This window comes from Zootoca vivipara, chromosome 10 (assembly GCF_963506605.1).
Source record: "Zootoca vivipara chromosome 10, rZooViv1.1, whole genome shotgun sequence".
Taxonomy (NCBI): Eukaryota; Metazoa; Chordata; class Lepidosauria; order Squamata; family Lacertidae; genus Zootoca; species Zootoca vivipara.
In genome coordinates this window covers 26034572-26178750 of record NC_083285.1, presented here as the reverse complement: position 1 = coordinate 26178750, position 144179 = coordinate 26034572, and the positions used below count along the sequence as shown (strand labels likewise).

At 42.6% G+C, this 144179-nt stretch overlaps 1 protein-coding gene across 2 annotated transcripts; it reads left to right on the top strand.

The window, feature by feature from the left end:
• Positions 1-34862: 34862 nt before the first annotated feature.
• Positions 34863-125283, top strand: PPM1H (protein phosphatase, Mg2+/Mn2+ dependent 1H). Of its 2 annotated transcripts, XM_035126644.2 has the most exons (10): positions 34865-35732; positions 66442-66610; positions 71546-71890; positions 80904-81016; positions 93739-93823; positions 99698-99816; positions 110968-111031; positions 112978-113085; positions 117237-117388; positions 119831-125283. In XM_035126644.2, the coding sequence occupies exons 1-10, from the start codon at positions 35449-35451 to the stop codon at positions 119976-119978; spliced, it is 1587 nt and encodes a 528-aa protein (XP_034982535.1). In that variant the 5' UTR covers positions 34865-35448; the 3' UTR covers positions 119979-125283. The 2 variants fall into 2 exon arrangements, 1 of the variants encoding a protein (XP_034982535.1); XR_009558260.1 differs by lacking the exon at positions 119831-125283 and having other exon boundaries at positions 34863-35732; positions 112978-113292; positions 117237-117336.
• The last annotated feature ends 18896 nt before the right edge of the window (positions 125284-144179 follow it).

Below are 144179 nucleotides of genomic sequence, written 5' to 3'. Positions count from 1 at the left end.
ACTCATTTTAGTGACGGGTTAAGAGCTTGTTTTTCACTCAGCCATCTGCGTTGTGTTAAGCTGCCTGCCAAATATTGTGCTTTGCTTGGGTGTGTGTGTCTGTGTGTGTTTTAAAAAGTGCCGTTTGACATGATTGCTTTAAATGAATTATGCACCCCACCTTGAGATCAAGCTAAATAAAGGGTTATAGATATGTACATTAATAAATGAATGAAGACGACAATAAAATAATTAGTGAAATATCACCCAGATGAGGAGTGGGGTGGTGGTGGTCAGAGGTTGGCAATTGCCATGCATTCCCCTGTTAATAACTTGTTACAGTAGTTACGGTAGTTATCCTTAGATTGTTTTGCTCAAAATGCAAAAGCATACTTTCCACAGCAGCAGATTTTTCTGTTCCCACTAGAGGTCAGTACAACCCAGTTTGTTCTTCCTTTTGCAATGTAGACGCCTCAAAAGCAGGGAAGGGCAAGTGGTGAATTCCTGCGACTGGAAGGGAGGGACTTATTATTTACTCGGTACTTCTTTTTTATTTGATGCTTACCCACCACTTTCCACAGCAAGAAAGTCTTCAAGCTTACAATAAAATAAATGCAATGTGAAACAATAACAATTCAGCATAGCAAACAATGGCATGAAAACCCCGGCCATTTAAAAACTAGGACCCGGTAAATGCTGGGACCAAGAGGATTTCACGCCCTCTGGTGGGAAATCGGGTATAAAAGCTATGATGGCAACCTGTTGCTTCTGTATTTAGATGCTTTGTTAAGGTGGTTGTTGGTCTCAATGTTTTGAGCAACGTGCTCTTCGAATTTCTTTTTTGCATCCCTTATTTTCTGCTTGCATTTATTTTGCCACAGCTGGTGTTATTTCTTGTTCTCCTCATTGCCACATGACTTCCCTTTTCTGAAAAAAGCCTTCTTGCTTCTAACCGCTCCCTTGACTCCAGCGTCATGTCTGCTAAGCACTCCCTTCTACTTTTCATTTACTGCTCCTATGTATGGTAGATCGTGGCTTTTTTGCTGCTCTATATTTCATACTTAACAATAATGTTTAGACATCCTTAGATCCTCCAGACTTCTGCAGCTGCTCTGTCAAGGACCCATTTAAGGATGACATCAGTTCAGTTCATTTATTATTTCAGTACTGTACTTCTAGATAAGTCAGAGCACCACTTCGTTTAGCCTTCTGCGTATGTTTTATGAAAAGTAACCCTCATATGAGCAATATTCTGTTGCTTAGAGACTGAATGCTCAGTTTTGTGCATAAGGAGCTTAGAACATCTGATGAGCACATCTCACATCTGCTTGACAAGTATTGTTCATTTATACTACCGTGCAAGCTAAAGCCTAGCTTCTTCAAGGTTGTGTGTACTTTTGGAGAAATAAACCAGTTTAAGGAGTTCCAAGAACAAGCAGGTTCTCTTTTCATCTTCTAAGAAGCAGACAGTAACTAATACTGACTTTAACGTTAAAAGCTACTGTATTATGCAGAAAAGACCTAATCTTGTATTCCAGTGATTCCCAATTGGTGGTCCGCAGACCCCAGGGGATCCGTATAACCCACCCATGGCACATACCTGTCAACTGTCCAGGAGACCCCATTTTTTTTGGGGGGGGGGCTATGCTCTCGCACAGGTTACGTGAGTTGTGCAGGAGCCCAGAAGACACCCATTCCAGTTTTGTACTGGGACATGTTGGAGGCTATAGTGGCACCATTCACATAACAAAAACTACCACATAACAAAAGCTACCACAGAGATCTCAACATTTTCAAAAGTAGGGGGAGCGTAGCTTGGCTTTGGAAAAACGGGGAGTCTGCAGTACTTAGCTAACTAGGAACCACTGATCTATTCTGTTTTAATGTATCTTCCATCAAAACACATAAAACGCTGTATAAATCATCATATTTCTTCTCCTGTGGAGTTTCACGTGACTCGGTTATTAGAATCCCAGTTGGTTGAAAACAGTGTATTGATTTTAAAATAATAATAATAATAATAATAATAATAATAATAATAATAATACTTTAAGGAAAGAATGAAAAATGTATCACCCTTGCTTATGGAATGCTCTTCTCTCTGACCTGATTAACTTTTTGGCAAAGAGATACATTTTCTTCAGGTGTGAAAAAGTAAACCATACACCACAGAGAAGAGCCTTCCATACACAAGGGTGCCACAACCACAAAGCCCTTGTCCACATCACCGCATGATGTAACCTCCTCCCACCCCTGCATACTAACTGACAATTGTTCAATCTATCCCAACTGGAGATGACTCCCGGAAAAGGGTTTTTCCTAGCCCTACGAGAACCTTTAAGGTGAATAGCAGGGGTATCTGTGACCTTCAACAGAATATAAGCATTGGAACTATAAAAACTAACTAACTAACTAACTAACCAATATTTTATTGTACATAAAACATTTGGAAAACAAAAGATTCAAACTACTTCTTTCAACATAGTAAGATGAAATATTTGTTGCAAGACAAAGAGGGATATCATAATTCAGGGAAGGAGGAACATAATAATCCATAATCAAGGCAAATAACAGTCCAAATTGCCACCTGTGTTTTGACCATTTGTGTCAGTGGTAACAGCAACTGGCTCTTAGAAATTGGGTGGGGGGATCAGTTTTATATTTAAATCTGTCTTGCATTCCCCTCTTATAAACATGCTGTGGGTAGGGCTGCATATGATGATATATCATCCAGTTTTTAAAGCAATTGTTCCCTTTCGAAACTATCTCTCTGCTTCAGCTGTTGCTTCTATTATTAGCTCTTCTGGGTTTTAATATACCATTGAAATCCTGTATTTTCTAGTCCTCGTGCATTTAAGAAAGTGCTCATGTATCTCATCAATACATAAAAATAGCAGCACTTAATTATAGTACCAACTCATTGCATTGTAATTATTATGCAAACAGTCTCACTCTCTGACATGTACTGGTAAAGAAAAACACTCTTTTCCCTCTGCTGATTTTGTTTCAAGGGGAAAGGAGGAAGTTCAGTTTGGTTTTTTAAATAAAAAACATTCCTAAAATAGTTTGAACCCATCTTTAAAATACATTGGTCCTTTGATTACACACAGTTGGCAGAAGTAAATTTAAATGAAATTTCTAAGAAATATGCCTTAGACCAGAGTGGGGGACCTTTGGCTCTCTGGCTGCTAATGGGATACATCTGCCATCATCTCCAGCCACCATAGCCACAGTCAGGAATGATGGAAATTATAGCCCATAAAGACACCACAGTCTCCGCTGTGCCTCATTTCCAAAGGAAACAGGAACATAGCTGCCAAGTTTTCCCTTTTCTCGCGAGGAAGCCTATTCAGCATAATGGAAAATCCCTTTAAAAAAGGGATAACTTGGCAGCTATGAACAGGAACCATGGGTCAGCAGCTGGAACCCCTGGAATTTTGCACTGCTCAGAGAATGGTTGGAGTGTAACAATAGAAACCTTTCCATTTGTTCTGCTCAAGGATATGGGCAGTATTCTCATAGAGGTGAGATCTACCCATGCACTTATCCTTCTTGGCTTCTACAAGCTGTCAGACGTAGACTGTTTGCTGAGAGGATAATAGGAGTGGTGGATACATTCTTTTCAAGGAATTTAAAACAGTGGATTTTTTAAAAACAAACAAACCATGTTCCACTTTATGGAATGATTTCTAGCCAATCTCAGGACTGTTACACCATACCAAGCAGGCCAGAAGGATACTGTGTTTGATAGGACTAAAAGCCTCTGAGAGATGAAGAAGAAACAGCAAGGGGTGGATCTAGACACAGAGGAAAAACATGCTATAAGTAAGTAAGTTAGAGCAAAAGAAAAAAATCTCTATGGAAAATTGTGTTTTAAAAATTTCTGCTTTCTGGCGCCATCTGGTGTTGCATTTTTATAGCACATCCAAATCACTGTTTCTTTACTAATGTAGCTGAGTCCAAGGATGCACTCATTACTGTCCACTTCTTAGCCTTGGTCACTCACCAGCCTAAGGAATCAATCGTTGAACAACTTGAAATCCATATAGTCCAGATAAACTTAGATCTCAGAGGCCACCACGACTACACATTCAAGCACATTGTCCCTGAGCATAATGTAACAGTGGTTCCACTCCTTCCTGAAAGGTTGGCTGACTTTGTTTTCAAGTAGGAAAAAGAAGTGGAAAAGCTATGCTGTGGAAAAGTTAACAATATGACAGATTCATCTGTATACGAATAGCCATTAGATGCCTTGATGCATATTGGTACCTTAGTAGCAAAAAGTGTCCAGAGCCTCAGAAATATCAAATCTTGATCGTTGAACTGGAATAATATTTTTTATTACCTACACCATGCTAGCAAATATATCATTTACAATATTTTATTTATTTCTAATCATTGGCATCCTGCTTTTCTGCTAATGAAGAGACATATTCACATCAGTAACACATAAAATCGATAAAATGCAGGGCAGGAACAGAAAACAATACTATAATCAACAGAACTCAGGAGACAAGCACATCATTATTAAAAGCAATATGTATATTTATGGAAAGATGCCCACAAATTCCCTGGAGTGTATGTTTTCAAGCATTTTAATATCCCACTGAAAAGTGAAGAAAGATAGAGAAAGAAAGATAAATTGCTCCATGATAAATCTGCTTTGTTTTAGAAATCAGCAATTGAGGGCACGTTCAGCAAATGTGTTTTCAGCTTCTGAGGGTGCAAACCCTACCACCTTAGGGTTTATATAGACTATTGTACCGTGCTATATAAACCAGGCTTAGCTTGAGACAGAGCTCGCCAGGTTTCCCCCCCCAGAATCCATCTTCATTGTTAAGGCTTGGCAGAAACCCTTGCAGCTGAACATGTGTGTAGTGTTCTCCATAAGTAATCACAGACAGCTGCAACACACACCAGAACCAAAGACGTGAGTTCCTGAGAAGTATCACTTCAAGTGCTTTTTATTTTTCAAATTAAGTATTGCATGAGAGTACACAGCACACTTGACTATATTTTAAAACATATGTGCACATTTGTAAAAATGAGATCAGCTCCATCGGTGTGAGGCTTATTCTGTGCCAAGGGAGTCACGATGAGGCATGAAAGGAAGGTTTCACCTCTTTCAGAGCTAGTAGAAAATGCAATAACAAGAAAGTGGACATAGTGTTCTTTTTTCAGGAATCAAAACGTTAAAGGGTGGGATTAAGAGTGTATTATCTTGACAGAGGATTATGGAAAAACCACTTAGACATCTGCTGCCTTTTCTGCAACAAGGAGAAGCAAGCGTTCATAGAGCAACAGTGCTGTCTCACGTATTCTGAGATAAACTCTTTGAGTTTTCCCTTCCCCTTTAGACCCCTGTTACCGGTACTTATAAACCTGGTCTAAGGCAGGGTTGAGAAGGTGTTACAGGACACCAACTCCCATCAGTTCCCACCAGCATGGTCATTCTTCCAAGGTGATGGGAGTTGTAGTTCAGCACCATCTGGAAGGCCACATATTCCTAACTCCTTGTCTAAGGCAGCCTGTCCACCTTCATCTATCGACACCCCGTTCTCAAGAGACCCCTGGGCCAAGTCAGTGCTGATATATCAGAGATGGTTTTAGGGTCGTGTGACTGGTTCTACTCTGGGTGCCACGCTGCAGGGGGCGCCACAACAATGTTGTAGAATGGAGCACAAGAGGCGAGGGAGGACCAAATTTTAGCAGGCACCACTGAGGTTTGAGAGCCCAAGTCCAGCACTGGCTAGATGTTGCAGATTACAAGCACAATTTGAACCAAAGTGCCTGAGAGGTTATATACATACGGTATTTACTAACTAAAAAAGTATAACAAGTATTCTGTGCAGCACAAACTTATGCATGTTTATTCATTATGTGATGAGACCTATCCCTCGGTAAATATGTTTAGGACTGCTGCCTGTTTACTTGGAGGAAACTCACATTATGTTCAATGGGGCTTACTCCCAGGTAAGCGTCCAGGGGATGCAGCTTTAGACTTTGATTTAAAACATACATACGTAAAGGATTTATTTCTAAGTAGACATGTGTCGGATTGTTCTGTAACGCTCTTCAATACAAATGCTGTTTAATTTCCTTAAACACTCACAAAGATTATACAAAGATTATACAACTCTAATAAGGATTACCGTACTTCCTATTCACTGCGTTTGCTGAAGGGTGCATGATATTGCAGCTACTTTCTCATTTGTTGTTGTTTAGTCGTTTAGTCGTGTCCGACTCTTCGTGACCCCATGGGCCATAGCACGCCAGGCACTCCTGTCGTCCACTGCCTCCCGCAGTTTGGTCAAACTCATGTTGGTAGCTTGGAGAACACTGTCCAACCATCTCGTCCTCTGTCATCCCCTTCTCCTAGTGCCCTCAATCTTTCCCAACATCAGGGTCTTTTACAGGGAGTCTTCTCTTCTCATGAGGTGGCCAAAGTATTGGAGCCTCAGCTTCAGGATCTGTCCTTCCAGTGAGCACTCAGGGCTGATTTCCTTCAGAATGGATAGGTTTGATCTTCTTGCAGTCCATGGGACTCTCAAGAGTCTCCTCCAGCACCATAATTCAAAAGCATCAATTCTTTCTCATATACACTCTTATATTAATTTCAGTGCCTCATTTACTTGATTTAGGCCAGGGTTACTGAATAGAATTAAGATGGAAGTTTACAGTTTAAAAAGGAGATCTGAGCCAAATCTCTGCAGGACCCAAGTTTAAATATTTGGAAGATATGTGTCACTCTAAAACTGTGTGCATTTGCACCAGCCTGTATGAGGGCCGATTACAGTATTAACATTTTAGATTTTACCAGTTTTCAGGTCCCACCAAGAATAATTTCAGAGTCTAAGAACCCATGAAAATATATTTGGAATGCATGCAACATTTCCCCCTATAATATGCACTGAACCGTACATTTTGATTTTATGGCAGGCTAGATATAGGAATCACTCACTGGAGACATTCCCAGACAGAAAGATTTACCATTTGATCTAGACTCTTTTCAAGAATGGAATACATAATATGATATACCCATCATATATTTTGATAACATAGTGCCTAATAATTTAGAAATAAAATGAAGTAGCCATTTGGTCAGAGTAATTGTATTTAATTTTTCCCACAGCTTCCCTGCCCCTTCAAATGATGCTTCAGACCCTTTATAACCACTGAAATATAATATGTGTGGTCAATATCAATGACTTCCTTTTAGAGATGATATAATATGATAAATACTTATTGCTTGTAGCCATAGGCCATTGCAAACATAAATCATGAGAAAATATACTTCCTCTTTAAGATAAGAGCAAACTCTTGAAGCATTCTGGAGTTACACTTAATTTCAGCTTACTCAAATTAATGAATTGCTTTTACAGTCTAATGCCATGTGATTCAAAGTATTCATTCAGATTTTCTTGGCTGCATTTTCAAGTAGCACCACTTGGTAAAGTATGTACCCATATTCATCAGATAACCACAATAAAAATTTAAAAATCACCAGTGCTTTTTTCTAGAAAGAGAGGTGCCAGAACTCACCATGAACGCCTCCCTTGTTCTCTTATAATGGCAATGGCATCCACCCAAGAGGTGCTGGAACTAAGTTCCGGTGAGTTCCAGCTGAAATAAGCCCTGAAAATCACTATATTCTGCATGGACCACTCATTACACTAAAACGGTTTACTTACAAAACTCTTCAAATGTCATTCTTGTGCTTTTCCATACAGCAGTCAGAAAAAGTTGCATAGGTGGTAAAACATTATTTGCTTACAGAAAGGTAGAAGTTCCTAAACTACTGGTACACAAAAACACTAGTTTCAGACTCCAGTACAGTACAGTACAGTATTGTCTGAAACAAAAGAGGCTGGTTAAAGCCATACGGCTGGAGGAAGCAGCTCAGACCTCCTCACATACCGAATTTACATGAGCTCAATGACTTTGACCTGAACCCTCCCCAAAAAGGGGTAGATCACTGCCAGATTTTAATTGTGAGAGTAGATCACAGTCTCTTGGAAGTTGGGCGTCCCTGCTCTATGGCATTAACCCCCTCATGCATTAACTAGACATGCATTGTGGCTATGTGAGGCTGATTACCCTACATAAAACAATTGGGTGACACTAGACTAGAAGATATTTCTTAGCATTGAGTCATTTACTTGATGGAGCTGAGAAGACTGGGGTCCAGCTCCTCCTTTCCTGACATGGGGTACAGAAATATTGCATTCGGGCTGTGATTCCCTTCCCAAACAGGTGACTGTTGTTAACACAGACCATCTGTTTGTTAGGTTAGGGCCATGCCATCGCTGTGGGTGTATCTCTGGTCTCTTTGGGTTGCAACATTAGTTTTGTAGCACACACAGTTAATACCTGGTAGGCTGTCCAAATGATAGGATGAGTTCAGAATCTATCCCTCTTATACAATCTTGTTTTCCGCCCATGTTGTGATGACTGTGTGAAGTTAAACTAATTTTCTTTTCCTGCATGATATATTTTTATGGGCAAGCCATGTTCAGGGATTAATGCTCCACAGTAAAGTTTTGTTCTTTAGCATTAAGCGTGTAAGAGTTCCCGGAGTGTCTATATAATAATAAAGAAATAATAATGAAGAAAGCAGAGGAGAGACACATCTGAACTTTTGTTTTTCGGCGTCATAATGGACCATGGTTCAAGGCATTAGGAAGCAGATCACAGAGTTTATATTGCTTTCAGAATCCCTACCGTAATGACAGTTGAAATGATAGCCACTTATGCCACAATACCTTCCTATCAAATTATTGTCCTTGTGTCAGCAGAACTCTAATGACTGCTTATATATTTAAGATGGGCTATCATTGCTCTAAAATACAATTCCCCAAAGATATAGCTGTCATACTTAAAGCAGTTTCCTGTTCACAATTAACACCCCACCCCCACAATCAGCAAGTTTTACTCTTTTTTATGAGGGTGTTTTGTAGCTGAAACCAATTTAATTGGGAAATGAGCTAATGAGTCACACCTCCAGGGGAGCAGTTTTGTATGCATATTCAATATCCTGCAGGTAAACAAGCTTTTTGATTGCCACCGTTTGTAATATGATGTCTCAGATGTAAACTGTGATGTGCCATGCAGCCTACCTGGATGCCTCTCTAAAACCGCCAGAGGATTTTTATTTATTTTTTAAGAAGAAGAAGAGCCCTAAGTTTAGCAGCTCTGAAAAGACTTTATTTACCATTGCTAGTTTGTGCTGTAGGTGCAGTTATCGGAAGGCATGTAGCTTAGTGCTAGGGCACATGTTTGGCATGCAGGTGTCATGGTCAAGGCTCAGCATCTCCAGGTATGACTGGGGATAAATCTGTGACTGAAAAACCTGGAGGCAGCTGCCAGTCAGTTCAGACAATACTGAGCTAGACGGACCAGTGATTTGAATTGATGTGAGATAGCTTCCTATGTAAATACTACCAGTGTTATTTTGCCTCTGCAACTAGGGCTCGGCACAAAGTGACCTAACAAAATTACATGATATTCTTGCAGAGAAACGGGTAACACAGCGGGCTGCGTCACAAAATGCATGTAAGTGCAAGGTTTGACGGATGGCTGTATCTTGGTTCTCATATTGTTTTGGAAATAGCATCATAGCTGCCAAGTTTTCCCTTTTCTCACGAGGAAGCCTATTCAGCATAAGGGAATTTCCCTTAAAAAAAGGGATAACTTGGCAGCTATGAATAGCATTTGCCAATTTCCCCTTTAATTGAGACCTGAATCAAGTTCCTCGCTAGCTACAGTGGATGCATATAGGAAGACGGTACTTCGTGCTTTCAAACTGCTAGGTTGGCAGGAGCAGGGACCGAGCAATGGGAGCTCACCCCGTCGCGGGGATTTGAACCGCCGACCTTCTAATGGGACAGCCCTAGGCTCTGTGGTTTAACCCACAGTGCCACCCGTGTCCTACGAATGAGCTGTTAGGTATAGTTAAATTTTAATTGGCATCCAAGTGCTTTTATACCAATTCACAAGGAATGAGAAAGAGAGATTAGAGCCTATTATCAAATTACTGTCGGTTTTGATATTTCCCTTTCCGAGATAATTACATAAATGTTCTTGATGACAATAGTTGCCAGAGTCGAGAGAGCTTCCGCACAGAGTTTTTGCAGTTTTAATGACAGCTCCACAAAGAACCATCAGGACTCTTGTAATGACTTGTGCAATTGAACACATCTTAGGCAGAGCAATCGGAGCACTTACCAGACCTTGGGGTGCCCCCAAAAGCAGAATTATAGCATCTGTGTAAAGATGCAAATAGTGTGAAACAGAAAAATGAAAGTGAATTGAAGACCCCCCAAAAATTGGCTCCCTTGAAGTACCTTATGCTGTATGTAGATGTAGTATTAAACATGGAAACTATAGAAAGCAAACTTGAGAAGAGGGGGCACTGATTTGTGGCAACAGAAATATGAATGTGAAAGAAGGTTTGGGAAAATGGAAGAGTCTTCAGACAAGAATTTACTTGGACTTGATTATATTGCCATAATGGGCTAAACTTTAGTTCAGAGACAGGCTTTTAAGATTCAGAATAAGATCCAAACGCATAAGAAAAACCAGGCCATGGCTATAATTTGCATAGTGCAGTGATAGTTACCAATATTTAGACAGTGAAGCAATGATGGCCTCCTACAATGCCTACACTGCCATGTCAGATTGTTATTAAACCCAAATCAGCATATTATACCGTATTAGGCCTGCTGCCAGGGAGCAGCCAACAAGAACAATTATTTAGATGCCTTCACCATTTGCATGCCCAGGCACAGACCCTCATCCCTGGGAGGCAGGCCCAGATAAATATGACACAAACACAGCATAATTATGGGATTAAAAGAGGCCACAACTTTATTAGCTTCAGGTGTCAGAAACCTTGGTTTAGGCATTGGACATCTTTCCCTTTCAGCCCCCAGTTGGGGTCTGAGGCTAAGCAGGGGCAGACAGGAATGATGGGGGACACTGCAAAACGTGTGTTTACGCAGCTGGCCCCCCACCCCTGCAGTTCTGGGAGTTTGACCATACACTGAGCGCTCATGGTCAGTGACTCCCACCATAAACCCCTGCTAATGCCACCGTGTGAGGGGTGCGTTACCATGCTACCCCTCCATTCTATTGATAGACTAAAGGATTCCACCCAAGGCCTAAAACCGCCACCCAAGGACTGAATGGCCTGGGACCTGGGTCAGTGTAAGCCTCCTTACCTGCCCCCTGCTCCGCCCCCAGGTCGCAGCTGATTATCTGATTTGAACCAGGGCCAAAGAGGAGCCCTGCAGCCTTGGCAGCCAACCTAGGGGAAAGAGCAATGGCCAGCTGGCTATGTCGTGTCTCCGGAGGCATAGGAATCCCATGCCAGGTTGCAAACGCCACCCATTGTCTGGTGACGGGTCCACACTTTCGGTACTCCAGCCTGCCAATTCTCCTTTTGAACTCCACCAGTAGACCTTCTGCAACACTGACCAGATGGGAACTCTGTGGGTTTTATAATGAATATTGAAGAATTTGTGCATCTGATATCTTCAAGGAACACAGGGAATGTGCCAGTCTCCATTTTAACCAATGGCAAAGTCCAGAAAGCAGACTGGGGAATGGGATTTGTAGCATAGTACAAAGCAGGAAATATGACACTGCCACCCCATGCTAGCTTGTATCTCTCTCTTATGGCACCGTCTCTTTTCTAGGGAACCTTCCTGCCTCGCTTCCTGTTCATTATTATACTAGTGTATTTCAGCCCGTTTAATAACGGGCGCTAGAACATCCTGGGGTTCGGAGAAGCGCTTGTGCAGCGCTTCTCCGAACCCTGGGACCTGTCCTTGCTGTCGGCGACAGGGGGACAGGAACGGAGGAGGAGAAAGCGCTGCGTTCTCCTCCTCCGTTCCTGTCCCGCAGCCGCTGAGAGGAAGAAGACATCCCAGGGTTCGGAGAAGCGCTTGTGCAGCGCTTCTCCGAACCCTGGGACCTTTCCTTGCTGTCGGCGGCAGGGGGACAGGAACGGAGGAGGAGAAAGCACTGCGTTTTCCTCCTCCGTTCCTCTCCCGCAGCTGCCGGCAGGAAGAAGACATCCCAGGGTTCGGAGAAGTGCTTGCACAGAGCTTCTCTGAACCCTGGGACCTGTCCTTGCTGTCGGCGGCAGGGGGACAGGAACGGAGGAGGAGAAAGCGCTGCGTTCTCCTCCTCCGTTCCTCTCCCGCAGCCGCCGACAGCAAGGAGACATCCCAGGGTTCGGAGAAGCGCTTGCGCAGCGCTTCTCCGAACCCTGGGACCTGTCCTTGCTGTCGGCGGCTGCGGGAGAGGAACGGAGGAGGAGAAAGCGCTGCGTTCTCCTCCTCCGTTCCTCTCCCCCAGCCGCGACAGGAAGGACGCGCGCACTCCCCCTCCCTGCCTCCTCCAACCGCCGCTCCTCACGGCCAGGGAGGGTTGTGAGGAGGCCTCCGTCGGCCTCCACCCTCGCTTCCCTGACGTGCCCTGCAGTGAGGCGGTGTCCGGCGGGAGCGGCGGTTGGAGGAGGCAGAGGGGGGGAGAGTGCGCGCGCGCAGTCTCTGCTGTCCAATCCCTGTATCCCTGGGGCACATGCGCAGTACCCCAGGGACACACGGGACAGCTTGGACGCAGGGACAACTTGCACATTATTATATAGGATTTCAGTAATACAGGGCTACAGCAGCCATGGACAAACCTGAACAAGTCCTTAGCTTGCCTATGGTGAAATAGCTAGGGGATCTTGAATGTGCTGCACTTCAAATATTGGATGTCCTTAAATGAGTTTTGATGCCTAGTGAGAATGTTTGAGCTCCTGATGGGAAGCAGCTGTTGGTAATAATGAGCCCAGCAATGAGAAGTGTGTTTTAAAAGAAAAGTTGAAAATAAATTCGTTTGTTTTGTACTTGGTGCAATTTTGGTTTTTTTGTTTTTTTTCCCCCAATCTCAAAATTGTTCTGCAATGCCCTGAGGCATTACCAGAAGAGAACAGCATAACTACAAATGCCATGCAATTCCCTTTGCTCCAATATCTGGCTGTTCAGTGGGATTGCTACAGAAATCTGTTCTGCAAAATAATGTTTGCTATTCCCAGTGAATTAGATGTATGAACGTTTTTTTTCCAGTGTGGTGGGCAGGGGAATTAAACTTGTCATTCACCCAGGCCCGGCTCTAGGTGCAGTCCCGGTGCCGTGCTGTGCGCTGCGAGGGCGGGGGCGCCGGAGCGATCTCCGTGCCTCAGCGCCAGGGCGCCCGACCTGCTGGTTCACCCGAACAAAGAATTATCTTTCCTGCCACTTGTAACCTACAACGAATGCTCAGGTTTTTTCTTCACTCAGGCATATGTGGGCTTTCTAACTGTTCTCTCGAGTTTCTCCAAAGATATGGGGTATAACAAGGTACTGATAAGGTTTAGCTTTTCCTGTAGTTAAAAATAATACTAATGTAAAGTTTCAGTTGAAAGTTCAGTTGAAACACAGAGCATTTTTCTGTCAACCTTTTCATTTTCTCTTACATTTGTTTTCCATACTTCTAAGTCATTAAGACATTATCTTTATTCATATTTATCTAACTGCTAAGGCCAGGCAGATGTTTTGGACTACAATTCCCATCATCCCTGACCACTGGTCCTGTTAGCTAGGGATCATGGGAGTTGTAGGCCAAAACATCTGGAGGGCTGCCGGTTGGGGATGCCTGGCTAAGACTGATTTTCATCTCTTTATAAACTATTTAGTATTCTGACTTCTAAAATAATGGTCTGGCAATTAATCTGTCTCTGAATTCAGATACACTTTTTGTGTAGTTTTGTTTGATTTATATAGTGCCCTCAATGTAGAATACAGAAAGCTACCTTACACTGGTCCATCTAATGCAGGCATCCCCAAACTTCGGCCCTCCAGATGTTTTGGACTACAATTCCCATCATCCCTGACCACGAGTCCTGTTAGCTAGGGATCATGGGAGTTGTAGGCCAAAACATATGGAGGGCCACAATTTAGGGATGCCTGATCTAATGGTATTGTCTATCTGCACCGGCAGCTCTTCTTCTTCTCTGGAAAGTTATCTACATATTTAATTCCTTGATCATATAATACATATGTGTGGTTAGATTAACTTTCTGAAGGTATATGTTCCAGAGACACCATCTTCTCTAGCTGACTGAGGGGGTCCAACACAAGGTCCTGACATCATGCGTGTGAGGTCACGAGGAACCAGGGAGCCAAACTCTCTCTGAACATTGAGGGGACGTGGCTGAAACTGCCTTGGCCTCTAGGAGCTGGTGTCTATGATCTGCTCATAGTCTGGAGGAAGGAGGGAGACACATCCCGCATTCCAGTTTTGGCATAGTTGTAGGATGGACTGTGTTTGGATACCATATGTGTGTAGTAGTGACTAGTGGCAAGAGACTTGTAGGCACATTCACCTTCCTCAACCTGGCACCCTCCAGATGTTTTGGTCTCCAACTCCCATCAGTCCCAGCCTCTAAGCCAGAGATGGTGTGAGTTGTAGTCCAACAACATAGTTGAACACAGTTAGTCAAACATTTGAGCAACAGAAGCTGAAAATAACATACACAGGCTAGTCTGAAATCTGTGGAGTAAATTCAGATTTGGCTTATCCTGGAGCATCCCCACAATGAATGGGAATAAGTCAAATATTACGATAAATAAACATGTGATATACCTAACTATGTCTTTAAACAATATATTATTCCTAAATTATACTTGGGAGAAAGTGGTCTTTTAGAATTACCCCTTTGCCCGTTTTAGAGAGGTTCTAGAAGAGTTTTCGGTTTTATATTTAAATTTATAGTGCCTGGTTCCTTCTGATTACATGTTCTGCAGCTGTTTCCCTGACAGACCCAAACAACAGGAAATAACATTACATTCAACTTTTCATTAAGGAGACACACAAAACTTCCTGTTTCTTATATTAAGCCAGCTTTGCAGCTAATAAATACCAAACACAACAGGGAGTTCTCAATAATAATAATAATTCTGCTTGCATTTAATAATGATGTGTTACATTATGAAGATTATAGTGGGAGAAAAGGATCTCATACTTCCGGGGCAGAATAGTTTAAAATAAATTGAAGCCATTATTTTATGTCCAATGGCAGGGTGAATTAAACAGAATCTTATTCTGTGCTCCTCAACAATCCCCCCCCCCAATTTTGTTTGTACTTTAAAGAACAAAGTAATTTAAATGTATGACTGGGCAGGAATTATCAGACTTATTGGGCTATTTATAAACAAAGAATTTTACAGAGCTCTTATCTGTGGACTCTCCTCAGACCATAGCATGCTACTCTGTTAAGGCTGTTCCCTTATCATCTTTCATCATTTTTTTTAAAGCTCTCACATCATATTGTCTGGAACAAAAAACACCCTTTAAGTACATGCATGCTTTTGTTCCTACATGATTCACCTATTAAAATGTCTGGAAATAACTGTATGCCACCCCAAATTTTGTCACCTGGCGTTATCCATAAAAAATTGTGTGTGTGTGTGGGGGGGATTAAAGCACAAACTCCCACAATATTCAAAGTTAGCAGGATTGCAAATGTTGTTGTTTTCTGAAGTGGGTGCTAAACCTCTGGCAGAGTCTACTAGATTTCCAAAATTGGCTTTTATAACAGTGAATGGTCACATGAAACACAGAAAATATCAGTTAAGGAAATGTCAAGAAAATGGAATAAAATGGTGTCTGAATGCAGTCTGTTTTCTGAGAACATCAGTAGTGGGGAGGGGTCTCAACTCATGGCTGCTGTATGCCAAGGGCTGGGACAATAACTTGTGTAAGAGGCTCAAAATATGTTAAATAAATAAAAAAATATTTTTTCTAAAGTGAAGGGTTGGTTAGTTTGGTTGCTAAAAAAAAGAACACCAGCCATTCAACCCCATACTGTTGTTGTTGTTGTTGTTGTTGTTGTTGTTGTTGTTGTTGTTGTTGTTACTATTATTCTTATCAATTGGAATCCCTGGAATCTGCATCAAGCTTTCTTCATCACCTGAAATACAAATATGCAAAACGTATTACCAGAAAATATTAATGTGATGCACTCAGCTTCTCTGAGCCTTTTGGTAGCTAACAACAATATGCTTTTTAATGGAAATACGTTATATTAAATGCATATTTTTTAAAGAAACAATGAAAATTGATATTGTGAAGGTATGAGACAAATATTATGACTTGGCTGAACAGGTATTTTGACAGTGTATGCAATAGCAATGAAAAGCCAATCTAGACTAAAATACCAGGTCATTCCGCACTCCTTAATGCCCCTTTGCCTGCCTTTTCAAAATGTAATGCGACTGGGGAAAGGCTTTCTGAAATTCATTTCCTCAATATGCTCCCAAAGATACGGTAAGTTTGCTTTTTATAAAATACACTGGGCAAGTTCTGTTTCCATAAATTGTCATACTCCGACACAATAATAAAAGGTCATGCTCGACTGACTGAACCGTCCGTATGAGCAAAAAGGTGCAGTCCGGTTGGAAGGCAATTTCCACCTGCCTCTTCATCCTGTGAGCAGGTTCATACACAACAGCATTGTGGAATGAACAGGAAGTGCAAATGCTAGCACATCTGAAATGAAGTGAAGCCTCTCTCCATCCAAAAGATCAGGGCATTGACTCACAAATGCAAGCTGAGAATGCATATCCTCCAACATTCTCCAATGAAAATAGGGACCAAATAAAGAAACCGGGATGGCTTCTGTAAATTCAGGATTGTTCCTGGAAAATAGGGACACTTGGAGCGTCTGAGAATGTCTTTAATGGTGGTTTGGACCATTTTGTGATTGATAGTTCTTGAGAGAGCATGTCACATAGAGGAGCACAAATATTTCTTGTCTCTCAAACAACAAGGCCTAATTCAATTGGACCAGTACAATCTCTCTGTTCAGATTTGACAATGGGTGGGGTGTATTTTTTGCCAGTGGGCAATGAGGTCTGGTTGCTCATTGTGCACAATGGGCATTGGGTGGCAGATGTGACTGGTTTGGCGGTGAGTTGGCAGAGAGGGGCTGACTCGAATGGCGGGTAATGCATTGGGTTGGATCCTTAGTCTAGGACTAGGTGGCGGCGAGTTGGGAGACCTTCCGCCACCGGTCTAAAGAATCAGGGAATCCTGTTAAAGGGATCCAGGGGGAAGTGTTTGTGTATGGACACTCAAATGGGGGCTGATGGGCTATAGCACACCCTATCTTGCCACAATACGATATACAGTGGTACCTCGACTTACGAACGACTCGACAACCGAATTTTTCGACTTACGAATCGGGCTAATGGCCGCACACTTACGAATGTCTCGACATCCGAAAGGAAACCGCGGCGGTTTTAGATAGGGATTTTTTGACTTACAAATTTTTAGATAGGGTTGCTTCGACTTACAAATTTTTCCGTTTCCAATGCATTCCTGTGGAAAATCGAGTTTCCAATGGCGTTTTTCGATCTACGAATTTTTCGACCTACGAAGGTGCCTTCGGAATGGATTAAATTCGTAAGTCGAGGCACCACTGTATGTTATAGAGCGGTGCTTTCCAACTGGTCTATCACAATCTACCAGTCGATCGTGGGCTATCCCTGGTCGATCCTGGTTCGCCCACACACAAAAAAAGCTCAACAACTTTGGGTCTTCCTCCCCGCAAAAAAGCTGAACAACTCTGGTCAATGCTCCCCAAAACAGGCTCAACAGCTTTGGTCAATACACTGGGTAGATCACTGCCATTTATTTTTTTAGTGGGAATAGATCGCAGTCTCTTTGAAGTTGGACATGCCTGTTATAGTGATCCTTAACCTTGGTTAACCCTGCCAGATAATCTACCAGCAGATGGGTTGGTTGGTTCAGGATACACACTCAATGTCTGCACCAAATCCTGCTGACATCTGTAATCAATAAAGTTCTGGCTTGTTAAATCCCAAGTGCTTGTCCTGTGCTTATTGCAGCTTCCACATGCCCCTGCCCCAACACCCATGATTTTACTGTGCCTAGACATGCAGTGGGAGATTACAAGCAGAATTAGCAGACCTACTCATGTCATGAGTAATCTCCTGATAAAATTGGGAATGTACATCTAGACATCAGTGCATAGGAATCATGTACTATGTGCAGAACCTTTAAAATAACCGTACTTGGCATGTTGTTGTTGTTTAGTCGTTTAGTCGTGTCCAACTCTTCGTGACCCCATGGACCATAGCACGCCAGGCACTCCTGTCTTCCACTGCCTCCCGCAGTTTGGTCAGACTCATGTTTGTAGCTTCGAGAACACTGTCCAACCATCTCATCCCCTGTCGTCCCCTTCTGCTTGTGCCCTCATTCTTTCCCAACATCAGGGTCTTTTCCAGGGAGTCTTCTCTTCTCATGAGGTGGCCAAAGTATTGGAGCCTCAGCTTCAGGATCTGTCCTTCCAGTGAGCACTCAGGGCTGATTTCCTTCAGAATGGATAGGTTTGATCTTCTTGCAGTCCATGGGACTCTCAAGAGTCTCCTCCAGCACCATAATTCAAAAGCATCAATTCTTTGGCGATCAGCCTTCTTTATGGTCCAGCTCTCACTTCCATACATCACTACTGAGAAAACCATAGCTTTAACTATACGGACCTTTGTTGGCAAGGTGATGTCTCTGCTTTTTAAGATCCTGTCTAGGTTTGTCATTGCTTTTCTCCCAAGAAGCAGGCGTCTTTTAATTTCGTGACTGCTGTCACCATCTGTACTTGGCATAGGAATTAGCAAATGAGATGCTGTAAACAGGCACCCACATACCATCCCAACTCAATTCCAGCTAAAACCTAAACCAATTTGTAAGGGGGAAGGCTTACAGAGAACAGCCTCCCCTCATCACAATTCAAGTACAACTATTATTGTTTAGGGGAACATGGCTTTCAAGCTCCTCTTACTGTAATTATAAACATTATAAAAAGTCAATCTTGGTACACATCAATACCATGCAATTTATGTAATCTGAACTAAATGGTTTTGAATTTTGAAAATTAGATTTTGAATGTTCTCCGGAAACTACTTATTATGGACTGCTGCTTTAAATAAACAACATAAAAAATTAGAAATAAATTCAATTAGTGTGCAGCCAGCTTGAAGCCACTCTGAAGAAAACAATAAAAAGAGAGTAAACACAACCTTTCAAATTATAACTGTTGTGAAGCACTATATATGTATCTGTCCAAGGATCCAATAAATAAATAAATAAATAAATAAATAAATAAATAAATAAATAAATAAATAACAACTGTATCCATAAATTGGTTGCATGGAAACCAAAGCATATCACCAAATGTTGGCATGTGTGCAAAATTACCTAAGGTATATGGAATATTTAATATACCTTGAGTTTTCCAATTTCCTGTGCGAGCAACTTTCTAGAAACATAAACACCATGCTTAATTGGAACAGAGGTGTGCCACTACCGGGGATAATATGGATGGAGTGACAGTATGTTTTCTTATTGAGACACAGTAAATACTGTGATAAGGAGAGATTATTTTTTTATTATACACTCCCACTTCTTATTACAACCTTTATATAAAGAAGTTCTGAAGAATAATATAAGTTTATATAATATAATATAAGTTTATATAATATAAGTTCTGAAGAAGTGTGCATGCACACGAAAGCTCATACCAAAATAAAAACTTAGTTGGTCTTTAAGGTGCTACTGAAGGAATTTTTTTATTTTACTTTATATAAAGAGACCACCTCGTAGCTCTTCCTTTTAAAGAGCTGCATCCTTCACTGATATAGATCAGCAGTATTCCAGCTATTTCTGTGAAACTAGTTTCATATCAGAGGATTAAGCTCCATTCCAAAACATTGAGAACGGGCCCCTGTGTAATTTAGATGGTGGGAGGGACACCTAGGGATAAGTACAAAATAGTTTCTAGATTTATATATTTCATCCTAGTCTTTCATGGCACATAAACAATACAATTTAATGAAAAGTGAGGTTTTATTCCATAAGGTTGTTTGGAAAGCAGCTGGGATGATAAAGATTATGTGCTGGAAACATTCCCATCATCCAAGCTTTAATTTGTACAATATGGGAACTAATCATATGTTATTTTCAAAGGTTGATAGCACAAAGCAAAGCAATGATAAGAAATGTTTCCTTTTACTGGCATATAGAGTATCTATATAAATATATGTTGGCTAGTCAAACAACCTATCATCTGTGTTCATTTTTAGCCCATATTTGCTCACAGAATAATCCCTAATGGGCAGGTTAGATCTTCACTAGTGGAACATCATGCCATATCAGTCTGCTGCGGACTAAATGCTTTCTGGGAGATTCAAATGGATACTGAAAATTCAGGTTTGCACTATTAAAGTGGGTCAAAGCACTGTGTTGCCCTTTTGCAACAAATCATTTTTAAGGGCTTTTTGATGATAGGAAAGTGACAGTGAAATGCACTGGGAAGAGTGAGGAGGACAAATGATTAAAGGGAAGACATACAGTAGAAACACAGTGCAAACAAATCACAATGGATGCTCATTGTCATACAGCCTCCCCACAAACAAATGAGGACGTCTCCAGTCTTCAACATTCAATCTAACCTCTGCATCTAACCTGTGCAAGCAAATCTCAATGTGTGCTCAATAAACAGGTCATCTTAAGGAGCCCCTAGACTGGGGAAAGACTTTTGCTCCAGCATTGCTGCATGGGCAGAATGTTACTGCATTGGTGGAGCACAACTAATTTAAGGGTTCAAAAGCACATAGAGACGAAGAAATGGAGCTTATAAGGAATCTGTATGGATTGGAAGCACCATACTGTACAGGACTACCTCACTCTGCCATCATTTCCATAGAGCCCACAACTGGTGAAAGGACACTTTAAGCAAACAAGAAACAGCCAAGGCTCACAACAAACTGGGTGAGACCCATTGCTAACACCTGTCTTCTCAGAACCAGAGGGGAGGGCCAGGGGGACCGTAGCCCCGAGTGCATGATTTTGAGGGGGTGCAAGTCAGGCGCCTCCCCCTCAGGGATCCCCACCCTGCCTGCTGCTGGGAGTCTCTGGCCCCCGGAGCTCAGCCTGGCCTTGCTGCCGCACCTCTTGCCATCTCACAGTAGAAAATCAGAAGCAGAGGAGGGACATGCACATTTTAAAAAAAGGAAAATGTTTTGCAGAAGTTAGCATTACCTAGGCTCTGGTGAGTTCACAGTTGTGGGCAGTAGTTAATAAGCAATTGGATGCCAGTCGTGTCCTTAGATATAAAATAAGTAATTAAATAAAGGCCCTAGATTTTTTTTACAAAATCCTCAGAGTGCAGGAGAGAGATGCAAGGCAATGCAGTAGGGCAATGCAGATCTGAATAATTGTAGGCATCATGCCATGGCCCTGTTCCCAGAAGAGCCTTTTTAAAAGCACCATTTGGAAAGGAGGGGGGGAACCCTAAGATTTTCAGTGCAATTTAAAGATATAGCATATTTTATTTGGTTTGGTTTACTGACTTTTCTACTTGTAGGATGGCTAATCCCATGTATGTGACACAAGAAGACTCTGAACTCAAAACTATTTTTTAAAATGTTTTCTGCATAGTTTCACAAACTAGACATATATAGGCAAACAGAGTAATTTGCATGAGTAATGCAAATGAAGGAGGATAACATTAATTTTTAACTACTTCTTATCATGAGAAATAACTTCAATGCCAATATAAAATATCAATATCTGGGAATAAAGAACATAAGAAGTGTTGGTTTTTGTGTTTTATTAAAAGAAAAACATTTATGGTATAATAAAAGAATTCTTTAGATACCTAGATTCAGGTTTGGGGCAAGTATGCTTTGGTGAGAGAATCCAAGCAGAGATCTTAAAATCACAAAATATGCAGCAAAGTAAAGTGGGGAAATAAAAGCAATTAGACCTTTAAAATAACCTGTTCTTGGTTGCTTCCAAATTTCCCCTTTTCCCATAGCACATATAAAGACTACAGTTGGTAAATTAAAAAATGGTTTACTTACAAACTCTTGAAAGATCAGATTCATGTGCTTTTCCATACAGAATTCAGAATAACACATGCAGTGAAATAGTAAATGTTTCCACATTATTTGTATAGAAACACAGAGATGACATTCAGGTTAGCCCTCCTTACTCATAGGGTTCATATGGTGGAATGAGAGAACGGAAAGCTTGATAACCCTTCCACCTAAGGTGAGGGGGAGTGACCTAGCTAAGCCTGGCAGGAAAGCTTAGTCTATGGTCTTAACTCATAGCTGCCAAGTTTTCCCTTTTCTCGCGAGGAAGCCTATTCAGCATAAGGGAAAATCCCTTAAAAAAAGGGATAACTTGGCAGCTATGGTCTTAACTCCGTCATGCATCAATTAGAGTTGAGTGTGTTGATTATATGAGGCTGGTTATTCCGCAAGAAGAGCCTACTGGATCAGGCCAGTTCAACATCCTGTTCTCACAGTGGCCAACTACATGCCTGCGGGAAATGCAAAAGCAGAACCTGAACACAAAAGCACTCTCCCTTCCTGTGTTTTCCAGCAACCAGTATGCATAAGCATTACTGCCTCTACCCATGGAGGGAGAGCATAGCCAGCATGCCTAGTAGTCACTGATACCCTTCGCCTCCATGAATTGTTACTTGGTGAAATGTAGTGTATTTGCTTAATCCAGAAGACACAAACAGTCATGCTTTCAAAGTTCACATTCCTTCTTGAATTCTAAATAAATGTTTGGAAATTCTAATTGAGGGTATACGTTTTTCCTCCAACAGCTGTTTTCAATATGCTCTTTTTTGGGCTACAAATTTCACATACGGTAGGTTTTTCTATAAATATGCAAACTGCAGCAGACAAATAAAAGATTTAAAGCATGGTGTGGCAATCAACAACTTTTGCTACTGTTAAGGATACAAGATGCAGTTAATAATAATAATAATAATAATAATAATAATAATAATAATAATAATTTATTATTTATACCCCGCCCATCTGGCCGGGTTTCCCCAGCCACTCTGGGTGGCTTCCAACAGAAAAATAAAACACAATAATCTATTAAACATTAAAAGCCTCCCTGAACAGGGCTGCCTTCAGGTGTCTTCTAAAAGTCTGGTACAGTAGTTGTTTTCCTCTTTGACATCTGTTGGGAGGGCATTCCACAGGGCAGGCGCCACCACCGAGAAGGCCCTCTGCCTAGTTCCCTGCAACTTGGCTTCTCGCAACGAGGGAACCGCCAGAAGGCCCTCAGTGCTGGACCTCAGTGTCTGGGCAGAATGATGGAGGTGGAGACGCTCCTTCAGGTATACTGGACCGAGGCCATTTAGGGCTTTAAAGGTCAGCACCAACACTTTGAATTGTGCTCGGAAACGTACTGGGAGCCAATGTAGATCTTTCAAGACCGGTGTTATGTGGTCTCGGCGGCCGCTCCCAGTCACCAGTCTAGCTGCCGCATTCTGGATTAGTTGTAGTTTCCGAGTAATAGCTTTCTTGGCAGCAAAACCGACAGTCTTAGACTTTCAGGGCTGTCTAATTTTATTTCAGTATAGTCACAATATGCTTATCCGAAGTTCAGTCCCCCTTGTATTCGAAAGACGGCTTTCTGTTTTAATATAATAAAATGTACTCAACGTCTCCCTTATTGTATCTGTTTTCATGGCTAACCAGCTCCTAATGCTCTTTCCAGATACTTGTTCATTTCCTTCCTGCTCTGCTGTCTTTTTGCAGATACGTGGCCAGTAACAGACAGTCAATGCTGATAGGGTTCAAGAGATCTTGTTTCATTTATGGCGGCATTTCTTGAGACAGATCTCCCATGTTCCTATTTTCAGTTAACTCTTTTCTTCTCATGGATACTGTATGCTGGAGAATATTCCTACCCTCACCTTAGATGGGTGCCACAGAGTCTGGTCTACTCCTGGGCATGTGGATATCGTATGAAGGATCCCTGCTGTTGTGTATCCTTCACATGTTCTGCTCTCTTAACTGTTACAAACACAACTGTTATATGCTTCTCACTCCTGCAGCTGGTGAGAGGTTACATGACCAGTGCTATCCAGGTTTGGCTTCCTTTTAGAGGAGAGATCACTGGATACTTACTTAATAATATTTATTTACAAAGGGTTATATCCATTCAGTCAAGGACTTGTGTTTTCCTCTTCCAATTCCTTCTCTTTCTGAGCATGCTGTTCCCCCCCCCAAAATAAAACTGCTCCAGAGGTTTTTTTTTGGGGGGGGGGAACCTAGAACAGATTGGGTGCTGTAGGGAAAGGAGAGCATAGGTAAAAGCAAAGAGCAGACTGCCCTCCTTGAATGCAGCAAACCTGTTATCCGACATCAGATCTCCAGGGAGACGCTTTTGCATTCTCAAGATAACTTTTTGCTTACTGTTCTCTATCTGTCTCTGCCTTTCTCTAGGTGCTTCGAGACAGTGATCTTATATCAGAAATGGGTCCTGAAGATTATGTTTTTCTGTGTGCATGTTAACTTCCACACAATGACGGGGATGTATCCAAATCTTTCCAAAGGGCAGCATCCAGGATAGGCAAGTGGGTGGGTACCTTATCCCTCTAACTAAGTTGGTGTCATTTAAAGCACCTACCCCTCCTAATTCAAGGGTATTCCGTTAAAGGAATCCTGGGGGCGTGGCCCCGCCCGAAGCCCAGGCGGGGGCTAGGGCCATGGCACTAGGATGGATGGATGGCGGCTAACAGATTCAGGTTGAATCCTGACAAGACAGAAGTACTGTTTGTGGGGGACAGGAGGTGGGCAGGTGTGGAGGACTCCCTGGTCCTGAATGGGTTAACTGTGCCCCTGAAGGACCAGGTGCGCAGCCTGGGAGTCATTTTGGACTCAGAGCTGTCCATGGAGGCGCAGGTCAATTCTGTGTCCAGGGCAGCTGTCTATCAGCGCCATCTGGTACACAGGCTGAGACCCTACCTGCCTGCAGACTGTCTCGCCAGAGTAGTGCATGCTCTAGTTATCTCTCGCTTGGACTACTGCAATGCGCTCTACATGGGGCTACCTTTGAAGGTGACTGGGAAACTACAGCCAATCCAGAATGTGGCAGCTAGACTGGTGACTGGGAGCGGCCGCCGAGACCACATAACACAGGTCTTGAAATATCTCCATTGGCTCCCAGTTCGTTTCCGAGCACAATTTAAAGTGTTGGTGCTGACCTTTAAATCCCTAAATGGCCTCAGTCCAGATTACCTGAAGGAGCGTCTCCACCCCCATCATTCTGCCCGGACTGAGGTCCAACACCGAGGGCCTTCTGGCGTTTCCCTCATTGCGAGAAGCCAAGTTGCAGGGAACCAGGCAGCGGGCCTTCTCGGTAGTGGCGCCCGCCCTGTGGAATGCCCTCCCACCAGATGTCAAAGAAAAAACAACTACTGTACCAGACTTTTAGAAGGCATCTCAAGGCAGCCCTGTTTAGGGAGGCAGTGCCAAAGAATGCTCCAACTACTGCACAATTGCGCTCATTTCACACGCTAGCAAGGTTATGCTTAAAATTCTACAAGGCAGGCTTAAGCAGTATGTGGACCGAGAACTCCCAGAAGTGCAAGCTGGATTTCGAAGGGGCAGAGGAACTAGAGACCAAATTGCAAACATGCGCTGGATTATGGAGAAAGCTAGAGAGTTCCAGAAAAACGTCTACTTCTGCTTCATTGACTATGCAAAAGCCTTTGACTGTGTCGACCACAGCAAACTATGGCAAGTTCTTAAAGAAATGGGAGTGCCTGATCACCTCATCTGTCTCCTGAGAAATCTATGCGGGACAAGAAGCTACAGTTAGAACTGGATATGGAACAACTGATTGGTTCGAAATTGGGAAAGGAGTACGACAAGGTTGTATATTGTCTCCCTGCTTATTTAACTTATATGCAGAATTCATCATGCGAAAGGCTGGACTAGATGAATCCCAAGCAGGAATTAAGATTGCCGGAAGAAATATCAACAACCTCAGATATGCAGATGACACAACCTTGATGGCAGAAAGTGAGGAGGAATTAAAGAACCTTTTAATGAGGGTGAAAGAGGAGAGTGCAAAATATGGTCTGAAGCTCGACATCAAAAAAACCAAGATCATGGCCACTGGTCCCATCACCTCCTGGCAAATAGAAGGGGAAGAAATGGAGGCAGTGAGAGATTTTACTTTCTTGGGCTCCTTGATCACTGCAGATGGTGACAGCAGTCACGAAATTAAAAGATGCCTGCTTCTTGGGAGAAAAGCAATGACAAACCTAGACAGCATCTTAAAAAGCAGAGACATCACCTTGCCTACAAAGGTCCGTATAGTTAAAGCTATGGTTTTCCCAGTAGTGATGTATGGAAGTGAGAGCTGGACCATAAAGAAGGCTGATCGCCAAAGAATTGATGCTTTTGAATTATGGTGCTGGAGGAGACTCTTGAGAGTCCCATGGACTGCAAGAAGATCAAACCTATCCAGTCTTAAGGAAATCAGCCCTGAGTGCTCACTGGAAGGACAGATCATGAAGCTGAGGCTCCAATACTTTGGCTACCTCATGAGAAGAGAAGACTCCCTGGAAAAGACCCTGATGTTGGGAAAGATTGAGGGAACAAGGAGAAGGGGACGACAGAGGATGAGATGGTTGGACAGTGTTCTCGAAGCTACAAACATGAGTCTGACCAAACTGCGGGAGGCAGTGCAAGACAGGAGAACCTGGCGTGCTCTAATCCATGGGGTCACGAAGAGTCAGACACGACTAAACGACTAAACAACAACAATCTCCTGTTTGCATAGCCAGTGTCCCAGCACTATGGCCATTAAAATGCAGTTATTGTTAGTTGATTGCCAGTGAAGTGGTACCAAATGCAAACTGGCAATTACAAGCTTTGATTGTTCTTATTCTAAGAAGTTTGTAAATTTGTCCCAGACCCAAAGCAGTCAAATGCCAGCAGCTGGAAAACTCACAAAAGCCAATGAGTCCAGTGATCACTAAGTAAATGATCACAATTAGCCATAGAAGTGGCACCACATTATGGGGTGCGCCACTCTTGCGTGGCACCCCGTAAAGGGCCGCCATGAGCGAGCGATGCCCCATGGAACCACCGCAGGCCAGCGGCACCCTGCACGGACTGTGCAAGCGCCGGATCCAGTCCGTCGCAGTCCGTAAGGGGTCATGGTGACATCACCCCATATGAGTGGACTTCACATGTATATATTACTTTTTCTAAGCAAGCCTGCCTTTCTGAGATTATGCTGTTAACTCAGGATGTCTTGTAAGTAAATTCTTTTTACTTTTTTTTAAAAAAACAATTAGCCATAGTGTTTCCTAATATGCCCCTCAAAAGTTTGACTAAATGTTGTTAAAGGCTCTCACCTGCCTGCCTGCCCCCCCTCTCTCCCTCCTTTTCTTTCTGACCAGTTGCTAGAAAAGCAAAGGAGAAAGCCTGTGCTCCCAACCAGCTGGGTTTTTTGTTGAGATATTTGGGTCAGGAGCACACTTGCACTACTAGGAGAGAAGGGCAATCTGTCCATTTGGCTTCTCATTCTTACATTCAGTTCTCTACATTTTCACAGCAGTTGGCTATTTTCCCAAGCAACCTGCCCTCAGGGATCCAAACTAAGAAGCAGGCAGTAGCAGACGGTGTGTTGAGGTAGTGGCACGCACCTGACCTCCAGCCCATTGCTCCCCTGCTACCAGGAAGTGGGGGGGGTGGAAGAGGCAAGGTGAGGTGGCAGCAAGTTTGGTGCAAATTTTATGCAAATCTATGTCCTCTTTTGCTCTCCCTCCCCCAACAATGCACTCCCTCTGTTTTGGCGATTAAGAAACCAATTGTCCGTTTCCTTCTTTACATGAATGCAGCAATCCTTATACTGTAGAAAGTCCACAACTGAAGGCAGCAGAATGGTCTGGGATTTAATTTATATGAAAGGGAATTAATAAAATAAAATAAATAATAATAAAGCATCAAAATGATGACAATAAGGATAAAAATAACAATTGTTCCGGGACTGAAATGGAACGCCTAGCTTATTGTAATGCTCTCATTCTGCTATTTTGGCTTCAAAATGTAGCAGGGGGGAGGGAATAGCTGTGCATTTTCTTTCCCCAGAACAGGTTTCATGCTCTATTTGAGCTTTTAATCATAGCCAGCTATGATTCAAAACCAATGGCAGCCAAAGTGCCTTCACTATATTCATAAATCCATATTGATTTACAGCACACATCTAACCATGTCTTCTCAGAAATGAGCCCTAGTGACTTCTATGGGGTTTACTCCCAGATAAGTGGGGTTAGGATTGCAGCCTTATTTATTTCCTGGCATGGTAAGATAATGGCTGTTTTTAGAAATTTTAAGATAGTTGGCTAGATATTAATGTTGCTTTGAGTAGCAGTTTTCATTTTGCTTTAAACAAATGCTTTTTGTAAAAGCGTAGAAATGCTTCAGATAAATTAAGCAAGTCAGGAAGGAGACTCTGGCCACAATCACAACCTACATTTAAAGCACTATGGTGCCACTTTAAACAGTGACAACTTCTCCCAAAGAATTCTGGGAGCTGTAATTTGATTAGAGTGCTGAGAGTTGTTAGGCAATTCCTATTCCCCTAAGATCCCTCTTTATTGGGAACTCTGAGAAATGTAGCGTAGTGGTACTAGGGGCTCCTAACTACTCTCAGCACCTTGAATAAAGGACAGGTCCCAGAATTCTTTGAGGGAAGCCATGACTGTTTAAAGGTGTATCAAAGTACTTTTGATATATGGTGTGGATGTGGCCAAGGATTGGGAAGGAGACAGAGCTAGAATGGAGAAGAGAGAAAAAGTGAACCATCTTCTTCTGTCTGAATAACCTGGATGGATTCTGAGGTTCCTTGCTAGGCAATCTTAGGCAACGGGGTTGCCCTAAGTTATCACAACCCTGGGTTTGTGCATGCCTCTTACCCACATTGAAGTAAGTCAAACACTGAGCAAGCGGCTGTTGTTGTTTTTTTAAAAAAGGAACATCCAAGAGCTGGAGAAGGCTATTTGATTGCCTTGCTATGGTTCTAGAATTACACAGCAAAGAGAAGTTCAAAAGAGACCAATTTTTCTCTATCCCATAATTAGCAGATATTTCTCTCTCTCTCCCTGCATAAAAGAGCAAATGGAAAGGAAAGCTTTAAAAATAACAGTGGGGAAATGATCAATATGGTCTTGTTTACAGCACCAGAAAATATAGAACTGAACGTGCTTCCGGTGCTCTCTTCTTACTGCACAGTTTGTGGCATCTTTTTGATGACTAAAAATATTTGGCTTGGGCTTTAGGAATCAGAAATGAAAGGCTGAATATCAGAATTCCCTATATTCAACATGCTTTGTAATATGGTTAGAGTTAGCCCATATCACCCAGATTGCAGTGCTGATATTTTTGGGGGAACCCTTTCATATGCAATCTAAATAATACAGTTTTGCAACAGTATTTATTCCATGACCCCAAAACTCCTCTCCATCAGTCTAAATAGCTTTGCTGCTTTGAATGCAAAAGCTGTGACAGACAGTCCTAACGGAGAGGCTGCTTGTAAATTTTGCCAACTGATGAATATATGACTGCAAAATTCAGGCGTGGCAGATGAAAAAATGTCCCTCAGCTTATTCATGGCCCTTTCTCTTTTGCAGAGTTGTTTGTATTTATAGAAGAGAACTGACAACATATCCTCAAGCTGCTGCATGCCAGATCTCATAAAACAATTCACGACAATTCTGTCCTGTCTGCACTTACAAGGGTAATGCAATACCATAATACTGTAAATACAACTCACTGTGCTGCTAGGGAGAATTGTGTCCTTGGAAAGAAATCTCTCTTCCATCTTCAAAAATCATGCTCTCAGTGTGCCCCATGGCACTCTCAGAACTCATGGGTTACAGGCACCCTAGAGGCAGACACTGAACAGAGGTGTTTGTAGGCCATCTGAGGTACAGGCCTTTTTAAACAGATACTACTTTTCTAAAATGGGACGCCGGTGGTGCTATGGTCTCAACCACAGAGCCTAGGGCTTGCTGATCGGAAGGTCAGCGGTTTGAATCCCCGCAACAGGGTGAGCTCCCGTTGCTTGGTCCCTGCTCCTGCCAACCTAGCAGTTTGAAAGCATGTCAAAGTGCAAGTAGATAAATAGGTACTGCTCCGGCGGGAAGGTAAACGGCGTTTCCGTGCGCTGCTCTGGTTCGCCAGAAGCGGCTTTGTCACGCTGGCCACATGACCCGGAAGCTGTCTGCGGACAAACGCCGGCTCCCTCGGCCTATAGAGCGAGATGAGTGCGCAACCCCAGAGTCGTCTGCGACTGGACTTAACGGTCAGGGGTCCTTTCACCTTACTTTTCTAAAAGCAAAGCATCCATGTCTAGCACTGAGATTCAGAAAATATATACCATGTGATGCATCTCTATCATGATGACTCTCCAACCCCTACCCCAGTTGCCTCCTAGTGTACAGCTTTCCAAACAGCTTGGTAGAGCGGAGGTCCTTACCTGACCTCCCGACAGGTGAGTACCTGCTGCTTACTGGGAGGGGGAGGGACATGGCTGCAGGAAGGATAGTGCAGTGCAAATGTACCACCAAGAGTGCTGGATCTGCTCAGCCAGTGAGTGAACTTCCTGCTGTGTCACCCCAACCCCACTTGGTAAGCAGCAGTGACTCACCTGTTAGGTGGTCAGGTAAGTACCACGCCTCATGAGGCTACTGCTCATGAGGCTACTACTACCATTTTCCCCAAATGCTGCCTCTCAGATCCTTTTCAGATTTTGAAAATTGATCTTATTAGAATTATTGTACAAGCCTTCATGGCCAATCAGGAAAAGGACTGAAAATCTAGCCAATGACAGAAAAGTAGCCAAATAAGGTTTTCATAACCCTTGCAGGTGCAGGGGGAATGCTGTTCAACAAGTATGTCTGCATGACATAATTCACATTCTGGTTTTCTTGTGTTAGACAGGCTTCCTAGATGAGAAACTGAGCATATACCCAAGCAATCAGGCTGCTTGAGACTGGGTTTTAGGACAGAGAAATATGGAACTGGTTAAATTATGCTGACTTAACATTGGGAATCCACCTTATTTCTGTCAAAGATACTATTTCTCTGTATGCCCCTAAACCAACAAACATAAGAAAATGAAGATACAGTGAAATCTTTGTACCTTGATAAAAACACATGCAATAAAATGTTAAGACATTCAAAACATATTCTTTCACAACCAATCTTTAATACTACTTGATTTACAAGGCTTTTTACTACCCTTTAACCAGAAAAACCAGTCAGGTTGTGGCTCAACGGCCAAGATCTGGCTGTGTTTAGAATAACCCTGCAAAGGAAAAAGCTCCCTGATACCAAGATGAGGGATTTACTGAAAATATAGATAGATAGACTTTAATTAGAAATAATGAACTGTAGTGAAGTTGGCGGAAGTCCACAATTAGTGTGTTACTTTTTTTCATTTGATATGTGTTAGTTTATTGAAGAATTAATTATGTATGTATTCATTCATTCATTCATGTCTTTCCTCTCCTTTTTCTTTTCTTTTTTGTTTAAGATTTAAATGAATAAATGAAATGTATATTTTAATCTATGTTCTTTTCCCCCTTTCAGTGCTTCTATTTTATTTTTTATATTTTTTAAAGATCTTATTATACTTTTGTATTTCTCTATTTTCATTTAAGTGTGTGTATCTTGATTTGAATGCATATATGTGCAATATAAGCAATTTTTTTAAAAAAAAAATATAATTAATATGGCAGGATATTTATAACCCTGGAAAAAATGACCCCACGTGGATTGTTTGTTCTCTGTTTTGGCTTTCTTCCAATCTACTAATCAATATAAATGCTACAATGAAAGTTTCCTAGGTAGAATTGTCCCTAACACACGTAGGTAACTTTTGTTTATATAGAAAATTAACCCTGCCCTTCAAGTACCTATGCAGCATTTATCCACAAATTTCTCTTCTATGTTTTGATATAATGTTGTTGTTGTTATTGTTGTTGTTTAATTGTTTAATTGTTTCTGACTTTCGTGACCTCATGGACCAGAGCACACCAGGCATCTTCCACTGCCTCCCGCAGTTTGGTCAAACTCATGTTGGTAGCTTGGAGAACACTGTCCAACCATCTCGTCCTCTGTCGTCCCCTTCTCCTTGTTCCCTCAATCTTTCCCAACATCAGGGTCTTTTCCAGGGAGTCTTCTCTTCTCATGAGGTGGCCAAAGTATTGGAGCCTCAGCTTCATGATCTGTCCTTCCAGTGAGCACTCAGGGCTGATTTCCTTGAGACTGGATAGGTTTAATCTTCTTGCAGTCCATGGGACTGTCACGGTCCGGTCAGCAGGCGGTTGAAGCCCTGGCTGAGGATGTCAGGACCAGAGGCAAGATGGTGGTGTAGAAGCAGGAACAGGTGCAGGGCTGAGGGTCCAGCAGCAGGCAGTCGCAGGGTCAAGGAGCAAGGCAGAGGCGAAGGTCTGGGAGTCAAGGAGCAAGGCGAAGGTCCAATGGTCGAGGAGCAAGGCGTCGGCAAGGCAAAGGTCCAAGGGTCGAAGAGCAAGGCAAGGGTCCAAGGAGCAAGGCATCGGCAAGGCAAGGGTCGAGGATCAAGGCGTCGGCAAGGCAAGGGTCCAAGGAGCACGGAGCAAGAGGCCAGATGCAACCAGGCAGGGATAGCGTTGCTGTGGCAAAGAACTGAAGGAAAATGCTGAGCTTTTTATCCCTCTCAGCTCTTGCCACCAGGTGCAGTGAGTTATCAAGTGGCCTCACCTGAGTGGCCACTCCTTGCTTCTCCAGCACAAGCTGAGGCAGGCCCCAGTCCTGCAAAGCACTACAGACCCCAGAGCCTGACTCCTGCCTATACTCCTGACAGGGACTCTCAAGAGTCCCCTCCAGCACCATAATTCAAAAGCATCAATTCTTCAGCGATCAGCCTTCTTTATGGTCCAGCTCTCACTTCCATACATCACTACTGGGAAAACCATAGCTTTAACTATGCAGACCGTTGTCGGCAAGGTGATGTCTCTGCTTTTTAAAGATGCTGTCTAGGTTTGTCATTGCTCTTCTCCCAAGAAGCAGGCGTCTTTTAATTTTGTGACTGCTGTCATCATCTGCAGTGATCATGGAGCCCAAAAAAGTAAAATCTCTCACTGCCTCCATTAGTCTCAATGTCAAATTGGTAGAACCTTGAGAAGACCATTTATCTTCAATTTTTTAAAACTTATGTTTGCTTTCAAGACTTGTATCCACTGCCCTGGAGTAAAGTTTCTAGGGTGGTTTACGAAAACAAGAAAAAATAAAGAAATGAAATATATAACAATAGTAAAATACATATTAAAGACTGAGAGAACAAAAACGTAAAGGATAGTGGTGCAGCAATAAAACTGCTAGTACATTTGCAAAGGTAAGTTGGGTCCGGTATGGTTTCAGGTTGGATGGGATACCATGTGTTGAGATTCCCCCATTGCAGGGGGTTGGACTAGAGGACCCTCAAGGTCCCTTACAATTCTAGGATTATATAATATTAATGTTGGTGCCCAGCAAAATTCCCTGGAGAGAATTCAACAAAGGATGTGTAACCATTGAGATGACTCTGCTTTATCTTCTTACTTTGGATGGTGAATGACTTGGATAAGCGTCAACTACAATTCCCAGAGATCCCTGTGAAGAGGGATTGGATGTTAAATCACTCTGGGAATTCTAGCTTTGTGAGGATAATAGAGGTCTCCTCACTACTTTCAGCACCCTTAACAAACTATAACTCTAATAATTATTCAGAGGAATTCCAAGACTATAATAATAATAATACATAGTCATACATAGTGAAATTCCATGACTCTAATAATAATAATAATTCCACGACTGCTGAAAGTCTTATATTACTTTAGATGTATGGTGTGAATATGGCGAAAGTGAGAAAGCACATTGTGTTCTACATATGTTGTCATTTTTGTATGGAAGAACAGCTTGTAGGAAGCTTGAAACCTATCCCATTTGTTATGAGCAAGTGCCATATGAAACTCCTGTTTAGATATTTTTAAATATTTCCACCATCTTGCCTCTATGTTGTCTTTTTAGCATTCATATTTCTGCATGCAGCCTTCTGTCTTCTTTCATGGCGAGGTATGGTATGTTTGGGTGGGTGGACTATTGAGTCATCAGGTAGATAAAAGCTATTAGGATTAAGCTGTTTTTCAACAACATAAACTGTATAGCAAATGAGTATTTGGAATTGTGAGCCACTTTAGAAGGATAGAGGGGCAGGGAGGTGTAGGAGACTAAAACTAATAAAAGGCATAAAATGATTTTATAAGGAGGGGGGGCACAATAGCTCATTGGTAAACCAATAGGGCTCCAAAGGCCCCAAGTTCACACCTACAATGAAAAGTCGACTTTCCACCCATAGCCTGGAGAGCTGATGCCAGGATGCACAAACTAAGTTGATGAACAAATAACCTTCCTTGGGATAAGGCACCTTCGCCCCTAATAAATACCTTCAGACTGCTCACCTCTATAGGCTGCAATTCCACCTGGAAGAAAGTCCAACTGAAATAGGTCTTACTTCTGAGTATACATGTACGTACGGTAGGCTTTGCTCTGCTAACTCTTGCCTATTCTACTGAGGTTGAGGGCTTGCCCTCGATCCCAAAGCAGGGATATAAAACTATAAAACCAATAAAGCTTAAGCTTCAGGGACCCTAACCTTGGAGGGATCTCAAAAGGGACTCTGGTCCACATTGCTTTAATTTTTTTGCGTCTACTAGACCCAACTTTCACCCTCATTATGTCCCCCCCCCCCCCACCCACTGGCTCCTATGTCCCCCCACCCACTGTCCCGGAGCAACGCCCCTCGTGGTGTTGTCGTCTCCTCGGTCTGCACAACAGGGCGGGAGACCTCCTCGCCTGCTCCTCTGGTTCCCCGCCCCTTTATCTTCCAGCGCGTTCCCCCCCCCCCTACGCCAACCCGCAGGGGAGGAGGAGGAGGGCGCGAGAGAGGCGTCTCTGTTGCCGCAGGATCTTCGGGGCCGAGTCCCCCACCTGCCTCTTCCTCTGCAGCTCACGGAGCAGGAAGTTCCCGCGTCGTCGGAGGCGAGCTTATTATTGTCACGTGACTCGGCGCGGGCAGCAGCCTCGCCAGCCGCTCGGGTCGAGTTGGGCAATCCGCGCTGAGCGAAAGAAGAGGAGGAGGAGGAGGGAGAAGCCGGGACCCGCTCGACGCCACCGCCGCCACCGCCATGAGGAGCGCTCCCCGGCGACGGCGCGGCGTCCAGCTCGGTGCTCTGTGGCTGCGCGCTCGCCCCTGCCCGTGCTGAACACCCATGCAGCGGCTCCTCCATTGCGAAAGAAGCAGCGCCTCTCCTGCAGGGACGGCGCTGGCCGCGTCGGCGGGAGCAACAGCAGCAGCGGCGGCCGCCTCAGCCGCGTGATTCCCACTCCGCCCCTCCGCCGCTCCGCCGCCGCCCTGCGCGCCTGCCTGCCTGCCTCCCGGCGCGAGCTGGATGGTGCTTCTCCCGGCCCCGCCGGTGCGGCCGGCGGCAGGAGTACTATGCTGACCCGGGTTAAGTCTGCGGTGGCCAATTTCATGGGAGGCATCATGGCTGGCAGCTCGGATCACGGCAGCGGCGCCGGTGGTGGTGGAGGAGGAGGCGGAGGCGGCGGTGGTGGTGGAGGAGGAGGCATGGACCTGCCGCTGCGCTTCCCTTACGGCAGACCCGAGTTCCTGGCTCTGTCTCCGGACGAGGTCGAATGCTCCGCCGACCACATCGCCCGGCCTATCCTCATCCTCAACAAGGAGACCAAGCGCCTGCCCTGGACCACGGGATACGCCGAGTGAGTAGCCAGACACAGACCCCACCTCCCACGGCAGGGTCCCGTCCCCCCGTCGGCTGCCGGTGCGCCTTGGGGAGGAGGCGCGCCCACGTCCCCTCTCCAAGGGCGCTGCTGCAGCCGTGAAGCAAGCCCAGCGCACTCGTTTTCCGAACCGGGGTTGGATGGATGTAGCCTTAACTTCTCCAATGAGAGGGATGCCCATCATCCTGGGAGAACCATAGAACCGTAAAGTTGGAAAGGGACCACTTGGGTCATCTAGCCCAACCGCCTGCAATGCGGGGGTCTTTTTGCCCAACGTGGGGGGCTCGAACCCACGACCCTGAGGGTTAAGAGTCTCAGGCTCTACGGGCTGAGCTGTCGCGCGATTGACTCAGCCCTGGAATGGGGGGCGTGGAGGCGAGGGGAAAGAGCTATTTCAGGTTTTCTGTTGGGAGGGAATTGTTAGCCACCCTGTGGGTAGATCCTGTCGAAGCCTGGTCGCAGGTAGACTCATGTAGTGTGGCTGTGTGTATGTCATCTTCACTTGGAAGCCTCCCCCCTCATTCCTAAATTCAAAATTTACTACCTGTGGTTATGGGGATGTGCTCTGTGCATACGGTATCTCCAACGCCCTGCTCTTCTGGTGTTGGGGTGTAACCTTGAGAAATGCTGCTTCGAGTTAAGCCCTCTTATGTTATGCACTGGGTTGGTTCAGTCAAATACTCTCCCACAAGTGATTGGGGGCAGCTTTCACTTCTTCCGAGCCCTTTCTATAAGTTTCCAGGCCCATAGTTGGCTCCGTTGTCTGTTCTGAATTGGTGCAAAAAGTTAAGTTGCTTTTAAGTCCTATTTATGGTACTTCATCTTATATGAAATCCAACCCTCTTGAATCCAGTAGGTTTTACTCCCAAGTGGGTGTGCATAGAGGTGCAGCCTGACTCTTTAAATATTTACTTGGAAATAAATTCGGTTGACTTTAATGAGACTTACTCCTGGGTGCAAGCATACATAATGCTGTAGCCATAAAGTGCTTATGTTTAACCGGGTCATGTGCATCATGCACCATCTGGTTTTGCAACTCCATGTGTTTCTTTGAGATTTTCTCATCTAGGTCTAGTAATTTTGATGGGGTTATTAAAAGGGAAGGGAAATGAAAAGTGGAAAGATTGCCCTTTGAATCTCTCTGTTCCTCCCCCCACCCCCATGTGCAGATTTCACCCAAATACTGTGTAGCATTTTGTTCTGCTGTAGATCTGTGTTCTGCAAGTCTCTGCATTGTTTATTTTTATTGATGCTGAAGGGGTTTAGGAAGTGTTGTGAATGTATGGGGGAGAGGTGGAGGCAGAGAGAAAGAGAGACTGGGTGCTATCTTATTGTTTTGGTAATGAGAGACTGGCATTTAGTGCACACCCCCTTTTCCAGGCCTGTGCTGCGAAGATGATGGCTGGAGTGTGTGTCATTGATCTGTTCCATTCTCAAAATTTTCCATCCTCCCTGCACACGAATCACTCTCTTGCTGTGGAAGCAGGATTCAGGAAGGTGGAATGAAGGAGACTACAGTAGCTTTTCGTGCATATATCTTCCTCCGGATTCCAAACTTCTTCAGTTTTAAGTGCTGCATTTCATTATTCTTGTGTTTATTGTGTGCTTTTAACATCTGAGTGGAAGGCTTACAATGAAGCAGTGATCTCCTACAATAAAATGTGTGGATTTTGTTTGCAGGGTGCATATTTTGATAAGATGGGAGGGAGCTGCAGCTTTTGAACTGGTAGCAAAACGCTTCACCCTCCCCCAGGGTGTTTTTGGGATAGATTATGTTACTGCAGCCCTGGACACAAATGAAAATGTGCATTTACCTGTGATGAAGTTTGCGCAGGCAGATTAGGATGATCTCTGATCCTGTCCAACTCCTTATTAGGTCTAGGCTAGCTATGCTGTGTTGCATTCAGCAATAACCAAATTGAATCTTAATGAGGTATTTTATTTGTTTCCATTCATAATGCTTATTTATAAATTGAAGGCTCTCTAATGGTTAAGCAGTAAAAAGGGAGCAAACTATAAAATGATCTGTTAGCCAGTTCAGAAGGAATACATTGTCTAATGAAGTTAGTAGTCAATCTCTCAATATAGTGCTGCAGGATTAATGGTTGAAGATTTTTGGCATAATCCAGAGGTTAAGCAACCACTTAACTTCCCGTCTGAGTGGTTACTTAAATAAATGATTACCGTAAATTTCAATGGAATTTTACTTACAGTTTAATTTAGCATTGCAGGATTAAATACGATGAGAGCTATGATTGCATATCTCCCCTCATCAAGAAGAAAAAGATATATTAGAACTCAGATTAAGTCCTGTTGAGTTCATTGGGACTTGTGTGTTTTGGGATATTGCTCCCACTAATGATAAATCATATACATATTTGCTATGTTCACCAGTGAACAGTATCACTTCACCCCAGTGAAGTTAGGGCTTTAGGTCTCACCTGCACAAATTCTCTGTAATGTGGGTGTCATACGACTGTTGCTATCAAGAGCACAAGGAGTCAGTCAATGTTTATATTATTATTATTATTTTTTTTATTAAAGGTTTTCTCAGTTTACAAAGACATGGGCAGTGTCTCTCATAGCATTTTTACAGATCGGTTTCAATTGTTGAGACATTGGGGAGGAAAAGGGGGAGAGCGGTAGATAAGGGGAGGGGGTGGGGGTAGTGTGACAATGTTTCTAGTTTACTTAAAGTGTGTTGGGGGGGGGGTTGTCAGCATCGGTTGTGCAGGTTCTTTGTTGTGCATTTGTTTTCCTTTGATGGTGAGAGTTGTTGGGGTTGGCCTAGGATGTAGTTTTCTTTTGTGGTTGGCTGTGGAGGTCTGTTTTATGTGAGTAGGGTGGGCGGGTCAGGTTAGCCATATTGATTTGTATGCTGTTGGTGGATTTCTGCAGTCAATGTTTATATGTACTGTAGTCTGGATTAGGTTAATTTGGATTATGATGACTTTTTTCAGCAGAACTGGGGAAGCTATGGCACTCCAAATGCCCCCAACCATTGGCCATGCTGGTTGGGGTTGATGGGAGATGGATTCCTATCCTCTGGAGGGCTGCACGCTCCCCCCCCTCGTGTTTTCCCAAGTACAGTGGTACCTTGGTTTAAGAACAGTCCTGTTTACGAATGATTCGGTTTACGAACTCCGCAAAACCGGAAGTAGTTTTACCTCGGTCTACAAATGGAAACTGAACGGTTGAAGGGCACCGGCGGCGGGAGGCCTCATTAGGGAAAGCGTGCCTCGGTTTAAGAACGGATTTGGTTTAAGAATGGACTTCAGGATTAAGTTCGTAAACTGAGTTACCACTGCATTCTAATATGTGTTGTGATTATTTCCTTGCTTTTCATTACAGGCTCTAGGATGGGGAATAAAGAGATTTATGCATGTTCACTCGAAAGATAACCACATTGCTTGCAATGAAATTTAGTCCTAAGAATTAGCCAGGTGCCAGGTGTGTTTTGCAACTGGCACGGGTCCAATTGCGACCACATGGAGATCTATGGATGCCAGGTTGGCAACTGGGGAAAGCAAAATGTCGCTTAGAGGAGGATCTGAAATATTTTTCTTGAAGCTTGAATTTGTTTTATTCTGGATTGCTTCATTTGATGTTTTAATGTGTTGTAAACTGCTTTGAGATTTGTTCTTTAAAATGTAAAGCGATAAACAAATGAAATGATGAATACTACTACGTACCGGTACTACTAAGTTCCACTGCAAACAAAGAATGGCGCCTAGACATTCCATTGTGGCGACTGCAACCTAGGGTTAAGGTGCTATATCTTGAGTTTCTAACACTGCATCAAATGGATTGTTGTGTGTATATATATGAAATGCCCTCCAATTTTTAGATACTGTACTTTGTTGAACTGCTCTTTTGTGTACTTTGTTGGGACTTGTAGTCTATTACCTTCCATATTCTGTTTGTGATTGAAGTTGGTTTTCCGTAGAAAACAAAATCTCACCCCAGGGTCTTTTAAAAGACTAGCTCAGAAACCCCTCTCTACCACTATTGGTATGGGTTCTGCAGAAGAATCACAAATTCTTACTGTACATGCTACTTCATTATACTGAAGATTTCGCCTGGGAGACCAACTTCTCTTGTAGTTGCTTTGTCAACCAGATGAATTGAGTTCTATTAAGCTTTGACAATCTGTCCGCCCCTTTCTGTATCGTAACAAGAGATGGTTATTTCTTGCTGCTAGGCATTTGGTTTTATTCCTCGGGTAACTTGTAATGATCATCCAGTTTTGTGTCGCAAAACAGAAAATGCTTTGTTTCAAGTCTGCTATGGGGGAAAAAAGTCGTTTTAAGTATTTGTGGACATGTATTGTTGAAGTACCAGTATTAGTAACTTTAGGAAGGGAATGTGACCCTGCAGAATTTTTCCTAAGGGCTTCCTTGTAACCAGATAATAAATTGAGATGGTATTTTCTTTCTCTTTTGTTCTTTTCCTTCCTTTCTTTTATGTTAGACTGAAAAAAATGTTTATATTTTTACTCTGAATCTTAAGATAAACTGTAATGCCCCATATGAGTTCTTTTCCCCTCCCTTTAAGAATGTAAGACTCATCGGTAAATCCAATTAAAATTAGTGGCACTAACTTGAGAGACAGAATGCTTTTAAGATTATAATAGCTTTAGGACAAAGTATTGACCTTGCTGAAGTAAATGCAGTTTTTGCTATTTACTTCAGTATCCCAAATTTGCACTGTTCTTCTTCTGCAAGCATGGTTTCTACATTATTTTTGGAAGGACAGAAAGCTGGTGTCTAGACAGTAATTCTCTATACCACAGGCTTGCCGTGTGGTGATCTCCAGCCCTTAATGGATGTAGGTGTAGCATTGCATAACTGTAAGCCTGTAAAACACAATGCTACTTGGCTGCAAGAATAATTTTGTGAAAATAGTGAGGAACCAGGAGACACGTATCTTTTATTAGGTGCTGTGTGTAGGCATAGCTTTTTGTGTTTTCTCATGTAGATGTTGTTAAGTAAATATTACATATTAGTGTATATTACATAATAGTGTATTATTTATTACATAGCATATTATTTATTCATTTATTTATTAAATTTCTATGGCACCCTTCACCTGAGGATCACAGGGTGGTTTACAATATACAACCGCGAAAGCAAAAATAAATAAATCAAGACTCATTTTGGGGGGGGGGTCAGCCATAATTGGCACTTTCCCTGGAATAATTCCTACTGTCTTGTCCTTTTATTTGTACCCTCAGTAGAATAAACAGTTGTGTTGTGCTGCCCCCCACAGTCAACTTTGTGATGTCTTGGCATCTTGCATCATTATGTGATGCCCTCCTATGTGCTACATGGAATCTGGCTGGGTTGAATCATATAATCTCATATTCAGGACATAGGAAACTGCTTCCTACTGAGCCAGGCCGTTGGTCAATCTAGCTCAGTATTGTCTACAATGACCGGCAGTGGCTCTCTGGGCTTTCAGGTAGGGAGTCTTTTCCAGCCCTACCTGAAGATGCTGGGGATTGAACCGGGGGCCTTCTGCATGCAAAGCAGATAACTCTACCACTGAGCTACAGCCCTTCCCTATTCATGCAGGATAATCTGACACCATGTGAATGAAAAGCATTGAATGCATGGAGTATGATGGGAAGCGCTGCAGAAGAATAGTGACAATGGATTTCCAACAAAAGTACCCATTGCAAAGCAATATTGAGCTTCCTGTGCTTTTCAGATATCATCTCTGTACTGTATGCTGAAGAAAGCCTGGAAGTGCAGTTCAGAAAGTGGCACACCTGCTAGATGAAACACTCACTAGTGTTTTCTTTTTGTTATAGTTTTCAATAAGGGAGGCAAGTGGAAATTTACTAATACTTTACCCTTCCATCTTAAACTTCAAGCAGATCCATTTACATTTAGGAGTCTAAAATCTGTACTTGTTCTACTGTGCCCCCCCCCCAATAAAGGTATTTACTCACATTTTAGTACACTAGTCGTTAACCATTTACCATTGATAGATCCTATGTCTATCAAAGTTTAAAGTGGTTAATTGTGACCCCTCATCTTATCTAGCCTAACAACTTCCAATCTTTTTAACTTAGTAAAGAGCTGTACCTTTCCACTGACCCATAAATATGATTTTGGCGTGTTCCTGTCTTGGGCGCACAGATAGAAATAAGTAGGCTCAACCATATATTTTATTTGCTTTGTCTAACCGACAGATTCTGGTCCAGAGCTCTGGATTCCACTTAGGATTTTGTGTTTTTGGTCTCAAAGTCATATGGTGCAGAAACACCCAAGTTTTAGAGTGCATTAGTAGAGTTAAATGTATTAGTAGTCATTTTGATGGTGCTATCAGCAACGGAAAAAGAAAGCAAGGAATCTAATCACTATTGTTTGTATCCAATGTTAGCATTTTCTGTGGCGATGAAAGTAAAAAGTTGAGTGAGAATCATTTTTAATTTCTAAAAGACTTGTGAAAATTGGCTTGCTGGTATCATGTAACACTAAACTATGGTTTAATGCTATGTGTACAACCAGAGAGGAGCTCTGCACATGAGATTGCACAGTCTCTGCCTCCCGGCATACCTCTCCCAACATGGAAATACTGTTTGTCCAGTGTTTACTTTTATTTTTTAAGAAACCAGGCTTAGCATTATGTTTGAACCAGATACTGTGGCTTTAAGCAAACTGGTTAGTTAAACAAGCTGGTCTCATAACCCCCAAGTTTTTGGTGTTTTAACAATGCCTTGTTTGGACTGGCCTTATATTGTAGCTATGTGAAACACTTACCTTTGTGGATGTGTTAATCTAGGTAAAGGCAACTATTTGCTTTGTGGTCTTATTTTTGTTTAATGTAACAAGATATTCAGATATGCCCCAGAGTGCAGCTTTCCTCTGTCTTTTTCTTTCTTTCTATAAACACATGGTCGTTTCTATGAACAGACAGTCCAGCAATTCATTGAGGGGGACGAGGTACGTTGCCATCAACCCTGCTGAGTCACTTTCACACTTTGCACTGCAGTATATGTTGCTCACACAAGGATAGATCTTCCATCTGTCACATGAAAGAGGTTATGCAAGTGTGATTGCTGAACTTGGTCTACTCGGAATGGTCTTTAATTGAACATCGTTTTTTGTTTTTTGTTTTAATGCAAGGGATACCAATTTAATGCCACATCACTTAAGGATAGGACAAAAATAATCAATATGAATTGTGAGATAATAGCTGTAGCTTTCTTCAAAGTACTGTGCTTTAGGATTGGGCTATAAGAATGCTTAGCCACGTAATACAATATTTATATAAATTACCACTTTACAGGAAGCTATAGCTTGCCAAGAACTTGTTTGCTAAAACATCATAATGCTTAGTAACGGTTCTCCCTAGTTTTGCCAACTAACTTGTTTTGGCTTTAAAGGACACGTAGCTTTTAAGCAGCAGAGAATTTGTAATATTATTTACAGTGCTCTCAATATTTGAATTTTCATTACCATGGAGAGGAATCAGTGATGTTCCGTGCCTAATATTTTACACATAAAGCATCTGCTTTGCTCCCCTATTTCCAATTGTATTCCTAAGCTAATGTGTTTATTTACAGAATTTCAATGCCATTTCGCAGCATAAGAGTTTTCTGGGTGGCTTCAATAAATAAGACAATTTAAATGTAAAATAAAGCCTAAAACCAAGATCTACATAAATACAGCAATGGAAAACTCATGGATGACTTTTGAACACTGGAAGGGCAAGATATCTAAGACAGGACTAGATAAAATTATAATTATTTCCTTAAAATTAAATTTGTGCACACAGAAGCCTATACAATTTCTACATTCATAGGAGTTGTAAGTAGGGAGGTGCAGAAAATAACAAAAGTGTGAAACGTTACTTCATCCATCTGTAGAAGTCCTTTGACAGTATTAGCAAGCTGTATAAACTGTTACTGTTATAGTCTTGGGCAAATTGTCAAAAGCTTTGTTGGAAATCCATACTTCCTCACCAAAAGCTCCTGTGTAAATTTAACATATCCTCTTCTGTATCTGTTAAATGGTAGAAGAAAAATCACACAAGAAATTATCTGTGCGAGACAGGGAAAGCAGTTGAGACTCTGCAGGATCCAAGTGATACCAGTGCTATTAAACTTATTTTTTAAATGATCCGGAGTCAGAATGAGCAGTGAAGTGGCCAGATAATCAGATGGTCCCTGAATGGATTCAGAAGCAGATTGTCAAGAATGTTGGAATGGTATCTCCAAACTGAGTGAATGAAAGTGCAAATTATATTTAATGCAAGTAAGTTCACTGGGACAGAAGGAAAAGAAATCTTCCCATGCTCTGAAGAGGTCTGAACTGGTTGTGAATATGCAAGAGAGAGAGAGATAGTTAGCACAGCTGTACAGGTGCGGGCAAATAGGAATTGGCATCCAAAACAATCAACAGTGTTTTGAATGTTGGGTAATTCACTGAAAGTGTTTACTCAGTGTACAATAGGGGTTGTAAAAGAAAGAAAACGGCAGGTTAGGGATAAGGAAAGAGTGAATGAGAATGACTGCATTGGAGCAAGATAGACTCGAATGTTTTTTTGGGGGGGAGTATAAAGGGGACATGATGGAGGTTTGTTATAAAATTATGAATTGGCGTGTTTTACCAAAATGTATGTGAGCAAGTGGCAGATAGCTAAGTAGGAATGCATTGGTTTGAAAAATGGGAGAGCACACTCTTTGACTCTGTTATCGTGATTGGAGCACTTCCCAGTGAGATTTAGACATGCAGTCTGCCATGGGGTGGTGAGCTTATAACCCACCCCATAGGCTGATGGATTCCTGAGAGCCTTGGAGAGTTTACAATCAAAGCCCTTGTTCTGTGGGGAAAGGAGTTAGGCAGTTGACACAACAGCTCCTAAATGCTCACTCCCACTGAACAGAGATTTTTTTGCTTTGCTAGGGAGTTGTGGGCAATGAAGCAGGGAGGCGCCTCCAAAACGAATCTGACTCAACATTAGAGCTCACTTCAGAGCCCGTCGTGATGACACCAGTGGAGAAACACCAGTTCCCCAATAATGTTCATGCATTATAGTTTATGTGTTGTTATTCATTTACATGAAGTAAATACAGTGCCACCCAGTATTAAAACTTATTCATGATACCATATCTCTCCAGCTCGCAGTAGTTCTTTGAAACTGGTAATCAGCTGCCATATTATATTAGCGTAGTTGAGTGACAGTCAGAATATTTCATATATTCAAAACTGTAGTATATTTCTCAGGTAAAAAGGTAAAGGACCCCTGGACGGTTAAGTCCAGTCAAAGGCAACCATGGGGTTGCGGCGCTCATCTCGCTTTGAGGGCCATGTGGCCAGCATGACTAAACTGCTTCTGGCTCAACGGAACAACGTGATGGAAATGCTGTTTACCTTACTGCCACAGCATTACCTATTTAGCTACTTGCACTGGTATGCTTTCGAACTGGCAGGAGCCGGGACAGAGCAATGGGAGCTCATTCTGTTGTGGGGATTCGAACCGCCGACTTTTTGATCAGCAAGCCCAAGAGGCTCAGTGGTTTAGGCCACAGTGCCTCCTGCGTCCCACTTATATTTCTAAGAGTGACTCAACTGGGACCCAAAACTGTCTCTTTGCATAGTGGCTTGGGCTGAAAACTTCAAAATATTATGCACAATTGTTTAAAAGATGTGGCCTAACTTTTGAGGCCACATTTTACAAATGTGAAATAACCAGTGGAAGAACAATAAAATGTCTAGTTAAAATAATCATTTTATCATTGCAGACTGGAATATGTAAGTGATGGAAGTGGCTGATCTGTATCATATTCCCTATGTAATATGCTGACTGATTTATTAGACCAAACTGCGGTCCTCCAGATGTTTTGGCCTACAACTCCCATGATCCCTAGCTAAGATGGCCAGTGGTCAGGGATGATGGGAATTGTAGTCCAAAACATATGGAGGGCTGAAGTTTGGGGATGCCTGTATTAGGCGATGTTGGTGTTAAGCTTTCGAGGGTCGTGTGATTCCTATAGTTTGCACATTAGTTCTTCTTGCTCTTCTGTATCAAGGGTGAGCAGACTTCAGGCTTCTGAGATCTACTTTGTGTTGTTTTTTTTTTTTTTACTAGCAGTGTTACAAACTCGGATATATAAGCTAGGTGCCAAATGGCGCCATAAACCAAAGTTAAAAGTCGCCAGAACTGGATGTTGCCATTTTGGGGAAAGATGGCTCTAATGTCTTATTTTTCGAATGATGGACTTGACTGTGATTGATTCTCAGTTAAACAGATGACAACCTTGAGCTAGGTTAAGTACTTTATTTTAAGAACTTAAAGGAGAAAAGTCACTTTATCCAGGGACCGTCCCCATACCTGTCGCCCTGTTCCTACCTCTTGTTCTTAATGGTGGCACAGACCATTCATAACGTAAGAATAGTCTTTACAGCTATGAGCAGGGCAGTAGGGGGGGTGGGGTAAGTGAAGCTACAACAGTTAGCTAGAGTGTTGTTCATTGTTTCTGCTCAGACTGCACAGAGAAAGCATTTTGGTTCCTGAAATTCATACTGACTGTGCAGATGACTGATAAGAATTCTACAGGATGTGGTATTAGTGTATGCAAACAGTCAAGATCCAATGATCCCCAGGCATGTACCTCCAGATGGTGGATATGTCATGTGCCGTCCTGGCACCCAGGCATCTTCACTTGGTTGCGAGTGGCTGGTAGTCAAGTGCAAAATGTGCCTGGCGCCTGACTAGGTACAGAATAGTTTCTCAGGTGAATAGCTATGTGCTAAGGAGTCAGGAAGAAGGGTTCCTCTGAGCGCATGTTTAACCCAGAAACCTGTACTCACACGGAACCAAGCTCACAAGACCTTTCACACAAAACAGACACCTTGTTCTTCCTCCAAGTGTCTTTTTTACAGCAGCTAATTTGGAAGGAGGAACGGACTTTTTCATTGTTGTTACTGAGAATTAAAAACCCATTGCAATCTACTGCAAAATTACCCAGTAGATCCTGATCTGTCTTGCCTCATTCCCTGCTCTAGGTTTTTTTTTGAAAAGTCTCAACAATGCAGCCTTTTCTGCAGGTCCCACCGCCTCTGTTAGAACCATATCGAGAGACTTGCATCTATTTGTGGGGTTTTGAATTGGCCTATGATAAAATGCTGTTTGGATGGGATTTATTTCGAAACTCATTGTCTGCTTCTACTTGGAGTCATTGAAAAGGAGCTTGTGAGCAAGTGGACTGAAACAGTGACTTGGACCCCCTTTCACATGTTTGTAACAATATGTCACAGTGAACTTGATCTTAATCTTGACACTGCGTTTTCAAAGGAGTTGCAGGTATTTCATAGCAGTTTAATTCTTCAAGCATTCTTGCAGGTGGAACACGGGAGTGGCCTCCATAAATGGCAGTATTAATGGGTGAGTTGTGCTGTGGAATCTGTTCCTGAGCATGGAATGTTGGCTTCTGATAGTGTAACTTTTGGTGCTGGATTTGGGCTGGCACCTTACACAAAACCTCGAGAAGGGTACTTGTTTCCCAGCCTTCCTCAACTTGGCTGCCTTTAGTAGGTATTGTTGCATTCCCAACTCCCATAGTCAGTGGTAATTAATTATGGGAGTTGGGAGTCCAAAATATCTGGAAGGATCCAGATTGAAGAAGGCTTCTTTAAATGTGGTTTTGACCTTCAAGATTCTGACCTTCAAGATTTCTTGATAGGCAGCCAGAGAGTGAATATTAGGAGAAAGCTTTTGTTTTGTATAATGAGTAGCTAGAAGAGTTGGCAGCTCTCCCTCTCATCCTTCCCTTCTCTGTTGCTGTACTTGAAATCTCTTACTGTGTCTACCCTGTAAGTAATATACTGCTTATGTGTCCCAGTTGTCATTACGGATTTATGACTGCTTCATATCAATTATTGCTACTTCATGTTATCTTCCTTGCTAAATGGCTGCCTTGTAATATTGTTTGTCAGTGCAAGCGAAATGAGACGTTATCCTCTGAGAATGGCGGCTCCGAAGAAAGAGAGTTTATAAAGTTGTTGTTAACACTTTGATTTGAAATGGCATGAGGAAGAAAGTTGGTTGCAGTTGATAAGACGTCTGTGCCAGTAAACATAGTCGCAGTACTTCATTGATTATTGCTTTCCACATATCCATAGGATTGTTAGCTAGTAGCAAAACGTCAATGATGGTACTGATGCAGGTGGATCCCTATAAGTAGAAAGCCTGGTCTTCATGCAGCATTGCCAGCGGTACTTAGAATAGAGTGAGTGCCTGGAGGTGGTTGGAGGATGGATGGCGGCTAACAGATTGAGGTTGAATCTTGACAAGACAGAAGTACTGTTCTGAGGGGACAGGGGGCGGGTGGGTGACTCCCTGGTCCTGAATGGGGCAACTGTGCCCCTGAAGGACCAGGTGCGCAGCCTGGGAGTCATTTTGGACTCGCAGCTGTCCATGGAGGCGCAGGTCAATTTTGTGTCCAGGGCAGCTGTCTACCAGCTCAATCTGGTACGCAAGCTGAGACCCTACCTGCCCGCAGACTGTCTCACCAGAGTGGTGCATGCTCTAGTTATCTCCCGCTTGGACTACTGCAACGCTCTCTATGTGGGGCTACCTTTGAAGGTGACCCAGAAACTGCAACTAATCCAGAATGCGGCAGCTAGACTGGTGACTGGGAGTGGCCGCCGAGACCATATAAGACCGGTTCTGAAAGACCTACATTGGCTCCCAGTACATTTCAGAGCACAATTCTGATCTTTAAAGTCCTAAACGGCCTCAGCCCAGTATACCTGAAGGAGCATCTTCACCCCCATCGTTCACCCTGGACTCCGAGGGCCTTCTGGCGGCTCTCTCCCTGCAAGAAGTGAGGTTACAGGGAACTAGGCAGAGGGCCTTCTCGGTAGTGGCACCCGCCCTGTGGAATGCCCTCCCATTAGATGTCAAGGAAATAAACAACTGTCCGACTTTTAGAAGACATCTGAAGGCAGCCCTGTTTAGGGAAGTTTTTAATGTTTGAAGTTTTATTCTGTTTTTAGTGTTCTGTTGAAAGCCACCCAGAGTGGTTGGGGAACCCAGTCAGATGGGCAGGGAAGAAATAATGATGATGATAATAATAATAATAATAATAATAATAATAATAATAATAATAATAATAATAAAATAATAATAATAATAATAATAGAAAATATGGTAGCCTTATTAGTGGCTGTGAAGATTGTTTAATTTTTTTTATACTCCAAATGGGGTTAGACACTAATTGATTGAAACTAGTGAAGCTGCACAGAAGCTAGAGATGTATTTTCCCATAACAGCTCCAGTGACAGCAGGGTGGTTTTTAATTTTTTTAAAAAAAGAACCACACATATCAAAACCCACCTGACATTCCTTATCAGGGTGCCATTGTCAAAGAGATTATTAGTGTGATGCTTAAAGTGCCTTCTCCGACTTGCAAAGTAGAATCTCTGCTGCTCAAAAGAGGAACATCACACTCTCTTTTCAATCTAGACAGCTGGGGGGGGGGGTAACATCCCAAGGCATTTTTTACAGCTCAGAAATGGGTTACTATGGGTCTGAAGGATCAGTCTGCTCCCAGTGTCTACCTATCAGGTGCCATAACTGTTTGTTTTCATGTAAACCAAAATCATCTTCATGCTTTGGCCCAGTTCGTACATCACAGCAAAACATTGTTAATAGTTTATCTTCAACATCTGGGTAGCTTTGCCACCCACCCACATACACACACCTCGGTGGTACCTCGGGTTAAGAACAGAATTCATTCTGGAGGTCCGTTCTTAACCTGAAATTGTTTTTAACCAGCTAAAGTGGTAATGGGGCCTCCTGTTGCTGCCGGGCCGCCACTGCATGATTTCTGTTCTCATCCTGAGAACCCGAGGTACTATTTCTGGGTTAGCGGAGTCTGTAACCTGAAGTGTCTGTAACCTGAAGCGTCTGTAACCCGAGGTACCACTGTAGATGCTTTCTTCAGCAAAACTAGCTGTTAATCAGCAAAATGGCAGACCCTCCATCCAGCTCTCAGGTGCTTTCCTTTCCTAGTTTCTTACCCTGGGAGATCTCCACTTCCTTACCTCACTGGTGACCTTCTGCCATTTATCAGTAAATTCCAGTGGAGTGCCAATCCCATCTTCAGATGGCCTCCTGGTGTGACCAAATGGGTGACAGACCCCCTTTGATCTTGACCTGTTGCAAGGAGCTTGGTTTTATCTATCCCCATCTCTAAACGCACCCTCAGGGCAGTTGGAATCCAGCTGGCCTACCTCGACTGCCACCAATATGTTTCTTCAACTATGGGAAGGAGTAAAGCAGGCATAAACTGACTTGCGCATGTTACCGCTGAATTATGGAGGCCCACCTTCTTTGACCAGCCATCTCTATAATACACAGGTTATGAACCCATTTTCACCTCAGCACAATAGCAAGTTTTCCCTTCACGTGTCTCAGTTTTTGAGACATGTGTGACAAGTCACAGGGGGTCGGTGTGAGCTATTGAGGTGTGAAAAGCAAAGAAAAAGCGTTGCCAGAACATCCGGGAATACTTCCAGATTAGAGGACAAATATATTTACTCCTTTTGCAGTTTCTGTATTTTGCACATGCCTGCATCATCATCATCATCATCATCATCATCATCATCATCATCATCATCATCATCATTTTAACATAAGAAACCACACACCTTGTTTTTAGAGCTTTCCCAGACGTACAGCCATATGTTTTGCTGCTTTAGTGTTTGAATAAATATTTGAGTTGTTTCCCTTTAGTAGCTGTTCGCCTCTCTCTTTTATTTTTTTGCTCTTGCAAAAGCAAAGAAAAATAGACTGCTTACTTTTCCACATGAAGGAAAGCTGCTGTATTCTGATGAAAATAAGGACATCTTATTTTTAATAATAATAATACCCCACCCATCTGACTGGGTTGCCCCAGCCACCCTGGGCAGCTTCCAACATATATAAATACAAAATCTAACATTAAACATTAAAAAGGCCGTTCTTTATACAGGGCTGCCTTCAGAAGTCTTCTAAAGGTTGTATAGTTACCGTATTGGCCTGAATATAAGCCTCACTCCCCCCCCCCCAAAAAAATGTGTGGCTTAAATTTGCGACCTTACAAAAATTGGCTTTTATGATATCAGTGCTGAAACAGACATATGGTAAAACAGAACGGGTGTGAGTGCCTGTGGAATTTTAAGGGAGCGGCTTATATTCTGGTATTGTCTCTCTCCCCCCCCCCCCGAATTTTAAAGGTGCTACTTATATTCGGGCCAATACGGTATATCAGTGGTCACATAACCTTACCCAACTCCTCCCTCTCTCCCTCATCAAGCACCACAAGACAAACTAACTTGGGCCCATCTTAGATTTGCAGTCTGGACCCCCTGAGCTCCATCACCCTCTTAATCAGAATCCCTCATTACCGTCATTCCTGTAGCTGAGCTACAGTTTTAAAGGGGGAAGACCAATATTTGCTTTGACATTCTGTTTTATGGTTCTCTTGCTTTACAGAATCAAATCTATACATAGCTCTTGAGGATGGATTTTAGCTGCCTTCCTGTTAAGGTTTATAATTTCTAAAATCTTCATCTAATCCCCCCCAAACTGATAAAAAGTGGAGGAATACAGATTTATATCCATGCAGTGATGCAATCAGAGTTAGATCTGCTGGCGCAGGAAATTCTCTGCATTTGAGAGTTACCGGTAGCAATCATTTCTGAAATCCAGATTAATATCCTTAAAAAAGAAAAAGCAGCTGAATGTTTATTTGAGCTAGAATGTTGATGGCACATAGTTATCAAATGTGGTCAAAAGCCCTGATCTATACAATCATGTAAATTACATTTGGTAAGAAATATATATGCTGTTTCCTTTCTTGAAGTTCTGCCAACAATGATTCCTTAATGCAGTCAATGTGACTGGGTGGGTAAGACAATATATTTGTGGATTTTAGTTGCATTTGCAGAATTCTACCGGTTTGCAGCAAGGCTTTAAAAAAATTAAATGAAGTACACATTTATCAACTGAAAGTGAATCTATTCCATCAGTTCACATAATAAAGCAATCACAATCTGATGAGCAGCTCTCTTTTGGAAGCTCTATTACAAGAGCTTTTAAAAGTAAAAAATTCCACCACCCATTTTTCTGCAGCATTTTTTTAAAATTGTAGGAAGGGAAGCATACTATTGAACGAGAAGGCACTGATCACACGTTAAAAATAAACACAGCAAACTTAATATTAGATGGAGCAAGCTGGTAGAGTTGGCAGTTCAGAGGAGATGTATGTTACTGTTGTAGTTCCTTCTGAAGTCAATTATTGCTGTTTGGCAATGTAAACCTTAATGCTGCTTGCAGCATGTTAAATAATAAATTACAGCAACACTTTGTGGTAACATTTTAGGAACCCAATTGATCACACATTCCAACATACTAAGAATACTTCCCTTGAAAACAGTACAGATTCAGTTGAGTCACAGGCTGCAACCATATTAGGCTGATCATATTGAACTTGAAGAGAAAGGGATTTGGGCAGCTGTGGGCAGGGTTGAGTGAGTAACCCTATATATGTTTACCCAGAAATCTATTCCTATTGAAGTAAGTGCGGATGGGATTGCCGTATGAAGACTGTGTTGTCCTTCCCTTCATTTATTCTCCTTTTAAAGAAGATGGAATGAGGCTAAGAAGCCTTGCCAAGGGCACACTCAAGATGGTGGCTTAGCTAAGAGCTGAAACACAACCTCACCTTCAGACTTGGCCCCTCCAAGTGTCCCTATTTTCCAGGGTCAGTCCTGGATTTACAGAAGCTGTTCAGGTTTCTAATTTGATCCCAGAATGTCCTGATTTTCCTTAGGATGTCCCTATTTTCTTTGGAGAAATGTTGGAGGGTATGCGGGTAGCAATCCCAGGAGTCTTTGCAACTGCACCCCCACAGCCAAGTGAATCTGACCCACAGCCACGCACTTTGGGGTACCAGTCGACCTCTGAATCACAGCCAGGTACTTTAGGGTACAGTCTACCCCCCTCATCATTTCCAGGGATGAGAAAGACTAAGAGCCACCATGGCCACCATTCATGCCAATCTTGTGAGTGCTACTGATTTTTCAAGTGTTTCCAGAGGTTTAGAGGGTGTTCACAAGCTTTTTAGATGGTGTTTCCCACCATACATGATTCCATGTACAGTGGTACCTCTACTTACGAATGTAATGCGTTCCGAACGCACATTTGTAAGTCGAATCCCATAGGAATGCATTGGGAGTAAAAATTCGTAAGTAGAAGCGACCCTATCTAAAAATTCGTAAGTAGAAAAAATCCTACCTAAACTGCATCCAAGATGGCGGACGGAGCTCTATTCGTAAGTAGAAACATTCATAAGTAGAGTTATTCGTAAGTAGAGGTACCACTGTATATGCATGGTCCTGGGAACATAACCCCTGGGTAAGTGGGGAGACCCCAAAGGTCTTATAGGCCTTTGCAGGGTTTCTTTTTTTAACAAAAAATGTTTATTTTTCCAAAATAAAAAGAAAATACATCCAATCAATACCTGGGGAAGACTGGTGGCAGCACTCGGAAGAAGAGCAATCTGACAGGGAGGAGGGAAGATCAGAACTGCAGCAACAAGTCGATCCAGAACCAGGCCCCAGGCAGGCAGGTTATCAGCCCCTCCACCCCTTCTCTGCAAAGGAACGCAGAGCTGAAAAACGCCAGCTGCAATTAGAAACAGCTGCAGCTCATAAAAAGCGGGGGAGTGAACCTGCTACTTAAGAGAGAGGTCGGCTGGCCACTCCTCAGCGTCTGCAACGTCGTACTGAAGTGCCTAGTTGCCTCGCTCATCTTGTCATTGGTTCCTGTAATCTTGATCTGGCTTTCCTGACCCCGGCTTTTGGACTTCTGGCTTGAACTGACTTTGGCTACTCTTGACTCCACGTAAGACTTCTGGCTTCCCTGACCCCGGCTTTTGGACTTCTGGCTTTAACTGACCTTGGCTACTCTTGACTCCCACGTAACTGTCTGACTTCAACTGGCTCTGATCAGACTGTTGACCTTGGCTTATCCGACCCTGTCTGCTGCTCTTCAGTGTGCCTACTTGCTGGCACCCTAACATTATGTCAGACCCGTCAGTGTTTTTTGCATTTTTACAATACTCCTTTATGTAATCCACAAATTTACACCATTCCTTTTGGAACTTCTGGTCTTTTTGCTCCCTTATCCTTCCAGTCATCCTTGCCAACTCAGAATACTCCATCAATTTATTCCGCCATTCCTCAATTCCGTTGTCTTCCACCTTTGAGCTAATACCATTCTGGCCGCTGTGGTGCGTACATGAATAATCTTTGATCATGTTTATTGATTTCATCTCCCATTAACCCCAACAAAAATGCCCCGGGTTTCTTGGGGAAAGTGTATTTTAACATCTTTTTAAACTCATTATAAATTGACTCCCAGACTATTTTTAGTTTTCTACACAGCCACCACATATGGTAAGGCCTTTGCAGGGTTTCTAGTAATAAATTGCAGCTGGAAGACTAAAGAACGTCATTGCAGACTGAACCTCTGACAATGTATTCCTAGTAGGCTATCTCTCAACATCTTCCTAATAGACGCCAGCTCAACCAATTGTGTTAGTGTAGCCTTGGTCTGTACCAAATTTAAATTCCTCTAGGTTTTTACATTTCATTTTAAAAAGGTTGCAGTGTGAATCAGAAAAGCCTTAATCATTTCAGCCTTGCTCCTAAAGATTGAAAGGATTAAAATTAAGTTGAGTAAAACATTAGAAGTTTAAGATCCTTTTGAACGGAGATAAGGAATGTACCCTCTTGACATCATTAAAAAAAATACTTCCCTCCCCCATTTTCCGTACAACTAACCCATTGCCCTCATTTTCAGGGCTCAACTACCTTGCCGTTCGCACAGCTGGGAGCACATGCAAGCTTATATTTTCAGAACTGAAAAGAGCTACTGCTGTAGCAATCTGTCCACAGCTGAAAAAAACTGTGTTAGCTTCAAAAGCACTTAGGTTCTACGGGGTGGATTACATAATGAAGCATTAAGGTCAGTTGCCACACCTGTTTTCTCTGCAGTGTGGCTTCGTGTCCGTTATTCCTTTGACAGACTTGAGGTGAATGAAGCAGCAAATGCATGAATCTTTAAAATGCAAGTGTTTGAAGTGTTTAAAAACATAACCCTCTTTGGTTGCATCTGATACAAGGTGGAGGTAAGAAAGGTGAGATATATGGGTGGTGACCTGTCGTGGAAGCCATTGTTGCTTGGTTTCTATGTTACTTGCATTTGCTTTTACCTGTGTGTGATCAGGTGGCTCTGCAGACCTTAACCCCTCCCTAAACAGGGGAAAGGTCAGGGACAAGGTGGGCAGGACTGTGCACTTTGGGACTTTGTGGGGTGGGACTTGAGCACACACCCACACCCCATGCCCTTGTTCATGGGTACAGAATCTGTGCAATCTCCAGCAATCTCTGTACAGTGGTACCTCGGTTTATGAACACAATTGGTTCCGGAAGCCTGTTCATAAACTGAAGCGTTCATAAACTGAAGCGAACTTTCCCATTGAAAGTAATGGAAAGTGGATTAATCTGTTCCAGACGGTCCGCGGAGTACTTAAACTGAAGCGTTCATAAACTGAAGCGACCTTTCCCATTGAAAGTAATGGAAAGTGGATTAATCCGTTCCAGACGGTCCGCGGAGTACTTAAACTGAAGCGTTCATAAACTGAAGCGAACTTTCCCATTGAAAGTAATGGAAAGTGGATTAATCTGTTCCAGACGGTCCGTGGAGTACTTAAACTGCAGCGTTCATAAACTGAAGCAAACTTTCCCATTGAAAGTAATGGAAAGTGGATTAATCCGTTCCAGACGGGTCCGCGGAGTACTCAACCTGAAGCGTACTTAACCCGAAGCATGGGTGTAATTGGTTCCGGAAGTCTGTTCATAAACTGAAGCGTTCATAAACTGAAGCGAACTTTCCCATTGAAAGTAATGGAAAGTGAATTAATCCATTCCAGATGGGTCCGCAGTGTTCATAAACCGAAAATTCGTAAACCGAGTAAGTCCAAAAGCTTTAATAATGCTGTGTAAAAATCAGGGCTCAAAATTGACACTTGTTTTGTTGCTGGTGGCAAATTGAAATTATGTGCAGGTGATCAAGCAAGGAAACCTTTGTGAACTGGGAAAGTTACCATAGTGTGTTTTTCTCCCCAGGCTATATCAGTATTACAAATGAATACAGTAGACAATTGGGCTAATAGCTTTTTGTGAACCTGTGTGCTAGACTAAAAGGCATTAGCCCCCCTTCGCATTCATCTTGGACTCTTACTGCTTTTGAAGACGATTAACTAGGTGGGATGAAAAGTTGATTGCCTCTCAGTGCATGGATTTCTGGTGTCTTTCCTTAACAAGGAACTGTTGGCAGGTGACATGGGAGAAGTAGAATGGATCTTTGGTTTGCCGAATAATCATTCAATTTAGAAATTGTTGTTTCACAGAGGTATTAGTTAACACTGTAATTTAAATAGCTCTAGTCCAGCATTAACACCAAACAATTACAAACAAGTCAAGAGCTTTGCTATAACTTTAATGTCAATTTTATTTCCAACAGTATGCTAGTCCCTTAGAGCAAACTATCCCATCACTGCACCTGGTTTCTAATCTGAAATGTTCACTGAAAGAGAAAAAATCCAGCTGAACTGAGTAGAACTTAATTCCTAAGTGAGCCTATAGCCTTTGTATAGATGAGTACAGGAAGGGGGTTGGGGAAGTGATAGTTGAGTTTAGAACATTCTAAACTTTGAGCAGGAGTCAAAACTTTTATTTAATGGGTACTTAATTAAAACTAATGAACCGTGTTGTTCATTACAAGCTTTTCTTGGAGAAATGTGTGCTTCTGAACGGCCCTGTCGTCATGATTACTGTTGCCATCCTGTAAAGCTCAGCAGGAAATTCTAGGCCTGCTTATTTAACTATCAGGGCTTCTTAATTAGGTTTGAATATGTTTCTCTTTTTAGAAGGCCCAAGCTATTTCAGAATGCTGGAAATAACTGTTCCTTTTCCGGTGATAACTTGCTGTCAGAAAAACAGTGCATGAACAACACTTGATTAATTGGAAAGGTAAATGATCGCCATGGTCCCATGTCAGAATTGCTTATGGTACAGAAAAAAACATTAGGTGTGACTCGTACCACCATTCATCATAGAAAGAATTTCAGAATCACAGTTGCATTGAGAAATATAGGGAGAAGTGCACCTTCTCGATTTTCTGCAGGAGTGCATGCATTTGTATTGAAATGAGCACCTTGTGAACAAGCAAAGGCAGGTGCAGGAGCATACAGTCAAGTGAAACTATTTTTTGTTATTATCTGTACTGTATATGTGACCATCTCTGGCTCACATAGAAGATAAATCTCTTTGATCTGCACTCTGCTTTCCAAGTAGTGGTAGGACCCAGTACATATTTTCATGTGCTGAACAGTTCAGTGTTCAAAACTCCCATTGTTCTAGGTGCATTTTGCGAGACAGGGAATTTCATTAGTAGAAGCAGTTTCTGAGCTCTGGGTGCAGCGCCTAAGATTTCAGATTAAAACTACAGAGTGGAAGGAAAGGAGGTCCCTTTTCTGCCTCCCCACTTCCAGCTACTCTCAAGACAGGAGCAGAAACCCTCTTAAGAATGTTAGGGGGGGTGGGCAGGAGAAGGACAACTAGACCATATGAAAAATGAAGCTGCAGTTCAATCATTTTAAACTTCGTATTCTATGAAAAAGCACACCTATACATTCCGTAGGTTTAAGGTGCCATTTAGCTCCTAGAAACTAACACTGGAACATCTGTGCTATATCAACAAAGCCTTTTACTACGACCATACGCTGATTGCTCGATCAGGGTGAATATTTTTAAGATCACTGTCACATGTAGATGCAACAAGACACAGTTAAGAAAAAAATAAGGCAAAAAATAACGGGGTATGAACCTGATAAATGAAGTAAGGTGAACGTATAACAATGTGCTCTTGGAAGCCCAGCTAATTTGCTGTCTCTCAACTGGGCAGCTACCCTGTTTTCTAGAGGTGCTTTCCCCCTTACAAAAACACATATTTTTCGACCTTGATGGCAAATTGTGAAACACACCTAAGTATGCCAAGTTAAAATTGACTTGGCAGTTTCTGAAAAATGTGAAGCAATCTGTTATGGTTATCAAATCAGGCCTTCAGTTCTGTCATCTTGAATCAAAGTGTGCATGTTCTGTAAAAGCTTTCAGAAAAGCACTTCAGCACCGGTTCTCCTTTAAAACATTGTAAAACAAATATCCATTACAGTTGCTGATTGTGCTTGCAATATACTTTGTGAGCTTTTAGCAAAACTGAAAAAGGAAAACAAATTGTGGAGCTGCTAGCCCTCTCCAGAGAGAAAAATGTTTGTGTACAACACTATTCTGTTTTGAAATTAGAAGCTTAAGTTATTGCTACCTTTCATTTGGAAAATTAACCAGTTAACAAACTGAATCAAGTACAAGGAAATAATCAAATATAACAGCTCTGTAATATGTTGATTTGGGTTGCCGGTTAGCAACGCATCATTCAAGAAAAACTAAGTATAAATGACTTTGGATCAATGTTTATTTTACCAGAACAACGCGGAAGCTTTACTTGTTGAAAGGGTTTAGGTACTGTAACTGAGATCAGGGTGCTCTCGAATGGGAAGAAGCTATGCCCATCTCATGAGTGATGTGCTTGCTTTAGTGGTCTAGGATCCATCCACAACAGAGACGTTCCATTGCACTGCTAAGTATAACATGGGAATTGACTCCTAAATGGTACACATCCACAAATTTTACACATCACTTGGGGAAGACAGGCAAACTAATATCAGTGTACTGGAAGAAGCAAAGATCACCAGTGTTGAAGCAATGATTCTTTAACATCAACTTTGTTGGACTGGTCATGTTGTTCGGATGCCTGATTATTGTCTTCCAAAGCAACTACTCTATTCCGAACTTAAAAATGGAAAGTGTAATGCTGGTGGTCAACAAAAGAGGTTTTGTTTTTTAAAAAATAATTTTTATTAATTTTACAAACAAAAGGCAATAATCTTTAGTTTTACACGATAAAATACAACAAGACATACATTTCATATTCTCTCGTCCTCTTCCACCCCACCCCCCCAGGCCCCCTCCTGCCACGAGAGGTTCCCATGAAGGCTGGACGGTCGAAGGCATTTCATTTTATAGCCGGGCTTATCTCCTCCCCCCCTTCCCCCCCAGAGCCCACCCCTGCCACCAGTGCGCCCCAGGTCGATGAGGGAAGACAGAGGAGGACAACCGCCCAACTATCTATCCAAACATGTCTTTTGACCAAAAACAGAAATAAAAAGAAAAGAAAGACAAAACAAAAAAGAGTGACTTCACTCAACAAAAGAGGTTTAAAGACTGTCTCAAGGAAAATCTAAAAAAATGTAGTATAAACACTGACAACTGGGAAACACTGGCCTGCAAGCGCTCCAGTTGGAGAACAGCCTTGGTGTCATGGGCTCTGAAGACACTCGAACCCAGGACGCAAAGGAGAAACGTGCTAAGAGGAAGGCACACTTGGGAAATCCACACCGTGATCAACTCCTGCCCGGAAACCAATGTCCCCACTGTGGAAGGACGTGTGGATCCAGAATTGCCCTCCACAATCACTTATGGACTCATTGTTAAAACTGTGTTTATGGAAGACAATGTTACTCTGCTATGAGTGATTGCCAAAGAAGAAGAAGATTGTAATTCTAAAGCCCTATATCAGGGTTCCAAGTTGTATTTCGAGCCTACAAACTGTCAGCCTCTCCAGTGCACCTGGGAGGTGTGCAGACTAAGGCTGGGAGATACCTGGTTTTCAGCATTGTGATACACCACCAACTAAACATTGCAATATACTGATAAATCATAACATCTGAAATAAGGATAGAGCTATGGGCTGGCTTCACGATTTTTCCTGCATCGTGATTTTTGCTGGCATCTGCTCTTGTGATTTGCTGCTCCTTGCATGAGGCCAGGGAGAGCTGAGCTGAGCTGAGCTTGCAGAGTTAACAGGCTGCAGGAATTGAGAGAAGCATTGACTGGCTTAACAGTTTTCCCCACTTTGTGATTTTTGCAGAGTGCACACACTCACCCACACTGATTCACGATATTTTACCAGTTCAAAAATTAAGAAACTGATATCGCATTATGAATTTCAAACTAGTTTTGGATTATATATTGATATATCGTCCAGCCCTAGTGCAGACTGGGGCAATCAGTATACAACAGAGGGGGCAGATGCAGGAAGTGCAAACCCGCTCTTGCTCCTTATATGATTGTAATCAGGTAGCACATGCCAAATATGTATGTGCTTTCTCGATGGTTTTCTCAGTGGGAGATGGAGGTGGCGAGAGAAGAGAAGAAGGGAGACCTAGGGTGCTGTCTGTCAGCAGTAGCCTTTCCCAATTTAAAGGCAAGGGAAAACTTTGCTAACATTTGCAGATACGCTCCAGATTAACAGTATGTGATTCATTGGAACATGGTTGAAAAAGAACACAATCTGATTGCTTCAGGTTTGGGCTGATATGGTCAAGATTGAGCCCAGGGCTGCCAATCCAGGACAACACTGCATCATGTGGCCTTTGATATCCTAGGTTGTCCTAGGGCAGGCATCCCCAAACTGCGGCCCTCCAGATTTTTGGCCTACAACTCCCATGATCCCTAGCTAAGAGGACCAGTGGTCAGGGATGATGGGATTGTAGTCCAAAACATCTGGAGGGCCGAAGTTTGGGGATGCCTGTCCTAGGGCATAATGATCTTGTTCAAGATTGGCTCCCAAGGATGGCATGATTGGACATTTGCTAGTGCCCCAAGCCCGCCTGAGGGCTGGCTGCCATAACAAAAGTGACCATTCTTACTTTGTAAGGAGTGCCCAAGAAGATTAGATGCAGCAAAGGAGAAATCTTGGCTTCCATGTCCTGTTCCTTTCAGGTTAAGGGGGTCCACAAGGTGGTGGGGTGGTTTGTGCAAAGGGCCCCCAGCACTGCTCATGTTGCAGGATGCATGGATTGCTTTTGTTCCAAATGGAAGGAAAAGGGAAGGGGAAAAATCTCAAGATGTGGATTTGGTTTCATTTATAAACAAACCCAACACATTTTAGCTTGCATAAATTGACACGTTGGGCTTGCTTATAAATAAAACCATATCTAGCATCTTGAGATTTTTCTCCTTCCCCTTTTTCTGATTTATTCTGGGTGCTGACCGTTTTCTTACTTTTATATAGATGGGGCTGACTTGTATATGTGCCACAGTGTGGACATTGTCACTGTCACAGAGCCACTGCCTCTTGTAGGCACATGGTAACAGGATTGCAACAACCAGCGAAGCAAGGAAATTTGCACTGTTTCTTTCTGTTACATACAGTGCATTACAGCTATGCCATCACAACTTGGCATAGTTATAATGTACAGTACTGTATTATGATTGGGGAAAACCTGTTGAAAAAGTTTATGGATTTCTTAGCCACTCTTAATGCACTTGGTTTTGTTTTGTTCTTAATTTGCCTCTAAATCAGTCTTCTGACAATATACGGTAACTAGGGCATGATGTATGCTACAGATCCATGAAGCATAAATATCTCAGGGATATAATTATCATGTTGTGGTGGTTTGAAAATGTTAATTGGAAGCTAACATTTGCCTTCTGAGCAGATTCCTTCTAAATATTTTATCATCCTCATGCTAGAACTTGTGGGGAGATTAGTGGCTAAATTGTAATCGCCGCTGTCTAGCATCTATAAATTGATGTAATAAGCATAGCGAAACCTAATTTGCCAAACTGTATGATATCATTATTAGTAAGTGTAGTTCATCTCATGCTTGTAGGCATATAAAGATGTATATCTGACTGGCGGAAAGGGAAAAGTTATTGAACCCCAGTGACCTTAACAGAATATGCTTAGTCTCAATTCTCCAGTAGGGGGAGCTCTTGCGGGACCTGGGTGTTTGCCTGCATGCACATAAATGCCAGCAGTGCTTTAATAGGAACTGGTGGTGTATTAGTGACCTCTTGTTGGATACTTTTGTCATGAAAGGCAAGTAAAACTGGCAGTTCTTCTCCGGCTCAGATTTTTACCTGAGCCAGATAAGTATTTGGGACCTTGTAAGGTTTGCCTTTCCTTTTGAGAGAAACTTCACGGAGTCTCTGAAGTTCACTTCTGAGCCTGATTTGGGATGAGTTAGATAGCATCCTCTACACGTGAAAGAAGTGCAAGAATCACAGCGAAAAGACATATGGGAGTTTTCTAGAGGATGACTCACAATGTGCATAGGAGGAACAAAATAAAAAATATCCTTCCAGTATCACCTTAGAGACCAACTAAGTTTGTCATTGGTATGAGCTTTCGTGTGCATGCATACTTCTTCAGATACACGAAAGCTCATACCAATGACAAACTTAGTTGGTCTCTAAGGTGCTACTGGAAGGATTTTTTTTATTTTGTTTCGACTACGTTAGACCAATATGGCTACCTACCTGCTTAGGATGAGTTATCTTGCTGAGTGAAAAGCCACATTTTACTGTCTTCGTTTTTTTATTATGTCTTTTGTGTCTTGATATTATTATTATTATTATTATTATTATTATTATTATTATTATATTTTGTGCTTTGTATACTGTAATTTTCTATTGTGAACCACCCTGAGACTTATGGGTATAGGGCATTATACAGATTTAATTTAATAATATATTCTTTTCCCTTATTGAGTGTAATGAACATAAGAAGAATCCCGCTGCTGAGACCACATGTCTGTCTCGTATTAAGACAAAAGCTGCCCAATCTTAATTGCAAAAGCAAGAAATAATTTCCTTTGCTAAAACTTCTCACCACAACTTCTCACCATTAGAATCAGGTTCCAAGCAAGCATGCGTATGTAGGCGAGAGCTTCACACGTCTGATTTTTGCCGCAGTAGTTTTCTAATAAATGGATGACATTATTTCGTGCTATATATATGTTGCAGGGAGTGAGTACTGAGAAAGGAACAAATCCTCTGTGGGCATATGTGAACTGGTTCCAGTCACGTGAATAGCTGTGTGCTAATTTAAGTTGACAGCTGTATCAAAATGGATTAGTGCCACCACTGCCAAACCCTTTGAGTTTAAACTTTCCACATACATATATTAAACGTGAAGGAGAATTTTAAAAGCTTGAAATAATTTTATATAAGTCATTTATCTTGTTTTCCTTGAACCCTGGGAGACCCCAAGTCTGCAGATTGCCACATTGCTATTATAATTATAATTAATTATTATTACTCCCCCTCCACTAGCAGGTCCCAGGGTGAGTTAGAGCAATTTAACATTCAGTATTAAAAACAGCTAAAATAAATTGCAGTCACAGAAATAGGATGGGGTCCTGAAAGAACAAAGCACAAATGTTCCAGGCCAGGGTAAAGATGCGTGCCTTCAGTGGGATATTATATTATTGTGATATTTAGGTTGCGGTTGTATATGAACTACTTTGGGAGTAAGTATTATGGAAGTCAATAGAAACTATCACCAATATAGTTTTTTAAAATTATTATTAAATAATATAAGTATGATAAGTCCCAGGGATCCGGGAAGACGTGGGTCTCTGATTGTGTATTGTAGATTAAGATAGAAGGTTGATAGAATATAACATTTTGTGTTTGTGTGGGTGTGTTTCTTTTTTTTCTATTCGTGTCTCTTCTCTTTCCCTTTTTATTATTTTCCTCTCTTTAGATAATAGCTTTGCTTGGTTTTTTTTATGGTATTGTATCTTGAAAATGTTTAATAAAATTGATTAAAAATTGAAACTGTCTCCAAGGAGACCTCCATTCGATTTTTCTGTAAATATGGGGGGCAGTTTTAGAGAGGGGGAATAAGGTAATAGGGCAGATTGAAGAATATCTTAACCTGTCTGCCAGGAGTAAAGGGGGAGCAGGAAGCTACCTTTCATACATGTCTCACCTGAAAGCCCTTATTTGGAAAACGTAAAAGAGAAAATTAATGAAAAGGTTAATGGTTCGTCTCATTTTTCTACTTGTATCTTTGCTGCGTGTGCAGTCCCACACTTAAATATTTTGTTTGTTTGTAATATAACAGCCCAGTTTAGCTTGTCTCCATCCATTGGGTGTGAATTGGCACCTCCACATTGCACCTAGGCACAAAGGTGTCACAATTTACATGATTTTGATCGCTTGGGAAGAAAGGGTTGACTATCTGAATGGCCAATGCTAAGCAAGCATTTGGATGCATCAGGTTTTGTTATGATTAAGGGAGGTAATAAAACAGAATGGTCAGCCTGCCTATCGCTGGCTGTTGAGACCCATTTGTCCCAAGGGTCTGAACTGGGTGTCTGGACTGCATACAGTCTGGGGCCAGAATGCCTAAATCTCTCTTTCCCCTCCTCCCGAGAGCCAATGTGGTGTAGTGGTTAAGGGCGTTAGGCTCATAATCTGGTGATCCGTTCCTCCACATGCAGCTGCTGGGTGAGCTTGGGGTAGTCACACTTCTCTGAAGTCTCTCAGCCTCACTCACCTCACAGAGTGTTTGTTGTGGGAGAGGAAGGGAAAGGAGAATGTTAGCCGCTTTGAGACTCTTTCGGGTAGTGATAAAGCGGGATATCAAACCCAAACTCCTCCTCCTCCTCCTCCTTCTTCACCTTGAGATCAGGTTGAGGAAGCTCCATGTTATGTCACACTGGTATCGGAGGTATGTTTGACATGTGGGAGAGAGCCTTTTTGTAGCTACAGTTAGATTTGTAATGGTTTTTGGGTGCCTTTTAAAAAGACTTGTTTATTCCAGCTGACAGTTTAGTCTGCTGCTCCATCTGTAACTTATTGAACTGATTTGCGTTTCTTTTGTGTTCTAGATGGGTAGTTGTTTTGGGTATCTTTGGGAGGAAAACCAGGGTATAGGTTGATGATGGAAAAAATTTTAGTGTCTTGCTCTTGGCAGCTCACCACTCTCAGGTACAGTTTTCATGACATATTGAGATGGATGTATTATCCCCAGTATATGAGTGTTCCTCTTGTCTCCCTCTGCTTTAGTTTACTGTGCTGTTTCATAAGGCTTTCTCCCAGGTGTTTGCCGGTATCATTTACAGCACTGCAGAAACCTTTGTTTAAAATCTTTTCGTCCAAAGCAGCTCTGCACAGCTAGAACCCCACTAAGCCAAATGCAGATTGTTGGTTATCTACTATGGTCTCCCTATTTCTGTTATCACAGGCAGGCAGCAAAAAACAAAAGAGTTCTTAGTCTCTAGTAGGGTGAAATGTGAGGCAAGGGGGAGTCTGTTCAGCTTGGTGGCTTATATGCTGTGTAGGCTTGATCTGAAGAAGCCTTTAACAATTTGGTGCCCACAAGATGTTTCAGAAGACAACTCCCAACATCCCTGACTATTGTGGCTGGAGCTGTTGGGAGTCGAAGGTTGGGGGAAGGCTGATTTTTTCAACATAGTCAAGAAAAACCCATCTCATTCATAGAATGTCTGGAAATGCTGATGCCACGAGGCCCTCGCATGTTACATTATTGTGAAAAAAATTAGCCGTTCTGAGATCTCAAAGTAATATCATCATGGCTTTCAGAAACAACATGACTATTTGCTTTTCAGGTACCTCAGGAGATATAGATTGAAATAACTGCCATGGTGTTCAAAATCTTAATTATGACAGCATGAATGATTGAGATTTTCCCTCTGGCCATATATACTTGGATAACACAATTCACAGATGTGAGAAACAATATTTTAGAGGCAAAGGGGCAAGGAAACAGTTGATACTATTGAAGACCCATTCCTAGAAAACTTTATAAAAGCTGCAGCAGGCAACGTCTTTATTGGGACCAACCAAAATTTCACAAACAATGAGCCTAGGAAGTTCCTGAGTTTGAGAGACTTCACCATGCCACCTTGGAGTTTCCTGGCAAGCCTTGCCCTATTGTATTTTGTGATGCCATTGCATGTCACAATGTGGGCAAAATGTTGGGAACAAGCCTTTTCCATATTGAGTCACATTGGATACAGGAAGGGGATGGATAAGAAATAATCTTGTTGTAGCTGCCAGTAGCTGCTCTCATCACAGTTGATGGGTGTTATGGCAGAAGTCCCTGCAAATACCGTAAGTAGATTAGATGAATACATGAATAGGAATTTTGGGTTCTGCTAGCCATGGTAGCCAAAATGCAGCCTCAGTTTTCCGAGATAAACAATCCTGATCTACCATATGTTTAGGATTAAAAGCAGGGAATGGGTTTCACCATTGTGTCCTCATTTGAGCATCCATGAAACAGATGTATGGCCATTGTTGATGGGCAGATTGCTGTGGTAGATGAACCGTTAATTTTATCCAACATGGATTTTGTGCTCTGAGCTTCCTGTTCCTTTAGAAGAGTCCCAACAGTGTGATTCCCTCCAAATAAAAAAAATGATTGTGGAGAATTACAGAATTGTAGACTCAATTTTCTGGCTTTATTCCCAATAGCCCTTGCTCAGGCCAGAGTAGGCATCTGGCTTATTCCAAGGGAACTTAATCTGAATGCTGTATTTTTAAATTTTTGTTTGCATTCTTTCTCTGTGTGTATATTATTGAAGGGCGGTGTACAAATTCATCAAATAAACACAAACACATTTTGTTGTTTTTTAAAAAAATAACTTCTTACGCTGCTTATTTATATCTTGTTTATTTATTAGGGTGATCAATGCGGGTAAAAGTACACACAATGAAGACCAGGCCAGTTGTGAAGTACTTTCAGTCAAGAAGAAAGCAGGAGGAACTAATTCCACACCAAACAAAAACTCTTCTACTAAACGGAGGTCTTCATTGCCAAATGGGGAAGGACTGCAGCTGAAAGAGAATTCAGTAAGTTGCCGCTTCCTTCTTTAATCTGTCCACAGTGAGATGGTTGCTTCACTTGCAGGATCCTTGTGCAAGTAGTCTATGCTGCAATGTTCTCTCAGTAAAACACGTGTGTATAGTTCCCATTCTTTCCAGCTTCTGGCGCTATCTTTGATAGCTTGTCCAAGCCAATTTGTCCAAGACTGTGTTTTGCATGCCTAAGAACAATTGTGTTGAAAATGTGGATTGACTTATAAGCTCTGGGTTCAGCCCCTGAAATGCTTCCAATGATTGCTTCAGCTCATGATGGCCACCAACTTGGACAGGTTTAAAAGAGGATCAGACAAATCCAGGGAGGAGAAGACTATCGGCGGGACTTGCTATTGCACTCATTCCTATTTCCAAAGTTCACATTGGCATCTGGTTCACCCCTGTGAGAATGGGATGTGGGCCTCAGATGATCTCTTCTTATGTGCCAACCAGGCAGCCTTGTCCTGTACTTGCAGCTGCTCCAGAGCTATATTTTAAAAATTAGTATGATAAATAAAGGTTAGGCGATACAGCTAGTCATGGTGGCTGCTGTTTTCTTTGCAGAGGTTGAAGCTCTGCTTAGGATGCCCAGGTTGTAAGGCTCAGTAGCTGTGAGCAGAAGCTGCTGTCCACCTCCATAATTCACCTTAGCACATATGAAGCAGTGACATTCAAAATTACGTATGGTATCCAACTAAGTTAGACCCATTTAGTGTAATGGACATGCTCATTTAAGTCCATTGGTTTTAGAGCATCTACTCTTCAGGGTGAGCAAGTTGACTACAGCTCTGCAGCTTCTGCTCCTGGTGCATGATTTGAGGTTCATCAAATAACAGGTGCAGCCAGAGACAAGCACAACTTCTCCCTTTCCCCAAAAGATGCCAGTTGACCCGGGGCCAACAAGAGGGAGGAGACTCTGAGCTTGTTCTCTCCCCACCATAAAAAAAAACTTTTGAGAAATGAAAGTCTCTAGCCCTTGTAGAATGAGAGATAATAAAGCAAAATGTGTGAAATGAACCTTTCAGTGCTTTTAGAAAATGGGCGTAAAGTGACAGCTGTGAGTGCTGTAGAGAAATTCTAGAATCGCAGGTGTGCCAGGGAAGATTTAAAAAATGGCCATAACCAGGAAGTCACTTCTCTAAACAACGTAGCTTGAGATAATGGAGGACTTCCTGGTTCATTTTTAAGCTGTTCTTTGTTTTTCTTTGGTAAAGAAATGTCCGTTGCCCAGAGAAAACAACCAAGCAATTCAAGATTTTAGTTTAGGTGTGCCCACCGAAAACCAAAAGTTAGCTGCAAATGCAGGAGTTTGTGTGCTCATTTCTAACTGATTTAATTTCATTAAGAAATGTGATTTCCCCCTCTCTTGCGTATGCAAACATAAACGGAATTACCACACACGTCCAGCCCATTTTAGTATATCCATATTTCAGGGGGGCATTGCGGCAGAGAGAGAGAGAGCATGGGCTATGTCACCCCTCCAAAATAGCCCAATTTTGTTATACAATGGCAGGTGGATTGAAAGTGGGAGGACTGAGAGAAGAGTGTACGACAACCATGAAGGGTACTCTAGTGTTGCTATACTCTAGTCTCTTGGCTTTTTAAAAAAAGGAAAATGCAGTAAAAACAACAACAACTGGCTTTGCATGGTTTCAGGGCTCTTGTCCCTGAAAGTTCTTTGACAGGCAGAGATTCAATAGGTAAAGTTATTTCTAGTATAGAAATACAGTTACGGGAAAGTTTTAATTTGCTGACTTCACTGTCAGACATCTTAGTTCATTTAGTTTCAGTCCCTATACGTCACTTGCAAATGAGAACACAATTTTGCCTAGAATATAAATAATATGCAAATCTGTGCCTTCTTCTGTTTTAAACCCAGAAAATCTTGCTCACACACCTGTTTCTCTGCGTTATGGATTTTTTGAAGGAGCTTCTTGTCCTCAAATAAGATTCAATAGTCTAACCTTACAAATTACCTTACAAAGGTATCTGAAGAAGTGTGCATGCACACGAAAGCTTATGCCTATGACAAATGATAAGCGATCTTCAGCCATCTCAACCCTTGCTTTTTCATGCAAAACCATTTGCAGTCGTTTTCGGTCATCAACAGCTATCAGTCAGTCAATCACCCACCACCCTTCTGAGTGATCCCCCCTCCCCTCCCCATCCCCACCCCTCCCCACCCCTTCTCTACATAAGTGCCTGGGGACTTCTATTTCACTGTATCTGAAGAAGTGTGCATGCACACGAAAGCTCATACCAAAATAAAAACTTAGTTGGTCTTTAAGGTGCTACTGAAGGAATTTTTTTATTTGCCTATGACAAACTTAGTTGGTCTCTAAGGTGCTACTGGAAGGATTTATTATTATTATTATTATTATTATTATTATTATTATTATTATTATTATTATTATTTGTTTCGGTTACCTTACAAATGTTATCTGTACATGGTTCATTTCCCAGTTCTCTGGGTGCCTCATTTGAAAACCAGTTAAGAATTTAATATATGTATAGATGATAACATGCTTTGAAATATATAGCCTGAGTTTATTGAGCTTCAGTGTTTCAGAAGAAATTAGCTTTAAAATATGATTGCTGCGAAACACTTGCTACTAGAGGGCAGTCTTGTCCCAGAAGCTAGCCCATTTCACTGGGCTGCCTTTTTAAAAGAATCTGAAGCTGGCCTTCCTTGTGTGCCACATTAATGTGTGGCAGCACAGAAGTGAGACATTTCATTCTGTGTGTCTTGCTGAGATATTGTTGCATCTCTCGAAACTTATTAAAGCAAATGGATAAAAACCTGAGGGTTGCCAAGCACTTAGGAGAAGTCTCTCAGCATGACAACAACTTGCAGACAGCCTCACAAAGATTTGGGGGGAGAATCTAGTAGCTTGGGAATGTACTGGTTTACTCCTTAAAGCAGTTTTAAGTATTGTGACATGCTTTTTTCTTAATTATCTCTCTCACACACGGCTGTATTGTTAATTTTCTTTGTTCAGCCAAGCTTCAAATTTTGGATTTTACTGTTTTTTTGTTGCTGCTAACAATCTAATGTTTCTGCATAGTTATCAAATATCTGATTGATCTTGTTTTGTCTTGGGTTACTCCAATCTTGTTTCATAAAATGAGGCTTGTGGGTTTTTTTTTCGGTCATAACCTTCTTTGAAGGCCTTGGGTGGAAAAGCAGCGTATGAATCTAATTGTAAATGTAAAATAAAATTGTGCAATGAATTGTCACAGGCCAGGGGATACTTGGTCAGATGCATGCAGTGAGTGTTTATCCCAGGCATCCCCAAACTGCGGCCCTCCAGATGTTTTGGCCTACAGCTCCCATGATCCCTAGCTAAGAGGACCAGTGCTCTTACCGTAGCTAGGGATCATGGGAATTGTAGGCCAAAACATCTGGAGGGCCGCAGTTTGGGGATGCCTGGTTTATCCATATATATTGAACTATGCTCAGAAAATCAAACCCTGCATGCAGGGTGTGAGTTTTGTTGACCTCATTGGGGTTTAGTTCTGCTGTACACTGTCCTGGTACTTTATGAGATGGCAGTATAAAATACATTTAGAGATTCGGGTGGTGTTTTGGTCTAAACCATTGAGCTTCTTGGGTTTGCTGATTGGAAGGTTGGTAGTTTGAATCCCCATGACAGGGTGAGCTCCCATTGTTTTGTCCCAGCTCCTGCCAACCTAGCAGTTCGAAATCACACCAGTGCAAATAGATAAATAGGTACCACTGTGGCGGGAACGTAAACGGCGTTTCTGTGTGCTCTGGTTTCTGTCACAGTGTTCCATTGCGCCAGAAGCGGTTTAGTCATGCTGGCCACATGACCCGGAAAACTGTCTGTGGACAAACGCCGGCTCTCTTGGTCTGAAAAGTGAGATGAGCACCGCAACTCCATAATTGCCTTTAACTGGACTTAACCATCCAGGTGTCCTTTACCTTTAGCTTCCCTATAAAATACTTTTATAAATAAAATAACACAAAGGTGTCCTTATTTATTTTTTTAAAACTATCTGGTGGCAGATTTTCAGGTTTTCCTGCAGCAGAACCACAGTGAAACTGCTTAGTATTACTGGGTGTCCTATCTCAGTGGTGAAATACAAAGGGAACTAAATGACTATAAATGACCAGCACTTAAAACAGATCTTAACATGTTTTTCTGCTAACATACATGATTATGTATTTTAAAATATACATGATTATATATGTTAAAATATAGCTGAAGATTGGGATTTATTTTCCCTTTCACAATAGGGTATTTACAGGCAGTGTGGTGGTAATGGAAAGGAGACCAGCGGTTGCTAGTTATTTTCTACGAGTTAAGGCCAAGTATCTAAAACCTGACCCTTTGGTATGCTTCTGTAGTTGGCGGGTGGAGACATCGCAATACTCTCTTTCATACCTGCCAAGTTCCTGCCTGAAAAATAAGGGATAGTACTGGAAGTAGCAGACCGGAAGTAGCGCTGCCGCCATTTTGGAACTGGGCGGAGCATGCTCAGAAGCGACTTTTGATGCTGCTCTGCCCAGTTCCAAAATGGCCGCTGTGCCAGAAGTCGCACTGCAGCCATTTTGGAACTGGGCAGAGCAGCATCAAAAGTCGCTTCTGAGCATGCTCCGCCCAGTTCCAAAATGGCCACCGCACCAGAATAAACCGGGGAAAAACAAAAAAAATATATGTTTTTTTCAGCTGGGAGCAGCTGGAAAAATGGTTGTTTCCTGGGGAATACGGGAGACTTGGCAGCTATGCTCTCTTTCTTTCTCTCTGAAAATTTCACGATTTGAAATTGGGGAATGCATCTGTTTATATATCATCGAGCCATCCATGGAATTGGGAATTGACATTGGGAAATGCATTTGTTCATGACTGGAGCCACTCTTGAAACCCCATTCATTTATGTTTGTCTTTTTAAATAATACTTACACAGGAATCGGACGGCGTATCTTTCCACTACTGGTCGTTATTTGATGGGCACGCTGGATCTGGGGCGGCTGTTGTAGCATCAAAGCTGCTTCAGCATCATATTGCAGAGCAGCTGCAGGAGATTGTGGACATCCTGAAGAACTCGGCTGTCCCTCCCCCGACCTGCCTGGGGGAGGAGCCAGAAAGCATGGCTGCTAACACCCGAACTCTAACCAGAGCAGCCTCCTTACGGGGGAGTGTTGGCGCCCCGGGATCACCCGGCACCCCTCCGACTCGTTTCTTTACAGAGAAGAAGATATCTCATGAGTGCCTCATTATGGGGGCTATTGAGACAGCTTTCAGAGAAATGGTAGGTGTCTCTTCTGCTGTGCTTAGTAATCTGTTGGTAGGATCCTTCTCTGTTGTTTTGGGTACAGCTGGGGGGGGGGAGGAATTGACATGCCGACATCAGCACATTTAATAAGTTTGTCTGCTAAAGAAAACTAAATGCCAGTCTTCTTAATGGTATTATTGGGCTTTTACTGGCAAAATGAACCTCCACTAGAAACCTGTGTAATGGTCCTAATATGAGTGATTGTGGGCATACAGTGTGTGCCTTAAGTGTCGCAGGTGAGAGCTTCCAAGTTGCAGTCTAAAAGAGGGCACAGAACACTGGTTTAGAGTTAGGTGACCGTCACGATCCATGTGGCAGTGGAGGGCAAGCAGGTGGCAACTATTGCAGTGGTGCACCCAAGAATCTGTGGCCTGGCTCAGTTAATGTAGACCTATTTTTCTTTGCTGGGCCTATAGTAGACTTCACCGGAAGAGCCCTAAGTTGATGACAGAATATAACCAGAGTTTATAGCCAGTATCTGATGCATTGCATCATCTTCCCCAGTGCGAATGTAATGCTGACTTCATAAAATCATGATTTGTACTCCAAAACTAGTTTTGTGAACTACTGTTTCTGTGCCTCATCTCTCCTTTCCCCCCTTCCTATGTTAACCATGTTACATTGTGTACCATTGCAAACCACGGTTCCTTCATAAACCATGGTTTGGAGTAGATTTGCAAGCTGACTATGAGTGAAACCCTGCTCCCTCTTTCCCTCTTGCTCTCTCCCTCTCTCCCCCTCTGTTTTGTCTTGGAATGTATTTGTGTGAGAAGCTGGAAATTTTATTTTACACATGGAAGCTATGACAAAATGTTGCCATGTTCCCATCAGCCAACCATTCCCCTCTCTATGATCCTCCATTCTGTGCCATCTGATTTGTCGTTTGCCCCCTCCTCGATCCCTAACAATCAGTCAGCATTCTGTAGCCACTGAGGATTCTCAGTCCTCATAAGACTGTTTTTGGGTGTCTTTCCATGAGGGTGTTTTTTTAATTTTATTTTTAAATTCTTATTTCTGAAAACCTTCAGGTTCCCCCAAACCTGCTGTTAAATTCACAGTCACCCCTAAACTTTGGAAATAAAGGGAATGAATTGAGTTCTGATTAAATGAGTTAACATTAATTTAGGAAGAAGTATGGAGACTAATCAGATTCTGAGATTGCATTTTCAAGTTGTATTGGTCGCATGTGTTATGGTGGAGAAAAAAAACCCCGGCCCTTTCTTTGTACAAACTTTGTGGAGTTTTTCCTCCTTTGTGTCCACTGGGTGCTAATAATTAAATTGTTCTCAGTAACTATAAATCATGAAATTGTTAGATAATTACTGTTCTGATCATCTCCATAGGTTACATCTTTTGTGGTTCTCCCTTCTTTGATACTGCTTCAGAGGCCTTAGAGAGTCCCTGTTGTTTAAAAATAATTGGGGTTGAAAAATAATTGAGGGCAGAAGCATGAATTAGCGAGATAAAATTAAAAGTTGTTTAAAACATTCATATTGATTGACAATTAAACATGAGAACCAGAATATTACGGAACTTACGTAAAAAGAAAAATTCTTTTCACCAGATGAATATAAAAAATAAGTTAATGCTTGGAAACCCCTTGGTAAAAATGTTAGTTTTGCATTTTAGGTTTTCTTGCATTCACACCTACAGGAATTTGCAAAGCAGGTGCAAAATCTTGAGGACCCGATGCCCTTTTAAAAATGGGCAGTTTCTAGTCTATACAGTTGGGTGTGTTTGAGAAATCCACAGGTTTGATCCAGAGGTGCCTTGCTTGAGTAGAAAGGGACTTTCCCACCCATGCAAGTTGGCCCCATGATTTACATTGCCTTCTGCTGCACATGGGACCCAGGTGGTGCGGTGGGTTAAACCACTGAGCCTAGGACTTGCTGATCAGAAGGTCGGCGGTTCGAATCCCTGTGACGGGATGAGCTCCCGTTGCTCGGTCCCAGCTCCTGCCAACCTAGCAGTTCGAAAGCATGTCAAAAAGCAAGTAGATAAATAGGAACCGCTACAGCGGGAAGGTAAACGGCGTTTCCATGTGCTGCTCTGGTTTGCCAGAAGCGGCTTTGTCATGCTGGCCACATGACCTGGAAGCTATACGCCGGCTCCCTCGGCCAATAATGCGAGATGAGCGCGCAACCCCAGAGTCGGTCACGACTGGACCTAATGGTCAGGGGTCCCTTTACCCTTTACCTTTACCTGCTGCACACATTGATGTGTGCGGTCTTCTGTCACTCTCCTTGCACACTTCATGCTCAGACCTGGCATCTTGGAGGTCCCCAAGGGCTGCAGTTGAAGAGGAGGGATGTGGGAAAGCTTGTCTTATGAGCAGAGTTCTACCTGTGTTTCTTTGGGTCCACGTTGCAAGTGATTGCCTTGACCCAACTAAGGCGATTCTCTTGGGAAAGCCAGGCTCACACGTTTGTGAATTGTGCTGACGCGCACCTCTTCCTTGCTAGATTGTTGCCCGTAGTTCCAATCTCAGTCTGAAGCATTTAGTCTCATCGCTTTCCATTGGATGTGTGGTCTTGTGTGATTTGGATATGTGCTCTCATCCATGTTTTTTTGTCTTACGATCCCATTTTGTACAGATAGAGCTGGATAAAGCCAGTAAACAGGCACCCCCAAACTGCAGCCCTCCAGATGTTTTGGCCTACAACTCCCATGATCCCTAGCTAACAGGACCAGTGGTCAGGGATGATGGGAATTGTAGGCCAAAACATCTGGAGGGCCGAAGTTTGGGGGTGCCTGGCCAGTAAATGTAAAAAAGCTCCCTTATTTAGGGAGCTTCCTGACGACCCACCACCCTGCCCCTGTGGCACTAATCTCCTACCTCCCGTCCATTACACCACCCTTCAAAGGTTTCCTGAGTTCAGAATGAAGCAGGATCTGTAGGAACACAGGAAGCTGCCTTTATATGTTGAGTCGGGCCATTGCTCATCTAGCTCAGTTTGTTTACCCAGACAGGCAGCAGCCCCCCAGGGCTCTTCTCTCCCAGCCCTGCCTGGAGATTGAACATGGTACCTTCTGCATCCAGAGCGAATACTGAGCGATGGTCCTTGCTTCGCAAATGAATGCTGTGTGCTGATTTTAATTGGATTTGGATGTAGGAAGCTGCCTCTTTCTGAATCAGCATTGCCTACACTGTCATCTCATACAACAGTGTAGCAGCTCTCTAGGGTTTCAGAGCCCTACTTTGTAGGAGATGTCAAGGACTGGAACTGGCATCTCTTAGCATGCTTCTGCACTGCCATGCCGAATTTCTTGATTTATTTTGCGTATCAATATGCAGGGGATTTGATCTTCACTAGAACCATCTCTTTTATAGAAGTGCAGCTAATCCTATTTACATCTTAACACTGGTGAGTTTTGAAGTGATTAGATGTAAAAACACATACAACTAGGAAAAAAATTATACCAAGTTTCCATTTATCAGAGTAACAACTTTGGATGCAACTTTGGTCTGCCTTTCTGTTGTATCAGATGACTTTAAACATGTGCAGGAACAAAACTGCATGCAGCAGTAGTTCCTCGTGGATCATGTTCAAATGTGTGTTTTTATTTTTATTTTTATTTTTTAAAAAATTTATTAGAAATAAATTCAGCTAATAATAAACCATTTGACTCATCTCCAGAATGCTTCTCCACGCTGAATTTAACAAAATGTACAATAAAAAATATTAAAGCAGTGGGGAGATAAACTTAGTGCATTTGGGATATGAACAACTCCATTAGCTTTTGAGGGCTTTGTGCTTTTATACCTCTGTGTTCATCAAACGCGATGAATACTGAATAAATACCGTAGGTTGTCTGGAGCTGCCTGAAGTGCAATTCACACTTGAGCCAGAAGGTGGCCTCATTGGGCAGTTTACATCTTGCTCCAGCTTGTGCCTGTCACAAAACCATCATAGAAATTTGTAGAGCAAATGGGATTGAGCCCTCAGTGCTGAACTGCACAGAATCTTATTTGTGACAGATGCTATTAGCATCACAATCCATATACCCTGCTTCAGCCCACTTGGGGAGTGCTTGCTGCCAAGTCCTGCCGAGCCAAGTCTTAACTTTCTCACGTGCAAAATAACTTTCCTATTGCTCTACTTAACCTGGTGCCTACTGGATCTGAAAGCATGATTGTGGGGCTTGGTTGTCAATACGAATTGTGTGTCTTATCTCTAGTTGTCGTGGCTACTGTTTGTTACGGTACGTTGCCCTCAATATATTTATTTTCTATAAGGGGAGTGGGGATGGCCTTCTGGGGCAAGTCTTGACCTGAAAGGGGAATATGTAGCTACGGGGCCAGGGGACAAACCACTAGCCAGCCTTTCCTTCTGCAAGAAGACTAGTCTTATAATTAATAACGTTAAATGGCAGGTGACTAATGGCAATTGCTAAAGAAATTAGCTGTTTTTAATATGTGGAAATAAATGCTGTTGGTTTGTTTGTGCGTGTTTTGATCCAGTCTTGTGAATGCTCCAGTAGTCCACGTTAAAATGACAAACGGCCTGCTTCAGATTCCCCCCCCCCCAGGGTATGGAAAAACGAAATGAATAGATTCCACTGTATTTTTCGGGGACCTGCAAAAAGGACTGCAAGTGTGATCATCTTTGTGAGGAAATGTATTTGTCTCCCATTTGGCAATGTGCTATGTGTACACAACTCGTGTCTTTTGGCAGCCGTTCAGTATTGATACTCCTGCGAATGTTATACATTCTGTTCCCTCAGCTAGCTTAACAAGATTTTTTAAAAAAAACAAAATAACCAAAAAGGCTGGATATGCACATTTGGCACATGTACATTAAATTATAAAAGAGGGGACATGGGTGGTGCTGTGGTCTAAACCACTGAGCCTTGGGCTTGCCGATCAGAAGGTCGGCGGTTCGAATCCCCACGATGGGGTGAGCTCCTGTTGCTCGGTCCCAGCTCCTGCCAACCTAGCAGTTCAAAAGCACCCCAAAAAGTGCAAGTAGATTAATAGCTACCGCTCTGGTGGGAAGGTAAACGGCGTTTCATGCGCTGCTCTGGGTTCGGTGTTCTGTTGCACCAGAAGCGGCTTAGGCATGCTGGCCACATGACTCGGAAAAACTGTCTGCGGAGCGGACAAACGCCAGCTCCCTCAGCCTGTAAAGCGAGATGAGCACCGCAACCCCAGAGTCGTTCACGACTGGACTTAACTGTCAGGGGTCCCTTTACGTTTACCTTATAAAAGTATGTTAATATGCAGCGTAGGTTTGCAATCTGGTGCCCTTTGGACACGGACTGTAATTCCTGTTATCCCTCACCATTGGTCATTCTGACTGGAGATGATGGATATCATAGCTTACGTCACCTTGAGAAAACCATGTTGGATGCTCCTGCTTGGAAGTAGCTCAGAGCTGGTATTGACTTTTTAGCAAAATGAGAGGATAAAATTCGGAAGTGATTCCCTGCACGTGGCAGATACTATTTTAAAGTACTCTCTCACAATTTAAAAAAAACCAAGCAACTCCCTTCAGCGGTGGGGAGGGGGAGGGGGGAACAAAGTTTTCAAACTCCTCTTGAAGTCTGACTAGTCTGCTTTCCAGGTTTTTTGCATAAGTAACATTTAAAAAAGTGAACTTCCGCCTGTACCCTAAAATGGTACAGTCCATTTTGCCACTTCATTCCCAACCCTTTCTGCAGTGTGTGTAATGGTTGAAAATGTTTAAACACGGGCTTCCTGTTTCCGGTGGTGAGAAATGGCTGACTCCCATATGATCGGACCTCAGCCATGCCAGTAATTCAAGGCTGATACGGGGGTAATTAGCCCTGGCAGACTCCCCGTGGTGGGGGAGGACTGTCTCATAGACCCACAGATTGTCTGAGATTGTCAGCTTGCATCAAGGTGCAAGCGGCAGGACACTGAGTCCCAGAGCACGACACGGCTGACACTCTCCGAAGCCACTCTCATAGCCGGAAATATCTGTTTGATAAAATAATGAGATTTGGACAATAAACAGACATAGTCTAGACCGAAGAAGACTGAGAGAAAACCTGCAGAATGGCACAGTCCCTGGTGTTTAAGCTCAGATATCAAAGAGATTCTCATCATGGTGTTTGGATTACGGAGGTGATCAGTACGTTCTTTTACAAGTACAGATGGACTTTTATTTATAATTAAGTATTAAATTGCGCAGCTTTACTTAGACTTGAAAGACTTGATAAAGATAAAAGAAGAAACAAGATGGCGCTTGTTAATAGGATGCAGCACAGAAAAATGAGAGTTCCTCCTTTTTTCGAGGAAAGTGGGAGATGCTTGCTAGCTGACTTTGTAGTGACTTGAGACAATAATTTGGGATAACATACACTGCATCTGTTTGCAGAATTTCTTCATTATGAGCAAGAGAGAAGGCTAAATGGATGTCTAGCAGCCCCCCTTCTAGGGCCCAGAAGGGGGGGGGATTGTGTGGTCTCCGAAAGCTGATCGATCGCCAGATGACTTATATCTGTGGAATACAGTTCATTTACAATATTCATTGCAATATTGAAAACAGTATGCATAACATCAAACGACAGGCTTGGACAACAGCCCGGATTGGAATAACTTAACAACATGGGAGTTGCTGCGTCATTGAACTCTAAATGATAGACTTGGACAAGGTTGGAAGATTGGAATGAAGTCAGGAAAAGCTGCACTGGCAAATAGACAGTTGGAAAAATACATATTTACAAATGAAGCTGTATTTGATGGATGAAAGGATATATGATTTCTGACATGATTGAGAATCACACAGCCAGGGACGGAGAACTTTAAAGCGTTAAGATCGGAATGTGGAAAAAATGAGAAAAACAAGAAGGCGGCAGGAACAAAGATATTGGAGATATATCTCGAGGTCCAGACTATGGGGAGCCTGGAAAAAACAATAATTAATAATTTGGACTGTAATTTGGTTTTTAAATTTTAGTTTATTGTTTTTAATTGGATTATGATTAAGGATATGTTAATTGGCTGTTTTTATTGGATAATTAATAAAAATGATTTATTTATTTATTTAAAAATGTTTAAACGCACCTCTGGTCATGAAAGCTTAAGTTATGCTTTCCAGTTGTAATATGTGTGACCATTTGTTGGTCAACATTTGACCAACTGAGTTTGAAATTTTGTGTTTCAGTTTTTTAAAAAAACGTTTTTCATTTATAAGGCATTTGTGTGTGTGTTTGTGTTTTCTGAACTGCCCAGAGGGCTCCTCCTGTTATGGCAGAGCTATCTATATAAACGGAGTGAATAAGATAATAACAGCAAATCATTGGCCTTGTAGTGAGGTGTGCCTTTCAGAAGTCCACCCGTTGTGCAGTCAAATTTTTATTTCATACTTCATGGGGAATTATTGTTGTTTCTAAACTCAGGGTAGGAATGACAGGCTTTGAGGGCCAGACTAGATAGAAGGTGAATTTTAACTGGGTTGAAATACAGTTTTTATTATATAAAGAGCAAGGTACTGTGGATAATTTGTCTGAAATGTAAAGAACAGCTGCTGAGAGACTCTTTTGGTCGGCAGCATGGAAGGGTGAGAGGGTGCTCAGGCTCCCAACCAATGCCTTTTGTTATGTAAGCATTAATTGCATTGCCTCCAGGCTGCCTCTTAATTGTGGATGACCCAACATCCACAGAGTACTTCATGCTCTAAAGACAATACCATGGAAGTGGTTGGTATGTTGTACAGAGATCTGAATATTCTAGTGACTTTCTTGAAGCGGTTGCTGTCTTAAATGTGGGGATGACGGGAACTGTAGTCCAAAAACAGCCAGGGACCCAAGTTTAGGAAACCCTGTTCTAGAGTGTGAGAATGTGACTTGGCTTGAGTGTGTGTGTTTCTTTCTTTCTCTTTCCTTTATTATACCTTCCTTTGTATAAGGCTGCAGTCCTAAACTCCCTTACCCGGGTGTAAGCCCCATTGAATTTATAGGACTTACTCCTGAGTTGACATGATTAGGCTTGCAGCTTTGCCAAGTTTCAAAATGGTGGTTCTTGCTATTGGTTTTCCTGCTGTGGTTTCTTACTTGCCCAAAAACAAGTGTGTGTGGTTATATACATGGCTCCAGAATGAGGTAGTAGAATGGACCATACCACTTCAGTCTACAGGAAGAGGGAATTGCATTCTTAGATGTTTCCCAGTATAGAAGTTGTAATAACAGAGCTGGGCTGTGTCCATGAGGCAGACTGAGGCAGCCGCCTCAGGTGGTGGAATCTAAGGGCCGCCTCTGTGTGTGCCCCTTCCCTGCTGCCATTGGAGGAGAAGTGAGGAGAAGTAGCTGCTTCCAGTGAGATCTCACGGGGTTCTTTCAAGATCTTGCCAGAACCCAGAAGCCGCAGCTGTTTGACCTCAATACATGAGGCTTCAACAGGGGCAGCGTGGGTTGGGCAGATGGCACACCTAGGCTGCCACCTTCCCATTTTGCCTCAGGTGGCAAAACTGGATGGGCAGTCTCTAATAATAGTAGCAATAATAATAAAAATACCGTAATCAATAACCATCCTCACTAGCGGAAATCTATTACAGCAAGGAATGGGTTGGGAACTAGGGCACTGATCTGCTATTTTTTTTTCCTTGCAAGGAATTTTTTTAAACATGCCATTGAAAAATGACACCCCTGACCTGCACTCTGAATTAATGCAGCCCACACCCCCTGCTTCCATTCTGCTACACATGCAGACTAGGCTTTCCTTTTGTTCTGTCCATGAGGTAATTGCTGCTTCGCTCCGTATCTTTCTTGTACTCCTCCGCCTTTTCCCTGTCAGCTTCTCACTGCCTTCTTCCTCAGTCTCTGGCCTTCTCTACTATGTATCAAACATTTGTCATAACTTCTTTGATTTTTCTGAAGCGCCTGAAATAGAAAATCCAGCATTGTCTGCTTTTCAGTATATAACTATGTTTCAGACGGCTTTACCACTCACCATGAAAAGAAAGGCAGTATGTGGTTCTGTGCGTTAAATTCTGACAGGTTCTCTCTTTTTTTTTTTATTCCTCAGGACTTGCAGATAGAGCGAGAAAGGGCTGTGTACAATATTTCTGGCGGCTGTACGGCCCTCATTGTGGTGTGTTTGCTAGGAAAGCTCTATGTGGCAAACGCTGGCGATAGCAGGTAGGCACAATTCTTCACGGTTCTTGGTAAGTTAAGAACATATAAGAAAAGAAACACAGGCCCATTTGGTCTGGCATCCTGTTCTCACAGTGGCCAACCAGATGCCTATGGGAACACAGCAAGCAGCTCCTGAGCAGAACTGAGCTCTCCTCTCAGTAAGCGGCAGCTACCAACCTGCTGGAAGCTAGCATTATGACTCAGTCCTGTCTGGTGAATGTTAAAATATCTGACCAAGTGCATTGGTGTCCAAACTATCAAAGTGCATTGGTGTTAGGAGTCCTGGAATACAGCAAATCTAGATGAGATTTTTCCTGCTGCAGGGATGGAGGACAGGAATGTTTTTCTCAAATGAAAAGTGTCCTGTACAATCCAAGACACATTCCAAAAAACGAAGTGGCTTCTTTTGAACCTGATGAAGAGCTGATATGACCCTTTTTTTATTCACACATTAGATGGTCTTAGCTCATTCTTGGCTTTTGACAGATAAAGGCAACTGGTTTATACAGTCAAAATCTATAGAGTGGTACCTCGGTTTATGAACACAATTGGTTCCAGAAGTCTGTTCATAAACAGAAGCGTTCATAAACTGAAGCGAACTTTCCCATTGAAAGTAATGGAAAGTGGATTAATCTGTTCCAGACGGGTCCGCGGAGTACTCAACCTGAAGCGTACTTAACCCGAAGCATGGGTGTAATTTGTTCCAGAAGTCTGTTCATAAACTGAAGCATTCATAAACAGAAGCGAACTTTCCCATTGAAAGTAATGGAAAGTGAATTAATCCGTTCCAGATGGGTCCGTGGTGTTCGCAAACCGAAAATTCGTAAACTGAGGTGTTCATAAACCGAGGTTCCATGGTATCTATATCTGAATCTTATCAGAAGTGTCTTATTGTGTGAATCTTATCAGAAGTGTCTTATTGTGTGTTCTTGGCAAACGTCTTCTTTCCTGAGATGGGTGGATGAGAGTGCTTTCCAGTGTGTTCTTTTTCAAAGGGGTTGGTGTCAAGGTCAAAGCATTGATTTTCTGTCATTCGGAAATTGCATAAAGAAATGCAGCCACCAACCTCAGCAATGTTCTCCCAGCCTTTCTTCCCCTACTGCAGCATTGCTCTTTACTGTTCTGTTAACGTTTCAGCAGCGCCTTACAGTGCCAGGTACAATGTACTGTAATGCGTGTGCATTATAAGCTCTAAACTATTTCTGTTACAGTAAAGAATTTACAGCTCTGCTCTAATAGCTGTTACACATCTGTAGCCAGAAATCTGTCGTTTTGGATCAATACATAATTCAGCCCCTCTCTCCTTTTTCTAATTAGCCACTTCTCCTTTGAATATTTTACTTATCTGCCTCCTTGCACCATTATCTCCTCTTGCCTCAGCCTCAGCCATTGCTTCAGTATGTGGATCTTTCCCTTCCATAGGCAGAATGTTTTTTGAGAATTCTGTGATGTCACAGCAGTTCACATGGTGATTGGAGAGGGGGCTTGCAGATCCATAGGGTAGTGGAGTGGGATCATGGAGGAATGCAATTCTAGTACTTTTCACACAGCAGGAGCTATGATATGGTATGACTGCTTTTGCCTAGCCCCACTGTGTAACTTCCAAAACAAGGATGCTTGCTTGGTGAGTGGATGTGTTTAAGTGCCAGGGAAGATAACCAGTTTTCAGGTGGCATCCAGGAATTCAGATGACACACAGCAAATACTGTCACTTCTTTACCTCCCACCATTGAAATGTATTCTAGGAGAACGCTGTTTGTAGAGTAAGCATAAAGGATCCCTTCGCATCCCTAGACAACTGGGTAGCTGATTTGCAAGCTGCTCATGCTTGAATTCAGAACAAATTGATTTTCAGCATTGCTTGCGTTGCTTGACAGGTATCTCCTAGCCCAGCAAACTGTTTGTTGGCTTGCATACTCATTTGCTTATCTGGGCTTGTCTCCGTCCACTGCATCTTTTGAGGTATTGAAAGTGTGTGTGTGTGGGGGGGGGGAATAACTGGAGGCTACTATGATTAGACACTGGCTTCTTTCCATCCCTCCTACCAATTCTGCCCTTGCTTTGCACCTGCCAACGCAAAACTGTCCACTCTTCTGGTTTAGCACTCCAGTGAAGAAACAAAAGAATAATAATCTCCCATTAAGGTTTTCCCTAACAAACACATGAAACAAAAAAGTTGTCCTTACTTATGACTGGTTCATACATAAGACTCTGTTTATTTTAATAATAATAATATCTTTATTACGGTCATAGACCAGCAAAAAAGAAAAAGAAAACCAATAATACATAAAATAGATAGTTCTTGAGTATCAGTTTATTTTAATATATGGTTATGCCATTGGACATGTAAACAAACAGAGAAGCTTGTGTGTGTGTGTGTGTGTGTGTGTGTGTGTGTGTGTGTGTGTGTGTGTAGAGGAATTGGGGACTCCTACCGGTATATCCATTTTTCATGTTTGCACCTGCTCTTTCCCCGATTTACCACAATTTAAGGTGATGCCTCCCGTCATTCCCCTATGTGGTCATTTGGGTTCATGTGAGATCTTCTCCACACAGCTGTGTGGTGCCGCCACACCTGGAGGCTGCCTGCTTGGCGTCGACCCATGAGAGGGCCTTTTCATGGAAGGTTGTGGAATACCCTCTCTGGTGAGGTGTATCTGTCTCTCTTCTTATTGATGAGGGAATTAAAAAATGGCTCAAAAACAGTGCTGGTTGAAAGAATGTCTGTCTGTCTATCATATCTATCATCTACCTACCTACCTACCTACCTACCTACCTACCTACCTACTATTATAGATGTGTTTGCCATCCTGGGGTCCTTGAGAATTAAAGATAGGATATAAATTGAATAAATAATATAATAATAATATAATAATAATGATGATGATGTAACCCAAATGGAGAAAATCAACACAGATTCTTTGTTTGAACGGTGCCTCAGCCTCCATACTACTACATATTACAAGTAAGCAAGCCAGTGGTTTTTAAACCATTACTAGAAAGCAGCAGTGTGTGTGTGTGTGTGTGTGTGTGTGTGTGTGTGTTTGTGTGTTTAAGGCAGTGGTTTTCAACCAGTGTGCCATGGCGCCCTGGGGTGCCTTGAATGATGGTCAGGGGTGCTGGGGGCAGCACTGGCCTCTGTCCCTCTTTCCTTCCCTCCCACCTCTGATGCCTTCTTGCATCTCTGCCTCCCCAAGGCTTGCACAGCTGTTTATTACAGCAGCCCTGGCTGTAAACTCCACAGGCGAAGGGTGCGTCTCTTTGGGACCGGTGTGTGTGTGTGTGTGTGTGTGTGCGCGCGCACCTCAGAGACCAGGGGAGGCAGAAGCTGCCACCCAGAGGACTCCCAAGGAAGAGGGGAGAGAAGGCTGAGGGAGCACTCCATAAGGGAGGGTGTTTGAAAAAAAGGTGAGAGGCTGCTGGCTCTGCAGGCAAGTAGTGACATAACTGGGTTCCTGAGCACCACAGGGATGCTACAGAAAGAATGTAGTTGGTTAAGGGAGCCGTGGGCTCAAAAAACTTGAAAACTTCTGATTTAAGAGATTTTATAAACATCTAAGTAAAATGATTATTGCCCATATACAGATGAAATCAGCAGACTTTTAAATAACAAAATTATATGCCTGGATACGCTTGCTAAAAGAAAAGAAAAGTTTGTAGCTTATTTTCAGCTGCTCCTTTATGTTCTGTAAACAATCAGTGGATGCATTCCAGGCATGATTCTGTGTGCATGTTTAGCTGCCATAGTAAGCAAACGGCTGGGGGGGGGTCCTATACTTGTAGCCTTCAGTTTCCTCTGGCAGCTTTGGTTGCTTTCTGACCCATATAATCAAGATCTACTTATATCGACATAATGCCTTATTCTGTCCATCTGCTCAGTTGCCCACTTTCTCCTTCTTCTTCTTCTGTTGCAATTGACACATACTGGATTCCTCTTCAGAGAAGCCAGATGCTTCTGGCTCACCTGCATGTTCAACTGCCTGTTGACAAAATGAGCACATCCTCCCTGTGGCTTGGAATTCATAACACACCGTCAAACAGAGTTTTCCAAATGGTTTCTCTTTGTCACTTCTTGCCAGATTTTAGTATACCTTATAGAAATGTGCAGTTCAGTGTTCTGTTTCAGATCATTTCTGGCTGAAAAGGTGTGCAATAGAATCACGGCATGCTGCGAATGCTCTTTTAACAGGGGGAGGAAAGTTTGCTGTTGTTTTGATCATAGGAATACCAACAGGCCTAACTTTTGTCTTCCTTAAATTCATCAGTTCAGCTCAGCAGTCTTTTTTTTGGTGGGGGGACACAGAAGATTTAAGTTTCAAAAAGCATACTGTTTGTTCCAGGATTTGAAACATATGAGGGAATATGGCTCGGCGGAATTATGGTTAGTCATTGCAGATGCGGTGGTTTAACTAAGAGGTAAGCCTGGCAACCCCTTCATGGATCAATGCCTTGTCGTGGCGAAGGGGCTTGAATAACTCAGAGAAGCTATGAGCTATGCCATGCAGGGCCACCCAAGATGGACAGGTCATAGTGGAGAGTTTTGACTAAACATGATCCACCTGGAGAAGGAACTGGCAAGCCACTCCAGTATCCCTGCCAAGAAAACTCCATGGACAAAGACAACAGGCATATAAAAGTTATGACGCTGGAAGATGAGCCCCTCAGGTCGGAAGGCGTCCAACATGCTACTGAGGAAGAGCGGAGGACAAGTACAAGTAGATTCAGAGCTGATGAAGCGGCTGGGCCAAAGCCGAAAGGACGCTCAGTTGCGGATATGCCTGGAAGCGAAAGGAAAGTCCGATGCTGTAAAGAAAAATATTGCATAGGAACCTGGAATGTAAGAACCATGAGTGGAGGTAAGCTGGATGTGGTCAAAAATGAGATGACAAGAATAAATATAGACATCCTGGGCATCAGTGAACTAAAATGGAAGGGAATGGGCGAATTCAGTTCGGGTGACTATCGTATCTACTACTGTGGGCAAGAATCCCGTAGTAGAAATGGAGTGGCCCTCATAGTCAACAAAAGAGTGGCAAAAGCTGTAATGGGATGCAATCTCAAAAATGACAGAATGATCTCGATACGAATCCAAGGCAGACCTTTTAACATCACAGTAATCCAAGTTTATGCACCAACTACCGGTGCTGAAGAAAGTGAAATTGACCAATTCTATGAAGACCTACAACACCTTCTAGAAATGACACCAAAGAAGGATGTTCTTCTCATTACAGGGGATTGGAATGCTAAAGTAGGGAATCAAGAGATAAAAGGAACAACTGGCAAGTTTGGCCTTGGAGTTCAAAATGAAGCAGGGCAAAGGCTAATAGAGTTCTGTCAAGAGAACAAGCTGGTCATCACAAACACTCTCTTCCAACAACACAAGAGACGACTCTACACATGGATATCACCAAATGGGCAGCATCGAAATCAGATTGATTATATTCTCTGCAGCCAAAGATGGAGAAGCTCTATACAATCAGCAAAAACAAGACCTGGAGCTGACTGTAACTCAGATCATCAGCTTCTTATAGCAAAATTCCAGCTTAAACTGAAGAAAGTAGGAAAAACCACTGGGCCAGTAAGATACAATCTGAATCAAATCCCTTATGAATACACAGTGGAAGTGAGGAACAGGTTTAAGGATTTAGATTTGGTGGACAGAGTGCCTGAAGAACTATGGATGGAGGCTCGTAACATTATACAGGAGGCAGCAACGAAAACCATCCCAAGGAAAAGGAAATGCAAGAAAGCAAAATGGCTGTCCAACGAGGCCTTACAAATAGCGGAGGAGAGGAGGCAAGCAAAATGCAACGGAGATAGGGAAAGATACAGGAAACTGAATGCAGATTTCCAAAAAACAGCAAGGAGAGACAAGAGGGTCTTCTTAAATGAGCAATGCAAAGAAATAGAGGAAAACAATAGAATGGGGAAAACCAGAGATCTGTTCAAGAAAATTGGAGATATGAAAGGAACATTTCGTACAAAGATTACCATAATCAAGGACAAAAGTGGTAAGGACCTAACAGAAGCAGAAGACATCAAGAAGAGGTGGCAAGAATACACAGAGGAATTATACCAGAAAGACATGGAGGTTTCGTACACCTCAGGTAGTGTGGTTGCTGACCTTGAGCCAGACATCTTGGAGAGTGAAGTCAAATGGGCCTTAGAAAGCACTGCTAATAACAAGGCCAGTGGAAGTGATGATATTCCAGCTGAACTATTTAAAATTTTAAAAGATGATGCTGTTAAGGTGCTACACCCAATATGCCAGCAAGTTTGGAAAACTCAGCAATGGCCAGAGGATTGGAGAAGATCAGTCTACATCCCAATTCCAAAGAAGGGCAGTGCCAAAGAATGCTCCAACTACCGCACAATTGCGCTCATTTCACACGCTAGTAAGGTTATGCTTAAAATTCTACAAGGCAGGCTTAGGCAGTATGTGGACCGAGAACTCCCAGAAGTGCAAGCTGGATTTCAAAAGGGCAGAGGAACCAGAGACCAAATAGCAAACATGCGCTGGATTATGGAGAAAGCTAGAGAGTTCCAGAAAAACGTCTACTTCTGCTTCATTGACTATGCAAAAGCCTTTGACTGTGTCGACCACAGCAAACTATGGCAAGTTCTTAAAGAAATGGGAGTGCCTAATCACCTCATCTGTCTCCTGAGAAATCTCTATGTGGGACAAGAAGCTACAGTTAGAACTGGATATGGAACAACTGAGTGGTTCAAAATTGGGAAAGGAGTACGACAAGGTTGTATATTGTCTCCCTGCTTATTTAACTTATATGCAGAATTCATCATGCGAAAGGCTGGACTAGATGAATCCCAAGCCGGAATTAAGATTGCCGGAAGAAATATCAACAACCTCAGATATGCAGATGACACAACCTTGATGGCAGAAAGCGAGGAGGAATTAAAGAACCTTTTAATGAGGGTGAAAGAGGAGAGCGCAAATTATGGTCTGAAGCTCAACATCAAAAAAACCAAGATCATGGCCACTGGTCCCATCACCTCCTGGCAAATAGAAGGGGAAGAAATGGAGGCAGTGAGAGATTTTACCTTCTTGGGCTCCTTGATCACTGCAGATGGTGACAGCAGTCACGAAATTAAAAGACGCCTGCTTCTTGGGAGAAAAGCAATGACAAACCTAGACAGCATCATAAAAAGCAGAGACATCACCTTGCCGACAAAGGTCCGTATAGTTAAAGCTATGGTTTTCCCAGTAGTGATGTATGGAAGTGAGAGCTGGACCATAAAGAAGGCTGATCACCGAAGAATTGATGCTTTTGAATTATGGTGCTGGAGGAGACTCTTGAGAGTCCCATGGACTGCTAGAAGATCAAACCTATCCATTCTTAAAGAAATCAGCCCTGAGTGCTCCCTGGAAGGACAGATCGTGAAGCTGAGGCTCCAATACTTTGGCCACCTCATGAGAAGAGAAGAATCCTTGGAAAAGACCCTGATGTTGGGAAAGATTGAGGGCACTAGGAGAAGAGGACGTCAGAGGACAAGATGGTTGGACAGTGTTCTCGAAGCTACCAACATGAGTTTGACCAAACTGCGGGAGGCAGTGGAAGACAGGAGTGCCTGGCGTGCTATGGTCCATGGGGTCACGAAGAGTCGGACACGACTAAACGACTAAACAACAACAAGCCTGGCAAAGAAATGAAAGGGAAAGTGCACATTTCTGAGACTGGCCCCTGATTTGCAAAGAGCTCTGCTCTGCATCCAAGTCAGCAATCTGAACATGGGTGGGACAGTCATCAGGTTTGAAATATTGGAATTTATTTGGAATTTATTACTTGTATCCTGATTTCTCATCCATGAACATTTTATTGCCATCATATCCCTATGATTGTCTCCACAAGCACAAAGTGGTATAAAAGCTCTTTTAAAAACAGCAACTGGAACTCAGGGCCGTCGTTCCTGGGGATGCAAGGGGTGTGGGGCACCTGGGCACCGAATTCTGGGGGGCGCCAGGCACCCGCTGCTGAAACCGCCTAAGCTCTTAACTACCAGTATCTACCTGCTATGAAATAATAAATAATTTTGATCAAGCTAGAAAAACAAAATACATATATACCTGAGTATTACCAAAATGTATACCTACTGTTTCACTAAAGGACTTTGACTTTGTGCACTCATTTACTAAAGACGTGCCGCGCCAGTGACGGCGCTTGTCATTCACAACTGTGGCGCCTGTCAGACTTGGGGGTGCTGGGCGGATCTTTGCACCCCGTCGATGCATATGCTAAAGACTCCTCTGCTGGAACTTGTACTTTCAGGTTTTCCTACAGTAACTTTCTTGATGGGACTTGAGTACGAATCACACATCTTGTTTTCTTCTTAATGTAGACCAAGGATGTACCACATCACTCCATTTAATTGTTTGAAACAATGTGTGTCTTTTTGCAACGTATTGTGCTAAAAATACTAACAAAGACACTTAATCTGAAAGATGTATCTTTGGGTTGAAAGATGTTTTGTTCAAGACGGAGCACATTATGTCGGGATATTTAATCACTGAGGGCCCTTCAGTTAATGTTGATGCTCTCATCTCACCAACATCAGTCTGTGTGCCTCATATAGTAGTGGTACTACAGAATCTGACTGCATATTTGTAAAATACATGAATGACAATACAGAGTATGACAGATTGAGTCGCCCTGGCTCTTAGAATCCAGTAGCTTTTATATCTAGATATTTCCTTCAAGTACATATTTAAGGGTTTTGAAGTGTACAGTTCTGTCAGTTCAATCCTGCCTTGAAATGAAATGATCAAATTTCTGCATTAATTTAGGACATAACACTTCTAGTGACCAGTTTGGTTGGTTTACTCGTTCTGCCAGACCCTAAATATATAAACGTTAATGACGGAAGAATGTTTCTGCAAATGCACTACCAGGTCTGGATCCCACCCCTGAAGGCCACAGAAAATTACAGAGTTTATTTATGAAGCCGGGTAGGGTTTCTTTAACGCTCTTAGCTGCCCAATCTCTCAGTAGATTGTACTTTTCATTGACTGCATTTTAAAGTAATTGTCGAAGTGGCTCTAAAGTGTGTTTCTGTGTGTGTTGAATTGATAGTCCGTGAATTCAAAAGCATTTCTACAGAAAGGGTTTGTCCTCGTCAGCAGTAGAAGTGCTGCTGGCAGAGTCTGGATGAGACAGGGCAGACATCTGCTGAGACTGATTAGAGGCCAATTCAAATGTCATAACAGCGACATAGCAGCTGCTGAATAGCACATAGCCACATGCGTCTGCCACATGGCCCACGCAGAGCCTTTAACAGGGTCTGTCCAGTGATCAAAGCTCTTAGTTGATGGTTATCTCCTCCTAATTCTAAATTTATTTAAGGCTTATTGAATTTCAGGTTTAACAGTTGCAGTAACAGCAACAAGCTCCTTCCCCTGCCCACAACAAAACATCAGCTTAACCCATGACGTTCAGTTTACTTGGAACTGCCAGGCAAAGAACCTCAAGTGTAACTGGTACACAGGCAATGATAGCCATAAACGTGGGCACAAAGGTGAAAGGCTTCTGGGACAACCTGTTGACTCAAGTTTGTGAAGTCCTGTCTTGTGGAGAACCAGAAGCATGCCCTTCAACTTCAGCCTGAGAGATCAATACTTTATATCCAAATAATATGCTCTTTGAAGCCAGCATTCAACCTGACTCTGAATCCACACATGTACATTATCTGCCTACCAACCAACTGCACCATTCAAATGCCGCAAGCCCTATGCATGAAGCCACTACTTTTCTTAATTCTTCTCTTTCCTTTTGCCTGTTTGTCCATCCTGTGGTCACTTCATGCCATTTTCACTTGACTGATACAGCTAGGATTTCCTCGTCTGCCTACGCACAGTATCAAAACTCTTACTATTTCTATCATAGACTCATGCAACCTCCTCCTTGTGGCTCTCCCTGTCACTGAGCTTTCTGTCTCTAGTGTTGCTGCCCACAGTACATTTGGCGCTTTCCCTACTTATCTCCTCCCCTTGATGTGTGTGTGTATGATGTATAAAATAAAATTAAAAACAATTCAACATTACATTTTTTATATGGCTGACTTCGCTGGCTTCTTTGTCCTTCCTTTTCAGCTTCACTTTAAGCTTACCATATTTTGAAAATGTCTACAGATCTTCTTTATCTTTTGCTTTCTCTTTCACCTTCTTTTTCTACATTATGTTCCCTCCCATTAAGAAATCCTCTTTGCGTTCCTCGTTGCTTGCTTCTCCCTACTACAGAAATGCCCTTAAACTTGACATCTCACTCTCTTGGTCCATTAGTACATTCAAGTGCCTCTTCAAAACACTTTTCCCCCACTTTTCAACCAGCATTTTCTGGGTGATGCTCTTTTGCCTTCGCCCATCATGCCTTTGATCAGATTGTAAGCCTGAGGGCATAGTCTATTTCACTCTTCTTTTTTGTACTATGCCTAATGATTTTAGGTGTTGCTGTTGTCATGTTAGATAAAACAAATAGTTGTATTACTGAGTACGGCTAGTTTTTAAAAATCTAGATCTTCCATTTTCTAAAATTCTATCTTCAGTTTTACTCCGGCCACAATCAGTCAACCAGTTATACCCTTTGGATAACTCCTGTTTGTCTGAATGGGGGCCATTTAGAAGAAAGTCTTGATGGATATTCCTATGGTTATCTTACAATTTCAAGTTGGGTGGCATTTTCTGAAGCTTCATCGCTGGGCTACCTTGTCCAAACAGGCTGATCTTTAGAAAAATGCTCTCACTTCTTGGAACTGGCTTGCTCACAGGCAGTAATTGCATTCAGATAGATGGGCACAATAGCAAAATATTTAATCACAAGTTGTACCTACGTTTTCCAGGAAAGAACCAATAAAGATCTGGAGCCACAATATTTTTTTTACAGAGCAAGAAGGTTTCATGGTGAATGGAAAGAGGTGATGGAAATGTTTCATGTAGTTCATGTATTTTGTTTAATGAGAGTGGTTTAAAAACAAAAACACACATTTGTGTGTGTGATTATACAACCTTCTTGAACTGTAGTGCCCAGCATATATTTTGGACTACAGCTCCCATCAACATTGGCTGGCACTGATGGGAGTTATAGTCCAAAACAGCTGCTAAGCACTAGGTTGGTGATGTGCAATAATTGAAAATTCAGGATCATTTTTAAAAATCCTGTCATCTATAATATAATGTAGGCTGGGGGGGGGGGGAAATCAGGTTGACTCTCAAGGTATGGCAGTCCTTACAATCTGTAAGCTCTTTGGTTCTCCCCCTCCCCTTCTAAAATGATAAAACAGCTTTTCCCACCATGTGTTTTAAAAGAAAAAAAACTTTGGCCTGGATCTAAAGAACTGTGCAGTTTGTTCAGTGTGACTAGGGGGTATTTGAACATATGCTTTTCAAAACACCATGCCCACCCCAAATTCTGTATGGCAAACCTCTCCTGAAATTAAGGGTCATTTCAAAATCAGTTTGAAAGCATGGCAAGGGGCGAAGGTGGTCTGCCATTGAAATAGAAAGTAAAAGCAAACAATCCTGTTGGGTATTAAAGCTGCTCATTGGATTCCAGCCACTGAGTGTCATTTTCAGAGATTTTGTTTGCCCTTCTCTTGCCAGTCAAATATAGCTTTAGTTGCATTGTGATTTCATGCAGGTCTTGTGCATTTAAAATATTTGTGAAACATTTGAATCCAAGTGAAATACATTAGTACTCTACCTTTGCTTTAAACCTTTGGGCCATTCCATTGTCACGGGTGGGACACTTGGACTATGTTTTTTTGGTATTCACATGTGTGTAACAATGTAAATATACATAAAAATTAACAACCAAAATTTAAACTATGTTCTGAATAAGATACTGAACATTTTACTAATGTTTTATTATTTTTATCTCCCGTCGTGGGGATTGGAACCGCCGACCTTCTGATCGGCAAGCCCAAGAAACTCAGTGGTTTTGACCACAGCGCCCCCCGCATCCTCCTCTCCTTCATAGCTCCTCCCTTTTCTTGCTATTTTCTGCCTTCCCTTTCTCTGAGCAAATATAGCAATGAGGCCAGGCTACAAAAAGAGATAAAACTTGTAAACATAAAGAAGAATGAACTTCTAACTATTGGGATGCAGCTAACATCCTGACTGCACTATTGGGGCAGTCACCTTTCAAGGTCATATAAGATCAAATTATAGCTTTTTGTCTGATGTCTCCTTCATAAGGTTTTAGAGTGACAGTTATGTCATGGAAATAACAGGAAAATGCCCATTGTTGGAGAGGATTTTCTTTTCCCATTGGCGTTCGCAGGTAGGCTTTTCTGAGATGAGAGGGGGGAGAGACAGTTCAGTTATCAATCATACCATTTCCTGTCTCCCTTGGCAGGTACCTAGTTAAATTTTTGTTTAGACAGGATTTGCTATGCCTTCTCCATTTGCTGCTAGAATGGTTATGTTCTGACATGACATACAACCAGAGTGACTGGGAAGCAACTTATATGAGTCACCAGACACCACAGAGATCATAGCGTACAATGGTTTGTCTTCTAATCTGTGCTATAAGGTCCCCTAGGCAAATAGGCTTTTTGTAATGTTTGGATTAAATACAATGGAAAAGTAGTGTGCCTGGTAATTTTAGTAATACACTGTTGGGTCTAGGCTTTGCCTGAATAGACCTTTAGCAGTTCTTAAAATATGGATCCCCACTCCCTCACTGTGTGTGTGTGTTTTTCTTCTTTTGATATTGCAGGGCTATAATAATCAGAAATGGAGAAGTCATTCCAATGTCTTCAGAATTCACTCCAGAAACAGAACGTCAGCGTCTTCAGTATCTGGTAAGGGGCCTAAAGAGTTGGATTAGTGGGTGGTGGTGTATCACCTTCTTGGCCCTTATCTGAAATGAAACTTGTACTGCCCTTCTGGAACTATATTGTAATCCCACACTTCAGCCAAAAAAGGAATTGGGAGGGAGGAAAAGCAAACTTGGTCACGGTTTCTTAGTCACAGAGTTCTTGTAATGACTAGCCATAATAGAAAGATTTTCAAGAAGAGGAGGAACTAAAACTTGCTGGTCTTTTAGCAAAGCTGATGGAGAGATGTGCTGCCGATTCCCATCAGGCTGTAGGAGAGGGGATTTGCACTACATTTTGAGTTGGCAAGTAGGTATTAGATAATTTTTCAACATTGCGATATATCACCAGCTAACGATCTAGCATGATATCTGAAATAAGGAAGGAACTACAGTATACAGAGGCAAGCAGGACAATGTCCTGGCAATTGCTACTGCTTAAGGGTCTAAAACTGAGAAATGATGATAATATGAGCCATCTCCTGGTCACTTTCAGAAGCAGGCAAGCCAAAATGCATCCAAATGAGACTTTTGGTTTTGGGCTTGGCTACCCAAGGACAATCCACAGTACGGTAATGAGTCATAGTGAATATAAATAATCTGTGATTGCCAGACTGCCAGCAGGCCTGCTAGGACTAGGAGGCAGATGCAGCAGTGGCAGAAACAGCTTGCCATGACCACAGTACATTTCAGCAGTAGTGGTGACAACCTACAAGGCCTTGCAGTGGTGATAGAGAGTGACAGCAGTGGCAGCTGTGGCCTGTGAGGACTCATGGCATTCTGGCAGTCCTAGATTACAGTGGAACCTCGTGTTGCGTACCATTCCCCTTGCGAATGCTGCGGGTTACGAGCTCCGCTAACCCAGAAGTAGATGCTCCTGGTTGCGACCTTTGCCCTGGGATGCGAGCGGAAGTCGTGTGCTGGCAACGCAGCAGCGGGAAGCACCATTAGCGAAAGCATGCCTCATGTTACGAGCGGTTTCCAGTTGAGAATGGACCTCCGGAATGAATTAAGTCCGTAACCGGAGGTACCACTGAATTGGTATTTACTATGACTCATCATCATACTTTGGATTGTTCGGAATACCACTATTTGGTAGCCAAGCCCCAATCCAAAAGTCCTGTTGTGATGCATTTTGGCTTGCCTGCTGATAAAACTGAGTGTGTGATTATTGATAATATTGTCGTTTATCTGTTTTAGTTCCCTAAGTACTGGCAGTTGCCAGGACATTGTCCTGTTCACCTCTGTAAGTTCCCATCCTTATTTCAGACATTGTGGTAGATTGCATTGTTTAGCTGGTGATATTGTTAGGTTTACCTGGTGATCACGTTGCAATGTTTAGCTGGTGAGTTATTGCAGATGTTGGAAAGCAGATACCGCCTAGCCCAGGGGTAGGCAAACTAAGGCCCAGGGGACGGATCAGGCCCAATCACCTTCTAAATCTGACCTGTGAACAGTCCTGGAATCAGCATGTTTTTACAAGAGTAGAATGTGTCCTTTTATTTAAAATGCATCTCTGGGTTATTTGTGGGGCACGGGAATTCATCCCCCCCCCTCAAAATATAGTCCACACACCCCCACAAGGTCTGAGGGCCCCCTGCTGAAAAAGTTTGCTGACCCCTGGCCTAGCCCTTACACACATTGTCATTGGTGATATATTGCCAGCTCAAATATTATGAAACGATTATCACAATGTCAACTTTTAACCGGTTTTGTATGATATATTGATATATCACCTAGCCCCTACTTGGTATCAATAATAGTGATACATTTAGGCTTCCTCTGAGAAAGGGTACTTTGGATCTTTCAGAACTGACAGCTCACCCAGTTTATTATGCTCTCCAGAACTGGCAGATATTGGAAGGGTAACCCGGCAGTGGTCATCCTTGCCCTTCCAGCTGACATTGTGGGTATAAGAAAACACACACATTGAAATCCCTTTTGTCAGGCTGTGGCATCTGGCCTGTGCCTTAAATTCCACCAGTGCAACTGGCAGTTCAGGCAGATGCTCCAAACCAGCCTGTTTCTCCCTGTCTCTGAAACTTGACTTTAAAACCAACGTATCCTCATTAGTGTCCTCTCCCACTGTGCCCAGAAGGTGATGGGGACAAGCTTGTATAGGCCAGATGGCCTTTCCTTTCTTAGAAATGCTCGCTCTGAGTAGAACAATGCTTGGCTGGCTATAAATGCCGAAAGAAATGTGTGTGGTTGTGGTGATTGCGGGGAGGCGACTATACTCTTCTGTGCCCCGATTTTATTGCTGTTTACATTGCCAGAGTCTGAAACATTTCAGAGGGAAGAGCTACTTTTGGAGTCTCGTTTTTTCACAGTGATGAATACAAAGCATCTGCAATAAATATTTATGCTGCCTGCATTTGCCCCCCCCCCCCAAAAAAAGTGTTTGTCTTTTAAATTAGCAGGGATCTGTAGCATCTTGAGAGTGGGGTTTCATTTGAAGAAAGCAGAGATAAAACATTGCCTGAGAGGGTCTTCCCCCCCCTTCAGCCTCTTTTGATGTTCATTCTGGTTAGATCTGAAAATAGCAGCTGCCTTGAAAAATATTTCTGCTACTTCCCCTAACGCTTTTCTTTACCTTTGTTTGTTTACTGCATCTCCATATGTAGCAAATGGGCTTGGGTTATGGCTATCACGTTCAAAGGAAGTAGGTGGGAGATATCATAAGTGTGAAACCACATTAGAGAGATCCTTTCAAATGCACTGGAAGTAACATGTAGAAGATAATTTTAGGACGATTGGTATTTCTGACCAGTTCTCACCTGCTGCTGTTAGGTTTATGACTACTCTGGTTTGTGGTCACGGGTTTCAAGTACTCCTGCAATCGATGATTTCAAAAACAAATGTCAATACTTCTCCCAAGAGTATTCTGTACCACTTTTTAGATTTTGCATTTTTGACGCACGCACTTCTCCTTGCGGTTGTCTAAAATTGTTATAGCTTAATATTGACAGAACATTCTGCAAAAAAGAAATACATTTCAGAAGTCCTAGCCTTATATTTGATCCTCTCCTCTCTCCATCCCTCCCCTCCCCTTCATATTTAATCTGATTTTGTGTTTTATAAGGAATTATTTGGGGTAAAAATCTTCTGCCCGATATAAACAGAACTGCTTCTTTTCTTTGGCGCCCTATTAAAGCAAGGTGCATGTGACTTGTTTCTTAATTTAATATTTCTTGCTAATCACCTTGAGGATTTCTAAATGGAAAGGCAGGGAAAAATATTTTAATAAATAAAAGTTGATTTTGTGCGTATCAAAATTTATTTTTTTAAAATTGCTACGGGGAAGTGCCTGAGTATGTTCCCTTCTCCTCTTCCATTTAGCAGTTCCTGAAGAAAGCACATAAGATGTTATTTGCAAATTATATATAAAAGCACTAAGCCTATCCACAAATTGAAATAACAGTTTAATTATTTTAAGAAAAAGAGAATATTGTATTACTTAGGTTCTTGTCAACAAGCAAGAGGACTCTCAAATAAGCCATTGAACCTATATGACTTGAAAAAAAAAATCTAGACGATAAATTTCTAGTATTTTACCAATCCCAGTTTTAGAAGTTGCTTTCTGTGTTCTTAGCTCTGAGCCACCCTTGACTTATTTCCCACAGTTCTTCCATCATGGATTTGCATATTGACTCTTGTTTCAAGGAGGTCTTGTGGTTTTTCCTCTTCCTTTTAAAAAAAATTAAATTTGTTTCCCTGTTGGAAACCTTACCTAGCTTCCTCCAAATTTATTATGAGCTCCTATTACAAACACTTGATAAATAAGCAAACTTTTTTTTTTTTTAAAAAAAATTTGATTTGATTCAAGAATCAAAACAAATGAAAGTTAACTAACTCCATCCCCACACACGTATACCCACACACACAATCAAACATTTTCCCCAATAGTTGAGGGGCTTGAGCAGGATTGGTTTTAAAAGAATACAGGTGTACCTTTGTTCTCGAACGGAATCAGTTCCGGAAGTCCGTTCGACTTTTGAAAATGAAGGCACGGCTTCCGATTGGCTGCAGGAGCCTCCTGCACTCAATCAGAAGCTGTGTCGGACGTTTGGCTTCCAAAGAAAGTTTGCAAACTTTCTCGGTAGTGGCACCCACCCTGTGGAATGCCCTCCCACTAGAGGTCAAAGAGAACAACAATTACCAGACCTTTAGAAGGCATCTCAAGGCAGCCCTGTTTAGGGAAGCTTTTAATGTTTGATGGATTTCTGTATTTTAATGTCTGATGGATTTCTGTATTTTAGAAATTCTGTTTTGTTGGAAGCCGCCCAGAGTGGCTGGGGGAACCCGGCCAGATGGGCGGGGTATAAATAATAAATTATTATTATAAACTGAAACACTCACTTCCGGGTTTGTGGTGTTCGGAAGCCAAAACGTTTGAGTCAGAAGGCGTTCGAAAACCAAGGTGACTGTACTACAAAATAGCTCTTTAGGTTTGCTTTAAACACAGCAACTGTTTTTTTAAGATCAGGAAAACTTTTGACAGCCTTGGTTGGCTTAGATGAACTGGAACCATTCATGGAAAGCTGAGAGTATCAAAACTCGTGGTGACAATGCTGAACTAAGCAGATCTCCGGGTAATTTTGTTTGGTTTGCTTCATACAAGCATGTACTGTCCATTATTTCAGCAAATGTACTGATACTCTGATGAGTATGCAAATAGCTTGCATGTTTCCTTTAATTTGCTCATTTGTTTCTGCCGAGGACACTCAGGTTAAGTCAAGCTCAAACGTCATGTGCTTGTTCTTCTGTATTTAGTGATAACAGCAGTAAACCAGAAGTTAATATCCAGGTTTTATTCTGAATGGCACCACATCTCAGAATCCCCATGTACAGCAGGTACTACATACACAGGTGGAATATATAGGAAAGTTAATATAAACATAGGACCCAGGTGGCGCTGTGGGTTAAACCACAGAGCCTAGGGCTTGCTGATCAGAAGGTCAGCGGTTCGAATCCCTGTGATGGGGTGAGCTCCCGTTGCTTGGTCCCAGCTCCTGCCAACCTAGCAGTTCGAAAGCACGTCAAAAATGCAAGTAGATAAATAGGAACCGCTACAGCGGGAAGATAAACGGCGTTTCCATATGCTGCTCTGGTTTGCCAGAAGCGGCTTTGTCATGCTGGCCACATGACCTGGAAGCTATACGCCGGCTCCCTCGGCCAATAACGCAAGATGAGCGCACAACCCCAGAGTCGGTCACGACTGGACCTAATGGTCAGGGTCCTTTACCTTAATATAAACATAACACCCCGGTATCTAGTAGCCTGGGGTGCACAATTCTCTGTTCCAGCCTGGAACAGACCCATGTGCAGAACAGACGGCTGACCCAGTTTAGTTTGATGGACTTGAATTGGACTGAATCCAGACATCCTTGTTCCCCTCCCTCCCAACAATTGTTCAATAGGATCTAGAAAAGCCAGTGGTGCTGACAGTAAAGAGATTTTTCTGTTGCGCCCATCTAAAATGGCAGTAGTACATGCAGAACTCGAGGGCCAAAACTGGTGCCAAAGGTGATGGAAGAGCCACATTGCAATGCCTACCCTCAACTATGTACAGTATCTGGTTTTATAGGCAATTTGTCCTGAACTGCAATTGGCAGAAGCACAGCAGTGGTGTAAGCTGAGGACAGAAGAGGTGACAAAGTGTTTTTGCAGTAGTTCAAAGGTTTGAGGGTAGGGAGGGGGAGACTTATTATCCAGTGGAAGTTATTTAAGACTTTATAATAGTGGGCTTCTCAGATTTTGTTCATTTGTTTACAATTACCACCTCTCCTTGAAAACAGAATAACAATGCAAGAGCTCCAACAATGATTGTCCTCTTTCATTTCCTTTTTTAATCTTGTAGGCATATATGCAGCCACACTTGCTGGGAAACGAGTTTACACACTTTGAGTTTCCAAGGAGGGTCCAGAGGAAGGAAGTTGGGAAAAGAATGCTCTACAGAGACTTCAATATGACTGGCTGGTAAGAATGCCTCCTGTTTTTTAGAGGGCAGCATCCACACAGCAGTTTGTTCCATTTTCCCTGCATTTCCCTGAGTTAATTTCTGCATTATATTTGGGCTTTCATGCAAAAAGCCACTTCTGGAAAACTAATGGACCATAGTGCATGCTCAGCTCTCATTTCCGCATTATTTTATTCCAGAAAGAATCCGTTTGCAACCATCTTAACTTGGAAAAATGTGGGAGTAAAAGTGATGAAATTTGGGGCAGTGTACTGGTATATAGTTCTTCGCTGCTGTTTTCCTGGGGGAATTGTGGAAGAATCAGAAGCACACACATATTCAGAAAGGGTGGGAAATGTCCAATGGCATTTGTTGTGTCACAGCACATCCCATGATGTGAATGAAATTTAGTGTGACATGTTAGCAATATCGTTCAAAAAGCCACAGTTCCCTAATGCCGCATCCCATTAGAAAATTTCAGAAAAAAATGACAAAATTGGATTATTAAAACTATTCTCCATATTGTACAATTTCACATCTACGCTAGATGGGTCCGATTTGAGGTGATGTTGGTTTCTTTGTAAACTTTCTCTTCTCCTGGGCTCTGGAACTTTTTCAGAGCAATTGGCTGGCCAGCTTGTATAGGTTTGCTGAAGGTGGTGGTTAATGCCCAGGACTTGCATCATCCATTTAGTCTTTGGGCTGGTTTAAGGCTGCTACTCTTAACTCTCTTCAAGCATCACCTATCACTGTAGCTTGGTGACTTTGTCAGGAATTAAACTTACTAGAGTGTTACATAGATGGGAGATTGATGCTTATTATCCTCAGTGTCTACTTACTTGTGACACCTACTATGGATGCATTGTAGCTACGGAACACAGTTTCTTGCAGGACAAGAACCTGAGGTACCTCAGACTGAAATTTGCCATCTGGTCATATTTAATTACAATTTTAAAGTCCAAGTACACTTTATGTCCTTGGGATTGAAAGCGGAAATAGGACATTCAGAAAAAAGCCTGAATTACAGTTCTCGTGTGACTGTATTAAGTACTTGGAATGCTTCCCATGCCTTTTTTTCTGTGGGCCAGCTTAAACCTTTCCAACCAGCGACCTAGGAGCAGCCTGAAATGTTGAGGGAAAGTACACTCCAATCCTCAAAAGACTGTGCCGCTTCGGAATGAAGATGGGGTCTTGTGTGTTTCACGTCTCTCCCACATCAAATATTACTTGTACGTGGAAAGCCTATACAGTGATGCCTCGCAAGACGAATTTAATTCGTTCCGTGAGTCAATTCGTTTTGCGAAAAATTCATCTTGCGAATCGCGGTTTCCCATAGGAATGAATTGAAATTTCTTTTTTTTTGCCCATAGGAATACATTAATTAAATTTCAATGCATTCCTATGAGAAACCGCGATTCTCAAGATGAATTTTTTGCAAAATGAATTTGTCTTCATCAGATCGCAAGACGCATTCGTCTTGCAGGGCATTCGTCTTGCGAGGTACCACTGTAGATGGTTCTCCCTGAAGTTCTAGCTTTTTATGTTGAAGGTGTAGTCCAAGCATACAATTCTCACAAGTAGAATGTACTTTTGTGCTCTTACTGAACCTTTTGGTCATGTTTATTTTTTTAAGGAAACCAGACTTGTTTACAGGTTGCCTCGTGAATATTTCCTTTTATATACTCAAGTCATTTTCACATGGAACAGCAATAGGCTGCTACCAGTTGTGGCTGATGTAGCAGCCGCTGCTGCTGCTGGAGAATGATTAGAGAAGGGAGAAAGTACGTTGAGCAACTTCTGTGGCTTGTGCACAGCTTTCATTTTCTGTACTCAGGAAATACTTTGTTGTGATACATATAGTCAAACCTCGGATCCCAAACGCCTCCGTTTTGGAGCGTTTCAGCCCCCGAATGCTGAAAACCTGGAAGTGAATGCTCTGGTTTCCAAACGTTTTTCGGAACCCAAATGTCTGACGCGGCTTCCACTTGAGTGCAGGAAACTCCTGCAAGTAATCGGAAGCCACGCCTCGGTTGTGAAACATTTCGGAAGCCGAATGGGCTTCCGTAACAGATTACGTCCAACAACCGATGTTTGACTGTACTTGTTTTGTCTCAACTAGCTACCTCACTGCTCTTTAGGCCTTATAAGTCTCTCCCCCCTTTTTATACTGAAATAAATGCCATTATCGAAAGGGATCATCTTTGGAACACAGAAATCTTCTCTGTTGTGTTCAGCTGCAGACAAAGGGTTAATAGCCAAAGTCACGATAAAGGTTGCCGTATGTCCTCTTTTTCCAGGACACACCTTTTCTGCTTTCATGGAATGATGCCTGTCAAGTTGGCATTGTCCTTCCTTCCTTCCTTCCTTCCTTCCTTCCTTCCTTCCTTCCTTCCTTCCTTCCTTCCTTCCTTCCTTCCTTCCTTCCTTCCTTCCTTCCTTCCTTCCTTCCTTCTGGATAGAGCAGGTATTCTGGTCTCTTGAGTATTTGATTTTAACAAGCAGCTGCATTCTAATCTTGCTTCTCGTTTCTTTCTTTCTTTCTTTCTGCATTTCGTCTGGGGTTGACCTTTCGCTTTTCTCTTGCAACTAGCGCCAAAGCTAGTCTGCTTGTTGTTGCTTTAATTCCAGTTGGCAAAAAACAAAACAAAAAAACCATAGCCCCAGAGGAAGCCCGCTAAACACAGCAGCTCATGTGTGCTTTGCGTTGTGTAACTCGCATGTTGTGTTCAGCAAATGTTGTAGCTGTGGGCGCTTCTCTTCTTCTTTATTGCTCTGCTCAGTGGCACTTGACAGCCCAGCCAGGCAGTCTGGCAGAGCAGGGGATAAGTAGATTGAGAAATGCCACAGAATAGTTTATGAAGCCAACACCAGACCGGCACTGCCTCCTCCCCTCCTCTTTAATATAAATTGATTTATTGAATCAAGTGCAGAAGCCCTGGTTCCAAAACCTTAGGCATTATCCTCCAGAGAGCCGCCTAATAAAAGAGGCCCAACTGACAGTCCTCATTAGCTTTGCCACAGATCCCAAGGCAGTATTTAAAGTGGCAATGTCCCTTTCCCAGACCTGGATTTATCTGCCAGCCAATGCCAACGGGCCTAATTAGCTTGCTCTTATTAGTCTTATTCAGATAAGTGGTCTTCTCTAACAGTCTGACTCCAGGGTACAAAGAGCAAACCGCAGCCTGCCTGCCTTATGCTTCCACCTGCTCAGTTACACCTTGTTTTCCAATTCGTATAATTCTCATGAGCTCCCATGGAAAATGGTGTCTGTGTGTTTAGCTGGGATTTTTGTTTTGCTTTGTTTTTCCTAGTGAAACATTTCAGCTTCCAGCAGTGATCATGATTTTGAAAGAGGGAACATGTCTCAAGTGCGTAATTAAACAAGCCCTTTCCCCCCTCTAGTATGTGATATATATTTCACCCAAGTAGCTTTTGTGTGTTTTTTTATATAAAATATAATGGTTATGGAGACAGCAGTCCTGTTTTAGGGAGGGGGGGTGGTTAAAGAAAGATGACTGCTGTGTTAATCTGCAGCTACTGACAACAGAAGGAGACAGAAGATAGAAGCGGAATTAGATTTAACAAAAGCCCTTTGCACGGGTACTTTTGGGTTCCCGACGTCATGCGCTCCAGAGAAACATAGCTCCCTGTATTCTGTTTGTAACACGTTTCTGGAATGATAAATGACTGTTCACAACATGCACGTTCTGCATCTTTTCAAGATTTGCAGCTCTGGCTGCAGGAACAGCAGGGGAGGAGATCTGACCTGCTGTGTACAGCACATCTCCTGGCAATGACAAATGACTCTTCTTTCCCTAAGTGCACACATGCCAGAGGAACAGAGCCAGTGCTGTTGGAGCAGGGCCAGCTGGAGACAACAAACAAACCAGAGAAGCCCCATAGTCACCCCCTAACTGTGAAGGAAAGAATAGCAGGGCAAGATGTGTTTGGGTAGTCTGCTGCTTGTGTTTTTTTGCATTGCCTTATCAGTTTTGTTGTAACCTCCCAAGATATGTCTAGTGTGTCATTTCCCTTCCACCTTAACACAGGAGAAGGACCTTGGAAATAAGTACTTCTAATTGGTACCTGAATATTCTGAATTGATATTTATTTAATCTCGCAGCATTCTGGAGGCGAGTGTGGTGTCATTACTAAAACATGCAAAAGGGCAACCAAAATGATAAAGCAACTCCTGGTTAGCCATTGTGAGAACAGGATGCTGGACTAGATGTTTCACTGCCTGAATCCAGCAGGTCTAGTTATTGGTAGGTAGCCGTGTTGGTCTGGTATAGTCGAAACAAAATAAAATTCCTTCCAGTAGCACCTTGGAGACCAACTAAGTTTGTCATTGGTATGAGCTTTTGTGTGCATGCACACTTCTTCAGATACACGAAAGCTCATACCAATGACAAACTTAGTTGGTCTCTAAGGTGCTACTGGAAGGAATTTTTTTATTTTGTTTGAATCCAGCAGGCTCTTCTTGTGTTTTTCTGTGTGTGTGCTTGCTTGGGGAAACTCAGGTCCATATTCCCATTCAGCTATGACGCCAGCTGTGTGGTCTCGACCACTGCCAGCTTCACCTGTCTCATTAAAGTAGTGCATGGTCTTGTGCAACTTATGCAGTTTTCTATTTTTCTCTTCCTATAAATTGTTATCACCCCTCTTCTTTCGTTATTGGAACCTTGCAAACATTTTAATGTTGCATCTATCTATCTACCTGCACAAGTAATACAAACAGAAGCTAAAGTTTTGATCTCACAGTTGAGGTCTGCAGAATTCTGGTCGATCTTTTTATTTGGTAAACTGAGCAATTGTGTGTGTGTGTGTGTGTGTGTGTGTGTGTGTGTGAGAGAGAGAGAGAGAGAGAGAGCAAGCGAAAGAGAGAGCAAGCGAAAGAGAGAGAGAGAGAGAGAGAGAGAGCGCACATAGCTGCAGTTGCACAAATCCAGGCTTAAACAAGAAACCCAAAATCAACCCACAATCCTCCGATAAGGAAGTGCATGTGCAAATAATATTTGGTCCAGGACAATGACTAATAAAACTGAAATGAAGTGTCACACAAGAGTTTCAGACTGGGTTCACTCTAGATTCCATTTCTTATGCCCTAAATAATATATATAATAATGCCTCTGTATGGAATTCTTCTATCTGGAAGTATGTCTCTTGTACAGAGCTAGCCCATGCAATTGCATCACATGAACTTGAGAGGTGTGTTCTGGCCGTCATTCTCTGTGACAGTCCTAAGGATTTTGCACAATACACTCAGCTGTGTTGGCACATAGTAATAATAGACTAACCCTTGGATAGTTTGAATTGTTGGAACACTGCTGCCTTGGCCTGCTTGTTAAGTGTTACTATCTTTGACAGCAACACAGCTGAAGCAAGAGTGAAGAAAATAGCCATTCCCGAATTGTGCATGTTGGTTAATGGGCTTGTCCTTAGCTTTGATTTCTCTTACTCTGCATAAACAGCTAACTGAAGAATCTTGCTTAGCCAGGCTTCGAAATTCCAGAACTGAAACCTCCTTTTTAATATAGAAAATGTCTCTGTGAGTTTTATTGAATTTCGGTAAATACTGTTATAACATTACCCCCGCCAACCAAGCAGTAACAAATTACCCTCCTCTTGCATTCTTATGAACTGGGATTAACTCTCACAGTTCAAGAAAAGGGCACCAATGACATATCTGCAGCAAAATAAAAAAGAGATCGTTCCTGAAAGGATGTCTTTCTTCACATTTCCTGGAAAAGTGGCACACTCCAACCTTAATCTTCTGAGCAAATCAGTATTGTCAGTATTTTACATCCTTGCAAATGCTGTTAAATTTGCAAGGATGTAAAATACTGACAATATTGATTTGCTCTGTCTTCCTGTTGGGATTTCTTTCCTTCTTTTTGGTACTGGATACTTCTAGTACCTGCAGTTTTATTTCATTCTGTGTTCAGACCTCACTTGTCGCCCTATCACCACCTTCTTATAATGGATTGCATTGTACAAAAGCAACCAGAGTTCCTTCACATTCACTCTTGCCACACTGCAATTGGATTCAGCTCCTTCATTCTTGTGGGTCTGTTCCTGGCCTTTCCACAAGATGCTCTGCATCTTCTGTGGCCTCGTTTCCCTCCTGTGGTTTCTTTATTTCTTCAAGGGAAGGAATTGCATTTGGAATCTGAAGCGGTGCATAAGCAAGGGACTTTGGAGGAGAGCAAAGTGTGAGAACAGACCTTTTAGAATGCATCACTGGTTGCAGCCCTGATAAAAAGTTGAGAGGCGAGTCTCTATTTATTCCCCACTGCCATTTACTAAAAAAAGGGTGGTTCACGCCTCCTGCAGCTGCCCACTAGAACTTCTCCTCTTGCTTATGTTTGCATAAATATAGATTACCCATGGGTATTGAGTTACTAGCACACCCTTCTGAATATGTATGAATCAACACATAGCAAACTTGAATGAACTTCCAAGACTTTTGTTTCCGTATAACGTAGTCCCCTAGGCAACCTACGGTAGTTCATGTAAAAGTGCCCGCACCGATCCTGCAGACTGTGCAGGTTGCCTTGGCACTCCAGGTATCTGTGTGTGATGAAGCAGGAAGCATAGCGGCTGGAGAGCAGGTGGCAGAAACTTCAACCTGAACCTGAATGAGCACAGGTGAGAGAGCATTATTGCACCTATCAAGTGGTGGTGGTGGCGGCACTGCACCTGCATTTAGCTGTCTGGCAGAGGTCTTATGGGCGGTGAATGGGCAGGAGAGCAGTGCTCTGATTCCGCCAGCAGCCTGATGGGACAATTTTGCTAGGATTATTATTTTTATTTATTTGTACCCATTTGACTGGGTCATAAATCATCAAACATGAAAAGCTTCCCTATACAGGGCTGCCTTCAGGTGTCTTCTAAAAGTTGTATAGTTACTTATCTCCTTGACATCTGATGGGAGGGTGTCCACAAGGTGGGTGCCGCTACTGAGAAGGCCCTTCAGATAAATCATTGAGATTTAGACCGAATTCTGTGCCACAGATGGAGCAAGCCCTATGAAGGTGTCCAGAACATTGTCAGTGAACAACTTCCTTCCGGGGGTGCGGCTGATCACTTATCTTCTCGACCGTTCCCCATATTGGCTTATTAAAGCTAGCTAAAGGGGGGGGGGTGACTAGGTGAGTTCAGCAAGTGATCAATACTTTATTGGAAGAAGGGAAGGTGCTGCCTGCCTAGGAGAAAGTGGTGGTGTGCCCACTTATTAAGAGGACCTCCTTGGACCCAAAAGTGTTTAACAACTGCCACCTAAATGACCCTTTTGGGGAAAGGTGCTTGAGAGCGTAATAGCAGCCCAACTGTTTTAAAGTAGTCGCACTGGCTGCCAGTTTATTTCCAAGCCCAGTTCAAGGTGCTCATGTTGGCCTTTAAAGCCCTAGGCAACTTGGGCCCCAAATATCTGAAAGATGTCCTCCATCCCTACAGACCACCCTGGGCAATATGATTAGCAGAAGAGGCCCTCCTGGTAGTTCTACCACCCTCAGTGGTTCAAGGGTCAGCGGCTTGGGAAGAGGGCTTCCTCTGTGGTAGCTCCAAAATTGTGGAACTGCCTCCCCCTAGAAGTGCATCAGGCATTGTCGTTACTCAACTTTTGGCATGTGCTAAAGACATACCTCTTCACCTGGTCTTGTGACAACTGAAAAGTATTTTTATGACCTTCCTGAAGTTGCATCTTATTTCAGTGGTTGTTTGGTATTGATGTTTGGTTTTGTTTCAGTTTGTATTGTTTTTGATACCGTAGCCTGCCTGGGAAAGTTATGGTGGGCAAGAAATCTAACTAATTAAGTAAACCCATTGAAATTAACTTTATCATACAGTGGTTACATTGAATGTACTCGATGTATGACTTTGTCAAATATCCTCTATAATCCTGTGAGACCTAGGTTGTAAGAATATTAGGCAAGTTCATAGAGAATTGGGACTTTCAATGGGCTGTTGGTCATTAGGCAAAGAACAAAAGGAAGAATTTATTGTCTGGAAGAGGAGATGGATGTCTCCATTGTGACCTCCTTGTCAGGATTACCAGCTTCCCAGGGATACCCAGCTGAGCACTATTGGAAGCAGACCATTGTGCTAGCTAGACCTTCAGCCTGGTCCAGCAAGGCAGTTCTAATTTGGGACAATAAATCAATATGCTACATCCTACTCCCTACCTGATGCTGTTCAAAAATTTGCCATGTCCTTAGCAGGATTGTCTGGAAACCCCTGTATTTCCTATGTATCCATAATAGAGGTAAAATCCTGACACCGGCCTTTAAGCTATACATTTGGAACAAGCCCCAGCAATTCCAGCCGTGCCCTTTTTGAGTATGTTCACACTATGTTGTTGTTTTGTTTTGTTGTTTGTTGTACTTACAGTGAGGGGGAAAACTATTTGATGCACATCAATCTCTGACTTTTGTCTTCTGGGTTTTTCCCTGTTGTTATTCTGTCTCTCACAGCTACAATAAACCTACCATTAAAATTATGGTCTGGTCATTTCTTCGTCGGAGGGAAGAGGGGGCAAATTTAGCAGGGGATCAAATACTTTTCTCCCTCACTGTAAAAGGCCGTTTTAAATTGATAACAAGATATGAAGAAAATAGGATTCCCAGTCAATGGCACATTCGGGTGTTTAAAAGGTGTGTGGGGGTCTTAAATTGGGGAGTAGGAACATGCACCTGCAGGCTCACCCCCACCTGTGTTCTCGTATGTTCCAGGTATGTCCGCCCCCCCCCCCTAGGCCATCCTAAAAGGCCTGAAAAGAGCTTGGAAATTGATTGGGCTGAACCTTACGACAGCGTTCCCAATTTCAGGGAAGCTTGCAGATCTGTTGAACTGAATGTACCCACATGCCTTCTTCGGACCCTCCTGCTCAGTGCAGAAAGTTGGGAGGTGGATTGGACATTTCCGCACCTCAGTTTAAGCCTGTGTGCATTTTTGGAACACCAGAATAGGGCAAAAGAAACATACCTGTTTAGTGTAACAGTTGAGTGACATCCATGTTGTTCTTCCTCCAAGTTAAGAGATGGTGTCTGTGTGAAAGCATAGGTGTAAAAAAAAGAAGTGTGGGGAGGTAAATGCCCACCATGGAATTAAAAACCTTGTAGGGACAGTTTGTCAAATGGGGAGGAAAAACTACAACATAGTCTGTGTTAGGTTTCTGTGGAGTTTGCTTGGGACAAGGCCAATTGGTGGTGCTACTGTGCCACTTCCAGGTGTTCGTGTGTGTGTGTGTGTGGGGGGGGTACCAAGCCATTGCTATGTGTGTTGTTGTTTGTAACCAACTGCCAGCCTGCACACACGTTTACCCTTTAATGAGCGCTCCTGTCGCGTGCAAGAGGCCTTCACAAATGCCATGCGGGTGGTGAGATGGAAGCGTTTAGAATATATGATCCTGCATTTAGAATATATGGATCCTGCATTTGCTTTTAAAAGCCATTCTGACGTGATCTGGTGCAGAGAGAATGTTAGGCTCAAGGCCATATTGCAGCCTCACCTTCACTACAGTTTCCGTCATGCTTTGGCAGCCGTTGATTTCTCTCAAAGTGGAGCTGCCATTTAGCTGCAATTTTATTGTTTGGTGCTGTTGGATTAAACGGATCTCTCCAGAGATGTCATGCTGCCATGCTTTGAAAAGGGGCTTCCTCTCTCTTTCTGGGTTTGTGGGATGACAGCAGTGGCACAGCATATTTAACACACTGTGCTCTGCCTATAAGTGACATGGACAGCATAAACATAGTTTTATTGCTTTGCTGTCAAACAAAATTGTACAGATGGGTGTGCACTGTAAAATAAAAATGAGGCGTATGGTGTGGTGGGAGAGGAAGACTGGGCAGGTGCATCGAACAAATTTTCACAGCTTATTTTTGAGTCCCTTTCAACAATTGCTAGCCTGTCAGCTAGAAAAAAAGAGCTGCTTCCTCTTCTTTGACAGGTCCAGTTTTGTCCATGTTCCAGAACAATAAACCATTAGCCAAGGTTAAAAAGCAGGACCCCTCCCCAAGTCTAATATTCAATGGCCAGGTCCATGAAAATCTTGTTTTTCAGAATCTTCATGCTCAAATCCACTGGCAATGGCACATAGTCTTGGTCATCATCTGTAGATTTATGTGCTTTCCTGTGTCTCCCTAACGGAATCCTAAATGCTCATCCCTCAGTGTCCAGATAAACAATAATGGTTGTGGGACTCCCTCAGGAGGTGGTGGACTCTCCTTCCTTGGAGGTTTTTTAGCAGAGGTTGGATGGCCATCTGTCATGGATGCTTTAGCGGAGATTCCTGCCAGATGCTCCTCAGGGTCCCTTCCAACTCTACAATTCTGTGATTCTATGAAATACAAGCAGAGCAGACCTGCCTATTTTATTTTTCTTAGGGTGGCTTCTTGCCACCCTGGATAAGGACACTCCCCGTGTGGAAAGTAATTGTGCACAAAAAAGTATGCAGCAAACTAGCCCTGTATATAGTGGACCCTTCGGGCATTTACAGCTTCTCAGGACACATGCAGCAGGTATAAGCACCCATATAGGCCAATCAACCTACAAGTGTTTGGCGTGCTAATTCCAACAGCAAGTTTCTTTCCATATTGGCTTACCAGTAATTATTTGGAAGGTGTAGGGGATCCTGGCACTGAGGATTTCTGGCAAGTTTGAATGTCATAGTCAAGGTCAAATGAGCATTAAATAACCTGATGAAAGTTATATCAAACTTCAAGCTTTCCTTTATGTATTTAGCTTCTGATGGATTTTTTTTAAAAGATGGTTTATGCCATCCTTTATCTACAACCCTGCTGTTTCTCACAGCTACCAATTAATAACAAGATTCCATTCTTAAATGGATTTGTGTTGTTGTTGTTTGGTGGACACTGGCCCACACTTCTAGTAATTGGGATGTTTTCCCAACTTACTTTCCAATCTGTTATTAAAATGAGAAGGTAGGGCTTGTTTATAAAATTACATTATGTTCTTTGCTTAACCTTTTCTTTTGCAAAAATGGTACCATCCAGCAGGTGTAGTATGGAGAGAGAGAGAGAGAGAGAGAAATCAGGAATGCATTGTAAAGTTGGAGCCTAGACAAAAGGCAAAAACAGACAGTCACCTAGTGTCAGGGCACTGGGTCAGTAATTGAGTGCAAGCTTTATAAAATGCTGTTTATCTTCCCACAGGGCATACAAAACCATTGAAGAGGATGACTTGAAGTTTCCTCTTATATACGGAGAAGGCAAGAAGGTAGGAATCAGTGTTTTGCCATTTCAAAGGAATATGGTGCCTTATAACTGTTTACCACTCAATTTAGCCTCAAGCAGCCCAACGTTTTCCACTTGCTATCTCTTTATTTTATCGTTCTGACAGCTTGGAAGAATATTGTGTCTGCCGTAAATCAGTTCCTGCTGTCTGTAAGGGGGAAATGCAGTCTGGGGTGTGTGAAAGCAGTTTAATAACATTTACGGATGAATTTTCTTTTTTCACCCACTTAAGTATTTTGTTTTCTTTCAAGCAATCAGGACTGAGAGAGGTTTTTTGAAAGTAAAATATTTATTTGATTTGCAGGCAGCTCACTGCAGTTTGGCTACTATGTTAAATGTGAACCAATAAGCTGGAAAAAGACAAAAGACGTAATATTTGTTTAGTTAGTTTTGAGCACAATCTTAGTGTATTAGGAGCAAGCAAGACTGAACTCTACTCTATTGGTGCATGAATTTATTTTGTGTGTGTGTTCTTAGCTGCATTCACTGCTCAGTTCAAGCTTAGGAATAAAATTCTCTTTCAGGAGAGGGGTGTGTGTGGAAAGACTGAGAACCCTCTTGAAAGAGATGCATAATTAGAAACAGCAAGGTTATTTGCACTGATCCCAGCATGCCTGAGAGATACAACTCTAGGATCAATAAAAGGGCACTGAAGTCTTAGATTATTGGCACTGGTGTGCTCACACTGTTTCTAAGCAACTCTTTCCCAATGGCTTTATTGCTTATTTGATTTTTGTTTTAATAGCCTATCTTCAGAATTACTCTAGCTATGCAGGACTCAAACCTGATATCGCGTATCTGTACGATTTGATGGGCTGGTTTGTTTTCAGAAGTATTTGTACGCCTGCTACTTCTAAATTTATTTTTCTCCCTATTTTTGTGTTTGGGCTTAGTGGGTTTATTTCACAGTGTATTTTAGAGCCAGAATTGAGAGTGTCCAGTATTGTCAGTAAACCAGTATCTGCATCATAAGCTGTCTCAAGAATCCTACTCTTTTGCTAAGGGATCTTGAAAATACCCCAGGGCTGATGCAAAGGTGTCAGGAAGGAGGGAGGTTGGTAGAGGACATTTGATTGTTCTGTGATGGCCTTCCCCAACCTTCTGCCCTCTAGACTACAACTTCCATTAGCCCCATCCAACACGGCTAGTGGTCAGTGATGGTTATAGTTGTACTGTAGTCAACTTCTGGGAGCAGCAGGCTGGGGAAGGTTGTCCCAAGAGTTTTCTTGCTAGGTATTTGTTGTTGTGTCCATTGTTTTATAAAGAATTGTTGCCTCTATTTTAGGCCAAAAACCTCCCCAGTCCTTGCCAAAGTTTTTTGTATAATGAAAGAAGGGTACAGGTTACGCCCTGTAGGTGAGCTTATATGATTTGTCACACGTTATAAATACAGTCATTTACTTGAATGTGTGCAATTACTGTAGGTCTCAGGTGACCAGTCTTGGGCAACATTCCCTCAACTTGCTTGGTAATATAGGCTTTGACTCATGACAGGATATGGGCTCTTGATATGCAACCACATATTTCAATCTGGAATGCAGGCTGTCTTGGATGGGGTTGCCCTCACCCTGAAGACATTGGTTTGGAGCTTGAGGCCACTCCTCGATCCAGCACTGCTTCTGTACAATTGGATGGCAGTGGTGACTAGCACACCTTTGTATTGGTGGCTGTGGTGATGAGAACAGCTTTCTACCTGCTTTGGCTCACATGCCAGTTGTCTTTTTTGTGGTGGGCATACTCCCCAGCCAACACAAGATTAGACTCAAGGGGGTTGTCTTCCTTGGGTGTAGGCTTTGCATATTCAGGCAGGAACCCTGAATATGCCCCGATGTTGGAAACTCTTATGTATGAGTAAGATAGCAACAGCTTTCACATAGACACCTGCCTCCCAGAACATGCTCTGTAACTGGTTTCTTTCTCTGTTTCCAGGCTCGTGTCATGGCAACTATTGGGGTTACAAGAGGACTTGGAGACCATGACTTGAAGGTGCATGACTCAAACATCTACATCAAACCTTTTTTGTCCTCGTCGCCAGAGGTAAAACATTCACACCTTTTTAATGGGGGACAGGAAAAGGGACCTAAACTATGGCTTTAAAAATCTAACCTGCTTGTGAAATGTTTAGGAGGCGTCCACATGAAAAATGGCTGCAATGAACACCTTGAATGGTCTTGGCTTAAGGAAAAGATGGTCAAAACTCATTCCCCTGTCTAAGAGCACGATTCTGTGCATGCTTACTCAAAAGTAAGTCCCCTTGTTCGGTGGGGCTCACTCCCAAGTAAGCAAGTTTAGGATTGTAGCCAAATATGGCTAGAGGATGTAAGTTAAATTTATAGCTGTCTAGAGGGATTTAGAAAGCCCATAAAACACATTTGACAAACATTAGTATAAAAGTTAAAGGTAAAGGTAAAGGGACCCCTGACCATTAGGTCCAGTCGTGACCGACTCTGGGGTTGCGCGCTCATCTCGCATTATTGGCCGAGGGAGCCGGCGTATAGCTTCCAGGTCATGTGGCCAGCATGACAAAGCCGCTTCTGGCAAACCAGAGCAGCACATGGAAACGCCGTTTACCTTCCCGCTGTAGCGGTTCCTATTTATCTACTTGCAATTTGACGTGCTTTCGAACTGCTAGGTTGGCAGGAGCTGGGACCAAGCAACGGGAGCTCACCCCATCACAGGGATTCGAACTGCCGACCTTCTGATCAGCAAGCCCTAGGTTCAGTGGTTTAACCACAGCGCCACCTGGCAAGTTTAGGATTGTAGCCAAATATGGCTAGAGGATGTAAGTTAAATTTATAGCTGTCTAGAGGGATTTAGAAAGCCCATAAAACACATTTGACAAACATTAGTATAAAAGTTATAGAACCATAAAGTGGACATTTGGCACTGTGTACTGGAAATTGACTACAGGGCAGGAAACAGAGAGGGGCTGTTTGGTGGGTGTTTTATTTTTTAAAAGCGAACCCTAAAAGGGGAGGGGGTTAATTGGAGAGTAAAGCAGATAATAAAGCTGAGTACCATACTTTAAAAGATACATATAAATCATTTGGATTGTATTTCTGTTTCTCAGTGAGTTGGAAGAAAAGGAAAAATGCAATTAAGAGGGGATTTATTTTATTTATGTAGCTCTGTTGATCAGCTGTAAAGTAGCCGAGGATTGCTTATGTTGACTGTTTCTCTTGAATTCCATAGTGAAAAATGGGTCATATCAGGAGTGTTGCATGTTGTGCTTTGAACTTGGTGAAGCTTTCAAAACACATTTTCTGTCATTTAGGACATCTCCACATAAAACTCTTAAGCCCAGAATAACTCCTAAGGTAACTGTTTTCCCTGCTTCAGGCCATCGCTTTCATAAAATATATATGACCATTTCTTAGGAGACCCAGAAGAGCGACAAGGATTTCAAGGATGAGAATGAGAATATTTTGTGGCTAGTTGAGTCTGAAGTGATAGGAACATTTTCTACCTGGGTGTAGGTTAAAGGAGACAAGTGACATGCAGGTCTTGGAGTATATCAAGATGGCACTGCTCTTGTTCCTAGCTGGGTGCTGCACCATAAAGCAAAAAATGAAGAGAGTGCTCAAGACAGGTAGCTATCTTGAATCACCCTCACACACATTATAGGAAAATAGTGATGGAACACATAGTGCAGTGGTTGGGAACCTCCAGCCCATAGGCCTAATTTGGTCCATGAGGCCACCCCCCCAAAAAAATACCCCTCCTGCTCCACAACTGACATGTTGTGGGGGGGTAGGTATTGTTGATTCTTTCTTGGTAGCCAGGGCTCAGCTGATTGACAAGGACAAGCCCCTTTGAAGGTGTCCATTTGTGGGAGTAGCTTGGACTCAGGTACCAATCTGCAGTGAAAAGAAAATGTCCATTTTTGCAGGTGTGTTGAATCCAGTGAGACCCTTTGCAGACATGCTCTCAGGTTCAATCAGCTGACAGTGTGCCTTCAGAGGGCTTTCAGCATTGGTCAGCTGATGGGCACTGAGAACAAGCTTTGTTTCTCAAATGTGCCTCATTTATTCCATCATTAGCTGTCTTAGCTCTCCATCCAGCCCACCCAACCCACACATCTTATTTAATTAGGAAGAAATGACTTGTCTTAATAGTCGATTCTTGAGACATTGGATATTGGTACTGTGACTGGCACTTCTGAAAAGCTGTGGGATTACAATCACTAAATATGGAAGGTGGCTCTGCCATTCTGGGGTTGGGGAATGTTTATTTGGTTCTTGCCTTTCAACTTGCTATTTGTTGGTTTTTTTCTCTGAAAATTAATAAATACATATTTAAAGCAAGCAAACAAGAAAAGGTTAAGTGTTGACATACAGTCTCTGTGTAATTTTGTGTTCATTGTATCGATTTAACTATATTTTTACAGGCTACATTGCTGTAAACAAGCAGAAGCCACTATATATAGTCTGTTGCTTGTTCTAATACATACAGTCATACTTCGGTTTTAAGTACGCCTCGGTTTGAGTATTTTCAGTTTAAGTACTCCGCGGACCCATCTGGAACGGATTAATCCAGTTTCCATTACTTTCAATGGGAAAGTTCGCTTCAGGTTAAGTACGCTTCAGGTTAAGTACAGACTTCCAGAACCAATTGTCTAGACCTTTGTTGTATGAAAGAGATGCATTGCGTTTATCTTCTTGCTTTTAGCTGATGAGAAGGGGGAATGAGCATGGATGCTTTGCGCTGCGTTTATAGGTCTCTGGTGTTGTAACACTTCGTTGGTGTCTAGAGGGTGTGAGTTATGTTCCTCTGCAGTGGACTTGACAACTGTTGGGTTTTATTTTTGACACTTTGAATGAGGAATGAACAATTGTGTGTCTGGCTCATCAGCTTCTAAGTCCTTAATCGCATCTTCCACCTTAGTAAATGACATACCTCATTTTTTAAAATCCAAGTTTCTCCATTAGTTAAAGGGAATATTCCACTGGGATCTAACTACATTAAGAAGTGCTCCATATACATTTCCTAATACTGGATTTCAAAGATTAGCAGAACGCGAAGAGAGGATAAATGATTCTCTTCCAGCAATGCCAAGTGTTTCCCAACACAACTGGAGAGCACTGACCCTGCCAGCCATAAGGATAAATCAGCATTCCCAGTCAGGTGTGCTGTTTCCAAATCCTATTCCAGATAATAACTTCCTTTTGTCAGTTGTCACAAGGTTACTTCACTTCTCTGAAAATACAGCTACTGCTGGAGTAATTAAAGTGCTCCGTTAGTAATTCAAAAAGGTTCCTGAAGGTTTTGTTTTCAGACTTCAAGAAGCCAGGTGGTTTGACAATGGGGAGTATGAAGCAGGCAGCTAGAAGACCTACCTGTATCTCTCACAGAACACACATTTGGAAGTACATAAAATGACCTTTATCCTCATGCTAGTTCAATAAAATCTGTCAGTGCAGCCAATGAATATATTTTGGATGCCATACTCAGCAGGCTGTAAGTGAACATTTATTTTGTAAAGGTTTTTTATCAGCATGCAGGACTATGAGAAATACTCAGATATTTGAGTTTTCTGTTAGTTCCATTTCTGTCAAAACATTTGAGAATATCCTGAACGTCACATACATAGATCAGCTTCAGGTTGGTATGTCAGACTAGGGCATGTCACCTTCTCTTGATTGCCATGCAGCTGAACCGTACATATTTCTCCAGTGTTTTGCCTTAAAGAGGTGGGAGCTTAGTGAAAAGCTACTGCTGCAGACTAAAATGGACTGGAATTGTCTGTAATGGTATTCCTGCCTAACATGTTTGCAGGCTGAATGCTGTATTAGCAGACCCTGCCTTGAACCTTCCAAAGCTTGCAGATCAGCTAGGTCTGTTTTAAAATAAATAAAATGCTGAGTGATTTCCTGTACTACTTGATGAGGCTTAGTTGAAAAATGAATATTTTCAAAGCATTGACTTAGAGGTGACTGTAAAGCGAGTGAAAGCAGCACTCAGGCACAATGCTGATGCAATTCACCAGAGTCCCCCTTCAGAAAGTGGTTTCTGTTCTAAGTAGGTAAAAATATCCAGTTAAATGTGTATCTGTGGCCACATTTGATCTTAACTGTTAGGAAAACAAGTAGATTTTTTGGGTAGCAGAAACATACAACATTCATTAGAAAGAAAGACCCCCCCACAAAAATAAACCCGTTTCTCCTTCACCTAATGTTTTTTTTTTCCAGGTGAGGGTATATGACCTTCTCCAGTATGAGCATGGACCTGATGATGTGTTGATCTTGGCAACAGATGGACTCTGGGATGTACTATTAAATGAAGAAGTGGCAGAAGCAGTCACTAATTTCCTGCCAAACTGTGATCCTGATGACCCCCACAGGTTTGTAATCTCTCCCTTTTATATTTCCTTAGCAGGGTGCTTTTCAGATTCAGACTGCTTGCCAGGAATGTGTTTTGTTGCCTTTGCAGCGCTTCCACTGATCAATATTAGAAGCTTCAGCAGGAACAAATGCATGTTCTGAAAAGCTTTATTCCAATTAGGTCCTTCATTAAGGAGAATGAGTTGCTTGAAAACTACTTCAGCAGTTTTGTAGTTGCCTTGACAGTTGCATCCCAAATTTGCTACATTAGTGAATAAAGCATTCAGTAATGCACTGCTACAGATATTAATCTCCAAGTTCCTGAAATGCTCTCTCATTTATCTGTTACTAAGAAGGGGGCAGCCTCCCTCTTTTATTCGCGTTACATATAGTGCATTTTCCTGTTGCCACTGCTTGCTTTTCTTATGTTTAGCATTGATTTTCCTGAATTAATGCTTATTTGGCAGTTAGACTGGTGACTGGGAGTGGCCAGCGGGACCATTTAACACCAGTCCTAAAGAATCTGCATTGCCTCCCAGTATGTTTCCGAGCACAATTCAGAGTGTTGGTACTGACCTTTAATGACCTAAATGGCCTTGGACCAGTATACCTGAAGCAGCATTTCCACCCGCATCATTCAGGCCTAGCATGGAGATCCAGCTCTGAGGGCCTTCTGGTGATTCCCTCACTGCAAGAAGTGAAGTTATAAGGAACCAGGCAGAGGGGCCTTCTCAGTGGTGTCCACCTTGTGGAACGCCCTCCTATCAGATATCAAACAGATAAACAACTATATGGCTTTTAGAAGACATCTGAAGGCAGCCCTGTATAGGGAAGTTTTTAATGTTTTATTGCATTTTTATTTTCTGCTGGAAGCCAGCCAGAGTGTCTGGGGCAAACCAGTCAGATGGGAGATGCATAAATAATAGTAAGAGTAATAATTCAGTTCAATTTGTATTTGTATTTTGTAATTTCAGAACTTACCCATATCTTTTTAAAAGAAAGATTATTTTAAAGACTATGAAGATAATATGCTTTTACCTTGAAATACAGCAGTTCTACCTAAGTCTTTACACATTGTGGATTTTAGTGTCTGATATATATGTATCTATATTTTTATGTTTTAATTGCTTTGTCTAGTATTGATTATCCCTAGGTTCTTCTGCTATTGACTTCAAATTTCTACAGGATTTCTCTCAGTTCCTTACTGAAAAGGAGAGAATATCCAGCAAACAATAAGAATCTTCCATATGGTACAAAAGTATAACCAACCCTCACCCATAAATAGAGTCATGTCAGACATCTTTCTATTAAGACCCATGGCACAAAGGGAAAGGTCTCTCAGGGATGAGATCCTGATGCAATTTGGCTTTCTGCATGGCTGATTGCATGTGTGTGTGTTAGAGAAAGAGATCTGATCATGGGTCTCATTCATCTATTAATCATTTTATTTGTATGCCACCTTTCCATAGTTAAAACTATGCTCAAGGCAGCTTACAACATGAAAAATTTTGCGTAATTACAAACATAACAAAAGTAGTCATAAACAATAAACAAAACTCACCAAAAAGTAAACAAATTGAACATTTTCCCACATACATCTAAAAAGATATAATATACAAAAAATATCAACCACAACCCCTCTCCCAACTTACTTCTTAAGAACTTAGAAAACTACCTTCCATCACCATCAGGCCACTGGTTCCCTTTTGCTCACTGTTGTATACACTGGCAGCAGTTTTCCAGGGAGCCTTTGTATATCCGCCCTGGACATGTGACGTTTACCTCAAGAACCTAGGACCATTTGCACATCTAAAGGATGTGCTCTACTACTGAGCTATGCCCCTTCCTCAAACATTCTTACAAAATTTCTAAAGCTTGATAAAATAGATATGATCTCTGATATGGATAGGACTTTGGAAGAAAGAATGGTTAAGCCTCTTAATCACTCAGGTTTACTGTTTTTGACTGCTGCAAGTTCTACCACTGTGCACAAATCTAATGTTGGGGCAGTGTTGGCTGTTCTTAGCAACTGTGCTTGACATGTGCACCATTATCCTTTTCTATCCAACTAAAAGTGGATTCTGCCATGTTCTTCCACATGATCAGGTATCCTTCCTGTGGCATTGTAAAACAACCTGTATTGCAGCCTTCCCCAACTTAGTGCCCTCCACACGTTCTGGAATATAACTCCTATCCTCCTTGAACATTGGGCATGCTGGTTGAGGCCAATGGATGGTGTTCTCTCCAGGTTTTCCGGACTGGGTTGGAAAAAGACAGCTATACAAGCAGAGGGCTGGCAGGCTTCTCAGTTTTGACTGGCCTGTAAAATAAAAACACAAACCCTGTGCGTCAAATCTTATACTTTTTGAGAGGATATATGGAATGCTTTCCTTGCCCAGCAAGTAATAAACCTTTACTATTATACAACATCTATAATCTGTGATTGTTTCTTCTTCATGCAGGTACACTTTAGCAGCTCAGGATTTGGTAATGCGAGCCAGAGGAGTGCTGAAAGACAGAGGCTGGAGGATATCCAATGACAGACTGGGCTCAGGAGATGACATTTCTGTCTTTGTCATTCCTTTGATACATGGAAACAGAGTCTTGTAAAACAAACACAAATGCTGGTAATAGGAAAGGTTTTGGTTTTTTTACAGTAAGAACCTCTGGAAAAGGCAGGCTATCAAGAAAAGAGATCAAGATTAACTTAAACATTATGTTCTAAGCTTGGTTAGACTGGGATATTTCTACGTGAAACATAGAGGCTGTATTGCAGTGATTTAAAGGCATCTCCTAGAAACTGCAGCTTCCCTGTGGGGTTTTGTTTTTTGTTTGCGTGCATATCAGGACCAGGAATTTAATGCTGCTAGTATATTAGTGATTTATTTTTAATGTCCCTCCTGGTGAGGACCCTAGTGTAACCTGATAGAATATTTTTCTTTCCCAGTTTAATGTAGCCAGAAATAACACGAGATGCAAATTGGGAAAGTTATTGTTAAAATTGGAAATGTAGCCAATTCCCCCCATTATTAATTGACTAGCTAACTTTGCTTTTGAGCAAATTTAAGCTATGTTAGTAAGGTGAACAAAACCTAACATGACAGTTAATTATTTTTTTTGTGCAAATCTTGTTATCTTTTTGAAATTATCCACTGAAATGTTGAGTTATTTATGTCAATAAATCAAGCTTTTCCTTTTGTACACCATCATAAACATTTTGGAACCTCAGTTACCCTTTAAATGTTTAGATGGTGAAGCCAACCTTTTCTCTCGACATGGTCTAATCTACACCTCCTGTTAGCACACTTGCCTAAGAGAATAGGGAAAGCTGTTTGGCTGGAAAATGTGTTCCTTATTGTCAAGATTTTTGTATTTATAACTATGATGTAGCAGACTGGGAGAATTCTTGATTTAGAAAGATTTCCCCAGAAATCACCATTTCTTTGGCCCCACACGTTTTCATTCATTGAATGCTTCCGTCTCCTCTAATTTATATCCTGTTGAAAGGATCGTTATATACGTACTGTTTAATTTATTGTACTTGGTAATTTTTTGTCTTCTGATTTCTCTGTTAACTAATGTAAGGCTGGTATGTTTCAGAAGTCTCCCCCAGAACAGTAGCTTTTCATCTTTTTTTCCTGCCATGCCCTTTCAGCATCAATTTTGTTTATTGCTTCTTTGATATTGCAAGGGCCAGTACAGATTGCCAGTAGACATTGCTTGACGTTGTTAATCCAAAAGGTGGAGGGAGGAGCCATTGCAGAGTGATAAGACTCATCAGCTTGTTTGACATTCTGTACCTAGGCTTTCAAATATTAACATAGCATTAGAATAGAAACTTAAGGATTTACATTTAGCTGTACAACCACACATTTTATGTATTGTAGGATGAGAATAGGAGTCATCTCAATTATCATCATTCGTATTGTTACAGGGGACTCAAAATTTAGTTCTCAGGTATTATCTCCCTGGCCAAGAACTAAAGAAACATATTCTTGTGGTTTTTTTTAAACGGTAGTTTTAAGTAGCTGGGAGCAAATGAGTTGACAGTGATAATGGGCAGTTGATGAGCAATCTCAGAAATGTTAAGTTTTTTTTCTGAAGAGAAGCTACCAACATAGCAAGAGGATGGTACCACATGTTCCCATAAGTCTTTTCTGTGTTTATATTCCCCACCCAAAAATACGCTTAATAGAATTTAGCCTGGAAATAATTATTTGCTTAAGGTACATTTCTGTTGGAGTAGGCATTTTATTAATGCTACTATAGTCAACTTTGTATTCTACCCTTGCACCAGAAGTTAAGTTGTTTCAATATGCTGCTGCTGCAGCAAATAAATTTCAATCTACAACTGAATAGTTCAGAAAAGTATTAGTTCTGACATGAAGTAAATCTGCTTGCAATAATGTTTTTCTGATATCATAAAATCTAAAATTTCATGAAATGTAGATTTCCATAATGCAGAATTTTTTTCACAAATCAGCAATACTTCTCAAATTTATTCTCAATAAAGTACCTCATTTTTCCAATCACGCATGTTCAGCAGGTCACATTTTGCCTAAAAAACTGATAGTGTAGCCCTTCCACACAGCCTTCTTGTTTTTTCAGTTCAGGCAATATCATTTTTCTGGATCATCAGGTCATAATTTGCTTTCAATCTCATGATGAGATTTCTTAGGCAGCAAACATTTCATTTGTAAAATATTACTACAGTGGTACCTTGACTTCTGAAGGTTTTGACTTCTGAAGTCGACAACCCCAGAAGTCTTTTCCCTGTGCATGCGTTCTGCGCCTGCGCAGAAGCAGTGCTTCGACAACCGAAGACTTTGACTTACGAAGACGGCCGCGGAACGGATCGTCTTCATAAGTCGAGGTACCACTGTATTAATGTAACAACACTTCCTAACACAATATACACCCTGGGTAAGATTTACAGGTGTTACTGTCTTCATTCTGTTTGTATACTTTTGCACAAAACTTGAACACATTTCCCACTTCCAGTGCCATATGTGAAAAGAATGTATTTAGTGACAAACAATCCCATTGGACCAACCAAAATAAAATGACTTTTGCCAGTGCAGGAAAACTTTAGATTTCATTTAGACTCATAAGAACACACTACATATAAATTAGTAACCTAGGTTGCAGCTCCAGAAAACATTTGTACATCAAACTGGTTCAGAATGACCAATAGTTCTAAGTGCATCCAATTCTTCCTTGAATAGTATCTAGACTGCTACATTTTATCATGTCATGAAAAAATGATATTTTTGAAAATTTAAATGAAACATTGATTTTCAGTGTTGCACATCTACGATACTTCATCCAGATTTGGTGATACAATTTCAAATGCTGCTTAATTTGAATAGTATGCAATAAATACATATATATCAGTAAAAGGTAAAGGGACCCCTGACCATTAGGTCCAGTCGTGACCGACTCTGGGGTTGCGCGCTCATCTCGCATGATTGGCCGAGGGAGCCGGCGTATAGCTTCCAGGTCATGTGGCCAGCATGACAAAGCCGCTTCTGGCAAACCAGAGCAGCACATGGAAACGCCGTTTACCTTCCCGCTGTAGCGGTTCCTATTTATCTACTTGCATTTTGACGTGCTTTCGAACTGCTAGGTTGGCAGGAGCTGGGACCAAGCAACGGGAGCTCACCCCGTCACAGGGATTCGAACCGCCGACCTTCTGATCAGCAAGCCCTAGGCTCAGTGGTTTAACCACAGCCCTACCTGGGTCCCTAAGCAAAAAACACAAACTCTTGCTATTGTTCAGACATACTGTTAGGACTGAATCAATAACCCAAATTGCACCATTCCTTTCAGAGGCTTGCTGAAGTAATCCTGTATTTGCTACCGAGCAATTCCCAGAGAGACCAAAGCTAAACTCTGGATTGTTAAATAAAATTTGTGTTTAATTCAAACTAAACAAACTCTTTGAATTATTATATTATTAAGCCAACTTATTCTGAACTTTTACTTGCCTCCATCTCTATATGTTACACTCAGTAATGGTTTTCACCAACTTAGAGCTGTATAGAACATTTAGATTGTTTTAATCCTTTCAAAATAGCAATGCACTATCTAGATGAATATATTTTATGAGAACCAGTAGACAGGATACAGACAGAAGTGAGTGGCAACCCCTACTCCACAGAAAGGCCTCCTCCCACTGCTGGAAAACCTCCAGACTGACACCCTATAAACTTTAAGGCTAATTTTGGAACTGTTGCTTTGCTCCTGTGGGTAAGCAAAAGTGTTTGCTGCTCATGCATTCAGGGAGGGATGGAACTTGCCCCATGCGCTTTATTACTGGGCTGCAGCACAGGACATTTGCCAAGCCTAGCTGAGAGCTATGCAAACTGGACAGCAAAATTACATTCATACTTCAATAACTGAATTCCAGGTGTGTAGTAATACTGTTTTTTGTTTTAAAAAGAAATTGCAATATGGAATTTAGTATTGTCTAGAAATAATTCACTTTGCTGCTGCTGCTGCTGCGTCAACAGTTGTATAACCCAAGACAAGGTTGAAAATCATGCTTAAAAGTAAACAGGTTACATATATCTTAAAGGTGAAAGGTTACTGGAAATTAAGGTTATAGCTTGGGAAAGTGGTGGGTTGGAAAATTGTCACTGAGCCACCATCTATTTCAACCGTGTTGGTAACAGTGTTGGAAATTATTAGAATAACTTGCCTAAAGAAAATGGCAAAAACTCAGTCTTTCATACCAACTATCTCACCAAGCCAGAACTGGAAGAGCTTTTAGGCAAATAAAAATTGATCAAGATAAGAGGAAATTCACTTGTCTTATGGAGCCGATACAGCCACATGATCAATGTTTGCTATCCAATTGTAAATATTCCATAACATTGTCCAAATTTGCAAATCAGCACTACAGAAATTGTTTGAGACACATTTTATTAGATCACTTAGCTTATCTCTCTTTCCTTCTCCCCTGATTTTAAAACATTCTAGAACAACCTCCCGATTCTGTCTGCCCTGTCCAGTTCATATAGTTCAAGGGAATTCCCCTTTATAGTAAATATCTGAACGCTGTAACTCAAAATTTCCTTTATCAAAATCATCCTTCCAGTAGTCTTTGAGATGTATAACTTCTTCCTAATCATAATTTACCAATATTATTCTATTTTTATCAAATAATCAAAGAGTTCTTTTTCAGTACTTGCCCTATATCCATAAAAAGTGTTGCATCACCAATTTTAAAACTAGCAGTCCAGGATACTTGTTCTATAAGAAAGTTCTTCAAAGTACTTCTCTAAGTGACATATTGAAATAAAATATTTTGTAGGTTTGTTGCTTGACCTTTACAGGTACTTCTTTCATACTGCACAATCCTACTAAATTTCCTTTAGTTCTCTTGCCCTTTGCTTAATGCACTCTTGCAGTTTTGTATCTTATATGTTATGAATTATGTGAAAATTGCACACTTGTAATTTTTCTTTCCTGTCGTATGAAGATGACATAGACAGTGGCCAAATACCTCTTCAATCATTCTGCCAAATTCTACCTACATTATACTTGAAGGAGGCTTCTCCCTGTCAACCTCCACTTTCCTTTGATGTTCCATTGTATTTCATTTTAATTTTGCCATTTTCTTCCTTTATTGGCACAGTGACTGTAAGCAAGGAATGTACTATATTCTGGGCTCAGCATTCCAAACAATGAAGAGAGTCTTCTGGATAAAAATTGTTTGGATCAATGTACTTAAGCGTGGTGACTGTGAAATGTTAAAACTTTTTTGTAACCCGAGAACAACAATGTTTAGTAAAGGGATATATTTTATGTGTTTTGAAACTTTTAAGTGCAATGAAATAAGGAAGCTGGAAAAATGTGTGCACAACAAAGTTTTAAAATGATATTGTAAAAAATAAATAAATATAAAAACTTATTTTGGGTAGTATTGCTGTGAGCTTCTTTTCTGGGGCAGATAGCTGGTGAATGCTGTCAGTGAAAATATGATATAGTCTACAATTTCCCATCCTTCAGCTTTCTTTTGAGCTGTCTCAGCCAAACTATAGTTGCATAGGTGCGTACTTCACCTTTTAAAATTTTCCCATTTGTTAAGTTCTCTTGCAGTGCATATTCAAGCACTCAGCTATCAATTCTGCTTGCTGAAAGAACAAAATGGAAATAAGAAGAGAAGAAAATTGATGTAGGTAAAATCACCCAACTGAATTCCAGAACAAATGGCCAGTTGGTTATTTTAGATTTTTGTATGGTTTGGGTCAGTGGAGTGATGCTTGTAAAATTCCATAGAAGCACACAATAAGTGAACAGCTGCTGTTTCTACATATGGACAAAATTACTTTTAAAAAGTTTGTACAGTACTCTGTTACTGTCAAGTGAATAACATGTCAACTAACATTTTATAGTTTTAAGTTTTTTAATTGCTTTACAGTAATTAGACAGAAGTTAGAAGATAAATGCTTGCTTAATAATAAAACTTGGAGAAAGCTGTAATGCATGTTTCTGAAGTTTGGCTGGTGACTGAAACTCTGTAACGCACAGCTACTGTGTTTCTCCGAAAATAAGTCACAGTCTTATATTTATTGTTCTTCAAAAACACACATAAAAAAAAACACCAACAGGGTGGCTTATTTTCAGGGTATGTCTTATTTTTTATTACATGTCCAGCCTAGCCTCTTCCTTGGCGCCCTCCAGAACTGTGCCTATCACTATGTCTTATTTTCGGGGTATGGCTTATATTGCGCAAATGCTTAGAAATCCTGCTATGGTTTATTTTATGGGTATGTCTTATTTTAGGAGAAACAGGGTAGCTACGAATTCTGTTTTGCAAGTGTATTATAAATATTGGCAGATAGTGGGGAGAGCTTTAAAGGGATTCTGTGTTTCTAAATAATTGAAAGGATACTAAAAATGGTCTAGCCACATCAAACAATACCAAGAAGCTTAAAAACTTTAGTTTTGTATAATGTTGAGACAACAAAGGGAAGTGGGAATATTTTAGCTCCATGTGCAAGGCTTAAAGCTGATGAGGAAGGGGTGGCTTAGCTACAAGGGAGAGGTGTGAGAGAAAAAGATAACAGCAAAGGGTTAGTCAGTGCTCTCCTTTCCAGTGTGTATAGTAACGGGCTTCAGCAGGGTCCTCTTATAACTTTCACTCAGATAAACAGTGATTTGCCTGTGCAGTGAAGTGAGTAGATGGGTTGCATAATAAGGGGAAAGCTCTGCTAAGCTTTGTTGATGGTCCAGCTGGAGGGGACGACGACTTAACTATAGCCCATGGAAGAATCAAGGTGAGATGTATAATGTATGGTAGAGGTTCTCCATATCTGGCTTTGCTGGGGCCAGATAGAAATTTCCAAAGGTTAGATTTACCTTTGTTACTATTTATAAACATCCTGTTTCAGGAGAATCCACTGTTGATTACAGAATCATATTGCAGGTTATCTGAGTTTATTTTAAAAGCAGATTCTTGAGCAAGGCAACTTCTTTCTCTTTCTTTTAAAAATAATCTTATAACCTATAGAGCCCTGTTTCCTATGAAGGCATTGGTTGAATATATAGGATAAATATTTCTCTTTGATATTGTTGTTTGTACTTGCGAATATTCATGCAAGTTGGCAAATATTTCATAATAGGCACCACTGTTTCTTTTGAGAATTAGATCCTAATATGTGGCACCGTTCTTTGAATTCAACATACACACATATTTTGAGATGGCATTGTTGATGCTGGCATAATGTTTAGTATAGATTTATGAGGAACCCAAGACTGAGAATGGACTAGGGAAGAAAGCTATGTTTCCCCATTGTTTTAATTTTACAGGAACAAAATATTTTAACACTGCTTTGGAAAACAAACTGAAAATTAACATTTGTTGAAGTAAATTCCCAAAGTGTATGCGACAATAAAAAATATGGTATGTAAATGCACTACTCCCTAGCCCAGGCATCCCCAAACTTCGGCCCTCCAGATGTTTTGGACTAGTTTCCATCATCCCTGACCACTGGTCCTGTTAGCTAGGGATCATGGGAGTTGTAGGCCAAAACATCTGGAGGGCCGCAGTTTGGGGGTGCCTGTCCTAGCAATTGTTCTATCAGCACAAGCATTTCAGATTGCCAGACAAAATGATACTCCTCCCCCCAATCTTCCCCCTGGGTGGTGTTGTTCTCTTGACCCCTGCCCCCAGCCAATTGCGGGGGTAGCACAGAGGAAAAGCCCAGTTGTGCTATCATAAAGGAAAAAAGGTAAAAGACCCCTGGACTGTTAAGTCCAGTCAAAGACGACTATGGGATTGAGGTGCTCATCTTGCTTTCAAGCTGAGGGACCCAGCATCATGACTAAACTGCTTCTGGAGCAACGGAACACCGTGATGGAAACCAGAGCACACGGAAACGCTGTTTACCTTCCTGCCACAGCAGCACCTATTTATCTACTTGCGCTGGTATGCTTTCAAACTACTAAGTTGGCAGGAGCTGGGACAGAGCAACGGGAGCTCACCCCGTCATGGGGATTCAAACTGCCAACCTTCTGATCAGCTATCATAAGTTGTATGGGCTTCTGCTAGCAGGACTTGTTACTTGATTCCAGACCTAAGGCCTTAATGAGACCTCTGGGTTGTAGTTAACACTGTACAGCAGAATTCTATTTGTGTACCAGGGTTTCCCCTTCCTCTCCTCCCATGTACCCCAAAATCTGCTCCAGAAGACACTTCAACCCTCTGGTGCAGATGTTGAAGATGCATGGGGAACCACACGGAGAAGGGGAAAGTCAATTCATGCAAGTGGAAAGTTGCTTGCTTGAGCAGAACAGCAGAGTTGTATACAACCCATTGCTTCTCAACTGTTTCAAATGGGAGCCAATTGTGAACTTAGCCTTCCAGGGACTACCTATAAACTAACTTCACTTTTCAAGTTCTACTTTCACCCTCCATAACAGAAAGTGCAAGAATATTACATCAGTAGTCAGCACCAAGCAAGTCTACACTTCATTTTAACCTCAATATAGGAATATAGGAATATATAGGCAGAATACATTTGAATAGAATTGAAGTATGACATAAAGGGAGAATCAAGTAAGCCTATCTCATAAAAAGGCCTCATGACCATATTGGTTTGTTGCTGGGCTGGAGAAAGGGAGCTTGGGAAGGGGGGGGGGCAGTCACTGTGCTACCCTTCCAGGGAAAATTGGCATTGCAGTTTATGAAACAGGTATATTGTTCTCATTTTCTGCTCACTTCCTCAAAACATCACGAGTAAAAATAAGATTGTCCAACCTTTTTCAGTTATTAGGTGTGGCTGTGGCAGCACATAATATGATGGTATCCCATCATGTTGTGCTGGTTTAGACGCTATGAGGAAGAGACACATGGAATGGCAGCAGCTATTTGGCTCTAGCTAAACTCTAATATGGCTACTCTTCCAGACCTTTTCAATATATTTCTAATTTTACCGTGGGACCAGAAAATGAAGAGCCACAACTTTCCTTTCTAAAGCATAATACTGCTTTTTATACTATCACCATTTAAAAGACATTTTAAGGATGTTCCTTGTGCATTACCTTTTGTTGCTCACATGAAGTTTGAAATAGAAACCTGCACGTGCATTTTCCTATTGCAAAATAGGCAGCAATTTTAAAGTGAGAAAAATTGCATGAGTGGCACCACCATTCTATTTCAAAATAATTTCTAATAATAATTAATGGTAATTACATATTAGCAAAGCAATGACTTGTTTCAAAATCAGTGGCACAGTTGATTTTCTTTGGAGAGCTCAATTGCCCAGGCCTGCTTTATCCCTTTGTCCCCCACTATCTTGTTCAATAATCATTCTTCTTCATGCAAATGTAGATGGAGTGAACAGGGAAAGGTTAAAATGGAAGCAGGCTATCTTTCATCAACATTGTAATTTTACTGCTTGGCTTGGTGCCAAATACTCGCTGCAGTCACTAGCTGCCATTCCAACATGAGTGAAAGGATCTTTAATAAGAGTGTAAATAAAAGCCAGGCTGAGAAATGAGTTTTCCATCCCAGCAATCACTAGCCTAACCTCTGCCGTAAATAGTCTTTCAGAGCAGCACAGATGGAATACCTGCACCTGGGGATCAAGGCAATCTCTGAGCAGTGCAATTTAAGCAGCTGGGTACAATCGAAACATGAATTAGCTGGGATAGGCTGAAGAATTCCATTTTATATATATTACGGTATGTAGAGACAAATAGTTTACTATAAATTTCCCAATCACAATGGAGTTGCTTTTTTACAGCCATTTCTCTCTTGGAAGGGGCAGATGACTACAGCTGTTGAATTAATTAAGCCATGAGAATTTCTCATAAGATGGTATAACAATAGGTATTAAATTTATGATTATTGATTCAATAGTGTGAAAGTGATTTATCTGATCACAGCAGCGGTAGCAATTGCACCACAAGAACAATAGGTCATTCTAGGTTTTATCTGTCTGAGTGGCTTTATTGATTCTGAACTACTCAGTCAAATGTACTTGGCAACTGAACCCTCAATACTTTTTAAAGCCCTTTATACCACCATTGGTATCAATTTATTGTACTGATCAAGTGTTGCTCTGTAGTGGAGTATGTCAGAACTAGTAACATTTTGTTGTTGTTGCACAGTAGATCAGTCTTTTAAAAACAAAATCATGTGCTATTAAAGCCCCATGACATTTTAGTGGTTGTTACGCAATCGCTGCTAGGATCTATATTATATTGGAATAAAGCTAAAGATATACTGTAGCTGAAACGTTTTGGCATATGACAAAATCTCAAGCTGCATGACTTGGTACCAATGCGAACAGTGGGCATTATGCTAAGTGATTTCATGAGTACAGTGGTACCTTGACTTACAAACGACTCAACAACCGAATTTTTCAACTTACAATGGGGCAAATGGCTGCACGCTTACTAATTGCTCGACATCTGAACGGAAACCGCGGCGTTTTTAGATAGGGTTTTTTCGACTTATGGATTTTTAGATGGGGTTGCTTTGACTTAAGATTTTTTCCATTTCCAATGCATTCCTATGGGAAATCGCGTTTCCAGTGGCGCTTTTCGACTTACAAATTTTTTGACCTACAAAGGTGCCTTCAGAACGGATTAAATTTGTAAGTCGAGGCACCACTGTATTAAAGTGGCATGCCTACATATAGGAGTGATAGCAATAAATAGGCATACAAAGATTACAATATGAACCAGAACAACCATGTTCATTGAACTAATTTAAAAATGGCAAGCTGCCAGCGACAGCATTAAATGTAAATGATATCTCTATCAATTAAGTTGATATTTAGTATCAATTAAGTTGATATTGAGATTAGATGGGCGACCAGGGTAAGGACCTTTCCTGTTCTGCCACTCCCTCTCCAGGTATTTGGCAATTCCACACCATATAGTCAACACCTATCCAATACACAACTTTCCCCAAAGAATCCTGGAAACTAGTTTAAGGATGCTGAGAATTTTTAGCTCTGTGAGGTGTGAACTACAGGTCCCAGTTTCTTTGAGGGAAATGATATGTTTTAAATGTATGGAATGATCCCGCCCATTATTTGCCTGTCATGACCACAGCTAACCTTTAGGGACTTGGCCAAGACTACTTCTTTCCCCCAGGTATTGGAAAAGTAGATTTACTTCATTGTTCTCTGTGGCTGTAGTTACTTTAAATCTTGTATTATATATAATTTATTATTATAGTTCTATTTTGTAGTAAGCACTTTCTTAATAAATGGGTAAAGATTCACTATACAGTGGTACCTCTACTTACGAATTCAATGCGTTCCGAACACACATTTGTACTGTAAGTCGAAAAAATATAAGTCGAATGCATTGGGAGAAAAAATTCGTAAGTAGAAGCAACCCTATCTAAAAATTCGTAAGTAGAAAAAATCCTATCTAAACCGCATCCAAGATGGCGGACGGAGCTCCATTCATAAGTCGAAACATTTGTTTTTCGTAAGTAGAGGTACCACTGTAGTAGTTAAATCTATGACTACAACTCAGTATTTTCCCCAAGTACTCAAAACTTTGCTCAAGCCATGCAGATTTCATAAATTTTAAGTTACTAAAACCATTTGGAATAGTGTAGGGAAATGTAACATTTAACAGCACCTTCAGCACCAACTATGTTCTTAACTATACCTACATTTAATAGCTGCTCGCTTTAAACCCATCCTCTAAAATAATTAGCCTGAAGGGAATGGAAGGCAATTTTAATACAATAGCTTGAATAAAGGTTTAGTTAGTAGAAAACTATTTTGTTCATGGAAGTGGTTCCCAACCTAGTAGTGAGAAAAGTGAACCCAAGTCCTAAGTTTTTCTGTAAGGCTGTTTTAAAGGTCAGTCTGTGTCTTCCTTTTTTCAACATATTTATCATACCCTGACTGGTAGCTTCTGCAAGAGTTCACAGAACAGGACTAATACATTTTCTCTTCCTTCTCAGTTCTTTGGATTTAAGCCCTTATTTCTGCTTCAATAAGATCAATGTAATACTGAATTCAGCCCCAGGCATTAATGCCTTATCTACTACGGTAATACCAATGAAATACAACTGCAAATACCAAAAAAGGTTATTTATAGGAAAACTCACGAGAAAAGCTCCCATTCAATTCATTTAATGAATTTTAAATTGTGTCTAGTTCCACGCAGCTATGTTGCTTTTGTGCATATACCTTTAAAAAGCAGTGCCAGCTGTATAACTGCTAGGATTAAATTATAGAACTGTGCTGTCTTTCTAGTGGTAGGGGTCAAATTGGAATGATGGCCACTACTCTGAAAAACAGAAGAGCAACTGATGACTTAGCTATGGGGAAGACATCTACTTAAGAGCAAAACATAAATTGCTCCAATCATTCAATGCTTTGTAAATTGCAGAACTAACTATATTCTTCCCAGCCCTGGAACTAGGGAGGGGAAGAAAATTGTACTCCACGTGTATCTACCTATGTATACACACAGAAGAGTTACTTGCAACCCACAAACTGCTTTTACAGTGAATTCTACCCTATTTTTTTGTATACTACACTAATTGAATAAAGCTTGTTGAGAAGCGCTGAGCATTTTTGCCAAATTCACTAGCAGCTGAAATGAAAACATAACTCCTAAAGCTATGTAAAGTTCATGAAGGGTTGCACCCAGAGAAATTAATGGACATGACCAACTTAGGTCAATCATTCCAATGAGTTTGTTCTGAGTAGAACTTGGTTGGATACAACCAAAGTTCTCTCTTACTTCGTGTAGGAGTCTGCAGTAAAGACCCACATCCAATTATGTGCTTCAAACTGCATTACAAAGACAGAATTTTAAAAAAATCCTCTTCCAGTAGCACCTTAGAGACCAACTAGGTTTGTCATTGGTATGAGCTTTCGTGTGCATGCACACTTCGACAAACTTAGTTGGTCTCTAAGGTGCTACTGGAAGAAAAAAAACCTAATTTTTTGTTTGTTTTGACTACACCAGACCAACACGGCTACCGTACCTACCTGTAATTATAAAGACAGTTTGAACTTGGATGAGTACCATAAATGTGCATCATAGTTCCCTGTTGTGTGCAAAAATCTGATTGGTTTCCTAACTGATGCTGCTAAAACTTTTAAAATTTAAAAAGCAATTTCATCTGAAGTACAATCCTGACCTCACATTATGATCTACAAGGAATTTTTTGTACATTTTCAAAAATCCTATATTCACTCCCCATTCTTATGGGATACTGTTGTCAGCTGTCGTATCATTCCAACAATACTACTGAGAGGATGAATATAGTCAGATTTTTTTCTGGAGGTTTCATAAAATTATTCAATGTAGAAATGTTGGTGTTTGATTAATCTTTTAAAAAATTAATCATAAAGTTTCCTTGTGTATTCCTGAAAGTACTTTTTAAGTGTTCTAGATCCAAGTTTATTGTACATCTTTTAGATAAACTGAAAAATAACATGTTTTCCACAAAGACTACATTTTCCCATTACTGCTCTGACTTATGTCCTCAATTTATTTTTTCATCATATCTTCTTTAAACAGGCCACCCTACCTTACAGCTTTCTAAGTTTCAGGTGTTTTTTTAAACAAAGAAACTCACTGGAGCTCAGCATACAGCATCAAAGATATCAATTAAATATAAATGTGTTTTATTATATAAGGAAGCTTTTCAAATTAACTAGTATTCCTATCTTTTCATGATACAAAGTTTGGAAAAATAAGAAATCCAACACCTAACTAATAAAGCATACAACACAGAGAGGATATTTCTCACAATACTAAGTACTGAACAATGAACCTTTACAAGTAAAGAACCTATTTTTTCCAATCTATAGCTCAGTATATTCATTTCAGCAAGGCCAAACTAGTTTAATTAATAAGTGTGAGGGACAGGGGATATCGCGAAGTCCCTCCCCTCCTGAGTTCAAGCCCGTCCCCGAGCAAAGGGGAAAGCAGGGAGAGTTCCGATTCCAGTGGGGAAGCAGGAAGTCGTGTCCGAGGCTCAGGCAAGGTAGTGGAGCCAGGGTCCCAGGTGGGACAGGAAGGGGCAAGCAAGGGGGGAAGACCCATCCCCCCAACTCCAGAATTACGCAGGAAGAGGAGGGGCAAGAGGATGGGTCTGCCAAAGCTTTTGTGTTGGAGAAAGACGCGCCAAAAGCCATTAGGAGGTTCTGAAACCGACTGACCACATCACTCCGTGTAAATAGCAATGACTTGAGCACTGTAAATACGCAGCACCAATAAAAGAATAAAATGCAGAGCTGCGTGGCGTCGTTACTCTGAAGTAGTCCACTCCGGCCACCGTGACAGCAACCTCCTAATCATTTTTGGGCTACTTTGGAGTTGCCGGGATGAGCGTGTCAGAGGCGGAGAAGTGGCGGCAGATCGCTGAGCAAGCCCAGCTAGAACTGCAGCAGCTGTCGCTGCAGGCGCAGGGAGAATTGAAGGCAGCTAAAGAGGAGACTAAGAAGGTCCAGGACGACCGGCTACAACTTGCGGAACAGGTGAGAGAGCTTCAGGAAAAAGAGCAGCAATTAAGGGCGGTGGCGGTAGACCTCCAAAACAAGCTGGATGCAGAGAAAAACAAGGCGGGAGGGGCACCCCAAGTCCAAGTGATGCCAGGAAGGAGAGCTGGGACCCTAGTTAGCAAGTTCAATGGAGACCCGAAGGAATTTCAGGGCTTTGAGACTGAGATTGTGTATGCTCTTGAGCTGCACCACGATGAGTTCCCTGATGATGAGCACAGAGTAGCGTTTATTGTGGAGCACCTTACCGGGGCAGCCAGGGAGTGGCTAAGACCGTTAATTGCAACAAGGAATCCTTGCATGAAGAATGTCAAACTATTTCTAGAAGGTTTGAAAACGATGTATTCGTCCGATAGTCATATGGACCAGACTAAGGAGGAACTTCATAATTTACGCCAAGGAAATATGACAGTTCGCGCGTATTGGGCGAAATTCACCATGCTGGTGCACAGATTGGGGTGGGAACTGGGGTCCCCCCCAATGCAAGCGGCGTTCTACTTGGGGTTGCATGAGGAGGTGAAGGATGAGCTCTCGAGAGGTCCAAAGCCCAGTAATATGGATCAGCTGAGCAAAGCGGCTCTGGCGGTGGGGGTGAGACAGGAATCCCGGTGGAGCGACAAGCAAGCAACGCGCGCAAAGCGGGCTTGGTTCCCACGGTCGCAGGAGAAGCCACTCCCCCAACAGCCCTTTCAAGCCACGCCTGGGGCCAGTCAGGACCAGGAACCCATGCAGATTGATAGCGCGCGCGCGCGGGCTTTTCAAACCCCAGCGGCGCCAAGACGCAAGGAGGGAAGGGGTGGGAATTGCTTTCTCTGCAACTCCCCCCAGCATCTCGTCAGAGACTGCCCACATCGCAGGGAGTGGCAAGGAAAGGCGGGAACGGTTGTGCCCTCCCCCACTGAAGCAGCACCACAGCAGGGAAACGGGAAAGCCTGGCTGCAGGAGACAAGGGGCGGCAGCCAGGCACAGTCAGCAGACAACAGCCCCAGCCCACCCACCCGCACAGAGAGGAGCAGAGCCAGCCCACCCCTCCCAGAGCAGGAGTGGTTCTAGAAGTGACGCTCACGCTTCCAAATGGCTATCCCCTGACAGTCCTCGCCCTAATTGACAGTGGGGCGTCAGCGAACTTCTTCTCGAGAAACTTTGCAGAAGAGCACCAGATCCAGCTTCTGCAGCTGGATTTTCCTCTGCACGTGGCAACCATTGACGGCAGAGAGCTGCTGGGAGGGGCCATCACTCATCAAACCCCCCCCATGAGAATGACGGTGGGGAGGCACTCAGAGACACTGGCATTCAACGTCACCACCATCTCAGACCCCCCCATCGTCTTGGGCATGAGCTGGCTGGCGCGCCACGACCCCTCCATCAGTTGGCACCAGAGATGCATCACTTTTGGATCGGACTTTTGCCTGGAACATTGCATGCAGCACCAACCAGGGGAGGGGCCTCCGATAGCCACGGTGGCCACCATGCACGTCAAAGGGGGTGAGGCGATACCCAAGCCGTACTGGGACCTGCAGGAGGTCTTCAGCGAAGCGGAGTCCGACCACCTACCCCCGCACAGGCCTTTTGACTGCCAGATCAACCTGGTGCCAGGGGCAACTATACCCCCAGCCAAGCTGTACGCCATGTCAGACCAGGAACTGGAGGATCTGCGCGCTTTCATCGACAAGAACCTCAAGCGGGGGTTCATAAGAGAAAGCAAGGCAGCAGGGGGCAGCCCAGTCTTCTGGGTGGACAAGAAAGACACGCAACAGCGCCGTCTTGTGGTGGATTTTAGACGGCTGAATTCGGTGACAGAGCCGGTGGCTTTCCCCATGCCCAGAGTGGATGATCTCCTGACAGCGGCACGCAGGGGTAAGATTTTCACCAAGCTAGACCTGAGGGGGGCGTACAACTTGATCAGGATCCGGGAAGGCGATGAATGGAAAACCACGATGTTCACGCCTCTGGGCTCTTTTGAATATCTGGTGATGCCCTTCGGTTTGCAAGGGGGCTCAGCATGCTTCCAGGCCTTCATGCACCACGTCCTGGGGTCCCTCCTCTTCAGGAAATGCTTGGTCTTTCTGGATGACATCCTTATTTATTCCAACGACCCAGTGCAGCACGTGAAGGACGTCAGGGAGGTGTTACAGCGCCTGAAGGAGAACCACCTGTATGTGAAGCTGGAGAAGTGCAAGTTTCACACCAAGGAGGTGGACTTCCTGGGCTACAAGCTGTCAGACAAGGGGCTAGCGATGGACAAGGACAAGGTGCAGGCCATCCTGGACTGGCACAGCCCCAGGACGCGCAAAGATGCCCAACGCCTACTAGGCTTCGCCAACTTCTACAGGAAGTTCATCAAGAACTTCTCTCGAGTTACGGCTCCCATCACTGACTGCCTGAGAGGCAAGCAGAAGTTCCGGTGGACACCAGAGGCGCAAGCAGCGTTCGAAAGCCTCAAGAGGGTGTTCGCCTCAGACCAGAACCTGTTCCACGTGGTTCAGGACGCGCCCCTACGCATTGAGACAGATGCCTCTGATAAAGCTGTGGGCGCCATTTTGTTGCAACTGGACGCCAACAGAGAGTGGAGACCCTGTGCCTTCTTCTCCAGGAAGTTGACCCAGCCAGAGCGGAACTACACAGTTTTTGATCGGGAACTTCTGGCGATCCACGCGGCGTTCCAGCACTGGAGACACTTCCTGGTGGGCGCCAAGCACCCCATCCAGGTGTGCACAGACCACAAGAACCTGGAGTTCTGGAGAACTGCCAGGGTGCTCAACCAGCGGCAGATACGGTGGGCAGAGTTCTTCTCGAACTTCAACTTCTCCATACACTACATCCCGGGAGAGCAGAACGTCAGGGCGGATGCCCTCTCCCGCAAGCCAGAGTACATGGAGGAGGAGGAGCCACCAGCCCCAAGGCACATTTTCCCCCCGTCGGCATGGTCCTGCGGAGCAGCAGTGGTGAGCGAGGCAGAACTCACAGCACTGACGGCAGCGGATGAATTTGCCAACCGCATCTTCAGAGAACTGAGAGGGGGGAGGGAGCAGGCAAAAGACTTTGCAGAACGCAGAGGGCTGCTTTTCTACAAGGGTGCACTGTACCTGCCCACCACCAAGCTCAGACGTACGGTCCTCAAACAGATGCACGACAACCCAACGGCGGGGCATTTTGGAAGGGACAAGACCACTCACCTAGTCATGAGACACTTCTGGTGGCCAGGGGTGAGGGAAGATGTTCGAGACTATGTACGGGGCTGTGACACCTGCCAGCGGGCAAAGGTGGTCAGAGCAGCGCCACCAGGGTTGCTGGAGCCCTTAGCCACGCCACACAGGCCGTGGGAAGTGGTGTCCATGGACTTCATCACAGATCTGCCTTCTTCCCGGGGTAAGACCGCAGTGTTGGTGGTGGTGGACCTCATGTCCAAAATGTGCCACTTTATACCGTGTGCCAGGGCAGTCTCTGCAGAAGAGACAGCCAAACTGTTTGTTGATCACGTTTTCAGACTGCATGGATTACCTTTAAGGGTTATTTCGGATCGTGGCCGCCAATTTGTTTCCAGGTTCTGGCGGCGGCTCATGAACCTCCTGCAGGTGGAGGTCAGCTTGTCGACGGCTAGACACCCGCAGACCAACGGACAAGCGGAGAGGGTCAACGCCATTCTGCAGCAGTACCTGAGATGCTACGTCAGCCAGAGGCAAACGGACTGGGTGGATCGCCTGCCACTAGCAGAATTTGCCTACAACAATGCAGTGCACGTCTCCACAGGGGTGTCGCCCTTTAAGGCCAATTACGGGCGCGACCTCAGATCTTTCCCAGAGAGGGAGGGGGAGGAGGAGGAGGAGGGCCCACAGGCTGAGGATTGGGCAGAGGAACTGGAGACGGTGCACCAGCAGCTCAGAGAACACTTGGAGAGGGCCAAGGAAGCGTACAAAAAGGGGGCAGATCGCCACAGGCGACTAGGGGAGGTCATCAGGGTGGGGGACAAGGTGTGGTTGTCCTCGGAGGGCCTTCCCACCAGAGGGAGGTGCAAAAAGCTGGCACCCAAAAGGCTGGGCCCCTTCACGGTCACGCAACAGGTCAACCCGGTGGCATACAGGCTGGCACTGCCAGAGGACATGAGGGTGCATCCAGTGTTTCATAGATCGCTGCTGTCGCCGTACAGGGAAAGCAGCAGGCTCCGAGACAGCGAACAAACCCCCGAGGGAGGGGGGGAGAGGGAAGGCAGGGAGCAACTCAATGAGGCCACGGCCATCCTGGATTCAAGGTGGGGGGTGGGGGGACTGGAGTACCTCATGGCATGGGAGGATGCTCCACCGTCCCAGAATGAATGGGTCCCAGCCACTCAGATACAGGAGGAATTCTTGGTGGAAGAATTTCACGCCCTCTTTCCCCACAGACCCAAGCCCTGGCACATGGAAAGGGAGGGGGAGGAGGAGGAGGCACGGGAGAGCAGCTCACCATGGCGCTGGGAAGCGGAGTTTGAGGAACCAGAGGATGAGGTATGGGTGTCACCGAGATCCACCCAGTCAGAGGAAGGAGCAGATTGGCAGAACGTTTTTACCCCCACCAGCTCTGACGCCACGGACTTTTTGGGATTCCCGTCCTCCCAGGCGGAAGGGGGGGGCTCGCAGGACTGGGGGGCGGTATTCACACCAACGGGCTCGGAGAGCACTGAGTTCTTAGGCTTCCAGTCGTCACCGACACATGGGGGGGGCCTGGGGAGGGGTGAAGGAGAGCTTGGGAGGGGGGTGGATGTGAGGGACAGGGGATATCGCGAAGTCCCTCCCCTCCTGAGTTCAAGCCCGTCCCCGAGCAAAGGGGAAAGCAGGGAGAGTTCCGATTCCAGTGGGGAAGCAGGAAGTCGTGTCCGAGGCTCAGGCAAGGTAGTGGAGCCAGGGTCCCAGGTGGGACAGGAAGGGGCAAGCAAGGGGGGAAGACCCATCCCCCCAACTCCAGAATTACGCAGGAAGAGGAGGGGCAAGAGGATGGGTCTGCCAAAGCTTTTGTGTTGGAGAAAGACGCGCCAAAAGCCATTAGGAGGTTCTGAAACCGACTGACCACATCACTCCGTGTAAATAGCAATGACTTGAGCACTGTAAATACGCAGCACCAATAAAAGAATAAAATGCAGAGCTGCGTGGCGTCGTTACTCTGAAGTAGTCCACTCCGGCCACCGTGACAATAAGCTTTTATATAGTGATCATACTAGTTTGTGTTTCATACTAGTATTAAAAAGCCTTTTAAGACATTTTAGCCACAGTTCCTTTGCCAATTATTTTTAATTTTGTCATCTAATAATAGTGGAATTTGGGTAAATTGAGTTATGTCCAACATGAATCATACTCAAAAGTAGGTCCTCTGAAATCAATTGGCTGAAGCTCATTGATTTTAATGAATCTACTCTGAGCAGGATTAACACTGAATGTCACTATTTCACTTTCACTTTACTTTTTATCCTAAGGTTTTAAAATATGGAGATATTGGAATACATGAAATATTAGGTGCTTCTATACTTGAAACAAACTAGTTACAGCTATGCACTTGCCTGGGAATAAGTCCCATTATACTCCATGGGACTCTGAGTAGACATGTGTAGATTTGCATTGTTAATCAATTCTAAAGCTGAAGACTAATTTATAGCATCTGTCATTAGGAAGGCATGTGGCGTTATGTATTATTCTTACAATATATTAGGTATTGATATCATTGTCTTATTCAATGCAACTACTGTTTTTCAGTATTTTTATATGCAGTGCAGAATAAATGCAGTCGTTAAAATTTATGAAAACCTCATAAACGGTGTTTTATTGATGTCATTTCCATAACCAGAATTCAAACAGTAATTGCCACTCATTATGCCCCAAACTCATCAGTCCCGCAACACAATCTAAACATATGTCCTTGCTGGTGTAATACAGGTATCAAAATTTCACTATAAATTTCCATGGATACTTAATAGATAACAACAAACAGGCATTTTCTTCAGCCAAACTAATAATCTGAATAGAACAGTATCTGTCAGGACGTCACTAAGAAACACAACATGCAAAACCGACGTAAATACTGTGCATTTCAAAATTCAGACATTTTCTGAGGAAATAAAAAACTGGAAAATACATTTCAGTTGTGCGAAGCCAAGCTCTGCAAAGCTGAGAGAGAGAGAGAGAGAGAGAGAGAGAGAGAGAAACGGCAAAGGCAAGCTTGGTTCTGTTGCCACCCCTCCTTCCTTATGCAAGTAATCCCTGGGAAAACAAAGGGGATTCCCATTGTCATTGTCTTCATCTGCAGCTGATCATCACCAGCACTAGCAAGGCAGTAGCTTGCGCAGTTATCTCCACAGCGGGCAATGTCACAACCCGACCAACAGCACAAACTACTACCTCAGCCAGGGCCATGGTGCTCCCGACCCCATCCTGGAAGGAGAGAAGAAAGGCGGGCATGTTCCACCCACAATAAAATGAAGAGCCCAGAGAGCGAGAGGAAGGAGCCATGGCAAAAGGATTCGGGCTCTTTCTGACGGTCCTCTTGTCCTCTTTATCTGCAGCAGACATCAGACAGACTCCCTTCTTTGCGAAGGGCAGGAGGAAACCCCGCCCAGAGCGCGCATTACAACGCCGCCGCCGCCACCCCCCACCTACCCCGCCGCCGCCGCCACCCGCTCTGCCCTTTTCCTCGCATGACCTGAAATTGACGCGAGGGAGTCTCGTTTATTAGGTACATTACAGGCCCCAGCTGGTGCAGTCCCCAGGAGCTTAATTGTCAATCGGCGCGAGAAGGGAAAAAAAGCGAAGGCGCGGGAGGGGAGGAGGAACAAGGGGGAAGGAAGAACAAAACTAGGGAGAAAATTTGCGCTCCCATTCCCTGACACTTACTCGCCTTCGCCTCAGCTTTAGGGCATCGTTCCGCAGCGCAGAGAGAATCAAGGACCGGTGCCCTCCCCTTCCCCCTCTCAAAATTCGAACATGACCGTTGCAAGCTCAACCCCCCCCCAACCGCCCGCGCGCTGGCCCCCCTCGAAGGAATACAAGGCGGTGAGGCGCTTGACGAGGCGCCATTCCTGGCGGCTAAGGGCACACGATTGCGCTTGCCGCCCCACGCGGACAGACGAAGGCGGGAGAGGAGAAAGGAAGAACACGTTTTTTTCGGTCCCTTCCTTTAAGGACAGCAGTTGAATTCTGCTCCTCTGACGGCGGCGAAAGCGTCTTCCTCTCCGTGCCTCCTTCCCCACCCCCCCGCGCTTCCACTCCGCGCGCGCTGTATCGCCGCCGCTGCGCTCCCGCCCTTTCCGAGGCTCCGCCGATTTCCCTTTCTCCGGAAGGATGAGAAAAGTCCCCCACCCCCACTTCCCTCCGCCTATTGCTCGCCTCCCTCTTGGCGCGCCCGGCCACCCAAACCATAGATATGAGGAGAGCGGGGAGGGGGAGAGCGAGTACTCACGCTTTGCCCACGTGACTACTGGGCCTGGCTCGTCACATAGCCTTCCAGCGCCATCTTGAACAAGAACAGACCGGCAACGGAGCGGGGTTGCGGGGGGTTGGATGGGAGGTCGATGCTCTCGACCTCTGCTGCGGCCCCCTCCGAGGAAAAGGCGATGGTCAATTAATCCCCTCGGGCAAACAGGAACTCGCTTTAAAGCCTTTAAAGCATTCTCAAGGAATGCTGGGAAATAGGATGCCTCCCCCTTTCTTCGTGTGAGGAGGAAGAGCAAATCTCGGCGCGAAAATATAGAGGGGTGTGGGCACTTGACCAGCCTCGCCCTCCGAGCGAAGGCTGCTGGGAAATGTAGTCCAGGACAAGCTAGGCCTAGCCGGGGAATCGAGTAAAATTTGCGTGATTAAGTTTGCGAGGCGTTAAGTTGCCTATCGAGCTGCCAAAGGGGCACAAAAGATAAAAGGCGAAAAATACTGTGTGGCACGGCTGAAATCCTAAAAATAAGCCACGTTGAACATAATGGGACTTTGAAGAATCATGCAGCACCCTACTGTAACTTTAACCCACTGTAATATATACAATCTAGGACTGTTAATCACCTGCAGTGTAATTACCGACAAAGGTCGCCGTTGTCGTTTTGAAATGCATTTAAACTCGTGTTTTGCTTTAAATAATTTCTAGGCGTTCTAAGCAGGCAACATGCAAAACAATGATAAGTTAAAATGTATCACCCATATTATAATACCGGTAGTATGTAGGTGATCTTACCACCTCTACTACCACCATTAATAGAGGTTAAGTGGCCCCTGACCATTAGGTCATTGTGACCGACTCTGAGGTTGCGGTGCTCATCTCCCGTTATTAGCTGAGGGAGCGGGTGTACAGCTTCCAGGTCATGTGGCCAGCATGACAAAGCCGCTTCTGGCAAACCAGAGCAGCACACAGAAACACCGTTTACCTTCCCGCTTGGAGCGGTACCTATTTATCTACTTGCATTTTGACGTGCTTTTGAACTGCTAGGTTGGCAGGCGCTGGGACCGAGCAACGGGAGCTCACCCCATCGTGGGGATTCGAACTGCCCTAGGCTCTGTGGTTTAACGCACAGCACCACCCGCGTCCCTTAATACAGATAGAGAGAGGCCAATTACATCAAAACGTTAGCAGTGCACGTGATATGCAAAAAAATTACCGTAAGCAAAAAAAAGAGAGGGAAAAGTAGTAAAACTTAAAAACGAAACTTTTAGCTGGCTATATTTGCTGAAATGAAGCTTTTAGCAGGCACCTACAACACTATAGTGAGAACCATGCTTGTTGCTGCTGTAACAGACATCTTCTCCAGAAGGAAAGCCTCCCCAGAAGAGTTTAACACAAGCCCATATGGCACAATGTGTTTCCACCAATAGCTGAAGTAAGGCTTTAAAGCTAAAAACTTGAACACATTAGCAGCTAGCGCCAAGATCCAAAAGTTGTTTTACTATATTTTGTGCTGTCCATGCATGCTTCAGTAGCTGTCTTTACAGTTACAGAGAAGTAAACATACTCAAAGAGTATAAGTGACAAAAACAAGATCTATACAAGGAGTATACAGATTATTTACCAGTTTTACAATTTGTTCTTCCGCATGTTTACTCCTGTATTTTTATCTTGAGAATTGCCCTGAGATATTCAGATGAAAGGCGGTATATAAATTTAATAAATAAAAATACTACTACTCAAAAATGTCTTATGGGAATAACACATTCAGGTTAAAAACCTAAGAATTCAGAGGGAATACAACCCAATGTAGAAAAGGTTGAAATGGCTATCTTATATCACTTGGAACTACCAATAGACAATAATTCCATTTACTTGGATTTGGTTTATTTATTCATCTTGGCATTGATCAAGGGACTGCTTCTGAATTTGATTGGGTGGGGTGAGTACGGTATGTCATCATAATATTGATGCCACCAGTCTGGGTATTGCCAACAGGTGGCCCATACCTATTATTTGCATTAGAGGAAAACTTCCATTGGCTAGTTTGGGAGGATATCCCAGGAGCCATGTCATTTTTAGATCTCTCCAAAGGCAGGGAGAAAGGTTTACATAGAGGGGAAAATTAAACCTTGTTTGCCTTCTCTCTGTGGCTGAAGAAATGGCTCGATATTCCACTGATGTTGACTTACTAGCATCAAAGACGGCAAAAAAACCTGATGTGATAAGAGGCTGTGGATCCACAGAATCCAAAGCCTTCCTGTTTTGAACAGGAAGTAGAGCTAGGGGAAACACCCAATGGGAGGGGGAAATTATTACAAAAGCAGCCTTAAGTGGCCAAATTAAAAAGCATGAAATTCATCCCTCCCAGGCTGCATGAACTGACACTTCCTCTGCCTCAGTTTCTCCTTTTCCATCTGAC

What these genes read in the sequence shown, in the direction of transcription:
- PPM1H (XM_035126644.2), top strand. Translation starts at nt 35,449, where the DNA reads ATGCTGACCCGGGTTAAGTCTGCGGTGGCCAATTTCATGGGAGGCATC. An exon ending in TGGACCACGGGATACGCCGA is followed by an intron (nt 35,733 to 66,441) that starts GTGAGTAGCCAG and finishes TTTATTTATTAG; the next exon opens with GGTGATCAATGCGGGTAAAA. An exon ending in GATCCTGATGACCCCCACAG is followed by an intron (nt 117,389 to 119,830) that starts GTTTGTAATCTC and finishes TTCTTCATGCAG; the next exon opens with GTACACTTTAGCAGCTCAGG.